General features: G+C 44.4%; 1 protein-coding gene across 5 annotated transcripts; it reads left to right on the top strand.

The window, feature by feature from the left end:
• The first annotated feature begins 218 nt into the window (after positions 1-218).
• Ss18 (SS18 subunit of BAF chromatin remodeling complex) lies at positions 219-62,643 on the top strand. 5 transcript variants are annotated; one of them, NM_001100900.1, is given in 11 exon segments: positions 219-339; positions 3,684-3,760; positions 13,291-13,375; positions 31,420-31,573; positions 35,732-35,953; positions 48,331-48,498; positions 49,131-49,235; positions 52,359-52,451; positions 53,208-53,330; positions 55,916-56,049; positions 60,972-62,643. In NM_001100900.1, coding segments are annotated over 11 exon segments (1,257 nt in total). In that variant the 5' UTR covers positions 219-270; the 3' UTR covers positions 60,999-62,643.
• Positions 62,644-121,896: the final 59,253 nt, after the last annotated feature.

Here is a 121,896-nt window from a genome sequence, read left to right as displayed (position 1 = left end):
GGGTGCGGCTGGAGAGCGCGCGGGGACAGCGAGGCGGACCACGGCGGAAACCTGGGCTCGAGCCACACCGGCGACAGTGAGCTTCTCAAATACTTTTCTGGGAGCTGCAGCCCCGCGTTAAGGCCGAGCTGGCCAGCGAGGCACGCGACCCCGGAGCATCCTCCCCCACCGCGCGCGCTAAGGTGGGACTGCCCGGAGGCGGGCGTCGGGCCCCCAGCTCCGCGGCCCCCGGAGCGCTCGGGACTCGCTGATCGCGGGCTCGGCGGCAATATGTCTGTGGCGTTCGCAGCCCCGAGGCAGCGGGGCAAGGGCGAGATCACGCCCGCCGCCATCCAGAAGGTGAGCTGGGAGAGGCGCCCGGACGCGGCCCGAGGCGGGATGGCGTGGGGGCGGGCTGACGCCCGCTTCCCGACGGAGCCCTTTGGCGCCTGCTCTGCCCGCACAAAAGCGCCGGCAACCGCCGCCGGATTTCTCTGCCGGCCCGGTGGCCTTGCGTCGCGGGGCCGGGAGGGGAGTGGCGCCCGAGACTCCGGCGTCGCCCCGCCCCGCCGGGACCCTAGTCGCGGAAGCCGGAACGCAGAGTGCCGCGCCGCAAACTCCTCGGAGTTGAGGCCCTCTCAGGACAACTTGGGAACCTTCCGCAATGGCTCGGGGCTGGCGGGGAAGGAGCCGGGGGCTCGGGGACGCACCCGGGGTCTGTTCCGGTCTGCCGCAGATAGATGTGCCTGAGCGCGCAGGGCGGGCGCTAGGGTTCCGGAGGGCGAGCCTGCTCTCTCCGGCCGGGCGCTGTTGGCCATCTACACCGACGGGCGGGCGGTTTGCATGAAGTCACGATAGAAGCGCTGGGAGCTGAGTCCTCAGAGAGTGCCACCCAGTCGCCGTTCCGGGACTGCCAATTGGGGACACAAAGGTTCTTTATTATTCTCTGAGCCTGTGTCTAAAAGCAATGCACTATTCTAGATCTCAGTGTTGTAGACTTTAGAAAGTCGCCTGTTAAGTTTAGTAGTTTGCCCCGAGTATTAACATTTTGTTCCCTGCCTTGGAGTAAGGTTAAGGCGAGCAAGTCTACCTGTAATACTGATGGGGCACCCTCGCAGACCTGTGGGTTAAGGCCATCGGTTTCTGTTTACTGTCAGGTTCTCTGTAGTGTGGCATTTGACATTTGCCCAACTGTTGCTTTAATTTCTTTGAAGAAACCCGCCTGGCAGTGCCTGGAAACGCAGTTGGTTTCTCTAGTGTGCCAGGTTGAGCCTGTAGTCTTGTGAGCAGCTTTCTTTAAGCACACACGTGCAGAAAGCATGTTGCTTAAGGGATTCCTTCTGAACTCAAGTCTGGCGTTTTTATTTTTCTCAGTAGAATTTTTTCTTGTATAAGTCTGTTAGTTGCTTATCGTGAGTGGTTGATCTGGGTGCTAACTGCTTATTTTTCATTCAACGATGAAAGGTGAAAAATGGATTAAAATTCCTTTGTTATTTATGCGTCTGTACGTCATGTGCGTGTACATATTGGGAAGGTCAGAAGAAACATTAGATTTTCTGAAACCGCAGTTACCAGTCTCCTTGTGGGTGCTGGAAACCAAACCCAGGTTCTCAGTAAAAACATTAAGTGCTCTTGTCCTCTAAACCATTTCTCCAGCCTCCCAAAAGTATTCCAGTTCAAGCTTTGTTTAGATGGGAGACAGATGGTTGGGGTTGTTTAATGTGTTGTGAGTTCCTTGGTTGAGTATTGAGTTGCTGACACTTGGAAGGCAGGGGCAGTCAGATCTTAAGCTAGCCTGGTCTACAGGGTTAGTTCCAGGGCAGCCAAGGCTACACCCTATCTCGAAAAACAACAAAAACAGTAACAACAGCAATCAAGAACAAAACAAAATGATTTTTTTTTATTTAGTTATTATATTTAAGAAACACACTTTAGAAAAACATTTGCTCTTAACAATAGAAGATTACGATAAATGTGCAGGAAATATCAATTAATGGTAACTGGATCTTGTTTTTTTTTTTTTTTAAGATTTATTTATTTTGTGTATATGAGCACACTGCCCCTGTCCTCATGCACACCAGAAGAGGGCATCAGATCCCATCACAGATGGCCTCTAGCCACCATGTGGTTGCTGGGATTTGAACTCAGGACCTCTGGAAAAAGAGTCAGTGCTCTTAACCACTGAGCCATCTCTCCAGCCCCTGGATCTTGTTTTTAATTGAAAATCACATTAAATACTTTTGGTGTTGTCCGCTGGTTACGCATTAAATTATGGAAGGTGGAACAGCTCAGGATGCCTGTTCCCCAGTCTTAAGCTCCTACAAACTCGGGTGCTATGCTAGGGACTCTGTGTAGGTTTTCAACACCCCAAACTGAGGTTGCTTAGATTGTTATAATAAAATGATCATTGATTAAAAAAAAAGATCATTGATGTATCTTGTGGTTTTAAACTTTCTGAGGTACCTCATTTTATGTTACAAACTAAAATTCTATTAAATAATATGCAGCATAGAGATCATTGCCGTAGTCATCTTGGAGACTCGTGAGTCCATACAGTTAGAAAAGAAGCTAGGCAGTTACCTCAGGTCCCTTGGACAGCAGTGCTCCTGTGCCTCTTTTTTTCCTTCTGGAGAAGAACACATTTTCTCCTTCACCCCACAGAGCATGAGATGCTCCAAGATCAACTGGGAGTCAACTTTTCAACGTGGTAATTAAATGTTTCTGTTTAAAACAAAACAAAACAAAACACCCAAAATCAATGGCCCAGAGGATGGCTCAGCTGGGTTCAAGGACAGAACCAGTGTCACAGAGTTGCCTCTGACTTCACACCATGGCACTTTGTGTTGTGTGTGTGTGTGTGTGTGTGTGTGTGTGTGTGTGTGTGGAGAGAGAGAGAGAGAGAGAAGGGGGGCTCATCGAGGATTGAACACACACACATACACACACACACACACACACACACACACATATACACACACAAATGATAAAATAAGTCAAAAGAAACACCTACTTTCCCTTCTGAGTTTCAAAGGAAGTAATTGAGGTAGGGAGCCAACATAATTGACTAAGTGATAGCATCCCACGGATACAAAGTGAGATTGTTTTTTTCAAGCTAGGGTTTCTCTGTGAAGTCCTGACTGCCTTTGAGCTCACTCTTGTAGATCAGGCTGGCCTTGAGCTCAGAGATCTGCCTGCTTCTGCCTCCCGAGTGTGGGGATTACAGGTGTGTGCCACCCCTCACCCAGTTTGTAGGATTGTGCGTGTGGCCGGTTAAGAGCAATATATTAACAGAAGATCCCAGTGGGTTCACTTCCTATGTAGATATGACATTTCTAGAAAGATTGAGATCATGAAAAATCAGGTGTTGCAGAATTATCTATGCGGGCCATGCATAGCACATTTCATAGGTGATCATAACAGCAGTGGAAAATTTTAACTAAGTTAATTCAGTCTCATGTTTCTTACATGAATTTTAAGATATTTTGTCAGAGAAAGTAGAAACAGTATCACAAAATAATTCTAAGAGGGTAGTGTTTCCCATGTTCACCTAGATGGCTTTGTAGTCTGTAATGGTGGCTTCGAGGAAACAGTATTTTGTTTCTTTGATGTGCCTTTGTAGTGTTCATAAATATCTTCTCTCTTTGGACTTTTTAATTTTATTTGATGTACTAGATTTATAATAAACTCTCTGGTTTTTATTTCAGATGCTGGATGAAAATAACCACCTTATTCAGTGTATAATGGACTATCAAAATAAAGGGAAGGCCTCGGAGTGCTCTCAGTAAGACAAACTCTTTGTCTTGGGTTTTGTGGTTGTTACTTTTCCTTTGAGCAACAGCTTTAGTGAGTTTTGGTCTTTTAAAATGCACTTGTAGAGTTGTGGTACTGACACCTCGGTTGGTTTGAGAACATTTTATCATTGGGAATCTTTCCCACCAACCTTTTATTCCCATAACCTACTTTTTAGTGGTATAAATGGATAAATAGATTCCAGCAGTGTGCGGACTGTTTTGATTGACTTCGCTCCCCTCCCTCTGTGTGTTTTGAAATAGTGTCTCCTGAAGCCTGGGCTGGTGTCAGACTTGTGATTCCTATCTCTCCTGTCAAGTGTACATGATGGCGTGTGCCAGACACCCAGCTCTGGCCGACTTTTTTCACAGTTGACTGCGCTGACATGTGCACTAGTGCTTCTTCAGAAAGCCAAGTGCTCTCTCCCCCTCGTGCTCCTGTCGTTTGGGTGTTTCAGCTCTCCTTGGCACTGCTCTGATCATGGGACTATCTGTTCTTGACACTCTTTACAAAAGAAAATTGCTTCGTGATGGGAGCTAGCGTATGTATGTATGTATGTATGTATCCATCCATCCATCCATCCATCCATCCATCCATCCATCCATCCATCCAACCAAATAACCACACACACACACACACACACACACACACACACACACACACACACACACACAATGACTTTAAACTTGTACAGGGCCTCATTTATAGAAAAGTATAGTCTTGTGTAGTGGTGTGGCCATACACACCTTTAATCCCAGCTCTTGGACGGTACTGAGGCCAGCCTGGTCTGCAGATTAAGTTCTAGGACTACACAGAGAAACCCTGTCTTAAAAAAAAGGAAAAGAAAGAAAAAGAAATCATGTATGTAGTTATTCTGAAAATACTAATGTTCTAGGGAACCAGTTACTATTTCCAAGGACCAAACTTTTGAAGTGATCTCTCTGAAGTAAGTGTTAGACCCTACCTAACAGGATCAGATGTGAAGCTGGGCATGGCTGGGAATCCCAGCACCTTTAAGGCAGGAGGATTATAAATTCAAGGCCGGCCTGAGCCACATCTTAAGACCCTGTCTTTAAAAAAAAAAAAAACAAAAAAACAAAGACCCATAAAAACAGACCAGGAGAAGAATCTAACTTTGTGACCCATCAAGGGCATCAGTGTTGGGCAGTTATGGGTAAAGACAAGACACGTTTTCCGGTAGATGCCATAGGGAAGAAGTGACACTAATGTGCTTGATTTATGTTTCACAAATACTGTCACCTCAGTGTGTCACCAGCATCACAGCTGTGAGAGAGTTCATGCCCCCTTTCCATCCTGAACTGTGCGTAGTGTTTTAGGTTAAAACCACATGTGCCATTTTACTGAGTCCAGTGACTGCTGCCCCGGAGAGCATTAGAACGCTTCTCTCAGCCACAGTACGCTGCTTGCTCTTCCTTAGAGGTCTCATCGGCTGCTCTTCACCCTTGTTGGTCTCTTGCCCTCTGGTGATTCACTCTACATCTGAATTTCAGGTCTCTCTTTCGACTCTGTCCAAAGTAAGTTTTAAAATAAAAATCTCATGTTTAGTATTATAATAATTTTATGGCTACCCCTTATTTCCCATTATTTTATTTCCTTCTCTATGAATTTATGTCAATGCACGTATAGATTATGATGTTCTAATGTTTATAGAAGTAATTTTTTTCTTTTTTCCTTGTTGGCGAGGATCAAATTTAGGACCATGTTTTGGTGAGTGCCGTCCCACTGGGTGCTTGCCAGACCTAGACTGCAATTCTTAAGTGGATTACTAGGTCAGAGACCATGCTAAATTGCCAAACTACCCGGCCAAAACTCCCGTCCCGGTGTTGATACAGGGACACACCTACTCCGAGGCCACACCCCCTAATAGAGCCACTCCTGAGCCAAGCGTAGACAACCATCACAGTAGCCTTTACTGAACGTTATCAGATTAGCTCAGTCACTGTTTATTTCATAGACCTTTGAGGATGATTGCAGAAATGGGTTATGCTTAGTCACTCAGGTTTTCCCTAAAGTGAGGCTTGCCTTTTTACGTTGCTGGAGTAGAGACTAATTGAAGCGATGAGTACCAGACTGAACTGGACTAAGGAGCTTTCAGCCTTTCCCAGTTAGTGCGTCCTTTTCGGATCCCAGCGTGGGTGGGTCATCTTCTGCATGTGGTGGGCACATCTTGTGGGTGTGCTTTAACTGTAGCTGCTCCTCAGACTTACCGTTCTCTGCGTTGACGTTGTTGCAGAATGCGGTTGTTCTGTGTGTGCTCCTCAGCTAAGTCCCATTATGTTTCTGCATAGTGACGTTCGCACTGCGCTGTGGTGCTAGTGTGACTGTCCCTCCCTAGTTGAACCGCAGCAGCTCGTCCTGCATCGGTGGCAGCCTGGATTGCTTCGTTCCCTCCACCAAAGAGTTACTGGCTTATTTGTAATTCATATGCATGTCGCTGGGCAAGCGCCTTGAAGCACACACACCTTTCTTCAGTATGCCTCAACATATTAATTTTAGTAGCACTAATGATTTTCCCCCATGATGGTTATTACCATTAAGGTTGTCAAACGATGCCCAGGTCTATCAGGAATTCTGCTGTGAGGAGGTCATCTCTCATCCTCTCCCTCCACTCTGCATTTCACGCCCTTGCATTCTAATGGAGTTGTACATTCCTTCCGTGTTCTTCACGTTATGTGTGCCTTTGTCTAATACCTTGGTTTCTTTCTTGGGTTGTTCTAGATCTAGCTACTAGAAGCCTTTCTGTCTGACTTCTTGACATCTCTCTTAAATTTCTGAGCATTTTATTTTCCTGTACCATGAAATGTTTTAGTTTTACCTTATATTTCTTCTTGTACAAATCTGGATTTATCTCTTTCTCTTTTTTTTTTTTTTTTTTTGTTTTTTGTTTTGTTGTTGTTGTTTGTTTTTTTGTTTTTTCTTTTTTTTGGAGCTGGGGACCAAACCCAGATCTCTTTCTCTTAATACCAGATTGGTAGTTGTTTTGGTTGTCTAAATATGTGTGTGGTTGAAATAGAGAAACCAAAACATTAGTAACAGATTGTCCTGTTTTCTAATCATACACTTGGCATTTGTATGGCCATTTCCACTTATATGTTTTGGGTGTATATTTGAAATTTTACTTCTAAAAAGTAGCGATCTAATTCTGTGGTTTGGTCTCATGGACGTTCATCAGGATGAGGACACTCCCTGAAGCCAGACATGCGGGCACAGCGCTGTAAACGCTCCCACTGTGGCTTCACTGTGACCGATATGATCTGGTTTATGTTCTAAGCTTCGTCATCTGTGTGTGTGTCATTCATCCACTCTGCCACTACACACGGCGTAGACGTCACAGCCCTTCCTCACTTGTGCCTGATGCCACTGGGCATAGATCGACCTAAGGTTGAAGCTCAGTTTTGCCTTCATCGTGAGTTTTATGACGCTGTTCCACATTTAATCAATCGAGTTCTGCTATGACACTTAGGACAGCCCCTAATTCTTGAGTGTTGGAGTTTTATTTTGTCGTCAAGTTCCTGTATTCTTTCACAATTTCACACCTATCTACAATGTGCTGTTATGATGTTCTCCCCCATTATGATCTCTTACCTGTTTCTACCAAACCCTTCTTCCCACCAAGACTTTCTGTGGCATTCATGTCTGTGTGTCTCTGTCTGTTCCTCCCGTTACAGCCTCAGAGAAGCTTGATCAGAGGGCCGAGTTGCAGTTCTTGCTTCGATGGTTCCTTTGTTTTGACTGTTCTTTGGGTATCTGTTCTTTTCCAAGTCGCTGATGGAGCTTGGTAATAAAGAGGAAAGCTCCCCTGCTCTCAGTGCTGACCCACGCGCCTACTCCTCATGTTGACGTGAGAGGGAAAGTGCAGAGAAACATTAGTAAACATCGGCTCCCTGGGATTCCAGTCGGACGTTGATTAAACGTTTCCCTTGAATCAGCCTTGTAGATTAAAAAGAACTCACTTCCGTTGTGTGTGAGAGCGGATCTTTGAGGTCCACTGTCTCGAGGAGCTATCCACAGCTAGTGGTGCTGGGAGAAGGGAGTCCTTCCTGCTCCTCGGGGTGCGAACGTTGAGAGTTGCTCTGCTTGAGTCAGCAAGCCTGATTAGTGCAGTGGGTCCCCCACTCCAGTGTGAAAGAAAGCGTGAAACTGAAAAAAAAATCCACCCCTACACACACACACACACACAAAAGAATTTTAGCTAGATGGCTCACATCTTTAATCCCATCACACAGAAGGCTGAGGCGGGAGGATTGCCACGAGTTCCAGGTGAGCCTAGACTATATAAGACAAGTTCTTACCATTTTAAAACTGTTGATAGTATTTACATCGTACAACAATTAGAAAACAAGTACATTTAAAACAAGACAACAAGCACACACACCTTACCACATGGATTCCCAGGAGTGAGTCTTTCCTGTGTGTGGGGCTGGCTGTCTCGTCTTCGGAGACACAAAACTAACTGTTCTTCTGTAAGTCAGTGTGCGTAGGCCGTGTTCTTCCAGGTTTGCTTACACATACTGAGATAGTTACTGGATTTTTTCTACATCAATCCAAATTCTGCTTTAGTCAGAAGTCCCCCTCCCCTTTTTGGTATTTTAGGATGGCTACAACTATTTCAACTATCTCTTGTGTTATATAAATTGCCAAAAGTTAGTATTGGTCGTCATTTAATGGAATCTTAGTTTAAAGTACTGCTCACCAAACTGACTGTTACCCTATAAACCGTAGTTTGACCATCGAATAAATGAGCTGTGTTAAAGTTATTTTTAAAATCAAGCTTTTCAGATTAATTTTAAATAATAAGTTTAGAATGGTTATTTTGCCTTATGGTAGGTAATGCATCTTGAGTGGTGTCGTTAGGGGTGGTGGCTCTTTTAGTAGTCAGCATAGATATTTGGAAGTATCTGTTAGATCTTGTTGGGGCCAGACAGACATGAGACATAAGGTTTTAATGGATCTCGTAACTGCACTGGCTTCCAGCAGTTCCCATCACCAGATATAAGGTGTGAGTATGATGGGGCCTCTCCCATTAGTTATATGCTCACATTTCTTGTATTAACATAGTATTGAGAACAGGTTCAGTGATGTTTAAAGACACCGTGAGAGGCGCTGTGAGCCGGTTTTTCCATCGAGTGACCGTTACAGAGCGCACTTCCTAGGCTGAGATGGCAGCTGGGCATTGTGGGAACTGGGGATGTCCACTCCATTCTTGACTGAGCTAGCTGTACAGGAGTGTGCACCCATGAGGGCTGCAGTAGCAAGTGCAATGTATTTATAGACTAGAACCTGGAAGTTCTCAGGAAAATGGCTTTATTTTCATGTCCGTAGTCTGAGTTCAGATTCTCCTATATTCTCCTATGGGTTTTTGTGTTATTGTTGATTTTTTAAATTCTATGTTAGGTGACTTACATGCAAACTCAGAAGAGAATGAGGGAAACACACACACACACACACACACACACACACACACACACTCCCACACACCCCACCCCCCCACCCCAGGTTTTTGTTAATCGTTTTTGAGGTTTTGTCTTCGCTTTTTGATGACCATTACTTATTTTTCTTACTGCAGTCTTACTCCAAAGAGCACCTGTTAGCCTGGATTATTGGTATAGGCCTAGAGTGTCAATACTCTGGAGTTTGAGGCAAGAGGATTACAAATCCAGACAAAGATCTGTCTCAAAATAAAGAGATAAAATTGCTGAATTAAAGGCCAGGCTGTAGTTAGTTCTGGGCCAACCTGCGCTAAATTGAGGCTCTGCTTCAACAACTAAACAAAACAACAAAAAATAAACCACAAATACACATGGAGAGGCTGTCTCGTATGCCTCTTGTTTATAAGGATGGAAATCCGGCATTAATGTGGTCAGTTTGCATCCCTCAAGCTGTTAATAAGGTTATCTGACAACCACCACATAAAGTGCTCAGTAGAGAAAAAAAATAAACTTGCTTTTGTCCACCTTCTTACGTTAGGAAAAGAACTTACAGGCAGTAGGGCACATTGGGATGGGGTCTCTGTGTTGGATGGGGTACCGTTAATGTTCTCGTAGGGTGGTCCTCGGGTGGACTTAGACATGGGGCAGAATGAAAGGACAAATAGTGCTCAGTAAGCTAGAGAAAGGTTATAAAGCTTTCTTCCTATTCATCCCTGAAACTTCTGAAGATTTAAAATCATTTCAAAAGTTAGATTGGATGTTAAGAACAGTTGGGTAAATACCTTGAAGTTTTAACTGAGTTATAGTGTGAATATAGACATTTAAAGCGGCGAGAGGCCTGCTTTAGCTCCTGTGAGACAGTCAGCTAGCATGGGGCACGCAGTGAACTTCCCAAGGGCTGAGCAGCCTAGGCAAGAGCTTTGGTTATGTCTTCAGGTTGGGCATGTTCACCTGCCATGGGGTAGTGAGGATCATACCAGCAGAAGGAAATCCAGGAAAGAAAGGAGACTTGAGAATGCTGGATTTGCGGTCAGCGTGTCCCAGTTAAAATTGGCTGCCTGGTCTTGCCAGTGGCTTGCAGGCAAAGGCACTTGCCATCACCAAGCCTGGCTTCGGTTTGGTCCCCAGGACCCACCTGGTGGAGGGAGAGAAGCTGTGGTCCTCATGCTGTTCCCACCACCGTGGAAACAATTGTGAAATGGGTGTTTGAGGGCTGGGCATGGTGGCACACGCCTAAATCCCTGCTCTCAGGAGGCAGAGGCCGGAACTTAGGCCAGCCTGATCCACAGACTACACAGTGACGTCCTGGAGAGCCAGGGCTACACAGAGAAATCCTGACCAAAAAACGAGGGTTGGGGGAGGCTGTTTGGTTGTTTTTGTCCTTAGTGCAAGGCTATTCCAGGTAAGGGTGGTATAGAGTAGTGAGACGGGCCCAACTGCTGCTGCTGTCAGTGTTGTCTGGAGAACTGCAAGATACAATAATCATAAGAGCTACTCTTGGGCCTTGTTTACCCAAGGGCTTAGAAAAACTCTGCTTCAGACCGGTGTATGTGTGTGTGTAGGTTTCTTGGTGAGGGACCTCTGATCCTAAAGAACCAAGGTTCTCCTGTTAGAAACCTGCAGTCGGCTCTTTATAACAGGGCTAGAGAGTTACTTCGGTTTGGATCTGAATTAGAATGCTTCATTTATTTGAATAAAATTCTTTTGACATACTCATTTTAAATTTATAGCTAGTGTGTATAATAAATGAGTTTCGGCTTTTGAGACATGGTCTTGCTATATTCCCATGCTAGCCTGTTGTTTCCATGCCAGCTTCTCTAGGGCTGGGGCCACAGGCCTTTGCCACCGTGCCTGGTCTGGGAAAATGAGGTCTGAACAGTGGGACATTTGGTGTAGGTTTTAAATTTCTATTTGTGGGGCTTGCTCTTTTCATACACTGAAACCAAGCAGTAATTAGATCACTGTCAGTTTCTGGTTTTATATAAGTTAACATTGAACAATTACAAAGAGACTTTAATTATTAAGCAAAAGCCATTAACTAATTATAATTAATTAACTAATATTACCAAAAGCCATTGTTCTAGCTGTATTTAACCATACAGCCCAAGTCTTGACAATTCAAGTCACAGTTTTTTTTTTTTTTTTTTTCCTTTTTTCTTTTTTCTTTTTTTCGGAGCTGGGGACTGAACCCAGGGCCTTGTGCTTGCTAGGCAAGCGCTCTACCACTGAGCTAAATCCCCAACCCCTCAAGTCACAGTTTTAAAGTGATGGTTTGTTAAGGATTTGAGTCTCCTGCCATTTTGCTTATGCCTGTTGTGGCATTTTTAAGCTGATAGATGAGTAAGTTAATTGATTGCCCGTTGTGTTGGTAAAGATGTCCTTATAGAAGAGGGGTATAACGTGGCTAAAATCAGCTGTGACAACTAAAAGAGAAAGTATGTGGTTTGACCCTGGTTTAAAAGTTTTTGGTAAAATACAGATGGCACAGAAGAGTTGTGTGTAATAAATAAAAATCCACCTATGCTATCGTGGCTAGGCACTGGCACCATGGTGGGCTCAGTCTGTTCCCAGCCCAGTGCATAGCCTGAGATGGAGACCGATGTCTCTCCTTGCCCAGGTCTCTCCCACCATTGCTGGCTCTGCCTCTCCAGGGCTCTGAGATCTCTTTTGGTCCCCGAGGGCAACTGTGGCTCAGTCCTTGCCCGGCCTTCCTGCCCCAAAGCGTGGCTGAATTCTGCCTGTGCTCAGTTCTTTCCCTCTGGGCCACCTGAGTCACCACAGAATGGAAAACACCAGTCTTCGTTTAGAATCAACAGAATGGCTGAGTGTGGAATCTGTCCTCCTAAATTACAGATTCTACCACCAGATCTTACAGTCCCTAGCCTACATTTTTTTTTAAAAGATTGATTTATTTATTATATATAAGTACACACTGTAGCTGTTCAGACACACCAGAAGAGGGCATCAGATCTCATTACAGATGGTTGTGAGCCACCATGTGGTTGCTGGGAATTGAACTCAGGACCTCTGAAAGAGCAGTCAGTGGTCATCTCTCTAACCCAGCCCTGCCCTACATTTTTGTCTGCTTCGCTCTTGCCTCTCTGTCCAAAATAAAGTGCCCTCCTCCTGCCTTCCCTTTTCCTCTATTAGACCCAGTGATTGTTTTTTTTGTCATCTTTATTATTCAATTAATTAGGGGGAAATGCCTCTACATAGGAGTACTTGGGAGGCAAGGGCAGGTGGATCTCTGAGTTTGAGGCTTGCCTGGTCTACAGAGTGAGTTCCAGGCCGGTCAGGGCTGTATAATGAGACCCCAGCAACACAAGGAACAGAGGGAAGTGTGGGGGCAGTGAGCATATTCCTGCCTTCCAACTCTTGTAAGACTCATTGTGCTGTTATGTCTGATGCTGGATGTGGGGTATCCCTTGACCAGCCGTGGAATCTTATGTAACTCAGCACTGTACCCCGTGATTCCTCCATGGTAAGTGGGGAAGTAAGAGCTGGCGCATCATTCTCTCAGTCAGGGTTTCCCCTGCTTTGATGAAACACCATGACCAACACTTCCACATTGCTGTTCATCCCCAAAGGAAATCAGGACAGGAATTCAGGCGGGCAGGAACCTGGAGTGGATGAAGTGGCTGTAGGGTGAGGTAGGAGGGTGCTGCTTACTGGCTTGCTTCCCATGGCTTGCCAGCCTGCAGTCTTATAAAATCCAGGACCACCAGACCATGCATGGCACCAGCCAAAAGTTGAGAAAATGCCTGACAGCTGGATCTCATGGAGGCATTTTCTCAACTTAGGCTCCTTCCTCTCTGATGAGTCTTGCTTGTGTCAGGTTGACACAAACCCAGCCGTGCACGTAGAGATTCCATGCGTACCACACGGTGAGATCGCTCTGCTCTGTTCCTTAAATGTGTTGTGTTCCTTTGCAGAGGAAGTAAGAAAAGTTGAAGTGCTCTTGGTACACAGGGAGCACATCTTTCTTTAAGCTCTGAAGATGATTATAGTGCGTTTGTATATTTAAGCAGGTTGGAAGATTTTTTTAATACTGGTATTTGTTTTGTTTTACTAGGTACCAGCAGATACTGCATACAAACCTGGTATACCTTGCTACCATAGCAGACTCCAATCAAAATATGCAGTCTCTCCTACCGGCGGTAAGTAGTGTACAGTAGTGTGGGGCGTGTCCCTGGGCTGTGTGATGTCTCGGGGGTTTGTGTCTTACTTTCTGGTTTGAATGAATTCGCCCAAAACGCTCCCTGTTTGGTTTATTTTTAATTACCGAGTAGCTTGGGGATGTGTCTGGGGTATTTCGTTTTGTGTTAACCACTTCCACTTGAGTCTTTATCAGGACTGTTAGCCTTCACAGCAGAGTCAACCAGATTCCCAGTGTCTTCCAATGTCTAACCTCTTCTCGTCGCTTTCTCAACAAACTTTCACCTGATTGCCTCAAGGCCAGACAAGATCCTGGAGTGGTGTTGGCCGCAGCTGCTAGTTTGTGCTTTCGGATCTCCGTCTGTTTGTTGGGAGAATGAAGTCCCTCGCTGTGCAGCCTCCATTGCACTCCGTTCTGTCCCGGAGTCTCTAGATAGACCGTGTCCCTACATCTCAGTGGCACAAACCGGTGCATGGGGAGACTCATTTGGCCTTGAGGTGGTTCTAGGTTTCCGGTTGGGTCAAGTCAGGAAGAGATGTGCTTTCACGATCCGAGACACCAAAACAGTCATCCTTTACGCCCAAGACACGGGAGCAGTGGCTTTTCCAGGTGTTTTCTTTCACTTTTGTTTATTTGGGGATTAGGACTCAGATCAGTTTGAATGCTCGGACGTAGTTTTTACAAGATTTTCATGGTTACTTGGTCTCAATAAACTAAAATCATTATATCTCCCTATATAGCCCCGATTAGCCCAACATTTGCTATGTTTACGTCACACCTGCCTCTGGTCCCTAAAGGCATGCCCCGACATGCTCACTGGTTTAGTAGTTTGATTTTGTGGTTAGCGTCTCCAGTCTTCATCTACAGGTTTGCAGTGGACCACTTGATAATATGTATACAAGACCATGTGAACCCTGACAACAGGACCTTAAGCTATGTCCTGCTGGGATAATTAATACATTTAGATTTGAACATAAACTAGTTTGGATGGATATTGCCATAAACTTCATTACCCTGAGATTATTTTGCAGACAGTGGGAGGAATTGGCTTGCTTCCGTTCACTTCCGTGTGGCTGCTTCTCTCTCAGTATGGTTGGAAATTACCTATTTTCATCTGGTTTATCAAGTTTTGGTGTGTGTGTGGACCTGAGTCTGACCCTTGCTCTGTTGGTCTTTGTAAGTAATTCCATGATCTCGTCACACCTGATCACACAGTTCTTCTTCCTCCCCTCAAGAGTGATGTTTCTGGCTTTCTCTCCTGAAGTACTGCTCTGTTTTCATAGTCCTAGGTACTTCAGGGGTGTGTGTGTGTGTGTGTGTGTGTGTGTGTGTGTGTGTGTGTGTGTATGTGTGTGTGTGTGTGTGTGTGTGTGTATGTGTGTGTGTGTGTGTGTGTGTGTGTGTACGTGTGTACATGCGTGTGTGCCACAGCACTCATGTGGAGATCAGAGGATAACCCAGTTCTTTCTGCCTTTCTGTGCGTCCCAGACTTGTGCCTCTAAGCTGAACGGGGTCTCTGGCCCGTCTTTGTTTTTCGGCGAGTGTCTGGCTAGCGTCTGCTCGCTCGGACATGTGGTGGGGTTTGAGCCTTCACTTCCCAGGCATTGTCTTCAGCTTTTGGCATTTTGCTTTCTGCATTGACAGTTCTGTCATTTGTTCCCTGCCAGTCCTGACCCTCTGTTCTTAGAAGTGACATCACAGGACACCCCCTGGGTCCTGATCTCAGAAGGAGAGATGTAACTGACTGATAAGTGTGATGTTGGCTGTAGTATTCCATAGGAACCTTTCATGGAAGTGAGTAGAAGCGAGTCTGCTCTGGCTTCTGGTGTGCTAATTAAAGTGTGAATCTTGATGAGTTGCACCTAAGCTATGCCGTCTTGTGCTTTTCTTCAGCCTGTCATTGTAGCACTTTACACCGGCAGGCTGACCAGTCACTCCTGTCTAGTAGTTAGCTTGGCTGTGTCTGACTCACTTGGTCATGGCCTTGTTTTGTTTTGTTTTGTTTTGTTTTGTTTTGAGATAGGACATCTCATTGTAGCTGAGGTTGTTGTGGAACTTATGTGTAACCAGGCTGGCCTTGACTCTTAGAATCCTGCTTTTGCTTCCAAGGTGTTGGGATTACGGGTGTTTGTGTGAGCATGCCCAGCTTGGTCACGGTACAGAATATCTGTTGTATTTGGCTTTAACCGGGCTTTTGCATCTTTGTAACTGATGTCTGTTTTTTTGTTGATTGTTGTAGGCGTCATAAAGTGAAATGGAATTGTCTTGCTTTTCCTTATGTGAAAGAGTATGCCGAATGTGACAAATGGTCGACAAGCTTCTGTAGAACTGTATCTGCACTTAGGTCCCCTAGCATCTTACATTTACTTCTCAAAGGTTGATGAAGTAGTCTTTCTAGATAGTAGTTGGATAATTGGGTTGTTTGTTTGAGACAGGTTCTCTGTGTGTCTCTCGTTGTCCTAGAACTTGCTTTTTAGAGTAGACTGGCCTTGAACTTAGTCATCTGCCGGCTTCTGCGTCCTAATACTGGGATTATAGATTTGCACCATCGCTGCCAGGCTGGAATCTTGATTTGTTTAGCATAATTTACTTGTCTAGTCTCTTGTGACTTTTTGTCAATCTTGACAGACATGGATGACCTAGGATCCAGAACCCCATCACACACACCACCCTCATTATGATGTAATTATTACACTCAGGTTCTCATGTAGTCTGGACTGGCTTCAAGCTCACTGTGTACTTGGGTACAAGGCCTGGTGTGTATGGTACATTGTTGTGTGACAAATATTTTTCAGGGGAGGCACAATACACATGATACTCACTCAGATAGGAAACTATGACAGCAAAGTCTGAATACCACCAATGGCCAGCTTGGTAAACCAGTGGGGTTGCTTGCAGGAGCAGAACTGACTCGAACACAGTTGTATCACCAAAGCCCACCCTAGCATGGCTGACAGCTCACAGAGCTGGGGATCTAGAACACATTGTGCATTTGGCAGACTGTTTACACAGACTGGAGAGTGTTATTTCTATGTGACTCAGTTGTCCTAAATCTATTTCAGTCAGCTGGGCTGGTTTCTGTTTCTTCCAGGCAACCCATCTGGTCCGAGTCCTCTTTGCAATGTGACTTGTCTTACAGTTGTCTTTGTAGATTCTAGGCAGCTTTTATTGCTTACTCTGGCTGGGCGGGGCTTAGTCAATCTGGTCAGTTTCAGGGGCTTCCTGAAGTTGTTTTGAGTTGTTCATTTCCCTGCTTATTAAAGACCTTCCTGCAGAATGGCATGTGTCGATCTAGGAGGAATATACAACATACAAATACATGTATGGAGGTAAAACACTTATACACATGAAATGAATGAATAAGAAAAATGATACTTTATGAGAAGTGAATGTGGTAAATTTGAGCACAGAAATTAATTTCGGTGTTGTAAATGTCTAGCCTAGAATCTCATCTATTGCTAGATTCTAAGTGCTTTTCTTTGCATTTGTTTTTAAAGTTTACATTTTTCTTTATAATTTAACTAGTACAGAAAAATTTATTCATATATTATCATTAATTATTAACTAATAATACATCTAATGTATTAATTTGCTATTACATGTTAAAAATAGGAAAAAGACATTTCAGATTAATTTACCTGGACTCACCATCCCATAAATTTCATAAATTTTATGTCTCCATAGCTATTTGGTATATTTAATTATTACAAAATAAAATTTTACCTAACATTCATAAAAGGTGAAAATAGAGTGGTCTGTTCTGTTTTATGGTTGTGAGGAAGCTGAGTTCACAAAGGAGGTGTAGGGGTTTAGGAAGAATAGAAATGAACGTATCATTAATAGAATCAACAGAGAGGTTTGAGTAATTAAAAATCATCCAGACACCTGGTGTGGTGGCGGGAGTTCAAGGCCAGCCTAGTCTACCAGACCAGCCAGGACTCCATAGAGAGAGCTCAGAGAATGAGTGAAACATCATTCAAAAGATAAAGCGTTGTTTTGTAGTGATACAGGAGGGAGGATGGGTTGGAGATGGCTGTGATAAGAGAACTTAAGACCTTAGAGACAGGACTTGGTTGTGTACACCTGTACTCCAGCACTTGGGAGATGGAGACAGGATATACTGGAGTTTAAGGCTAGCCTGGGCTACGTGAAGTTCTGTCTTATCTCTCCCAGATTGTCTGTCTGTTCTTCTCTCACACATACAGTTTACAATTAAATGGTTTTTAAAATTATGGGAAACCAACATAATTGATATGTTTTAAATTTTAACTATTAATTCTTAATGGGGAAAATGGTCTTTCTGTTGCCGTAGTTCATCCAAAGTCCATAATGTCGAGAGTTTCATTATTGGAAAAACTTCTTGGATATCACATAGTCTTAGTATTTTCAACCTTGGTCGCATCTCAGAATCATCCAGAAAGTAAAATTACTTAACACTGTCAGTATCTGCATTGTCTGGATGAGACCCTGTCACTGTGCTCTGAAGGCCTGGCTTGACTCGCAGGGCAGGAGGGCCGAGGACCTGTGTCTCCATGCCTCCTGAATGAAGCACTCAGTGACATCATGGTATGTGAGGTGGGCAGAGAAAGATCGCGCATGCCCTGGCAGGGTCAACTTCACTTGAGCTAAGTTATGACTCACTCACATAGCCCGGGAAAGAACTCTATGCAGTGTTGTTACGACGATTGAATGCAGATCCCTGGGCTTAGCATTTAGGAGGGAATCAGTACATAATTGATAGGGTGGTGGTGGAGGTGAAGGCAGAGGGTGGTGGAGGTGAAGGCAGAGTGCGACCGGAGCCTTGCTGGGACAAAAGGCATCGGATGCAGGAGCAGTCGTAGTAGGATGGCCAGGGTACAGTTGCTCAGTGAAGGGCTGGGGACGGATATTTATCTGTTGACCCAGTGGATAGTCATTTGCTAAGTGCATACAAGCACATTTTGATCTTAAAAGAGGGCCGCTGGCAGTTACCTGTCTCACTTTTCACTTTTCAGATTGTAAATAGTACATCTTTAGCCCTTAGAGTCCTTACATTTTAACTTTATTAAGGGTAGCTGTAGTTGTAAGTGACTTGTTTGCAAAGACGGGAAGGCTGATCTATGAGTAAAAGTTGATTTAGAGGATGTAGTTCTATATTTTAGACACAGCTTTCATTCTCTGGCTTCTGATTTTTAGGTGATGTTACATTTAAGATCCTGAAAAGCCGTTGGGTGAAAATTAATGACTTTTCTGTTTTCTAAAAGCTTTAGCAAAATTGAGTTTTTGTTTTTAGGTTCAATGCGAGTTCTAACAGAGCATCATTTAAGGCCCTTCATGACTAAAATTTAATATAGCTATTTTTATAAGTACAATAAAGTAAAAGAACATACGGTATTGTCGAGCATTCTGAACCTTGCAGTGCTCTGCGTGTGTGTGTGTGTGTGTGTGTGTGTGTGTGTGTGTGTGTGTTGCCATGTCACATCTGTTGATCTACTCCTTCCCTCTGCTGTTGTGCATCGAATCCAGGGTCAGCACTTGGTGCCATGGTCCCTGCACTTGCTTTTGTGTCTGTGTGTGCATTTGTGCATTGCATGTGGGTATGTGCCGGGGTGCATATGTCATCACCAAGGACAACCTTGGGTGGAAGTCCTCTAGGCTCTTTGGCCTGTGACTTTCTGGGGACCTCTCCCATCTCTGCCTACGAGCTCCTCACGCTACAGCTGGGATTACAGATACCTATGCATCCAGCTTTCACATGAGTTCTGGACTTCATGCTCGAGTGGCAGAATCTTTACTTGGCCCTGTCTTTCTACACCATCTCTGTCTTGCTGTTTAATTTGGCATTTAAATGAAAGGCTTAAATTCTTGTCTGAAGTTATGGAACGGAGCCCTATGTATGAACATTTAAGTCATGGCATAGCATCTGTTGACAAAACAGTATTTTTCCTGACATATTTGTTCTTCGATTTCTCTTTCTTTTAAATTATACGTGTTATCATATGTGCATGTGTAAGTGCAGTTGCCCATGGAGTCCACAGAGGATGTAGGACTGCCTAGGTCTGGGGTTGTGGGTCTTTATAGGATTCCTAACGTGAGTGTGGGAGCTGAACTCGGGCCCCCATAAGAACAGTAACCTTAACCGCAGAGCCATCTCTCCGCTCTCTCCCGTTAGTTTTTAATTTTACCTCTTCTGACGGCTCAGCTCACAACACGAATGTACATGCATTCCTTTGTTTCTTCTCGGTGCACGCAATTCTTCAGGGCGGATTCATTTGTGCTCCTGCTTTCCTGTGCACTTGACTTCACTTTCTCCCTAGAAATAGATGGAGACTATTTCAAATAAGAGACTCCAAATAAGGAGTGTGAGACAAGAATCCCCTCCATTAGACACAACTATTTGCATATTTGACAGTATGACAAAACAAGCAAGGACCTTGTTTGTGACTGTTGTGTGACAGACTTCTGGGGAGACACAGCAAACACATCTGTTCACCTCAGAAAGGGGCCCATGACAGATCAAAGAGCGGGGTCCACCAAACTCCACTGTGGTGAACTAGTGTGTTTTATTGGGGTTACTTAGAGCAGTATAGTGGGAGGGGTTCCTTACAGGAGCAGAAATGACTCGGAACACCTGAATCACTGAGGCCCACCCCAGCATGGGTGACAGCTCCCAAAGCTGGGGACCTGGAGCACACTCCAGCCCAAGGACAGCTCAGCAGGTTGGGGGTCCTTCCAGAAGCTCAGCTGTCAGCCGCCAGCTGGCTTTTTCTGGAGTTGGCTGCTCGCTGCAGATTGACCTCAGTCTGCACAGCCGTTCTGTTCTGAGAGTGACTCTTCCTAGTCTTCACTGCCCATAAACTCTTGGGGAGGAGTGTATATTAGATTCAGTACAGATTAAAGCATCAATACTTACCTGATCTTCTGGGGAAGGGTTTTTGTTTTGTTTGTTAGCATAAAGAGAAGATGCTGTAGAAAGATTTTTATTCCTTCAAAAATGTAGACCAAAGAACTTTGCATGCCTTAAATGGTTATGCTTAAATATGTATTTGACATAGAACAATATGTACTATTTTAGAAATACTGTGTGTATTAAAAGTACATTCCAGCAGCAGATGACGTTACCAGCCCTGCTCAGTTAGAGACCGCTCTGTCTACAAGGGAGCTGTTCTGTGTGTGGATGCTCCTCTCTGTGCATGTGCTGTAATATGCTAATACCACGGGCAGCATTTACCAACCTGCTGCTGGTTTTGTTTGGTTTGTGTTTTGTTTGTTTGTTTGTTTGTTTCAGATCTATTCGAGGGAAACAAAAGTATGGTGCCTTCTGGAGAGGGGGAGAGGTTGTTGGCATAGGTATAAAAAAATAGTGAAAGTACCTTCTAATGGAATCTAAAGACTGTCCCTTTCACTTTCGTTAGAAATGTGTTTCAGTATTCCAACAGTAAGAAATGAATAACCTATTGTTTTGTTTTTTTTTTTAATTGAACACATGTTTGGGCTTGTGTGTGGAGGGCAGAAGTTGACGTCCCGCATTTTCCTCAAGTGTTCTAGGTCTTATTTTTTGTGGCAGGTGTTTTACACAACCTGGTCCTTCCTGTTTTGATTAGGCTGATGGGCCAGCCAGCTCCAGGGAGCTGCTCTATCTGTCGACACTTGCTTTCTCCTCCCGAGTTATACGTGGGTGCTGGAGATCTGGAGTCAGGTCTTCATGTTTGTATGGTACACACGTTACCAACTGAGTCAGCTCCCCGGCCTTATCACCTCTTAATACCTGTACAACTACGCAGACGTGTTCGTAGAGAGCTGGCTCCTGAAGCATTGTTTGTATTAATAAAGCCAGCAAACAGAAGCAAGGGTCAGCATCGAGGATGGGTTAAACAGGTAGATAAAGCTGTTAGTAGACTCACGCTTGGATAGGGTTAGTCTGTATAACAATAAAGGATAATGACTATAGTGGAATGTTTTAAATTACAGAATGGTGCTGTCCTAGTTTTAAAAATTCAACATATATTCATTTAAGTCTTTTGTTTCAAGAAATGTATATACTAAGATTTTAAATTTCCTAACTGTACTTATTATCATGTGTATAAATGCATCACTTTTGTAATTTAAGCAAATTGGTACAGATGTAAAATAATATAAAGAATGAATATAAATGTGCTAGTTATTTTTGCTGCTGTGACATAATAGCCAAGCAAAAACCTTACGGATTAAAGATTTGCTTTGGCAACACCTTTTCAGAAAAAGGAGACTAATGGCCAGCTGGCTCCACTGCTTTTCCAGCAATATAGAACATGGTGGAGGAAGGCCATGGAAGGAAGCCATTCATTCACCTCCTGGCAACCAGGAAGCCATCAATGGGGAGGGGCTGGGCCAAGGTAGACCCTTCATAGGCATGACCCCAGTGACCAGCTCCTTCTAGTGCGTCCCCCAAATCCCTTACTTCCAACAGCCTACTCAAAATGTAACTCTGCCAGTGGATTAAAGTTGTTTAATCAGAAACTTCATGAAGTGATGGTTTCAGGAAAGAATTCCAGAGACATCCACAAGTGTGCTTTCCCTTTTCCTGGACTCCACTCAGGCAGTCAAGCTGACCTTCAGGACTAACTGCCACACACATAGACTCTGATGTGTGGTATACTTGTAGCTTGCTGGTTGAGTCTTTAATTGTCTGATATTCAAAAGGCCATGAGTTAGATTCCATGTAAAATCGTATGCATCCTTGGGCCTGGAGAGGTGGCACAGTGGTGCCTTAGTTTCCTTTCTGTTGCTGTAAACAGACACCATGACCAAGGCAAGTCTTACAAGGACAGTAATAGGGGCTGGCTTACAGGTTCACAGGTTCTGTCCATTATTAAGGTGGGAAGCATGGCAGCAGTTGGGTGGCCTGGTGCAGGCAGAGCTGAAAGTTTATGAGTCTTAACCAAAGAACAAAGTCTGTGATTGGCGTTTCTGAGGCTTCCTTTGTCAGTGTGATTAATCTGAGTCTCTTCAACTCAGCCTCAGTCAGACTCTTTAGACAAGGGCAAAAAGTAGCCACATTCTTCACCAAAATACTACAAGAACAGTTTCTAGGTCACATTGAAATTCTTCACTGAAACCTCTTGGGCCAGATCCAAATGATTGAAATATACTCAGCAAAGAAGTCTTTCATATTCCTACTAGGATAGTTCGTTAAGCCCTACTTAAAGCATTCCACTGCTTTCCAAATCCAAAGTCCCCAAATCCACATTCTTCCAAACAAAAGCATGGTCAGCCCTATCACAGCAGTACCCCAGTCCCTGGGACCAACTTCTGTCCTAGGGTTTTACTGCTGTGAAGAGACACCCTGACCAAGGCAACTCTTATAAGGACAACATTTAATTGGGGCTGGCTTACAGGTTCAGAGGTCCAGTCCATTATCATCAAGGTGGGAGCAGGGCAGCATCCAGACAGGCATGGTGCAAGAGGAGCTGAGTTCTACATCTTCATCTGAAGGCTGCTAGTGGAAGATTCACTTCCAGGCAGCTAGGGTGAGGGTCTTAAAGCCCACGGCCACAGGGACACACCCACTCCAACAGGGCCACAGCCTCTAATATTACCACTCCCTGGGCCAAGTGCATGGAAACTGTTACAACCAAGGCAACTAATAAAAGAGCTTCTTGGGGGATACAGTTGTGGGGGCTAGAGTCCATGCCGGGAGCATGGCAGCTGCAGACAGGTGCTGGAACAGTAGCTGAGAGCTCATAGCAGAGAACACCGACTGGGCCGCCTGGAATTTTGAAACCTAAAGCTGAGTGACACACCTCCTTCCAGGAAGGTCACACCTAAGTATTTCCAAATGCTCAGCAACTGGAACAAACTTCGCAGTGTGTGGCCGAGTGTGTGGCCGAGTGTGTGGCCGAGTGTGTGGCCGAGTGTGTGGCCTCTGGGGGCCATTTTCATCCAAATCAGCACACGGGATCGCAGCGCCCACATGAAAAGCTGACCGTGTGTGACCATGTGCATATGCAACCCACGGGCTGTGCTTGAGGAGGTGAAGATCGGCGGCAGCCAGCTTAGCTCGCATGTTAAAGTCTTTGTTTCCCATAAGCATTGTCCTCAGCCCTTTGTTTTATTTGTTTTGAAGCATATTCTAGAAAATTCCTGTCCCCGAAAGGGTGATTCGTTTGCTCTCTTATTTAAACTTTAGTGGTGGTGATGCCTGTTTCTCCACCACTTGGGAGGCTGGCTTAGGACAATCACAGGTTCCAGGACCACCTGGCCTGCAATAGTAGGTCCAGTTTCAGTTTAATGGATTAAGAACGACTGTTCAGTAATTAGTATGCTGGAGTTGGATAAACGTGGGTTGCCAGTCTCTTGTTAGGAAATACTTGCTTTCATGAATGAGAATGAATAAGTTGATTGGGAACCTGGTACTAAATCTAGGGAGTGTCCAGGTAGTAGACTAAGCACAGACCCCCCCTCAACACACACACACACACACACACACACACACACACACACACACACTCACACTCCCCCCCCCCCCCCCCCCCTCTGAGGCTTGGGATCCAGGGAGTCTGAGTGGGAGCACTAGCTGTGGAAAGCCGCCCAGCCAGGTCTTGTGGTTAGTTGCTGAGGTTTTTTTAACTAGCTTTCTACTCAGGGGTAAGATGATTCAGTTTTGGGAATTAATTGATGATACCAAACTCCTGCAGAAATTCAATACTTTTCATGATGGAATCCCTTCCTAAGCTGTTTAAGATAGATGTGTGGTCTATATGATATATGATGAATATATGTACACATATGTATATATCCATTGTGTGTGTGTGTGTGTGTGTGTGTGTGTGTGTATTCACTTTGGAAAGACTAATTAGGCCAAAAGGTAAGGTGAGCGTGCCACGGTGAGGCTACATGCCTCTGTGCTGGCTAACAAGGCTCTTGTTTATGTGTATCACCTTTTATCAGTTTAGCCATGTTAAATGTACATTTTTCCTCTTGTTGGTTTTGATTCTTAGGTTTCTGTGTCATTTTAGTGCCTCCTTGTGGGAGCTTTATTAATGCCAGTTGTACTACAAATAAGAAAGCTAAGGATTGTGTTTGTAGTGCTGTGTTTGTAGATAATGAATTTGATATAATGATTTCTATTTTAATGGAAAACTATGATATCTTCAAGCTCATTAGTTAATTGAAAATATAGTTTATAATATGTCAGGCTGTAGCAATTAGTGCTTTTGAAGTGTCAGTGAACAAATCAGCCAGAAATCCCCTCTCTCTTGGATCTTTCTTCCATCAGGCAAGGCAAGTGCAATAAAAGACCGTGTCGGTGTTGAGAGATGGTGGGTGTGGTGAGGGAAGGCGGAGAGCAGGAGAGGTGCTGGGGATACTGGGGGCTGCAGGGTAGAACTGCATGGTAAAAGCTGCTCGTCATTGAGAAGGGGACCTTGGGACAGAGTAAGGAGAGACAAGTCAACAGAAGATTGCTTCTCGGGCTATTCTAAGGAGCTGAGTTTCTCCTAAAATTTGAGAGTTGTTCTAACAGGACCCTGTAGGCTGTACAGAAGAGAGCAGGCTGAAGGAATCAGGAGGCAGCTGTTAAGCCAGAGATGTAGCAGTAGCCACACCAGGGTGAAAGTCCAGGAGGAGGTAGATGTGGGCACATCCCAGGTTAGAGTAGAGGCCAGAGGATGCTCAGAGAATGTAATGCCAGCCGGGATGAGAGAGAGAGAGAGAGAGAGAGAGAGGTGTTGGGGTGGCCCAACCGTTCCAGGGTAGAACCGGCTTCATGAGACTCGGGCTAAGTTGATTTAAGCATGGATGATGGTCAAGCCTTTGCATCTGTAGGGTTTCCAGGAGAGGTGATGGTGAGGGTGGGAGGAGGGCTGGTGCTGTGGAGGAGTGCTGGGAGCATGCCCAGGGCCCAGGGTCAGATGAGTCAGGCCCCAACACTGGGGACAGCAGACACTCAGTGAAAGGTCTCGAATCTAGATTTCATAATCATTTCTCAAATACTTATCAAGTTGATACTGGATGACTGGAGGCCCCAACAGTTAGCAAATAATTATGGCCCTCACCTTTATTCAACCTACTGCACAGTAGAGTTGACGGACAGTGCCCACTGACACACGGGAAGTGAACAGAGCGGCACAGCAGAGGCTTCTGGAAGTAGACAGTAGGGCCCGTTATTCTCATGCCAGGAAAGGGATCAAGTGCAGTAACCTCTTACATGCCGTTCATCCACAGTAAAAGCGTCCATTCAAGGTATAGGTGACCTTACTACTCCTCAGATAATGCTCTCATCCCGAGTTTTCAGTGTCCCTTTCTTGGCTAGTTTTTAATTCTTTGACCTTTTTCTAATTGACTGTAGGACTTCAAACTCAATGCCGGGTTTCAAACCCAGGGCCCTATAAAGAAGTCTTTGTTATCTTTATCTGTATTTCTCACATGCTTTCTACTCTGAAATTTGTCTTGGTCTGCTTGAGACATCATTGGATGAGTAGCTCTCGTGAATGTTCACGTTCCTATACCAAGGTTATGACGGTATGCCTGCATTCCCTTAGAAGTGTGGCTTATGCAGCTGACCAGCATGCATGAGGTCCTAGGTAGAGTTTCTGGTAGGGGCAAAAAGAAAAGTTTATCACATATCACAGTTATCAGCGCCATCTATTGGAAAGTGTTCATTGCCCACTAAATGTCACTCACCGTTTTCTTACTGTACATGTGAGTTCTTCATTACAGCCAACATTTAGGCTCTTTTTTTGGTTTGTTTGTCTGTCCTTGCACCAAGCTCATGTTTTTATTATGATATGTTGTAGTTTGCCTGTAATCATTCTTAGGACTGCCCTGGATGTTCCTTCACGTGTAGATGTGAGAATGATTTTGTGACTTTCCGGGGCAAGCATACATATCATCTGTAGGTTGACTTTAGGGAAAGCCATTATCCTTGAGCATTGAGCAAAGGTGGCACGTCCTTCTGTTGCAGTCTTTGTTCTCAACAGTGCTCCCTTCAGATACCGCGCATCTCTTCTCGTGATAAATGCTGTCAGGTGGTGATTTCGTTTCCAGCTTGTGGGAACTACGAAGTAAATAATGGGTGATGTAGTCACGTCCTCTATGTGTGTGCTCTGTCGTGTACCTGTGAGGAAGCTTTCCTTCCCCAGTCGTCTTGTTGCTGTTTTCTAGTTTACTTCTGACATTAATTTGCTTGTTGTTTTTTTTAACCAAGTCCCAGCGTTAGCAAATATTTTTGTCTGTTTCTTAACTGCCAGGGTTTGGCAAGAGTGCTCTATCTCACTAGTAAGATGGTGTTGGTTGTAAAGGTTTTGTAAGTCTTACTTGGTTGTGAATGCTTCTCTTGCTCTTTTGGAAAAGAATGATGATTTTATTAAGTGGGTTTGTGGGAGCCATGCGTGCTGTGGGCTCAGAGGACACTGGGCTCCTTCTAACTTAACCGGGTTCTTGGGGTCACTCTCTGTCGTTAGACTCGTACTGTGGGGCTCAAGCACCCTTGGCTGCGAGCCGCCTGGCCAGCTCCACAGTCGCTGAGGGCTGTCATGCGTGAGTATTAGTTTCTCAGACGCTGTCTCTCGGTGAGAATCCTGTAGACCTCACTTTGGTTCGCCACACTGTGCCGTTTCCACAGGTCATTGCGCCCACCCGGGGCCCTGCAGGGATGGACGTCCATTGCGTATGATGCCCTGGACTTGATTTGCTCCTGTTGTTCAGTGGTTTTTAGTGTCTGAAAACATGTCCTGCAAGTTTCCATCCTGCACTGTCTGTGTCAGGGAATAATGGGCTTGTACAGAAGGGAACCTGCTCTCCTTATTTTTGATCTCTGAAAGGTTACATATGAATTTCTATTTTTCCCTTTTTATTCCTAAGTGATTTAGACATGAGATCACAATAAAAGCTCACAAGGAGATTTCTTCAGGAAAGATTTTAAGTCATGGATTAGGTGTTTTTTGTTTGTTTATTTGTTTGGTTTTGGTTTGGGTTTCTGTTTTGATTTTTTCAAGACAGGAGCTTCTCTGTGTAGCCCAGGCTGTGCTGGAATTAGCTCTGTAGACCAGGCTGGCTGAACACTGAGAGATCTGCCTCCCAGGTGTGCCTAGATCAGGTATTTTTAATAGAGAAAATTTTGCATTTACACCTCTTCTTTTTTCTTTTCTTGGTGCCAGGACAGTCCAGGGCCTGCTGTTTGCTAGTTGCCCTAGTGCTGAGGTACCCCGCCCCTCGGGAGCTGCCCCGCCCCTCGGGAGCTGCCCTGCTCCTTGGACTGTTTTTGTGTCACCTTTCTTCAAGCTAAATACGTCAGAAGCCCTGTCTACTTTGTCTGATTTTCAGATGCCTTGTTTAAACTCATTCTGAGGCCTCTCACTGTCTCTTTCTCTGACTTCCTCTCTCACTGTCTCTTTCTCTGACTTCCTCTCTTGTCTTAGTCCTCTCTGGTTTTGCTTCACAGATCTTTGAGGTTGTATTATGAAGTGTTCACCACTCTCACTTGCCAGCCCTTGCTGTTGAATGAATGGCTGTTTGTCTTGGAGAGCAGCTCTCCTTCCTTGTGCTGGCGATGATTGATGCCAGGGCCCTGTGCTTTCCAGTGCTGTGCGGAGCTGCCCAGGCCCGCAGTATGTCATTGCTGTTACGGATGCTGATGGTAATGTGTGCTTACTGATGCCTTCATTCATTCATTTCTTCCATACGCACCCAAGTACATGTTCTTGTATAGTAACTTGCTTTTTAAAAGATTTATTTAATTTCTTTTGTGTGTTTGAGAGTTTGTCTGCATGTCTGTGCACCACGTATGTACCAGTTGGCTGCAAAGGTGAGAAGAAGAAGCTGGGATTTCAGGTTGTGAGCTGTCCTTCAGGTGCTGGGAGCTGAACTGTCGGAAGAACAGCCAGTGCCCTGCACTCCTCAGCCACATCTCTGCTCACCTTAAAGAATTTTTATTTCATCGTCAAGTTGGACAGAGAATATTTTATTTTAGTATAGAGTCTGGGCTAGCTTGTTGTCTTTCTGTGTATTGCCTTAACCACTGTAAGGGGTCATTTTACTAGCTTTGGAAAGCCCTTAGCCAGTGTTGTCCATCGTGTGCACTCTCTAAATCAGTTAGATGATGTATTTGGTTTATAGTTCTCTGCCAGGACTGCACACCAGGGCAGCTTCTCAGCTGCGTCCCAGCCATGAGCACCCTTTGCTTGTGTCTTCTCTTTCTTCTCCATTGTTTCTGTGAATTATCTCCGGTCTTGTTTATTTTTCTGGCTCCCTTAAACCTTATAGACATTTTCCATTTTCCTGGTGTGGCATGGAGCACGGTTATTTTATGTGCTTGCTGGGTCTTTGTTACGTTTGGGATTGGGGAGGTTGTTCAGTGTAAAGAGGCTTGTTACCAAGCCAACAATGTGAATTGGATCCCCAGGACCCACCTAGTGAAAATAGAAAACCGACTCCCTCAAACTGCCTTCTGACAATGGCCCCCATCCCCAATACACACATGATAAAAATTTTAAAAGTTAATGTTACCCTTGTTTCTCTCACTTGTCCATCCTTTTGGAATGAAGTAAGATTCAATAGTCACTACGTTAGCCACACAACTCAGTGACCCTGTAGCATGCTCACAGCTGTGCAGCCTTAACCACTGTGTCGTTTCAAACACACGAAACCTTGTATCTGCAGCTGGATAGCTGGCTCCGTGGCTAAGAGCACAAGCTGTTTCTGTGAAGTCCTGGGTTCCGTCCCCAGCCTGAATGGTGGCCCACAGCATCTGTAACTCAGTCCTGCAGGATCAAAGCTCCCTGCTGAGCTCCTTTGATACCAGGCAGGCATGTGGTGCACATGTGTACATACATGTAAAACACCCGTACATTAAAAACCTTATAAACGAAAACCCTCATATCCGACACCACTAAATCTCGATTCTCCCTTCTCCTTCTCATTGGGCAGCTCTCTGGCCTTCTCTCTGTCTCTGCTTTTGCCTGTTTTGCTCATTTATAAAACTGGAGTCATGTGCTGCCCTCATCTGTGCAGCCTTTCTGCTTTGCTGACCTTAGGCATCCCTACCACCGTGTTTCTGTGTGGCCAGACAGTACCCACTGTATGATGTGCAGGTTTTGTTTATCACTTGGGGGTTCTTCTGATGGATCCCTGAGGGAGTGCTTTATCTACATGTGCAGGACCATGTGTTCATCTCTAGAACGTGTACAGGAGTTGGCATGGCCAGATTCAGTGCTGCCTCTGTGTTAAACTTGTTGAGTGACATTTGCCATGGCACCTGCATCCCCACCAGGATGTGGGAGTTTCTGTCCCCTACCATTGCTTGCTGATTCGTCACGGCCATCCTGCTGCTGCTGGATGTCTACTTCTGTTTTTCACAATACCCTGAAACAACAGTCCACATCTGTGTTGTTTTCTTGCAAAGGGAGCCATGGCCTTTGGTGTTGAGATACCCAGAGATTACCTTAAGTTTGGTGAGGCTCAGGTAAGATGCTGTGTCCTCTCCAGAAGGCTTGCGTTCCTCCTGAGAGCCTTGTGGGCCTGCACAAGCCATCTGCTTCACTGTCACCTCCTGGCTACTGTTTCCCCATGGTTCTCCTGATCTTTTATACTTTTCTTTTTTCTTGTTGTCAGAGAGTCCAAAGAATTCTAGCTTTCTGCTGGGCTCATCGTGTGTATAACACAGTGCAGGTAAAGGCCAAGGTGTAGTGTGTGGTTCAGCATTTGACCCCCCTTACTGGAGCGGTAGCCCTCAATTCCTCCACCCAAAGTAAGATTATGATTTCATGCTCTTTAAAAAAAAAAATGAAATCAGAACCAAATTGTTAAATGCATAAACTTAGGCAAAGATCTGGGGTTGGGGATTTAGCTCAGTGGTAGAGCTCTTGCCTAGGAAGCGCAAGGCCCTGGGTTCGGTCCCCAGCTCCGAAAAAAAAGAACCAAAAAAAAAAAAAAAAAAAAAAGTTAGGCAAAGATCTGAAGATGAGATTTAAAAATTCTAAATGTTAGTGATTTACTGGATTTACTGTTAAAGAGATTAACAGTTGTGATTTTGTTTTTCTAAGTGGTGTTGGCTGAAGAACAGTGTGTCTGTCTGCTCTGTGCTGCTGTGTTCACATCTGCAAAGCTACATCTAGAGGTGGCAAATGTGAGAACTGCTGACTGGGTGTTACCCTAAGGTCTGGAAGGAAAGGCAGGATAGACGTGTGGATTATAATTTGACTACATGCATGTGTGTGTGTGTGTATAGACGTGTGGATTATAATTTGACTACATGCATGTGTGTGTGTGTGTGTATGTACATGTGTGTCTGTGTGTGTGCTCATGAGTGTGTGTGTATGTCTGTGTGTGGGTGTATGTATGTATGTGTATGTGTGTGCATTTGTATCTGTGTGTGTGTATGTGTGTTTGTGTGTGTGCACGTGAGCATATGTGTAAATACATGTGTGTGTCCATGTGTGTCCATCCTTTCAGTGTTTTGTGAACTGTCAGGGTTAGTGAGTGGTTTTCATTAGGATTGTCAAAGACATCCTTTAGAGTCCACTGTCTGTACCCTCGGAGGCCATTGGTAACATCCCCAACCTAGAGCAGTGACTGGCACAGAAATGCCGAGCCAAGCTGTTGGCTTCTGTTTGAAAGTGTCCTTCCAGTGCCTGCTAGCTCTAAGTATAAAGGACGGCATTCTCTGAGACTTCTTGCTCCTCCTTACGTGCTTTGCTGCTGTTACCGCATTTGCAGGTAACAGTCTACTATTAGTAAACATCCAGATATCTTCAGAAGGAAAGGAGACTTAGTTTTTGAACGTAATTTAAATAACAGTAGACATGTTAGAGATCATAAATAAACAAACAGAAAATCTGTATAGCCTGTTAGAAAATCTCTTTCCCTGAGAGATTTTAACTGTAGTCTTCTTTCCAAGGCACTTGAAGTTATGAGGGGTATTAAATATGATATTAATAAACGCATCATTAAAATGCATTGGAAGACACTGAAATGCAGTTATTGTTTTGTTTATATGCAGTTTAGTCATATAGACAGCAGCGGATCCATATGAATCTCTCATACATTATTCTGTTGTTTCTCTTGTTTGACTGAGCTGTCTTCTTTCAGCCGCCTACACAGAATGTGCCTCTGGGTCCTGGAGGGATGAGTCAGAGTGGCCCTCCACCCCCTCCCCGCTCTCACAACATGCCTTCAGATGGAATGGTGGGTGGGGGCCCTCCTGCACCACACATGCAGAACCAGATGAACGGCCAGATGCCTGGTAAGTTTTTCTCCTCTAAGACATTAGCACCAGAGTTGCTTAGCAACTGAAACGACGTGGGGGCTCGGGGGATGCTAGATTGCTGATGACAAAACTGCTTTGAATGCCCCCGAGTCCACGCTCTCCGAGTGTGTTAGCTGCAGAACTACGTGACCTGTATTCAGTGTTTATCAGGCTGCCCTTGGGCTTTGATGCAGCTGACACACAGCATTCCTCTGATGAACAGAACTGGCTAAATTTAGTCTGTCTGAAACTGTGCGATACACTTAGCTTTAGAAGCTTTTCCGGGGGGTAGGGAGATTGAGCCATGGCTTAAGAGTTAAAACCTGTCCATGAAAAGGTACCATCATGTTTATTTACCTGAAAATATATTGATCTCAGAAATAGGGACACTGTAAAGACCATGTGGAGGCAGGAACAGAATGGCCCAGAAGTGCCTAGGGGACTTAGGATTTCTTTGCAGATATTTCTGAGGCCAAATCTAGATTCTTCCTAGTACATAGTTTATAGCGTATGATTAATATGGAAGTTGATTTAGAAGCAGTATTAAAGGCTGAAGACTAATGTACGCTTTCTTACACTCTGAGTCCTTCCCTAGCTGTAGCAACAGAACAACAGGACCTTCTTAGGCCATTTGGGTGCTTGTCTAGTTACCTTCTAAAGAAAGTTTCATCGAAACTATTGTGTTTTTATAATAAATTGTCCATAGCATAGATTTTGATAAAGCGTACTCTCCTTTTAATATGAGAATATTTTTACTTTCTGGGGACAGGTTGCTTTCACTAGCCAAACAGAAAAGAGTGCTGTTTAGTTAGCAATAGAGTAAATTAACAGAACCATTTTTATGATTAGTCTGAATTAATTGAAATGTCCAGCATGGTCTCTTCCTTGGCTGGCTGTACCGTTGGTTGCATTGGTGTCCGAGGAGGACAGACAGACTGAAAGAATCCAAGGGAGAGCATTGAGCCGAGAGACGAGATAGCCTGCGTTAGAAGATTGGTGTGCAGCCGCTAACGGAGGGGCTGGACGGTGTTTCTGCCGCTCTCCTCTGTCTCCTCTGAGGTTTGAGATGGCCCCCGCACAGCGTGCAGATAGGAGTGTAGAGCAGTACTTTTTAGTCTCCAGTTGGACTGCAGTTGAGAGGAAGCTGCTTGTCAAGTCCACATTGTGCTAGCCCAGGTTAGCCAGTTGTGAGCTCTGAGTTTGTGTGGTAGAAACTTTGATTAGAATTCTTAGCCAACTCTCCAGATTACAGTGAGGCCCAAGACCAAGGAAACCGCTGAGAAGCAGGTAATTATTGTTTGCTTGACATGTTGGTTTATCTCTAAAGCCTTATGCAATTGAGATGTTCTTATTAAAATTTTTAAATGCTATTATGTCTGTGGATGTGTACGGAAGTCAGGGAAATTGAGGAGTAGCCGGCTGTCTGCCTTGCTAGGCAGGGTCTTTTTCTGCTGCTGAACCTGGATACTCCAGGCCACTTGGCCTGTGACTTCTCTTGTGTTTGCCCCCGTCGCTCTGCAGTGCTGGGGTTTGGGTGTGTGCCCCTGTGTTGGACTTTCTGTGTAGATTCTGAGCATTGAGCTTAGATCAGTAGTCTTACACAGCAGGAAATAAGTTTAACCTGCTAAGCCATCCCTCCCACACCCACAAGAGCAAAGATTATCAATTAATGAAGAGATTTTCTAGAATACTATAGAGCTTCAAAAGCAATTTCTAAATACCCATTACTGTCTTAAAAGTACAAAGTTTACTGTTTGGTATAAGGGTATTTGGAAGGCCACTAGCTTACATTTTCTTCCATGTGTTTTTAATTTCCTAGCATAGTTTTAATAATTCACTTACATAATCTTAATTTCAGGGTCGCTTACATCATTTAGTGTTGGCTACAAAAATTAATCTTAGCTTTTTTTTTCTTTGAATCAAATTTATCAAAAAGAAATTTGATGTTGCTGGCTTTTGTTTTTTGTTAAGCTTAGAAAGTAAATCTCCGTGCCTGTGGAACCAAAATCAAAAGGGGTGCAGAAGTTCCTGCGCCCCTCGCCCTCCAGATGCTTGGTTCTGGGTCTGGGGAGAAAGAAAAGGATCGTGGCAGCTGGCTGGCTGGCTTGCTTGCTTCCTTCCGTCTGTCCGTCCGTCCGTCCTTCCTTCCTTTTTTCCTTCCTTCCTTTTTTCCTTCCTTCCTTCCTTCCTTCCTTCCTTCCTTCCTTCCTTCCTTCCTTCCTTCCTTCCTTCCTCCCAGAAACACCCTTTATATAAGCTCTTCCACAGAGCTTATATACAGAGTGCTGTCTCATTCTCTTTGGTGGCCATGCTGCATCCTTTTTTTAAAAAAAGAATTATTTTTATTATCTTTATGGTTTGTTTTTCTAATGTGTGTGTGGTGCCTGAGGAAGCCAGAGAAGGGTATAGGAGCCCTTGGGACTATAGTTACCAGCAGTTGTGAGTTGTGGCGAGTTCTGGAAATCAAACCCCAGCGCTCATTGAACCACGAGCCATCCTCTGGTATCACACCCTTCTTTGTGGATGTGTCTGATCTGTATGCCATTTCCTGGTGACAGAAATGAAGCTTACAGTGTTTTTGGTATGTCTATGCACATGTATATATTTGTGCATCTAGACAAATATATACCCCAAAGCTTTCTCCGCGTGGGTTCCTAGCAGTTAAATTATTAGGTGTAGTGGGACCCGCCTATACTCCCAAGCCGTGAAAGGTGGGAGGTTAAGGAGTCTCTGGCCATCCTTTGCTGCATGGTGAATTGAGGCCAGTCTGTGCTACAGGACATTTTGTGTCATCAAGACAAACCAAAACCAGGACATTTTAAAATCTGCTAATCATTGCAAAGCGCTCTGTATAAAGCAGTACTCTAATAATCTAGTAATAATCTAGTAATCTGCTGATCATTGCAAAACGCTCTGTATAAAGCAGTATTTACGTGGATTTGCATTGCTTCAGCTGTGTACGAAGTGTTTCTTCACAATGTGCTGGATCAGAGCTTTGAGGCAGGGCCGTCTGAACCTAGACTTCACTGATTGGGCTAGACGAGCTGACCAGCAAGCCCAGGGATTACAGGCATGTGCTGTCTCTCCCTGCATTTTACATACATTCTGGGGATCCAAATCCAGGTCTTCATGCCCACATGGTTAGCTCTTTATCAACTGAGCCAGGTCCTCAACTTCTGTTTATTTTTATATAGCTAAATTTATCCATTTATTATAGCTCTGAGCTTCTAAGCATACTTAAGGCCTTCCCTTTCCAGGATTGTTTCCAAAGTTCTCATATTTGAAGTTACATTTTATGATTTGTTTTTCTTTTCTTTATATTTTTTTGAAGATTTATTTATTATTTTCATATATGTATGTATGTGGGTACACTGTAGCTGTCTTCAGACACACCAGAAGAGGGCATTAGATCTCATTACAGATGGTTGTGAGCCACCATGTGGTTGTTGGGAATTGAACTCAGGACCTCTGGAAGAGCAAACAGTCTGTGCTCTTAACAGCTGAGCCATCTCTCCAGCCCGTGTTTTTCTTTTAACGTTTAGTTTTCCACTAATTAATTTGTTTGTTCACTTTACAGCCCAATATCTGGTCCCCTTTTCCTCTCAGTCTCCCCCTCCCTTCTCCCCTTCTCTGGGAAGGGGCAGTTTAAATTTTTTCTACATATGAAATTAGTTGTTGTAGAAGGAATGAGGTAGGGACCCTACTGGATGCTTTTTCCAAACATGCTGTCCAGTCATCCCGCCTTCTTGCTAAATTCTCCATCTGTTCCCATAACTATAAACAATACCATTGTTGTTTACTGCTTACTATTTTATCTGTTTGACATATTTTTTACACTCTTGTGCTTCACTGACCTGTTCATCTGTTTGCTTTTGTGTGCCACTACCGTGCAGTACTGCTCCGTGTCCCAGCAAGCTAGTATTCCTTCCTGTTCCTCTCCAGACAATTCCTGTTTTCCAAGTTTCCTCAGCACTAAACTAGCAAAATAACATGTACCTTATCAGATTACCATTTGAGCTCTCTGCTTGTTTCCTGTTGATTAAACAGTCAGCTGGCTGCTTCGGCTGCTAGCTCAGTAATGATAAAGGAGACCTGTACCATGCACCTCCGTAACTCGTAACTCTGATTGTCCGTTCTGACCGTTTCTCTTTGAAGGGCCTAACCATATGCCAATGCAGGGACCTGGACCCAGTCAGCTCAGCATGACGAACAGCTCCATGAATATGCCTTCGAGTAGCCACGGCTCCATGGGAGGCTACAACCATTCTGTGCCATCATCCCAGAGCATGCCCGTGCAGAACCAGATGACAATGAGTCAGGGGCAGCCAATGGGAAACTATGGTCCCAGACCAAACATGAATATGCAACCAAATCAAGGTAACTGCCTGCAGCACTCCTGCCCCTCTCTTCCCCAGCTCCAGCTCCTTCATGCCCCTCCTGTCCCAGCTCAGGATCTCCTTCTTATTATTGGGGTGTGTGTGTGCGTGTGTGCGTGTGTGAGCGTGAGCGTGTGTGTGTGTGTGTGTGTGTGTGTGTGTGAGCGTGCATGCGTGCGAGCGTTTATGTGTGTGCGTGTGCGTGTGTGTCACCCTCTAGCTGTAGGATGCCTTGTGGAGTCTTCTCTGTGCCCATTGGCATTTCACCTGGCATTGCCATGCTGGTCTTGTTTAGGCGACTGTTGCCCTGAGATTTCACAGGTACATTTTCCCTGTTGTGTAGTAGACACTGTTGGTCACCAGTTAACCTCTGGCTCTGGCTCTTACAAGCAGTCTGGTGGACCAGGAACTTTTTAAGATACATCTACTGTGTAGTTGAAGCTGGCCCAGACCTGTGGAAGTTCTGCCTCAGGTATCCATTGCTGAACTGCAAGCTAAGCTGCAATTTGGAGCGTCTGTTCTCTTGAGTGGAATGTGTATTTGTGTTGGTCGTGTGAGACAGCCTCTGTCTTAAGTGTGAACAGCCTCTGTCTTAAGTGTGAACCGAGTCACAGTTGTGTGCACAAGAAGCAAAATCGAGTTGAGGCTGCCTGGAGTCTTTTTATTTGTGTTTAAAAATTAAATTGCACTCTGTTTGCCTTTTGCACCTTTTATTTGGGGTTCTGTGTTGAATTGTTTCATATGCTAGCCACTGGGTAAGTCGCATTAGAAAACAGGCACACAGTTTGTCCTCATGAGCAAACTGGCCAGCCATGTTCTTGCTGGGGCTGGTAACTCCAGATGGCTTTTCCAGTGTTTGAAGCAGGGAAGGGTTTGCCTTCCAGTGTTTAGTGGGGGTGTCTCTGCACCCTAGCTAGCTGCTTAGCATGGAGTGTACTACAGTTTATTACTAGCCTTAGTGAAGTTGTTACTGTGTTTCTCTTTCAAGCATCCTGTAAATAATGACTAAAAGCCAGTAAGTGGTGCTCCGTTTGCTAATTGCTATGTTAAAGTATTTGGCACATGGCCACTGTAAAGCTATGAGTTTGCTCATGAAGGCAAACTGTGTGCCTGTTTTCTAATGTTACTTACCCAGTGGCTAGCATATGAAACAATTCAACACAGAACCCCAAATAGAAGGTGCAAAAAGCAAACAAAGTGCAATTTAATTTTTAAACACAAAATGTAGTAAGCCTCAAATTTGATAATACAAAAAAAAAAAAAATCAGACCACTCAGGTACTCAGATAAAGGAAGTTGGGCTTGTGTTAAAATTGTTTATGATGAAATATTATAATTTCAAAATACGAATACAGTTATATAATTTTGATTAGAGGTGCTCAAGTCATGGTGACCTATTGAATCAAAAACTGATTTGGCAAATAAAAGTTTCATTAAAACGTTTTTTGTTTGTTTTATCAGAAAACCTTTCTTTTTTTTTTTTTTTTTTTTTCTTTTTTTTGGAGCTGGGGACCGAACCCAGGGCCTTGCGCTTATTAGGCAAGCGCTCTACCGCTGAGCTAAATCCCCAACCCCCAGAAAACCTTTCTTTAGGTAGTTTTTATAACAGTAAGGTATCTTTAAATAGTTTTTCCTGTTTAGACTTAGAAACGTGGCAGAGATGAGAGCACACCACATTGCAAATAGTCCTTTTTTAGGAAGCTTGGAAAAATTCTAAAAACGAAAGGGAACTTTTTTTGCATCCTCACCTCTTAAAAATTTCTTTCAGGAACAAAAGTTCAGTCCTTGGTACTGCCCCGCCCCCAGGTCTCAGATTTAGTCAAGAGTTGCTTTAATGTTTTTGTTTGCATTGAAAATGGCGAAAATCCTCAGACAGCCCCAGATTTCCATGTTTCTCTCTGTATTAAGAAACACTGGAAGATGCTTAACAGTACTTGTCTTGTTTTCTCCTGGGCGTGTTGTTTTGTTGGTTAAGGTTTATTGTGTGTGTGTTTGTGCTTGCCTGCATGCATGCCTGTGTACATGTGTGTGCGCTGCCTTTGGACGTCAGAAGAGGGCATCCCTGGGACGGGAGTCCGGTTGTGGGGCACCATGTTGATACTGGGAGCCTCTGTAAGAACAAGTGCTCTTAACCACTGAGCCACCTCTCCAGCCCCTGGTTGTTCAGTTTGAGAAATAGTTTTGTTGTGTAGTCCTGGTTGGCCTTCCTCAGCCTGGTAAATTCTGAGATTACAGTCATGTGCCACCATTTTTATTAAAAGGGTTTCTGAGTCGTGAAAACTAAATATTGGTGAAATTCTAAGATGAAGCTTTTGGTTAGGGTCATTTAATACCATGAGCTCGAGAAAAGGAAAGGAAGGTTCTGTCAAGTGAACCATCTTACTTGAAAAAACTAACAGCTGAGTTCTGTGGCATTAACTGGAGCATTGTATCATTTACCAATATATTTGTTATTAATGTGTAGTGATATTTCTGCAAACTGACTGGCTGCCTTACAGCTTTTCCTTCTTGCTGGGGCTGTCCCCACAAGTGCAGACCTCAACCACACTAGTATTCTGTCCCCACAAGTGCAGACCTGTATTCTGCCACCGAGCTACACCTTGAGCCCCCCACCCCAACCCCAGAGCACTGCAGGGCAGTCTAAAGCACTCATTCTAGGAGCACTGCAGGGCAGTGTAAGGCACTCATTCTAGGAGCACTGCAGGGCAGTGTAAGGCACTCATTCTAGGAGCACTGCAGGGCAGTGTAAGGCACTCATTCTAGGAGCACTGCAGGGCAGTGTAAGGCACTCATTCTAGGAGCACTGCAGGGCAGTGTAAGGCACTCATTCTAGGAGCACTGCAGGGCAGTCTAAAGCACTCATTCTAGGAGCACTGCAGGGCAGTCTGAGGCACTCATTCTAGGAGCACTGCAGGGCAGTGTAAGGCACTCATTCTAGGAGCACTGCAGGGCAGTGTAAGGCACTCATCCTAGGAGCACTGCAGGGCAGTCTAAAGCACTCATTCATTCTAGGAGCACTGCAGGGCAGTGTAAGGCACTCATTCTAGGAGCACTGCAGGGCAGTGTAAGGCACTCATTCTAGGAGCACTGCAGGGCAGTCTAAAGCACTCATTCTAGGAGCACTGCAGGGCAGTGTAAGGCACTCATTCTAGGAGCACTGCAGGGCAGTGTAAGGCACTCATTCTAGGAGCACTGCAGGGCAGTGTAAGGCACTCATTCTAGGAGCACTGCAGGGCAGTGTAAGGCACTCATTCTAGGAGCACTGCAGGGCAGTGTAAGGCACTCATTCTAGGAGCACTGCAGGGCAATCTAAAGCACTCATTCTAGGAGCACTGCAGGGCAGTGTAAGGCACTCATTCTAGGAGCACTGCAGGGCAGTCTGAGGCACTCATTCTAGGAGCACTGCAGGGCAGTGTAAGGCACTCATTCTAGGAGCACTGCAGGGCAGTCTGAGGCACTCATTCTAGGAGCACTGCAGGGCAGTCTGAGGCACTCATTCTAGGAGCACTGCAGGGCAGTGTAAGGCACTCATTCTAGGAGCACTGCAGGGCAGTCTGAGGCACTCATTCTAGGAGCACTGCAGGGCAGTGTAAGGCACTCATTCTAGGAGCACTGCAGGGCAGTCTGAGGCACTCATTCTAGGAGCACTGCAGGGCAGTCTAAAGCACTCATTCTAGGAGCACTGCAGGGCAGTGTAAGGCACTCATTCAGTAGCTTTAAGCTCATCCCCACCTCCTCTGTAAACTGCTGTAAGAATTCTGCCGCTCGTTCATCTCTCTCTACTTTGAATGAGAAATTAAAGGGAAAAACACTCTCCAAATCTTTATTGTAATTGCTTACTCATGGGGTAAATGTATTTTACTCATCTTTATCTTTCAGGTTGTTTCAGAAGTAGAGAGTGAGTCTGCTAGCTCACAGCGCTGGCGCTGATGTCCTCAGGCCATGTAGGTCTAGTAAGACAGAGTGACAGGGTTCTGGAACTCCCCTCCCTGTGCCCAGTCCTCCCTTTAGCTCTCACCTCAATACATACTCTAGTCCTCCCTCCCCTATAGGATCTCTGGCTCCCTCTCATGGACCCCTTTCTCACTGAACCTCATGAGTGAAAACTGTTTTTAGCTTTATTAAAAAGTTTGTGAGGGAGTTTGATAGGAAAGTTATTAACAGAATTGTTGAACCTTGTTAAAGTGCGCCATGTTTCATAGCTGCACAAAGCTGCCTGCCGTAGCAGCTGCCTCAAGTCCCAGTTAGCTGCAAAGGCTGAGCAGGCTCACCCACACGAGGAGTGTGGTATTTACTGTATACTTCTGTAGCCTTGTGGCCATTGAAATGCATATTAGCAGCAGTTGGCTTTAGATAGTGTTAAAACAGGTTACGTGTGATAGTATCTGTATATGTATGAATATGTGATGGTGTCCATGGATGTGTGACTGTATCCATGGATGTGTGAGGTATCCATGTATGCATGAGGTATCCGTGGATGTCTGATGGTATCCATGGGTGTGTGATGGTATCCATGGGTGTGTGAGGTATCCATGTATGCATGAGGTATCCGTGGATGTCTGATGGTATCCATGGGTGTGTGATGGTATCCATGGGTGTGTGAGGTATCCATGGATGTGTGCGGTATCCCTGGATGTGTGAGGTATCCATGGATGTGTGAGGTATCCATAGATGTGTGAGGTACCCATGGATGTGTGTGGTATCCATGGATGTGTGAGGTATCCATGGATATGTGCTGGTATCCCTGTATGTGTGAGGTATCCCTGTATGTGTGATTGTATCCATGGATGTGTGAGGTATCCATGGATGTGTGCGGTATCCATGGATGTGTGAGGTATCCATGTATGCGTGAGGTATCCATGGATGTGTGAGGTATCCATGGATGTATGACTGTATCCATGGATGTATGACTGTATCCGTGGATGTCTGACGGTATCCATGGGTGTGTGACGGTATCCATGGGTGTGTGAAGGTATCCATGGGTGTGTTATGGTGTCCATGGATATGAGACAGTGTCCATGGGTGTGTTGACGGTATCCATGGATGTGTGATGGTATCTATGGGTATGTGATTGTATCTATGGATGTGTGATAACATTGTGATTGGTATTTACTCAACAGAATACATCTAGAATTTGAGAAAAATGAACTTTTTTAACTCAGTTATTGAACTATAATTTTAGCAAAATCTCCTTTGTGCTGTTTTTGAGCAAATTTTAGTATTAAACTTATGGCACGCCACTGTCTGAATATAACAGACAGCCCAGCATCTGCCTCCCCATCTTAACTCACTCTTGTCTTCAGTCGTCGCCCGGAGCCTTTACTGTGAGGGCCATGTACACAGGTACAGAGCTGCGTGGAGTGAGGTCTAGAACTGAAAGCTGAAGAGGCTGGGAGCAGGGCTTCTCTGTTCACGGCCTCATCCCTGGTGCTGAGAGGAACGCTTGGGGTCATGCACATCTGTTTCTTTGATGAGTAGGAATTGGAACTAAATGTCATGTCATAATCTGGAAAGATGTTTAATAAACAATCCCAAAGCCAGCCAAATGAGAACAGAAAAGCCTCTGGAAATGGCCACAGTTTTATTTGGTAGAAGCAGTGTATTTATTTATAAACATTTAAGTGTAGCTTTTTTATTTAATAGAATTTTATTAATTAAATATCAGATGTAAAGAGTTCCATAAATTGTTGTTTTGTGTTAAGGATGTGCTTCAAGACCTCTGTGAGTATAATTCTTTAGACATAGATTCAAGGCTCGAGCCTGGGGTTTTTGATAAATTGATTAAAAGTCTTTAAGATTAAGTGAAGTGGGCCAGTGTGATTGCTTGGTGGCTACACATGCCTGAGAGCCTGAGTTTGAGTCTTCTGTGCTTATGGTAGAAGGGGAGAACCAACTCCTGGAAGTTGTTCTTTGGAGGCTGGAGAGATGGCCCAGTGGTCAAGAGCACTGGTTGCTCTAGCAGAGGACTTGGGTTCAATCCCAGCACCCATCTTGTGGTAAATATTAAAAATGGGTGGAACTTTTTAACCTATGGCTCATAGGGCCACATGGCACTGCACTTTTTTTTTTTTTTTTTTTTTTTTTCCTTTTTTTCGGAGCTGGGGACCCAACCCAGGTCCTTGCGCTTGCTAGGCAAGTGCTCTACCGCTGAGCTAAATCCCCAGCCCAGCTCTGTACTTCTATCTCAGCAGTTCCACGCTGCCCTTAAGGACTCTCAGACCCAGGCGGCTCTCTACTAGCCGAGAACTCTCTGGTTCCAGCTACCCTGTAAAATCAGGGCTCTAGAAGTCCAGCACGGGGCTGTCCTTCCTATCCCTGCCACAGACTCTGCCCACACTCTCAACAACCCCAGGGAAATAAGCTGTAGTTTATCAATCAAATTTATATGTTAAATTTTCAATCCACAATATGTCCAGACAATAAATTCATAACCAACTGATAAGGATATAAACCGCCCACCTAGATAAGATAAATTTGCCAATGATATCCATCACAACCTCCTTGGCAATTCAAGACCACCTGGATCTGGGTCATCCTTCTCCGTCTCCGTCTTGATTCTCCTTTTCCTTCCCCTTCTCTCCCTCCTTACAAAAGCTTTGTTCCCCGCCTTACTTTTTCACTGTCCAATCATGGGCTTGACCTAACTTGTGCCAGCCCTCACCTGCATATAGACATCAACCTATACGTACAATGGTGTGCAACCATCCATAACTCAGTTCCAGGGGTCTGATGCATGCACACGTATGTGCAGGCAAAGCCCAAGTAAAGGAAGTTTGAAAAGCTGCCTTCTGACCTGCCCACCTCACACTATTATTCTCACTGCTAACACTGTTGGTAAAAGATGGACTCTTGTGAAAGTCTGGCTCCGTAAACATCTGCATAGTTTGTATCAAATCGCTTGGTCACCATTTTTAGGCTTTTTTTCCTTTTAGACATAAAGATTGACATTGATCTTTCAGTTGTCGCATTGCGTGTAGCAAGAACAAGTGTGAGCGGTCTTCACCCCCTTTAGGTTTTGTGACTTCTGTAAAGAACTTGTGGTCGCACCTGAATGCACTCTACATGCGATGTGCTAGGTTATTGTCCCCATGACACAGATTCACATCAGGAGGCGGAAGAGAGGCAGAGACAGCATCCAGAGGGGCAATGGGATGATGTCTCTGTTGTCTTCTCCCTCAGCACCAAGAAACGTTGCTCACCTGGCACGGCTACGAGAAAACGCAGAGTTTACCTGTGCCACGGACTCTCCTGGGTAGATTTGATTATAGGTTTATCTGCAGACTCAGCTTGAGCTTAGGAGCTGTAGGACATCCAGTGTAGAGAGTAAAGCACCGTAGTGTGTGGGATTGGCGGGGGCTGTTCCCATGCTGGCCACGCTACTCTGACGTTCAGGGAGTCATCACAAATCACGATTTGCTCACTAAATTTTCACGAACAGGAATTATTTGAAGTATTCCATGGGAATGTCTTTTTGATGACTCGTGTTTGGGCCAACTGAATTGTGTCATTATCTTTGTTCTCCTTACCATCAAGGCTGGCGAGACTATTGCTGATGCCACGGCTGCTGTGATAAAGGCTTTGAGGAGGTGTAGTGCAGTCTTTCTGCTGTAGTCCAGACTAGCTATTTTGTTACACCAATTTCTAATTAGAAAAGTTAGCCCATGTTTAATATGAAAACTCTGGAAGGTGTAAGAAGCCTAGAACATGAGCTAGGAAGCATTGGCAGACTTGACACGTGTTTTTAATTATTCCATGTACATAGTCTATAGGCACAATAACATACTAAGGCTGTTCATGGGAATCTCAGTGGTTTTCATTATATAATTGTTTATTTTTCTTTTCTCTGTACTCTTTGCTCATGATAGTCAGATGCTCTGTTTGCTCTGGCCACACCAGGTCACACTGTCGTGTGTGTTGACTGACTGTCTACTTGTATGTCCCACTGTAACCCATTAGGGAACTGATGTCCTTCTCTGTGGCATTGTCATCCCGCAGCCGTTAACTTTTTAAAACTGTAAAATGATTACGTATTTCCCCCTCCCTCCACTCCCTTCCCCCACCCTCTTGCTTTGCAGCCCAGGCTGTAGCCCCAGCTTGGTAGGTAGCTGAGGGGTCCCCACTGCCGAGTACTGGGATTTCAGGCGTGGGCACATTACTGAGCCTGGCCTTTGTAATACCGGGGGTCTGCGCTGGTGCTTTGTGAGTCTGGGCAAGCCATGTGGCAGCTGCGCTCCTCACCACAAACTAGGCCTTCTGATGTAGCCCGTCCCCGAGACTGTCCTCTTATGTCACTGTGCCATCCAATCGAGAGGTTTTTAATTCAGTTCAAATCTTTACCAGTGAATGTCTTTATGAGTCACCCTGGAGTCTAGTTCAAAATGTAGGCAATTTTTTGAGAGGTTGCTAACTAAAACATGCCCTAGCTTTGTCTGTTGTTACACTTACTCATCTGTAACATACTACTCATGGTGGTTTTGTTTTTTTTTAAATTTAATCACTAGGAAGCAAAATCCATAGTGAGTTCTCAGACTAGTTTGTGAGGACGCCTGCCACACCCATGAGAAAACCAGAATGTCCTACCTCACTGCTGTTGACGCTCTGGGGCCATAACTAATTCCTTGTTGTGGGGACTGTGTCACATCCTAAGGAACCGTTTAACTGGGTGCCTGTCCTGTACTCACAGGTGGCAGTACCCTCTTTGGGACCTCCAGAAATTTGGTGAATGTCAGTAGGGCTGAGACTCACAGTCATCAAGAAGTGGTTAATATAAATGAATGTCGGAAAAGGTGGTTTGTGTCTGAAGATATGAGTGGGCGTGTGTATGTCTATGTATGAAGAATGTTTTAAAAAAATAACACAATTTGGTTGGGGATTTAGCTCAGTGGTAGAGCGCTTGCCTAGCAAGCGCAAGGCCCTGGGTTCAGCCCCCAGCTCTGAAAAAAAGAAAAGAAAAAAAAATAATTTAAGATTCTTCCCAAATTTAACTGATAACATCCGTAAGTTCTTTGGTCTGAGTGTAAGCCCCTGAGATGGTTACAATGTCTGCCACGTCTGTCCGTCACCCAGGCTCCTTGCCTTGGGCCTGCTACATAATGAGAAGCACTCACATTTGCTTCTTGACAGAATTTTGGAGCTCAGGATTTCAGTAATAAAGTATAGCAATTTTGGACTATTTTCTGTGTTTAATGTAGAATTGTTATTGTAGACTGTGTAGTAAGTTATAAAATTCAAAGTGGATTAGTGTGGAAATGGTGAAAAATATATGAAAAATTCTTAGATTAATGAGGTATTCTATATCTTGTGTATGCATTATCTACTTTGTCGTATATCTAATATCGACATTTATAGAAACAAGGGACATCTGTGAAGTGACAGATGCTTGCTGCCGTTATTTGCATTCACCTTGCCAGTCTACGTTATTCTGGGGTATTCTGCCATCCGTAGAATTGGCGGCCTTTCACTGAACTGCTCTGTTCCCGTTAGTGTGTTAAGGAAAACCATATGCATCCTAGATAATCAGAGTTGACGTTTAAACTTCGTGGATAAGCCTTCAAGGGCGTGTGCAGAGTGCCGGGTGTGTGCTGCCTTCCTCTCCTGTTTTCTCTGGATTTACGTTGATCCTGAGTGCTGTGAGGCCTTGGGGGCAGTGACAGAATTCAGGAAGGTAGTGACTGAGCTGCAGGCAGATAGAGATAGGGCTCAGATGGCACGGTTGTGTGGGCTGTGCCCTGTGCTGGAATTTCCTCTCTCCTGGAAGGACTTTGAAGTGAGATAGAATTTTGTTGTGATAGATATTTGAGAGCCCCTCCCCTAGCGATGCCTTTCATTTTGGCTCCAATATTCAGATACAGCCTAACTTCTAAGTCAGGAGTCCTTTGGGCAGTTTTTGAAAATAAAAATAAGGCAAACCTTTCATTTCTTGAAAATGAAATTTAAAAGGCCCAGTCAGGTTGACAATAAATTATGAGTAACAGCATTAAAATGTTTTTATCACATAGAGTTCATGACTAGAGTGATAAACTCAGTGGTTAAGATCACCCGTTCTTCTGGAGGACCCGAGTTCGGCTCCCAGTACCCACATGGCAATTCATGACTGTCTGTAACTAGGGGATCCTGTGGGCTCCTCCGACTCTACATGTGCACGGCTCACACCCATACTGCAGCCACTACACCCAATGCTTCTGAGATGTGCAGGTGAAAAGGACAGGCACAGAGGTGCACTTTGAACTCGGCTTGACATTTGTAATCTTGCCAGGTACTGTTAGCAAGCTTGCTCTGTGGATTCCCTGGTTGCCAGGGTGCCCTGGGAAGTGCAGGTGACAGCTTGCATTGCAGGTACCTACAGTGCGCCCAGGGTCTGCCTCCTTGCCAGTCTTACTGAGCCGTCTTCCTCCTGCTGTGAAGAATTCATTTCCATGCTGAAGGGCTCCAGGGCTTTGGAGAGCTTCTACATACAGTGATAAAAACTGGAGAGACCCGAGAAGAGTTAGACAAAAGCAGAACACACAGAGGTGCTCAGGGAGACAGCAGCTCTGAAGAAGCTTTTCTTCCCACGGAACAGATGGTCACGTTGCTGAGGAGGTAAAGCTCTGTGCTCACATTGTCCCTGGAAACTTAAGGAAGTGGCTGCTTGGTTTTTAGATGTTTGTTTAAATTAATAGTGAGCCTCTGACTCACTGTGTCATCGTGGCCTGCACAGCTTTCCCTTTTGTACTTTAACTCACCCCCAAGTTTGGCGCTATGTAAGCAGGACTGCAAGACGACACACAGACACTCGAGTCAGCGGGCTGAGAGTGTGGGACTCTGCTCTTTAAGGACCCGGCAGCCCTCGGGGAGCATCTGACACTGCTAGGCGGCCACACAGAATGCGAGGGCCACTGCGGGTCACGTGACAGATCTTCACTGTATGTGCTGCAGCAGTGGTGCTGAACTCTCACCCTGTAGAGTGTACTGAGCCCATGCCTTACTACAGACCTTTTCCTAACTCTCACCCTGTAGAGTGTACCTGTCTCTGAGCCCATGCTTTACTACAGACCTTTTCCTGGTAGTTTTTAGGGTGGGGAGACTGGGAGTAGGAAGTTAGAGGGTGGGCAAGGTGAGAGGATTTTAGTTATTTATTAAGGAGCACCGTGATCCTGGAGGCTGGAAAGATGGTTGAGCTGTTCTTGGAAAGGACCTTGGTTCACTTCTCAGCACCCACATGACAGCTGTCATGTCTGTAACTCCAGCTCTAGGGGATCCAGTGCCCTCTCCTGCCTCTGGGCATACGTACAAATCGTTCACAGATACATACATGCAGGCAAAACACCTGTACACATATGATTAAAACTAAAAAAAAAAAACAAAAAAAAAACAAAAAAATTTCTTTTTTAAGAAAAAGCACTGTAGGGCTGGAGAGATGGCTCAGGGGTTAAGAGCACTGACTCTTCTTCCAGAGGTCCTGAGTTCAAATCCCAGCAACCACATGGTGGCTCACAACCATCTGTAATGAGATCTGATGCCCTCTTCTGATGTGTCTGAAGACAACAACACTGTACTCATACATAAAGTAAATCCTTAAAAAAAGAATGTAAAATAAAAAGATATTTCAAAGAAAAAGAAAAAGCACTATATATTTCTAGTTTGTAAAGCTTATAAAAGGTTTGGGAAATGGAAAGTTTTTTTAATTTTGCATAAAATTGAAGTTTATAAAATTTAACTGATATGTTTATGAAGTGCTTCTGTAGGTTTCTGCTTACCACTATTGCATAAATGTGTACTAAAAGGAATGAGAGTGTAGGGCCGGAGAGATGGTTCAGTGGGTAGAAGTGTTGCTGCTCTTCCAGAGGACATGAGGTCAGTCCCAAGCCTTCACACCACCTGTGACTTCTGCATTCCAGATGCCCTCCCTCCCTGGTCTAGCCTGGGCTCCTGCATGTATGCAGCGTGCATAAGTCATGCAAACTCACACACATACAGAGAATAAGTCTTTATCATCCTCTCTACATACAGAAGGAAACAAACCCAGAAGTGGGTTTCTTCTGTCGGTCTTATTTTCATCGCTTTCCTCATGCTGTGGTAAGATGCTTTTGCCTTGAGAGCCGGTGAGATGATGCGGATAGAAGATGTATATGCCAGAAAGAGCTTGTTTCCATGTTGATTTTTTAAAAATGACTGGAGTGCTCTGGTGGACCTGAGGGTTCCACTGGGGTTTGGTTGTTTTCCTTATTTGCAGATAAATGTGGGCCTGTGAGCTTTGTGCAGACTCATTTATACTTGCAGTCAGTGTCCCTTGTTCGAGTACACACTTTGTGTATTCTGTGGTAAGAGTCTTGTACCTGTCATCGCATGTTGAGCAGCAGTGCCAGAACACCGCGTGATGATGTTTTTCTGTCTTCAGGTCCCATGATGCACCAGCAGCCTCCTTCTCAGCAGTACAGCATGCCACCTGGAGGTGCGCAGCATTACCAAGGACAGCAGGCGCCCATGGGGCTGATGGGTCAAGTTAACCAAGGCAGTCACATGATGGGCCAGAGACAGATGCCTCCCTATAGACCTCCACAACAGGGTGAGAAGCCATCTGGAAAATTCCTTGCTTACTGTAAATGACAGTCATTGAAAGGCTTTAAGTTTTAATGTACTGTTCATCCTGGCTTTTGTTGCACTCCCCTGCCACCCACCAAGGTAGCAGGGTTTAGGGAACCCTGAGGAAGTCCTGAGGCATAGAGGAGCTTCCCAGCACATGGCTTCCTTTTGTCTGGTGTTCTCTAGGGAAATACCACATCAGAAACTTTTCTATCAAATTTACTCATTTACATCAGAAAATGCCCTCTCTCCCTTTTTTAGAAGTTACTAAGTATATGACAAAGAACAAAGCCAATTTTATATCAAAATGCCTTAATACTAATGTAACAAGTAAAAAGAAATCAGTTTCCACCTGCTTCAGCCTCTGCTTCAGAGGTTGCTTTTCTGAGTTGGTATTGTTTGGTATTATGTGTATGGTCTTACTGATTTGATAACCGTGACGTGTGGACCTGCGTGTGCGTGTGTGTGTGTGTGTGTGTGTGCATGGGAATAGTGCCCAAGCACTGTGGGAGTCTCCTGCTCAGAAGTAGTCTCTCGCAACAGCAGATTAGAAAGATCGCCTTGGATGACGCAGAGAACAAATGATTTATGTCTTGACTGGTTGTGGTTTTTCAGGCCCACCACAGCAGTACTCAGGCCAGGAAGACTATTATGGGGACCAATACAGTCATGGTGGACAAGGTCCTCCAGAAGGCATGAACCAGCAATATTACCCTGATGGTAATCTCTCTAATGTTACCCTTCCCGTTTTCTATCCCTGCCCAGTATTAATGTAGAAAGCATTTCACAACTTTTTAATGAGGGGCGAAGAAACTACCAACTTGTTTCTTCATGTAGAAGCATTTGGTATTGTATAGCTCTGACAAGAAGGACACTGGTTTGTAATTAACTCAAGGTATATTTGTGTGGTCACTGTTGGTGCTATCTGGAGCTACATTTCCATCACTCCAGTGTCTCTCGTGGGAAAGAGGGTCTTTTTATGTTTAGGATTGTTCATCTGAGCCTAAAGCAAATGCTCTACAGGTTTCTTCTTCCTCTTCTTTTTCCTCCTCCTCCTCCTCCTCCTCTTCCTCCTCCTCCTCTTTTTCCTCTTCTTCCTCTTTTTCCTCCTCCTCTTCCTCCTCTTCCTCTTTTTCGTCCTCCTCCTCCTCTTCCTCCTCTTCCCCCTTTTCCTCCTCTTCCTCTTTTTCCTCCTCCTCTTCCTCCTCTTCCCCTTTTTCCTCCTCTTCCCCTTTTTCCTCCTCTTCCTCTTTTTCCTCCTCCTCTTCCTCCTCTTCCCCTTTTTCCTCCTCTTCCCCTTTTTCCTCCTCTTCCTCTTTTCCTCCTCCTCTTCCTCCTCTTCCTCTTTTTCATCCTCCTCCTCCTCCTCTTCTTCCTCTTCCTCCTCTTCTTCTTCCTTGGTATTTTTAGAGAGATTTAATTCATCTGCTATAAAGTTCACCCATTGTTTTGCTTATATTAAGAATATAGCTCTGTAAGACTATAGAGAATGTAGTTCTTGTTTCATTTATTTATGTTCCATTCTTGGGAAGTAATTGTGCCTTATATGCTTGCTATTGAGGAAATGCTTGTCCACAATATAGCAATAGATAAGGTGCACTGAATCGTGCTGAATAGCCAAGGCATTTGGATTTTTAATTTAGTGGCTTCTCCCCCACCTCCTTTAAAAGGGAACATGAATTGTAAGAAGTTACCACTAAAGAATGCTACACACTAAGAAAGTACATGGAAAATAATCTAAGTGCACAAGTAGATTTTTACTAGGCATTTTTTTGTTTGAAAATTTTGTATTTTAATGTTGAAGAAAAATTATCTAAACATGTAGAACTGGTAAAATAATTTCTTTTTAGTGGGTACAAAGAAATATCATGGGGTAATTTGTCTTTTAGTGAAGTGCTTTGCTAAAGTATTTTATCAAGTAAACTCTTTTGTTATTATTTTTTTCTTTTTTCTTTTTTTTCGGAGCTAGGGACCGAACCCAGGGCCTTGCGGTTGCTAGGCAAGCACTCTACCACTGAGCTAAATCCCCAACCCCTCTTTTGTTATTTTTAATGTAATTATATGGCAAAGAAACTTCAGGCTGAAGTTTTAGGACCTCTTGGCTAGAACCTGATGGAAACCAACAAGATGGGGTCTGTGTTCAAGTGGCATTTCATCTGCTGCTTCTCATCAGTGCATGAAGCATAAAGGGGGATCTGCATTAAACACCGACTGTCACCAGCTTTACACACAAGAAGTTTGTTAATGATGTGTGCAACTCTGGTTAGAACTGTGTGCTTTTATCTCAGGTTTTCTTGCCATTGGTATTCAGAATGTCAGTGCTTTTCCTCTCCTTAATTCTTTGTGGATATATTAAGCTTTTTTCTTAAATTTAAACTTTAATAATAGTACATTTACAGAAAAATTTAAAAGGTGACATCTATGTGGTAAACATAAGTAATCTAAGAATAAATTACCCTTTAAAGTCAGCTTTAAAGTGCACTTAAGCAGTTGTGTTGGACTTGATGGTTTCGGGTCCTGAACATTTTCAGAAATGTGAAATTTGCCTTATTTTAAAACCTTCTTGTTAAAAATAGGCACATTATTTTTCTAACTGTTAAAACGTAAAGCTATAATTACGTGTACTAGCTTGTTCTTCATTTAAGTAGTAATGTTTTCACGGGTGTGAGTACAGTAGGTCTTGACAGAGTGTTCCCCTCAATTGCACTCCCCAGGCAATTGAGCATCTTCTCTCAGGTCCAGATGACCTTGCCCATAAGTACATGAATGAGTGCTTGGCTGAGATTTTCTGCAGAGGGCCAGGCAGCAAAGATTTGGTCCTTGTAGGCCATGTGGTCTTGCTCTCACATTGCAGACCTGTCATGAGAACAGGAGAGCTGCTGTGGGCAGCAGCTACGTGAGTGGATTCCGGTGGTACTTCTATCTCAGCTGACCACTGGCCTTAGTAAGCTGGCGGTCATGTATTGCCAACTCTTAAAGTGGCTTGGGAGCTTTCAGACTAATGCGGTGAATGTAACATTTATGTGGAACTATAGTCCTTCCTCCTAGGCCTTTTCGGAACATTAGTACCAAGTTTTAGCAACTGAAGACATTAGTCTGCATTTTGTTTTTAGGTGAAACATTAAAGAATAAAAGATTAGTCTAGTCTACTGGTGGAAGTTACTGAGTCATAAAACTTAAGGTGTTCTCCAACTCAGGAAATACACATTTTATGAATGTTGATATGCAGAATACTCTAGAAATATTTCTAAAGATGTTTAAAATGACAGCACTATAAGATACATTCTTACTTGGGTGACAGTCAGTTGGGTCCCTGTGAATCTGAGGCCAGCCTGGTCTACAGAGGGAGCTCCAGAAACCCAGGGTAAGAGACCTTATCTTTAAAAAAAATGATTTTTTTTTTTGGACCTCATATATTTTATATTGTTTTTAGTGTATGCTGTGGAAATGTCCACCCTCAGAACAGGGGTTTGATAAGATGTCATAACTTGCATCCCGTGTTCATTCTGATTTGACTCGATTTACTTACACGTGAGAGGCCTAAATGTTCTCATTCTCTTTTTAAAATAGAATGCAAGGGTTTTTTGCCCTCAGTGAGGATTATCGCAGTTAGGAGGATGAGTGTAAATTTCTAAGACTACTGCTCTTTGCCTTGAAATAGTGTGCTGTAATCTCATGGTGAAAGCATTCACGTTGGTAAATACTTGCTAATGCAATTAAAATTATTTTTTTATGTATTTCCATTTCTTTTTTTTTTCTTCAGTTTTATCTTAAAGTTTAATTGTAGGGTTTTCACTCAGTGGCCATTAACGTTTCTTCCTGTCTCTTGTCGAATTGATGTAGGTCATAATGATTACGGTTATCAGCAACCGTCGTATCCTGAACAAGGCTACGATAGGCCTTATGAGGAGTCCTCACCACATTACTGCGAAGGAGGTATCTGCATACCTTCACACGCACACGCACACGCACACGCACACGCACACGCACGGCCCTCCCCAGCAGCCGCAGGTCTCGCACAGGACAGCGTCTTCCCACGCAAAGCTCTCCTAGAGTCCCAGTGGCTGGCTGGCTGGCTAGAAAGTTACAGGGCCCAACACAACCTTCCAGACACTTAGAACGTGTAACCATGTCATGGTGTGTCGTTTCTAACAGCAGTAAGAAGACAAACATTCAAAAATGCTTCTTTGCTCCGTGGAAATTTCCTCTTTGAACATAAATCCATCAACCCCATCCCCCACCCTTCGTGTGTGTGTGTGTGTGTGTGTGTGTGTGTGTGTGTGTGTGTGATTTAAATCTCAGCATAGAGCCTTTAGGGAACAGCTTGCTGATCGTGTGTAGCTAGTGTGTGCTCTCGTAGCTGTCTTTAATTCTGTCTTTTTTATTTTATTTAGCGTAGTCATGATCTTAGGCCTGTGATGCTCCAGTAACTGTAACACTCGCAATGGCAGAGGCGCTGACAGAGCTGCAGTTCAGCCTTGCACAATTGGGTCTAACTGCAGTTTGTTTGGCCGAAATCCTTCTGTTTGGTTTGAGTTTTTTCTTTGTTTTGTTAAGTTTTTTTTTTTAAATCAATATGGCATTTCATTTTGTTCTTGTATTGTTGGCTGTGCATCTTAGAGGGAAAAACAAAGCTATTAATTAGGCAGACTTCTCAGGGCTCTGCTCTCCTCTTCTCCGTTTCTTCTGTAGGAAACTCGCAGTACGGCCAGCAGCAGGACGCTTACCAAGGACCACCTCCACAGCAAGGATACCCACCCCAGCAGCAGCAGTACCCGGGGCAGCAGGGCTACCCAGGACAGCAGCAGGGCTACGGTGAGAGCTTTCATTCTGCTTGTCTACCAAGAGATGGGGCAAGAATCCTTTTGAAATACATGAGTAGCATTTAAATTTATTTTAAATGTTAATCATCTATTTATCTATTTAGAGAAAGTGTTGTGTGTGCTTACATGGAGCATGGTGTACATGTAGAATCAGAGGATAGTCCTGGAAATTGACCTCAGGTTACCAAGTTTGGTGGCAAGTGCCCTTACCCATGGCGTTATCTTCCTCTCTAGTCCTAACCATTTTATAAGCATAATTTTAGCCCAGTCTACTATTACAGTGTTGATTTCAAATGCTCCTTTTAAAGGCATGGGAAGTAACCACGTTGGTTAAAGTGTTTTTTAAACACACATATGAACCTGAGCCCCAGCACCCATTTAAAAAGTTCACCTTTCACCCAATGACTCAGCCACCGAGTCTCTCAGAAAATGAGGCAGAGGCTCAGCATGAGCGTGCACATACATGTACACATGCCATAATCGCAGTGCATGCAGCTGTGAAAGACCTACAGACTGAAGGCGGTTCTCGTCTACCGGTAAGGTGACAGTTTAAAACCGAGAAGAATGAATTTTCGGGTCTGTGGCATGTATAAATAGCAAGTGGCCTTGTATGAGCTTAGTTAGCTACATGATAATGAGGCACATAAGTAGCTGCTATAGAAAAGACCTTAGTGCAGAGAGGAAGACTCAGATGCGTAGAGACAGTGTTTGTCTTTCTAGTTAAAAGTGCTGCTGAGTGTATTTACTGAGTCTGGGTCTCACACAGTGTTAGGAGCGCGTTTCTGTGAAGTAGTGTTGTCTGCTTCCTCTGCTTGGCGTGCACACAGCCCCAGATTTGATCCCTAGTACTTTCAACATCAAAAACTATATTACAACATCTGACTTGAATTTTCTTTGGTTCTATGTCTGTCTATCTCTAAAAAGTCTCTTACAGTGTCTATATCGTATGTACATATATATATATATATACATACATACATACACACATATATATATACATATATATGTATACACACACACACACACACATATATATATATAAAATACTGGTTCTGTATCCATACATGCATCCACCCATCCAGTCTACTTCCACCACTTTACGTGGAGAGAGTGGGACGTGGGTGGTGTGCAGCAGCCGCGTGTCGGTGTGGGCGTGCTTTTGTGCTAACTGTTCTCTTCCTCGTGAGTAGCTGTTTGGACACTTGGTGTAAGCCTGTCTGTTTTGTGGCACTGTCTTTGTCTGCTATGGTGAGAAGTAAGAACCCAAGTGGCCGCTGAGGCTCCTGTGTCCCCTTAACACGTGCATTACATGAACTCTGAGCATCGCCCTTCCCAATGGAGAGTCTGGCGTGTGATGCGTAGTCGTCCTGGGCTTCTGTTCCCAGAAGTCTTTGCCTTTCCTGAACGGTGTTCCCTGTGCATGGCTGTTGTATGTCAGATCAATTTTATTGCAAGTCCTTGCAAACAAGTTTGATGTCACTAAATATACTACTTGAGAGCTAAATATACTACTTGAGAAAAACAGTTTTCACTGGGAAAGACGGTGTTTGTCACCAAAGGCTGTGTCGTTGAGTAACGGGAATCCGAAAGGAGACCTCCCCACTCTGCTCATTTATAGGCCTTACTTGTCAAACTGTCATCTAGTGTGGAGTTTTAATAATTTGATATTCAATAATTGAATAATCTGGTAGAATTTACATGAAATTGAAAGAGGACTCTCTTCTGAATGTCTCTGCAGTCATTGTTTTTATGGTAGGTCTTAAGTGACATTGAAGTGTCCAAGCCAGGAGCCTCCCTCCGTTGGAGAAATGATTCTTCTCAGCTGTCTCTAGTTGAGTTTCTAAAGCAGACGTGCTCGCTTAGCAGACACAGGCTCTACCAGGGAAAGTTACGGTATTAACAGTGCTTGGTTCTCAGAGTGGAAATTCTCCTCTTAGTTGTGTTTCATGGGGTGAGTGTTTTGCCTGCTTCTTTGACTGTGTACCACGCGTGTGCCTGGTGTTTCAGAAGGTCAGAAGGGGGCATGGGATCCCCGGCCTTCAGAGTGTAACTTTTCAAGCAACTTTTTTCACATTACAGCTTGTGGCTTTTTGAGTCATTCATTTTTCTTACAAAATTCTGGGGAGATAAAATTATTGATGGTGGTAGAGCCGTACCACTTTGACGATTTCAAATGTAAATTCAATCACACAGTTAGAATGTCATTGATTTCACAACTTTAGTCAGAAATTATGTCATTTGGACTTGCTTCTGGGTTATAGAACCAGACCTGATCCTGGCTAACCAACCCATGGACCACAGCTTACCTGTTGGGAGGTTACCCTGGATCACTGCTTCCTGAGCCTGCCCTATCGGCTTGCGGCGTGGACAGTCAGTCATTTACTGAAGCAGCAGCTGTGCTTCTGCTTTGACTCCAGTCATTCGCTTTGACCTCATAACACACTGCGGACGTCAGAGTGCTACCTGCCCTTTTCTGTTTAGATACGAGAATTTAGTAATACATCGTTTGAAGTTCCTGCTGATATTGTGGGGAGACTTTCTAGCTTTACCTGAGCGCCTGTTGATGTTGTCTTGCAGGTCCTACCCAGGGCGGTCCAGGGCCTCAGTATCCTAATTATCCTCAGGGTCAAGGTCAGCAGTATGGGGGCTATAGACCAACACAGCCAGGACCACCACAGCCACCGCAGCAGAGGCCTTATGGGTACGACCAGGTGAGTTCGGCGACTGACCAGCCATGGGGTCACCACATCGCTCCTCATTATCCTGTGGACGTCGGTTGTTTGTTCGCTTGTTTTACTGATTTCCACGTCAAGATTTCACTGTGTCGTTGTTTAGAACTCATGATCTATCAGCTTCCAAGAACTGGAATTTCAGCCATGAGGAATCACATGTAGCCCCTTCTCGTGTCTGCTAGCAGCCGCCACTCCACTAGACAGTACTTTGAGATATCTGAGAAGGCTGGTGAAGTTGACTGGCAATTGCTCCTGATTGTGGCTGCCTGAAATACAACAGTGCCTCGTTGTCCCTGGGCACTGTCATCGCTGTTTCTCCAGTGTCCCTCATTAGTGACGAGCTCCCAGGGGCAGCTCCCCTGGCACACTTGGGCCCTTGCTGTCGGAGCTCTTAGCGTTCCAACTTCCTGCTCACGCCTCCACACGTGTCTGTCACCAAGTGTTTTTCCTCCGCCTTCAGATTTCAGATGCTGAAATGTATCTTATCCTAAGATGTGATTCCCTGGAACCTGGTAGTAGTATTCATCTGAGTTTTTCTCTTTAATGAGACTCCTCAGACTTGGACTGGATGCCCTAGGCACTAGGGATGCCCCGTGGTTGCTCTGACTTGCTGTGGGAATGAGTGTAGACCATGGAATTTCAGGTTCGTGCAGTGAGGACGCTGAGATAGAGTCACTGCTCGTAAGGTACTAAGATGGGGGAGTTGTGAACATGGACTGTCCACGGTTTATAAGTTAGGGGACTGCGGCTAGCGTGGATGATGGCTCAATTTGATGATGCTATGGTAACTAGCATTAGAGCCTCAAGCAGTATTTCCTGCCCTGTCAGGCCCGAAGCCCCATGTACCTACCCTTGGTCTCTAAGTGAAGACGAGAGACAGACACAGGGCGGGTGAGGTGCATATGTGTGCCTGCTTCTATGCAGAGCAGAGTAGGGGTAGGGCAGAAATTGAACCTGGTATATCCAGTGCCTGTGAAGGTCAGAAGAGCACACCAGGTCCCTGAAACTGCAGTTAGACTTTCGTGAGCTGCCATGTGGGTGCTGGGAATTGAGTTCGGGTATCTGGATCAGTAGCCAATGTCCTTAACTCCTGAGCCATCTCCCCAGCCCAGAAATAGTCTGAGAAGTGAAATTATTATTGAATAGTTAGATTACCCTAAAAGGACCTGATGAGGGTCCCTGGGAGGTGGCTCAGCTGATAAAAGCACTTGCCTCTGGCAGAGACCCCAGGTCAGTTTCCAACGCATCAAAGGGGACCTGACTGCCACGTGGGCGGGGACGGCATCCTTGTGCCTGGAACCATACACAGACACACACGGATATACATAATCTAAGAAAATGCTTTTAACATTAAAAATCAGATTAGATAACGATGTTATAAGGCGAGACTCTAGTCGTATGGCTGTTGTTGTGCAGCTAAGACAGACAGACGGATGCTGGCGACCTGTAGAGCGGCCTCTCCATCTTCTGCTTCTGTCGCGTCTCTGCCTCTGCTTCTTTGGCACCGTAATCCGTCTGAACTGCAGGTAGAGCTCTAGGCAGTCGAGGTTCTGAGCAGTTTGCTTCACACTTTATCCTACACAAGACACTGGCAGATCTGTTTTCTTTTCATTTGTGTGAGGTGTCTTCTTGTGTGTCCGTATACTCACCGAGGCAGGGCCTCTCAGTTGAAGTCAGAGCATCCCAGTCCTTTGGTCTAGCTGGTCAGCTTGCTGTGGGATCCTTTGTTCCCCCATAGCTCTGGGGTTACAGCCCCTGACAGTCTAACCTGATCTGTGTATTGTGAGGTTGGATGAGGGAGTGAAAGCTGAGGCAGATTGCTCAGCGCAAAAGTGATGAAGTTGTCATGGCAGTTTTTATAGTGCAGGCAGACACACTGCAGTGGGACCTCAAGGTGCTTTCGTGCTCTTTGTCTCTGGAAACAGTCCTTGGCCCAACAGTCCTGTTAGCCTCACACCACCCCCACGCCCACCCCTGACTCCGGAGGTCGAACATTGAGTCAAGCAACTCTCATTACCTTTCCTTTAAAATCAGTCTTCTAGCTATTTTTAAAACCTTCTTTTTCAAGCCAGCACTACAAATATCGTTTGGTCCCTGGGTCTGTCCTTCCTGGCTTAGTGGATTCCATCCTGCCCTGTCTAGAGTCTGTTCTCCACACAGGACCTGTAGTGATCTTTTAATGACAGTAGCCAAGTTCTTTCACTTTCCCTCAGTGGAAGCATTAGGAGGTGTACGCTGGGCCCAGGAAGAGAGCTGACTTCTCTCCAGTCTCCTGCCACACAGTCTGGCTGTGTCTGCAGCAAGGGCAGCCCTTCTTGTTCTTCATTCACACTGGCCCCTGCTCTCTCAAGTGAGCATCAGGCTTCCTCCCTCAGAACCATTGTCTGCAGCTCCCCCTCTCCCTGCAGTCCCTCCCCACTGGCGTTGTCAGGAGGCTACAGTAGTGAACACTCAGCTTGCATTACGTGCTCTTCCTTTCTATGTTGTAGCGTAGCCAGGGACGCCTGGTGTCTCTGATCTGAGCACTGGAGAGATTAAGAGGGACAAAGTGGACCATGAGTTCAAGGTCATCTTCTGGGACATATCGAGTAGGAGGCTAGCTTTGTCTACATGAAACTGTCTCAAAACTCACAAACAAAATAGCTTTCTTGAGGCTTAATTTACATGTAACAATCTGCACATTAAAGTTGTACAGTTTTGTGTCTTTTAACTGTACATGAAGTCATTATCAAAACCAAAATAATGAGTCCTCATGCCCTGAGGCTTCTGTGACACTTTTAAAACCACCGCCACGTCCATCCCACGTCCATCAAGACTCCCTAAATGTCCTCTGACAGACTGTACAAGACAAGCATTTGTGTGTTACCTGACTTGTTTACTCTTTTTTTTACATATTTTAATGGTGTGTGTGGTGTGTGTGTGTGTGTGTGTGTGTGGTGTGTGTGTGTGTGTGGTGTGTGTGTGTGGTGTGTGTGTGTGGTGTGTGTGTGTGGTGTGTGTGTGTGGTGTGTGTGTGTGTGGTGTATGTGTGTGTGGTGTGTGTGTGTAGTGTGTGTGTGTGCGTGGTGTGTGTGTGTGTGTGTGTGTGTGTGTGTGTGGTGCGCACACGTGCACATGCATGCAACAGAATTTGGAAGTCAGAAGATAACTTGTGATAGTCAGTTCCTCCGTCTGTGGGTCCTGGGAATTGAACTAGGCTCATCAGGCTCCGTAGCAGATGCTGCCTACTAAGCCCTCTTGCACGCTCAGTCGCACACTCAGTCGCTCTTTCATTGGCCGTAATTGTTTTGATATCCGCTCATACTGTGACTAGGAACTGTTCTTTACAGCTAACCTATATTCTCTGATAAGGCTTTGTACCCAGTTTCAGTTAAAATACTTGAACAGCCAGGTTCAGTTCATCTAAGTACCTTGGTGCGTGTGTCACACAGTAGATGTGTGTTTAGCTTGAGTCAGTGCTGGCCTGCTGCTCGCCTTAACTCCCTGCAGCCTGTGTGTTAACTGCCTTCTAGGTGACAACAGCTCAGTGGTGACAAACCCAGACACAGCCATGCCTCTGCCGAGCTTTCCCTGTGCACAGAGAGCATCGGGACAGACACTGTCAAGAAAGATTGCCTCCTAGCCTGTGCCAATCACAGTTACACACAGCACAGGTGGTAGGGTGTGCTCAGGAACTGCCCGGGGACAACCCAGGACAATGGTCTCATGTGGAAAGCAAACTCAAGCCTCTAGAAACCATTAATGAATATAGAGAGGGAAATGACTGAGGCCTTTTCCTAGAGGCAGAGAAAAGAATCTCCCTAAAAATTAGTGTAAACTGAATACCCTGAAGCTCTTTTAAACAAAGGCCTTGCTATTCCACTTACCTGAGTGTGCACACATGGGCACACCAGCTCCATGGAGACCAGAGGATCGCTGCTGGACTCCTTCCTTCAACACTGGGTCCTGAGCTCAGGTCTTCAGGCCGTGTGGCCTCCTGAGCCTTCCCCAGTCCCCTTCCGGGGAGCTGTGTACAGCTATGTACAGTGCACTTCTTTCATTTGCCTCTCACTTGTCACACTCCCAGGAGGTCTCTCCACTAGTGTTGAGACTCGGTGTGTTATAATTAATCAACTCATTAGTTAACTTATTCTGGGATAAGCTATCATCATATTCTTGGTCTCAAACTTTTAGGCTGAAGCAGTCAGTCCTCTTTGACCTCCATGGTGGCTTGGCCTACAGACATAAGCCATGGCATCTTACTGTGAAAACCCTGTTTCATGTCCTGTCTGACATGTCACGATCACAGTAGACATAGGTAGGATTAATAAGTCAGTCCTCGGTGGAGAGCAGACTGGTGCAGAGGGTAGTTGCCCTTCCTCAGTTCGGGGTAAGGTAAGTGAGTCTTACAGAGTGCTTGGGCAGGGATAAAGATAGCAGCAGGGCTAGCTTGAATTCAGTTGGGGTTGGGTTCTGTACAGAACTGAACAGTGAATTGCAGGACACCGATGTTCTTTTTCAGTGTTGTAATATTTAGTTATGTATACATGTGTTTGTGTCTGTGCATGTGCTTCTCACAGAATCTCACACTTCATTTTGACTGCATGGCTATTAAATAAGCTCTTGAGATACACGAGATGCACCTACTCTCCCTGCTGCCTCTAGCCCAGTCCCGGAGTTACACGCGTGTGTGCTGCTGGCTCTAGTTTGAAGGACCGGTCCTGATGATGTAGGCTGTAAGAACCCTTAGCAGTCAAGTCTAATATCAAGAAAATTCAAGAGACAGTACGGAAGCATTTGCATTTACTGGATATATAGTTTCTTTCCTGATATGATGACATGACAAATTATATCTAAGTTTCTGTATTAATTAACTCAGGTGAAGCTATTATCTAATTCTCTTTTTCGTATTTTTCTTTCAGGGACAATATGGAAATTACCAGCAGTGAAAATGTCCTTACATTCCAATAGCCAGCACCTATTAGCAGCCACATTGTCACAGCTCTGCACCGTGGACACCCCCGGGGAAGGCTCCTTCCATTCCAACTAGTTTTTGGAAAAACCTTTGGCTAAATGGCTGCTTCATTGGCAAGTAGCTTTTATGGTGTAGTTTCTAAAGGCTTTCGTAGCTACCAACGCACCTGATTTCACGTTTCTACTCTAGATGGCAACATTGGACAGAAAATGCACTGACACAAGGACTTGGCAGCCATTTCAACTGTGTTCCAAATGGACTGTCACAGACTGAAAGGTGTGAACAGTTTTGCGTGTTCACGGAGGTTGAGGGTTTCATACTTTTCCACAGATTATTTTGTAAGGGGAAGGGGAAATGTACACTTTCTACAGCAGCCATATTTTGTCTATATGTTTATTTCATGTGGTGAATATGCAAAGCGGTACACTCCACACTGGGCAGAGAACCGGAACCTGGCAGTGCGCAGTGTGGTAGACGCTCAGCGCTGTGGTGCTCTGAAGACAGGCGAGGCGAGGCAGAAGCCCACCACAGGCCCGCTGTTAGTTCTTAGAGGAAAGTCACATCTCTCTTATCTACCAGATTAGCAAGGGCACTGTGATACAGTTTTCGAGTACAAAGACATTTTTTAAAAAGCCTTCCAGTTTTGTGCATTAAAACCTTTTTGTAAAGATGATTTATAATACTGTTTTCAAAAGCAAGGCAATAATTATGTTGCATTGTGGACTTGGGCAGGTTTGTGTAAATGAAGAGGGAAGCCTCTTAAACCAGCAATAACTGAAAGGGAGAGAGCAGGAAGTCTACCTTCTGAGCAGTCAGGGAGCTTAGTCCTGTGAGCTCGTCTGTGACCTCATCACAGAGGAGTCAGCGGCGAGCTCACCTTATTCCTTAACATAATCGGTTGGGGGAGCTGAGGGGAGTCGTCTAGGAGGCTTTACTGCTTGTGTAGGAACTTTGTTACTGGGTGTAAGCAAAGGGGCCCCCTTATGTCCCTCTCTCTTCATCTTGGGTAACGCAAGAGGAGAATGCTTATGACGGGCTTTTCCGACTCGTACTGAAAGCCTAGAGGTGCCATTTCACGGTTTCTCGTTCTTAAGCACGACATGACATACTTAATCATTCTTTGAGACTGATTATTTTAGCTAAATTTGGGGATATGGCATGGGGCAGGAAGATGTGCACTGAGAGATTTCTAAGCACATCTGTTTAAGCGGACTTTGAAAATCTCTGGCCCGAAGGTAAGTTGCTGTGTCCTCGGAGTTGTCTGCGTCCAGGGAATATGTCCGAGAATACGCCTTTGTAATGGAGGTCGGCTTTGCCATTTCTGACTGCAAACAGAACAGAAGGGGTGCCATAAATTCACAGCATACTGTTCTCAACATACTGTAATCCAAAAGGGTTTCAATGTGTCTGTATGAGAGTGCGTGTGTTTCTAAGGTCAGTAGAGGGTGTTCTTCAACTTGGTCAGTAGAAATAGGCATCGAGTGTGACCAGGCGAGGTGTGGAAAGCCTTGCGAGGAGACGCTTATGAGTTCTGTGCCAGGTCCTTCACCACTGTGTACTTTATTGCTATTTAAAACTGTATCAACTCTAACGAAAGAATAAATTATTTGTGATTTTAATTTTCTCATTTGTTTCTTTAAATTAGATCTCTTTGACTCTTACTGTTTTGTCTGGAGACCCCACTCGGGGTTTTTAGTCCAGTACGAGTAGACGGTATTTGTATTCTAGGACTTGATCAAAATTCTCTTGCCATGCCCACGGTAATTAGAATTAACTGTTCAGTAATCAGCGTGTTGTGTAGGCTGTTTGTTGCAGAATTCTTCCTCTGAAAATGAAGTCCGTGAGGCTATAATCAAGATGACTGAATTAGATAAATGAGTTGAAGAGACAAAATTGTGCTGATCCCAACCTGGTAAAGAACGTTATCTCATTTGAAATGAGCTCAACTGACATTAAGAAATAATTTGTCTTCCCAGCCCATCTTCTGTTGTCTTATTCTCCTTTAATGGAAACTAAAATTGCAATTTTAATAAGCAGAATTTCCTCCAGGACCTTCTTCCTGGAGACTGGTGCATTTGCAAGGTTTAATTGTTTTATAACAGTCCTATTTCGTAAAAGTTTTTAATTGGTGGTGACAAAGATTACCATACTCCTTTGGTACCTAGTAAGAACAATAACTTCACCAGTAGTTTTTCCACCAAAGCTGACATTTTCATATAGAAAAAAGTAGAAATTTATTTTATCAAACGAATTATAATAAATAGCACAGGATCCCATGAAATCCCAGAAGTAAAGTCCTAACGAGTAGCATGGCTGTTGTGCCCCGCTGCAGCTACGCACCGCACGCGCTCAGCACTCGGACCGATCTTCTGTCGTCTGTCCTTCCCACAGGCAGAGGTGAGCACTATTAGCTCTTCAGTATTTCAGGAAGCCCCTGAAGGAGTCCTCGGTTTTTACAAAGTGCCTTGGACTTTTCTGCTCTGAAATTGTGTATTTTCAGTTCTAACATCAGTTCGACATCATCTTACCGTCTGTGTATTCAGACTGCTGTCTTTTCTTTCATGTAAAACAAAGAGTAAACAAGTAAATTAACTAAAGGTGAACACTTTCTATAACTTTATCCCATAATAGATAATAATTTTTGCAGATCTGGTAGAGTCTTCTGATTTGATTTTTGACATACAGCCAACATACAAATCACTTCTTTCCTGACGAGAGACTTGTGCTTCCCTGTTTGCTAACTTTTTTCCTCTTTCCTTTTAACTCAGGAGGCTCCTTTCCGAGTTGCCGTTCATTCTACTATAGAAACAGTTTTCATAAATTATCCAGCAGAGTTCTTTGTGTGTGCTTTGTGTGTTTATGTGCATCTCATTCCTCAGATGCTGGCTTTGTGCATCTGTTGGTCTTTGAGTGTCTTTCAGATCTGTCTGTCTGCCACTTTAGAAACTCTGATTATCATGCCTCTCACTGCATGTTTTCAGCAGGAAACAGTCTGCCGCATCCCTAACCTCAGATTCATAGAGGCTCCCTCCTATCTGTTGTTATTGTTAAAGTTTACTTTACACCTGTCATTTAGGGCATTAACCTATTTATAGATGAAAAAAATCTATAAATAGCCAACTGTTTGGCCATTTATTAAATAAGTTATTCCCTTGCAGAGAATCGAGATGCCATTTTATTGCTCTTGTTAACAGTCTGAGGAAATGTAAGGTGTGACATACACATTTCAGGGACTAAATAGATCATTGACTTGATCTAGTTCATGGCCTCAAAACTGAATTGTTCTTTCCCCATACATTTTTTTATTGGATAAAAAGTTACTTGCAAACTTACAAAGAGTGACTAGCTTTTTAACAGTAGGAGTCATTCAGATATTATATATAGACTGCATAGAACACGTTAAAATTTATCACTTGCTGAATTTAGAGGCTTTCTGATTTTATTTTTGTACCCTGCTAATTATCCCTGTAGCTGCCTCAGAGTGCCTCTCTGGATTACTAAGAAAAAAAATAAGAAGTCAATAAAAAAAGTTGTATTGTTTAGTAGTCCAAGTCTCAGGTAGAATATCTTGTTTTATTGTTTAGTAGTTTGAGTCTCAGAAGCAAATGGTGCAATGCAGTTTCCATGAGTTCAATAGAGTTCAGTAAGCAGGGTGAAGAGGGGAATTGTCTGATTCACAGACCCCGTGTCATGCGGCTCAAAAAGTCACGCTCTTGCCCCACTCTCTCCCCATCCCCTTCTCCCCTCCCTCTCCAGGTGCTCACGGCCGGCTCCTCCTCTTCCTCCTCCTCCTCTTCCTTCTCCTTCCCTCCCTCCCCACCTTCTCTGTCCCTACTACCCCCTTAACTTCCCTCCCCATGTCCTGAATAAACTCTGTTCTATACTAAAAGAAAAAAAAAAGGCATAATAAAAACCCTTGGAAAATTTTAATGTTTTTCTGACAGACCCCTTAATTGGAGAACTTGGGTGATTCTGATAGTTTTATGGCTAAAATCATTTGGGAAGAGGAATTCTTGGTTTGAGAAACTGCCTCAGTAAGACTGGCTTGTGGGCAAGCCTGAGTGGATTTTCTTAAAGTGGCAGGGGCGATGGTGCCACCCTTGGGCTGGTGGTGTTAGGTGCGTGTCCTGGATGAACAAAATGGGCAGAGCTGTTTAGTGCCCACTAAGACCGTCCTGTGCCCTCTGTCATTTGAGTGAGTGGGATGCCCAGCTTCATGGAGTCACTCAACATGAAAATATTAAGCTATGCTTACTGGTTACAATACTTTGGCAACTGTAAACAGCTTGCTTTGTTTGTTGGGGTTCTGTGTGAGACCTCAAAGCCTGTGGCGTTTCCACTTTTATTTTGGCGTCCCCTACTTTCTTACTCTTCCAAATCTTTGCCGCTGTTTAACTTTTTGGCTTCTCATATCTATGTGTGTGATTTGATTGTAGCTCATGTGGCAACTTTTTTTTTCTTTAAGACAGAGCTTACGTTTAATTTTGCAGCTAGGTGAGGTGCTTAAAAGTCTGAAAAGTTGTGAAGGAGAAGCAGGAAGATTTTAAGTTTGAAGCAAGCCTTGTCTGCATAGCCTCATGGGTGGGGGTGAACTTAATAGTGTAAAATACTTGGAAATTGTGTCATTTTTCATATACTATTTTATGTATATGATTAGGTTTTTTAACTTTTTAAGATGTATAGTTGACCAAAATATTGTTTATAGCCACCACATGTTTTATTCTTTCCTAACCTTATAAATATGCCAGCGAATTCTGTTCGCGCTTCTCCTCCGTCCTGACATTACTGTACTCTTACAGACCATTCCTGCTCACTAATTTCAGTCTTCTCTCCCTCCCAAGATCTTGCTTCACAGCAAGCTTTTCGTACTCCAGGCTCTCCACGTTAGTCCTCAGCCCTCATTCCCACATAAACACAGCCATTTTGAAAACATGAACTGATATTAATTACCCCCTTGGCACCGAAAAGTCAGGATTTCCTGATGCGGCACGCTAATGTAGAATGCATTAGTGCCAGCGCGGGCTCCAAGGGGTAATGCTCTCTAAATAAACACCGCAATGTTTTTCTCCGTTCTCGGCACTCAGGCTCTTCTCAAAGTCATCCATCCTCTTCACGATCACCACCCCCTTAAAAATCGTTGGGAGTTTTTCTAAGATCTCTTCATAAAAAGCATTCAAATTCAGGCAGCAAATCTTAAACACTGAACACTTCCTTTCAATGAAGTAAACTGTCCAAATGCACTAGTGGTTAAATGGCTTTGAACTGAAATCTGTTGTGAGACTTCCAGTTCAATTACCAGTGTCACCAAAAAATGGGGGTTGTACCTTTAGACTTAACAATTTCTAGACATAGAACCAGATGCCTGTGGTCGTGTCATGGCTCATCTAGGCAGAGGTATATGTGAATATTTCATGGGGGGAGGGGTTTTGAGATTGAGAAGACTTCCGTGTACTGGTCCATGCTTTCTAACACAGTGGTGTAACTGCTGCTGTTTTCTAACACAGTGGTGTAACTGCTGCTGTTTCCTGCCGCTGCGAAAGGGAAGCTAAGAGAGCCAGGTCTGACCAGCCTCAAATAGAGCTGAGCATCTGTGTGGACCAAATGGAAGGGAGATGTGACCGGGCGTGAGAAAATGGAAAGCACAGGTTAGGAAGCTGAGGTGACACTTGGGGAGTCGTCCCCTATGTATGGATGGAGACTGAGGCCAGGGCTGCCATGTGGCTGTCCAGCTTTCTTCCCTTTAAAGAGGGAAGTTAGTTGTCCTACCTTGAGGAAGTAGAGCATAGTGAGGTAGAAGATGGAGACCCAGGATGAAGCCGAGCTGGAGCTTGCACAGATGAGCCATGCTGGAAGTCTGTCAGCCGACCGAGCATGATCACGCTCTCTAAAGTCAGTGCACAGGAAGAAGCTCAAGCTCAGGTCACACAGGCCACACTGAGATGGAGAGAACAGGTCAGGACATGGGAGCTGCATTTGGAAATCTTGTAAGTAAAAAATACAGTTATTGCAAAAATGCTCAATTGGTGTAAATCATAGATTGGAGATGGGGAGAAATTTGGGGTGTTAGATGATAGTATGAGAAATTGTCCTACTCCAGAGCGCCAGGAAACATTCTTTTAAGAAATACAAAGGAACAATTTAGACATAGGAAAGCTGAAAGCAGAATGTTGATACAAAACCTCTAGAGGGGGTTGGTTTAAAAACCAAAGAAGCAAGACATGAAGAAAAGCTGACAGTTTCCTGCAGATGAGTCCAAATCTATGTTGTAAGCTCCATGTAGTTCAGTCAGATCGAGTAAAATGATCTCTTCACATCCAGATTTTACATTGTTGTCTGAGAGGGAAAATACAACTGCTTGAAAGAAAAGGTATGTTAACGTGATAAGTAAAACTTGGACAAGAATCATCTGCAAACACGGGTAAGAAAAGCACATCCGGTTAGAATTCTGTGTGAGGAAGGGAAGAGGCATCTTGGACTCAACAATGACTGGGAGGATTCCGCATCCGGACATGGAAGATGCGCTTTACGGAGCATTATCCAGTGGGAAGTATAGAATTTAAGGCTGGAAGTTGTGTGAAGTTGGACACGTAGAATATTTTTTGATAGGAAACTCTGAGGCTTGAAGAAGTGATAAAGTTAAATGCTCTGGGCTGATCACCCCTGAGTCCCCAGACCCTTACAGTTCCCTTCACTGAAGGAACACACTCGGTTTCTCCGCACTTTATAGCCACGTTTGGACACGTGACTTGCTGTGGCCAATGAGATGTTAGCAGGTGCGTACTGAAGCTTGTTGAAGTTGTTGCCACTTGTTAGTCTGCCTTGGCGGTTTTCTAAACTGGTGTGGGCGTGGACTAGAAGAGCTATACAGGTTTGAAGCCAGTGAACACAGCCAGAAGCCACCAACTGCCAAACCAAGGCTGCCATCACCGGCCCGTTCTACTGAGGATGTGCAGGCCCAGCTCCCTGGGCTGGCTACTCTGCGGACTCCTGTGCATTGTGCACACCGGTTGTACGTGTGCTCATTCCGCATCAGTAGTGCAGGAGTAACATTCCAATGGTACAGTTCAATACCGGGTGTGGTCCGTGAGCCCTTGCTCAGGGGGTGTGGTCGGTGAGCCCGTGCTGAGCACTGGAAATCTCTAGATTTTCAAGTAAGATAGTAATGTCAAAGGTTGAAAAGTAAATGAGAATCATAAAGGCAAACTCAGAAATTTAGCATCAGAAGAGAGGAAAGGAAGAAACGGATTGCAGCTCAGTGGATATCACTTACTTGGCATACACAGACTTCTGGGTTTGGTTCCCAGCCTTTTAAAACTGCCGTAGTCATGAGTACCATCATCCCAGCACTTAGGAGGTGAGAGCAGGAGGATTAGAAGCTCAGAGCCAGCCTACGTCAGACTCACATAACAACATAAATGAGAGCAATAGAATTCTGTCTGTGGCAGTGTGCATGACAAATGTAGCCAGGTTGAAACCACTGAAAGGATGTAGAGCATGGAGACTGCTTTTATGGGAGTCCTAAAATAATACAGCAAAAGTGCAGACAGCAGGTAAGTTCAACTTAGAGCAAACATCACTAGAATGTTAGAGATGGAACCCAAACAACACGACACATGGAAACTGAGGGGCACAAAGCAAAGACTTAGAAGCACAGATAAAACGGCAGACACAGTGAGATGATGAGTCCAGTCTTGGTGGGAACTCAGACGATAGATAAGTGGCATCATGGGACAGTCTAACAAATGTCACTTGGGCTTGGGTGGTGTGCTGTAACCGCGGCTGCTGCTCTGAAGACCAAGGCAGGGGATCTCACATTCAAGGTCTACTTGATCAACTTAGACCCTATCTCAAATTCTTAGAAAGGAGGTGGGGGGTGCTCGGATGTAGCTGTTGCAGACCGCTTGCTGATCGTGTGTGAGGCTCCATGTTTAATCCCAGGAACTGAGAGAGGCTGTAAATAGCAACAAAGACCCGGCCAATGGAAGTGTGTGTTTTTAGAGACGACATTGAAACTGTAGAAAGATTATTTTGATGTATTTTATCTAGTATATAACCGCTGTGCTAGTTCAACACCATGTACATATATAAGGCATTCTCCACTCTTTGTATGGTTGTGTAAAGTGCCACTGGTTTTTTCACGTCTCTGCCCAGTCTCCGGTGCTCAGCTGCTGTGTCTGCCCAGTGGCTGTGACGCAGGAACGTGACCGTGTGAATCTAATAGGTTGAGCAGAAACTACCCTTGATAGTGCACAGCCTTCCCAAGTACATATAATACATTTAAAAGAAAACTGACCTCTTGCTGGCTTAAAAGCCGCCTGATGACAATTCAGAGGCTCAGTAGGATATAAGCCACTTTCCCTGATAATCATATGTGTGCCAGGAATCTTGAAAATGCATTATCCAGCGGCTTGTGCTCAAAGAAAAATCAAGAATTTAGAAAATTTGGAAATGAGTTACCTGAAAGTTGTTGGCCAAAACCTATACTTGTAACAAACAGTATGTACTGCACATTTAAAAGCTAAAGAGGGGATGGTTGAGATGGTTCTGTGGATAAAGTCAGGTGGGCAGGGTGAGCTGGTTAATGAGAGTAGCTGGTTAATGGTTCTGGGTTCAGTAGGAAGTGAACTGCAGGGTGATCGAGGAAGACGCCCAGTGTCAACCTCTGGCTTCTGGCATTCATATACATGCATGCACACATTGGCAAAAAAAAAATAAAAGAAAAAAAATGGAGAGGGAGATGACAGTGAAGTCCTTAAAAATTGAATTGAAAGCTTTAAATGCTTTTAGTTAAAATCAGAAAACAGCTGGAGAGAGAGCACTTGTTCTTGAGGACTTCGATTTGGTTCCCAGCACCCACATGGTGGCTCACTAACTGTCAGAACTCCAGTTCCAGGGGAGCTAAGGCATGTGCACATATACATGCATGTAAAAGGGACTGGAATTTGATTCATGAATGTACATGAGGTCAGAGTTAGGTTCAGGTAGTTATGAATATTTGGAGGCATTTTTGCGAGAATAATAAAGACAAGAATAATGCAATTTAAAAGAAAAAATAGAGGATCATGTGATGGCTGCCCCTGCCTGGCAGTTAAGAGTTCATTTTCTAGAACCCATGTGATAAAAGGTAAAAACAGATTTCTGCTAGTCCTCTGAGCTCCACAAGCATGCCGTGGCACATGTGTACCCACAGAACATACATGCCATGACACATGTACCCGCAGAACACACATGCACACAGAAACAAACAAATGTGAACAATGAACAAGGAGCCAAGAGAGAGCGCTCACTGAGTAAAGGTGCCTGTAGCCGTGTCTGAGAACCTGAGTTTGGTCCCCAAGACCCACATGGTAGGAGAGAACATGTTCACAAAGGTTAACTGACCTCCACATGTACACATGTATGCTATAGTATGCACACATCATACAACACAAACATGCTCACATAAATAGTTGTAATGTTTTTGTTACAAAATAGAAGAGGATCATGTAGGGTATAGTGGTATAACCATAATCCCTACCCTCAGGAGGTAGAGGCAGGAAGACTGAGATGTGAAGGCTAGCCTGGTCTATTAAAAGGATCACAAAAGGAACCAAAAGCTGTTTTTGTATTTTAAACCAAAACAAGACAAAAAAGCTGTAAGGCAAAGGCCTTCTCCTGCTTAGAGTCCAACAATATACCAGAAACTGGGTGACTTAGAAACAGCAGAAAGTTATTCCCATTGTTCTAAAGCCACGAAGTCCCAGGTAATAAATACATAGGTAGACTAGATGTCTGGTTCTCAGAAGGTGACTTCAAATGTCATCACATAGGGGAAGGGGGTCAGAGCTTGAGTTCATTTTAGAAGACCACAAAGCCTTGCATAAATCCCGGGCACCTTCAGGACCTAGTCACTGCTCACAAGCCCTGCTTTCTGATGCTTCACCCAGGGTACAATACGTGAACTGTGACAGGGGCACTGACACTCAGAGAATATCCTGTCCAGTGTCCCCCAAACACGTGCCCTTATAAACTGGAATACATCTCAAAAGCACTCAAAGTCTTAACTCATCCCAGTACCAACTTAAACCTAGGGTGTCATCTGAGCGTCATTTAAACGGGAAATCAGGGGTGCAAGTTAAAGTTCTTTTAGATGTGAGTAGTCACTCCCCAGCTGTGAGCATGTACATCCAACAAGTCAGTGTGCCTCCAAATTAACAGTGATGGGACAAAGAGGACAGATATTTTAAAGGGTGAAAATAAAGGAGATAAAAGTGCTAAGCAGTCCCAAGCAGTTTTAAGACCCACATTAAGTTCTAAATCCCCAAAATAATCTTTGGCTCAGAGTCTGGTCTTTTAGGTACTCTGGAGCAGTGTTTCCCCCTACCCCACCCCCAGTGTGCTGACAGCATGTCCTGCTGCCTTTCTCAGATGCAGTGCCCTGTCTTGGTAAAGCTGATGTAGTTCAGCGACTGTGTCTCTCTAGCGCAGAACGCTACGCCTAGTGCTAAATTGTTAGAATCCTACTCACTGAAAAGCACGTGCTAATGTGTGTTGCCCTATATCACCAAGCATAGGACCATGTAATGGCCTTACCATCGCCACTTCTGCCTGCTTTCCCTCTCACACACTTCCACACTGTGAAGGTGTGACAGTCTTAACTGCCCCTTCCATTTCCCAGCCATTTATAGACTCCTCCCCACACATTGTTAGATTCCAAATGGCTTTCTTTACTGCACAATGCTCACCCAACCATGTTCAGTCAAGCTATCTATTAAACCTGTTTCCTTTTAAGATGTTTTATGGCTTTAAGAATTTCCAGGTTCCTGTAGTAGACGTTCAGGGTGATGGGCTTTTGGTCTGGCATGTGCGGTTGTTAGCTGTAATTTTTCCCCTTCTATGCGGAATAGACAACAGGAGTTCGTTGTTTAATATGTGTCGAATTTTATTGTACTTTATGCTAATGACTCAATGAGGTTGCCTCTGTCTGGGAAAGTGAATAAAAATTCAGACTGAGAAGGATTAGCCGTGTTGCATAGATTCACAGTTGGAACTGAAAATTAAAAGTTATCTTCGGGCGATAGGGAGGTGGCTCATCAAGAAAATGCTTGCTGTGCAAGCATAAGTACCTGAGTTCAGATCCCAGCACCCACATGAAAGCCAGGCACAATGGTGCATGCCTATAATCCTAGTGCTGTGAAGACAGAAACAGGTGGATCTCTGGAGCCTGCTGGCAAGCTAGGCTTACCAACTCAGTGAGCTCCAAGTTCAGTGAGAGACCTTGACTACTAAATTAGGCATGCCCTCTCACCATGGCTTAGGCAACACAGGGGATGTATGGTCGAAAAGATTCTAAGAGCCAGAGGTCAGGGAGAACTTCTGGAAACAGATTTTCCAGACATGGCAGGAGGGCATCATTCATAACCTCATAGCGACCATGGGTCCCTGCACTAGAACAAGTTAGTCAGCGTTCCAGCATGGAGCAAGCAAGGACTGATGACCCCCACTTCTTGCTGAGGAGCCATCATTGACGATTGCTGTGTTGGCTGCAAGCTGAGGGAGAATCCGTTTTCTTTCTGGTTGTTGCCTCAAGTAGCTCATCCATACTCCAGTGGATGTTCCCACACTAATGAGTATATGGGAAACATGAATTGGACTCAGTAGATTATACAAGTAAAAAATAGCTTAAAGGGGGCACAATAGTGGGAGAAGGTGGATCTTGGAGGAGATAGGAGAAAAGTTGGCGAGAATATGACCAAAATACATCATCTGGGTACTGGAGGGGTGTCTCATTGTTTAAGAGAACTTGGTACTCTTCCAAAGGACCTGGGTTCAGTTCCTAGCACCCACATGACACCTCACAGCCATCTGTAAAATCCATTTCAGGAGATCTGACTCGCTCTTCTCGCAAGGCATGCATGGGGTACCAATACATGCAAGCAACACACACAAAATAAAAATAAAATCTTAAAAAACACATTATATGCATGTATACAATTTTTGAGGAATTAGTAAAAATACTATTCCACGTCTGGATAGAATTGTTCCTTTGGTCTGTGTGTGGTATGTCTGGGTAGAAAACATGTTCACTCACATATCTCCAGGGAAAAATTAAGTATGGTAGACAGGAAGCAGGGAGTGATGCCAGGGTAAGATCCAGGTATAACCTTCAAAGTCATTGCCCCCAGTGACCTGATTCCTCTAAAACTAGCACCAGCAGGTGGAGGATTAAGTGCTGATCACACAGGGTACACTTCATATTCAGATTGTAACATAAGAATACTCATTCCTTGATGTTGCTTGAATGAACAAAGACCCCAGAAGGGATGGGTAATCTGTGAATGTCCTCACTTCTTGTCATTCTTGCTACTGCTTATCTCTCCTCCCTCCAACCACCTTATCAGCTCCTCTGAACACCTTCATTTGATACCGGTCAAAGTTTCACCCACAGCTACCTTTCTGTTTCCATTCTTCTAATTATATTTCTCCTGCAGGAACCTATTCCATATATTCCTAGTTTGACTACTGTTAATCATTTGCTGTTCCACCCCAGAACTCTTCACTTTGAACCAATAGGATAGTGAACCAGCTCATGAAAACCAGTCTTTACATCTTCAAAAATTTAGTGAGCTAAATCTAGCCATTGCCAAAACAGTATGAACTTAGAACTTTTAAGGTAATAAGTACTTAAAATGCATTACTTCTTTTGCTACATTCCTTTTCATGTATATTGTTGAGATGACATGTGCCTGTCACCGGAGTAGCAGAAATTTGATCGAAGAGTATGCTACTCCTGTCTCAACCAAGTGATGCTGTTACTAGAAGCTAATGGCTTCCAGTAACTAATGGGTACAGTGGGAATATTTACACCAGAGGAATTGGGAAATGGTACAAACCAGGGCTCAATTTAGATGTTGATTGCTTTGTCTTTAGAAAGATGTATAAAGTGTTGGCAATGTAGATTAAACTGAAAAGTGCATCATACTGGGGGCCAATATAAAAAATTAAGGGAGCATTGTAAAATTGAAAAAAAATCTGCTTACATGATTCATCCAGGAACAACACTGAAAAACTTGTATCTTTACTGAACAAGGGACATTCTGATTACATCTTCATTGTTGAACTCTCCTTCACCCATTAACATAAACATCAGCTGATGTTTATGTCCTTCCTGAACTTGAGGTAGGAGCTATCTCACAGGAGGCAGTAAGGAGGAAGAGTCCAAGGTGAAAGACTACAAACTGCCAACAAGGCTAGGAACACTAGGGAAGAGAGACACGGGGCTTACAGTTGGGTGAGATAGTCAAGTGGACCTGAGAAGAGACAGATACCAACCCTGAGAAGCAAGGTTGGCCAGTGTAGGTAGACCAGATGGCCACCGTCCATGAGACCCCTAGAGAACATGTGCAGGGTATCATTGCCTTTTACATAGTCTTACTTCTTATGCAGCTAATAGAACAGAATAGACTGTTTCTGAGGATGGCTTCTAAAAGCCTCCACCCATTTCAGGAAAGAGGTCCTAGACCATGGTACAGGAAGGGAGATAACCAAGAACACTGCAGCTGCTTCTCAGAAGCTATAGAAGCAAAGAGGGTTTAGTATGGTTAGCAGCATTGAGACTCATGCAAAGTTGGAGGTAGCAACAGGAGACAGTGACCACTCCTCACTAGGTGGACAGCCTGTGGTTAGAACATGACCATCTCCTTGGCTAGACTAGGTGGACATGCATAGTGGGTAGGAACTTTCTGTCAGCTTAGCCTTTGGTAGTCCATAGAATTAATCCGTCTTGTAACAATTACATCAGCCTTTGTCTAGGTTCTTCCATGACCCCGTAGAGTTTTCTAGACAAGGAATGTCAGATGTTTTTCCCTCCCTGGGAAACCCCTCCCACCCTCAGAAGAACCTCTCACTTTCTTTAATGCTTCAACTTTTATTTTCTCACATTCTCTTTAATTTTCCTTGGTAAAATTTGTTTCTGCTTTGCATTCAGCCACGGGAGTCTGTGTCTTTTTGTCTACTGACAGTGTGCTTCATGCCACTGCCCCTGTTTGATATTAAGCAATGGTGAGAATCTGGCACCATAGGCCCCATGGTTAAACACAACTAACCCAAGAAAGGTCAGCCCGTTCCCCCAAAATTCCTTCATCAAACAACTGCGACCACATGTTTTTTTTGTGTGGATACCTGAGTTTAGCAAAAGTCACTTTGAGAATCTATTGGTAGAAAGTAATTTGCCATAAACAACATTGTATAATTTGTTATAAATTATATCCTTCACATAAGTGATAGAAGCAAAACTGGATGTGCATATGCATGATGCATCTGCCTTCCAGCAGAGAGCCAGGTAAATGTTTACCATCACACTGAGCCTCACTACCAGGTGCTTAACAGAAAATTCACATTTAAAATGATACGTATCTCAGATGTGTCAAAAATGGAATGGATTTCATCCTACATTTTTAACTCTTCTGGTATACTGTATCTTGAAGAATTACACTACCCTATGGAGGTAAGAAAGTGGAACTATGGTTGCAGATTGCTTCCGCAATTGGGCTTATGTCCGATGCTACAAAGGAGGTAAGAGGTGCAATACAGGATGAGTGGGCTGTTTGTTGGTTAAGTTATAAGAAGAAAGTACCTTGCACAGACTCATCTGTGGCAGAGACCAATGAACCTAATGGGAAGAGGTTGGTCATGGGTCACAGACTAGGTCACTGATGAACTGGGAGACATAGGTTCTCAGAAGGCCTTGGCTGAGAATGGAGAGGAGTCACCTGCACACTGGTAGTAACTGCACTGTGAAGCAGAAGAATAGTGTGGAGAGATTAGAAAGGTATCAAGATCAACAGGAAAGAAGCTTAAGAGAGAGCAGGTCTAGAAAACCCCACCACAGAAAGGGTCAGTTGTCCCCAGACCTCCTTAGGAGCCTAGCCAGGGCTACACATCTGACCTATCTATCCTAGTTCACGCATCTTTTCCTTTAAGTTACTGTCTCTTTTTCTTCCACTATCCATGTGTCTCTATTTGAATTGTTGTTCAGAAACATAAGAACATGGAGGAGGTGTCCTCTGGACTCAGACCCATGCCTGTAACTATAGGATGAGTGAGTTCCTGAGAGAAGAGCCTGGGTTTTGTTTGTTTGTTTCTGTTTTTAAGACGAGATCATCATGAAGGCCAGGCTGACCTTGAGCTGCCCAGGCTATTCTTGACCTTGTGATCCTCCTGTCTCAACTTCCTAAGCAGCCAGGATTACAGACATCAGCTACCATTCCTGGCTCTGAGAATTTTGCTAAAGTAACTTTGGAGACCATGCTATTGGGAATGAGGAAGTAGGCTAGGAAGAGAAGAAAGCAGAAAGTGATCCTGACTGGAATTTCCTGGCGAACAATGCTAAATCACAAACCACAACTGGAGCGTACCTCTACCCTGAGACAAGGCATTTCCACCTTGTGCTAATCACTGGTTTGCTGGGATTGACCCTCCACGGGAGCAGATTCAGACTTCTAGCTAGGACTGTTTGGGTGAAGACCAGGTTCCAGTATAGGGAGTTGTTATGAATTTAAAACAGTCGGCACTCGGAGAGGCTGAGAGACTGAGTGCCCGCCATCAACAGAATCAGTAGTGTGGATACTGCTTGGCTATATTTTGGCATGTAAAATAGTTTAGTTGCTTGTGTCTATGCCAAAATACCTGGTAAAACTTAGGGAAGGAAGTGCTTATTTTGGCTCACATTTAAGGGTATAACCCATCATGGTGGGGAGTCTTAGTGGCAGGAGCCTGAGGTGATTAGTAAAAGTTCATCAGCAATTGGGAAGCAGAGAGAGAGGCTGCTGGTACTCAGTTGGCTTGCTCCCTTTTCCTATTTTATTCAGTCCAGGATAGGGCTATTCATATGCAGAATAAATTGTTCCTCCCCAGGCAAATCACTTAAAAACACCATCGCAGGTATATGTGGAGGTGTGTCTCCTAGGTGATTTCAAACCCAGTCAAATCAGCAAGGATGACCACTTATCACAATGGCCCATATAATCGGGGGAAAAAAAAATGAGTGCAATTCTAGATGAATGGTCTCTCTCTTTTAAAGAAATATCCAAATTAACCAAGGAATCTGAGTGTGATTAGAAGAAGGGGGCTTGGGTCAGCTCCTTTGTGGAAGCAGAAGATGGAAAGGAGGCCATCATGGTGCTTAGTGTATAATTACTATGAAGCGGGTAATGGCAACACTTAGTCAACACTTAGTATTCTTAGCCAAATCTCCTTGAAGAGCCCCAGTGTAGCAGAAAAAATAAGTTGTTTGGTTTGACCCAGTCCTGAAGTTTTCTCAGTAATGTAGTGTCAGCAGGAAAGGGTAATAGAGCTGAGGGGAGGACACTTGCTGAAGTGTCTTAACTCATTTGGGAATGAATGCAAGACACACAAAACACAGGGCAAGACAGTGTGTGCTCAGTTCAATGGTGGAGAACAAAGCAGCAGAACTTCAGGGAGGAGAGCCAAGCCCTTCCTAGGGTCAAGAGGTGAGATTTCTAGGGCTTCCTGTAGAGGCTCTGCTTGAGCTGGCTCTTGAAGAACCAGGCATGGGAAAAGAGGATCTCACTGGAGAGAATATGAAAGAAAATGAAGAAAATGCATGAAAGAAAACACTACCATGAGGCACTGAAGTAAGGAAACTGGGACAGAATGGTCAGTACTGTCTCTTGCCCTCATGCAACCCCTGTTCCCAAGTAGGGTGAAGCTGAATTTTTATTGGCCTATAAGGGTGGCTGTAGGCTGCATGGCAGCCTGGTCTGAGAAGGGGCAGGTACTTCTATCTTGGGAAGCAGGATGGCGAAAAAATAGTTTGCAGGAGTCCAGCCATCCCCCAGACTGTCCCCGTGTCTGTCAGACACATACCAATCAACCAGGAAGAGACTGGGATTACTGGCACTGCCTTTGGAGTCTCAGCCAACCAAGGAGCCCAGAACTGTCACTGGTGATATTTGAACCAGAGTCCACACACCACTTATGTCAAACAATCCACAACCAAAGCATGTCTCAATCCGGCATCTGGCCCACAACTGTTTTTTGGTAAGCTGTGCAGACTCCTCCAACCTTTCGTTGGTTTTACAACAACACATTTTACTTGGATTCATGTTTGTTTTCTATATATGTCAGATTTGCATAAGGATGTAATGTTTTTTTTAAATGATATGACAGAGAAAAAAACAACCGAAAGGGTAAATTTTTGTTGGAAAACATATAAAAGTTATAAGTATTTGCCAAGTACATGAGGTACGTATGAAGCTATCCTAAGGAGCCCTATTCTTTGTGATCATTAAAAATTGTAATGTGTATGTTTTATTTCCTTTTTCCAGAAATGGAGTTACTGGGTCAGAATGTGTAATATTTTTATATGCCACTTAACTAACTGACATGCAGGTATAGAGTACCTCTTAAAAAGTTAGTAAAACATATTTACATCTTACATAAATAAATATACAAGTTGATATAAAGGTTAGTGTTCATTGTCAGCGTGACAGCATTGGGCATGCCATGGGATATTTTGATTTCCCTGCCTGAGGTTGGAAGACCCACTCCATATGAGTAGCATCGTTCCCTGGAGGAGGTCCTGGGCTGTGTAAGTAAATGGAGCGAGGAAGCTGATCAACACATCTCACAGTGGCTGCTTCTTGACTGTGGATGCCATGACACCTGTTGCCTGCTGCTCCTGCTGCCTTGGTTCCACTCCATGGTGGACCCTTTGGTCTGTGAGCCTGCCCCCATAAGTGTCTTTCGTCAGAGCACTTACTGCAACAGAAGAGAAACTAACGCACTTTGCTTTCTAGGGACTCAAGAGATAGACTAGTAAAGTGCTTGCCTTGCCAGTGTGAGGGCCGGAGTTAAATCTTCCCAAAGCGTCACTATAAAGAGCTGGGCATGATGGTGTGTGCTTGCAATTCCAATGCTGTGGAGGTGCAGACTGGCAATCTAGTCTAATCAACTTGGTGGATTCCAGACCAATGAGAGACCTTGTCTCTGGAAAAACAGTGGTGCCTGAGAACTGACAAGGTCATCCAGTATAGAGGAATACTAGTTTACAAAACCAGAGTCACCATAGGCCAATGGGGCTTGGCAGAGCCCTGGAATTGTTCTAGCCACTGGGGCCGCCGTCCCTCTCTGTAGCAATCCACCTTTGTCAATCCTTTGCTAACTAACTTCTTTCTTTCTCATCTTTCTGTGTCTACCACTGCCTGTCACCTCTGCCTCTGTTCCCTGATGTTTCTGTCCTCAGTTGCTCTCTGGCTGTTGCCACTGCTAAGGCTGGCTGTCTTGGCTCTCTCCCTTGTATTAACTCAGCTTGCTCCACCCATGGTAAAGATCACAGGCATGGGGGAAAAGATTACTGTGAGGGTCCTTCTCCTAGGGCTGTTACAAATACCACGAGGCAGCGTACGGGAGTGTTTCTTACCTGGCTTAAAAAGGGAACCAAGCCACTTGAGTGTACATAGCCAGGAGAAAGGGACCAGTCACAATAAGGCTTCTCCTTGTACCAGTTGCAAGCCTCCTACCAGAACCAATCACAACAAAGCTTCTCCTTGTACTCCTTGCAAGCTTCCTACCAGAACCAATCGCAAGCCCCACATAAAAATGAACTATAGGCCTCTTATTGTACTAACCAGAAGTTCCCTGTAAGTAATGGGAGTAAGGAGTTCACTGAGGTGTATAATGACTGGAGACATAATTTTCCGAGCAAGTTGTCTGAAGCACTCGGGGTTGGAGCAGGGTCGTCCAGAGTGGGAGCTGTGCTTACAGCTCCATGTTCCTTGCTGCCATAGTGGAGCATACTCAGGTCCTTCAGGGACTGGTAGGTGCGAGTGAGAGGGTGACTAGTCTCCCAAGCAGGACCTGCACCAGTCAGCTACACACTCGGTCTAGAGTAATTGGCTAAAATGTCAGACCAGGACTGTCAAAGAGGCTATAGTGAAGGGCACATACAAGTCTTTACGCTCCTAAAGATTTATTTAATGTGTATGACTGTGTTCTCCTACATGTATGCATATTCTCTCTCTCTCTCTCTCTCTCACTCTCTCTCTCTCTCTCTCTCTCTCTCTCTCTCTCTCTCTCTCTCTGTGTGTGTGTGTGTGCGTGTATGTGCGCGTGCGTGCGGCTGGTGCCCATGGACTTCAGAAGAGGGTGTTGGATCCCTTGGAATTGGAGGTACAGATGGTCGTGAATCACAGTTAGAGTTCTGGGACTCAAACTTGGGTCCTCTGTGAGAACAGGTACTCACTGAGCTATCTAGATAGTCCCAAGAACACTCACTACTCTTTTTTTTTTTTTTTTTTTTTGGGTCTTTTTTTCGGAGCTGGGAACCAAACCCAGGGCCTTGCGCTTCCTAGGCAAGCGCTCTACCACTGAGCTAAATCCCCAACCCCAACACTCACTACTCTTGTAGAGTTCGATTGCCATCACCCACAACAGGTTGGCTTACAGCCATTTGTTTACTTAGCCCTGGGGTATCTGGCGCCCTCTTCTGGCCCCTATGAACACCCGCATTCAAGTCCACAATACCTGCCCCTTGACCCATACATAATTGAAACAAAACTGTTGACTTGTTTTTTTTGAGACAGTGTTTCAGTGTGCAGCTTTGTCTGTCCTGGAACTCACTCTGTAGATCAGGTTGGCACCAAACTCACAGAGATCCAACTGCCTCTGTCTCCTGAGTGCTGGGATTAAAGGCGTGCACCTCAGACCAGCTAAATAAACTCTTTTTTTTTTTTTTTTTTTTTTTGGTTCTTTTTTTCAGAGCTGGGGACCGAACCTAGGGCCTTGCGCTTCCTAGGCAAGCGCTCTAACCACTGAACTACATTCCCAAACCCCATAAACTCTTATTTTAAAATGTTAAATTTGGGGCTGGTTAGATGGCTCTGCACATGAAGGTTCCTTATGCTGGGCCTGACAACATGGTTCTAATCTCAGGACCTCCATGAAAGGAAAAACTGAGTCCCCTAAAGTGTCCTCTGACTTCTACATATGCATCCCACACATAAATAATACATATTTATAAATATAGTACAATTAAAACTAAGGTAAAAAGTCAAGCCGTCTTGGCTCCTTACAGATTACTGTGTTTGAAAGGAGAACAAACATGAAGCTGTGCTTACAACGAGACCAACCGTTGACAGTCTTAACAGTGTCTGAGGGAATGCTTGCTGAACACCTCGAGGAAGAGTTGAATCACTCTCTCTTTGCTTTAGAACACACATTTGGAGGCAGTTTGAGCCTGCCTGCATCTGAAAGACATCTTCATCTCATTATAAGTTCAGCTCTCACCCTGAGCTTTCCTGAACTGTGACATCGGAATAAAAATATGTTTGGTTTGTGGTTCACCCTTCACTATGGCACGGATGAAACATTTCCTGGATCACAGTTTTGGTCTCAGCCGCGTTTCCTGCTCTGCTGCCATAATGAAGCAGATTCTCTAGCTAAGCCAGTGGTCTAAGGAGGACACAGACACATGGGTCGGGTGAAGTGTGATATCCAAGCACGAATGCACCACCACACACAGGATCATCAAGAGGGTGCTTATCGTTGTGTGGTGCCATTTTGTGGTTGCTTATTATATAGCATTATTTCGACGATAGCTAATGGATGCTCATTCCCTGCCCCTGGGACTCTTACTGATTTTACAAATTTTACACCAATGTTTAAGTTCAGCCCACCTGCTTCTAATATATTATAACTCAATGATGTGCTATTTATTTCATATAAGAATTTCTTAGTCGAATCACAGTCCCTGAAAAAATACAGCAACTTTGTTCTGTCATACACTAATAAAAATCGGAAAGCATTTATTCTCCTTAGATTAAATTTAATTATAAGCCTTTTGCATTTTATGCTAAGGTTCTGATAATATAGGGGAGTCCTTAAAGGTTTCCTTCGTGGGGCTGGGGAGATGGCTCAGTGTCTAAGAGTACTTGCTGTGCAAGCTGAGTGTGAATCTTTGCCATGTAAGAAAGACAAAAGGAAGAGGGAAAGCAATCCAGCCAGCCAGCCATGGTGAACTGTGTGCTTACAACCGTAGCAATGTCGGGTATAGCGGCAGAGACAGGCGGATCATGGGAGCCTAGTGGCCAGCCAGCCTGGCCAAAATGGTGAGCTTCAGGTTTCTTACTTCCTGTCCCCAAAGAATAACGTGGTGAGTCATAGAGGAAGCTGCCTGATGTCCTGCTCGTGCCTATGTGGGAGTCTACATGAATATGTGTACAACTACCCCCCCACTCATCACTCATACACACACATACACATGTGCACACACACACACATGCACACACACACACATACACATGCACACACACAGACACACACACACATGCATACACACACACATGCATACACACGTTTCCTTTTGCATTCAGGTTTTGGAATTCTGGGTGTCACACAGGCCTGAATGGTTAAAAATAGCTACCTTCAGAGACCTCTCCTTGGGCTTTATTCTTCTTTGGGATTATTTTTAAGCCTCCATACCCAAACTGGGTCATCACCCTTGCCTAATTTAAAAATCTCCCAGATCCAATGTTCTCCAAAAATCAATAAGATTTTCCTCCCTACCAGATAATGCCAGGAGCCATTCACTGTATTCTCAGGGCTGGTTCTGCATGAGTCTGATTTTATGCACACTATTGTAATAATTTATTAACTTGATAAAATCTGCTGACTCCTCATGGAGATTGCTTGTTTATATTTTACCTTCCTGCAGCCTTCTCCCATAGCCTGTATTACTGAGCATTTACATGAGAATAAGGCTTTTGTTTTAGAAGCTCATTTCTGCCTGTTTATTGTGTCCCCCAAAGTCACAGCCCTGTTTGTGACATACATCGTGCTTTTCATATTGAAAGCACTCAATGAACCCTGAACAATTAATCTTCCCATGGTGTTTAACTTATGTAGGCGACTAGAATTGGCCTCATTTTGCAAACTGGGCAACCTATGAGATACACTTGAGGATGTACAAGCTCCACCGTTGGATACAGTTAGTTCTGCTGAGTGTTTTAAAAAATAGCACTTACTACTTTTGGGGAGATGTGTGCCCTGGCATATCTGTGGAGGTCATTTCAGGAGTCACTTTTCTCCTATTACACGAGTGGGTTCCAGGGATTGAACTCAGAGACCGTGTAACCAGCTGAGTCATCTCTCCAACCCCTACTGAGTTACTACAATGCATACTATTTTATGCTTTCTTCTCAAAGGAAAGATAGCAATGAGAAATGAAGAATACATCGGAGTGAAGGAACTCCACAAAGTCAGTGCTTAGCTGTCTCTGAGAGTGGGTGGTGCTGGGTAGGTTCTTTGATCATGTTGGATGATTTATTATGTAAGAACACAGCTGCAGGGACGAGGGCAAGGTCTGACAATGGGTACTCTTTTCCCATTGGTTAACCCTGGACCTGACAGCGAGGTCACTGGCAAACCAACACCATGATTGACAGATGACCCAGCACCTCCACACTAGCCATTAAACTAGTGGGATGTAGTCCAGTTCCTTCTTTTCATGCTGTGTTCAATCGTTTAAGCATTTCCTTGCTAATATGTGATTAGAAGCAGCAATGATGAAGACCAAGCCAATTTTTTAAATCTATGTAACAGTTTAATATTCAGTGTGGTTTTCCAGCGGACAGTTCTGCAGTGCTTGAGGAGCGACAGGATGCAAGTCTCGTGCGTTCATGCCCTTGGGTATCTCCACAGCCTTCTTTCTCTCCCTCCCACCCCATTTAATAGATTCTTGTTAAAACTCCTCCAAGGCCCTTCTCAACAGCAGTGCCTTCTATCTCTCTACCCATCTTTTTCTTTTGAATCTACATCCTATTTTGTTTTAAGCTCTCTCGTGTAAGTTATCAGACTGCTGTCTTATCCTCCTGCTAGATTATAAACTTCTTGGGGGCAAGGACTATAATTAATTCATCTTTAGAGTCTCTGAAGGCTTGAGTGTCTTCTATTCTTTCTATTTAAATACTGTTCAACTGAATGTTAAAGTCACTAATGAATTCTAATACCTAAAGTGTGCATGGTGTGTGTGTGTGTGTGTGTGTGTGTGTGTTGTGTATACACGCACACATATGTATATCTCCTTCCCACAGTTGGATTAGGCTGGCGTGAGGATGCTAGTCTCAGGCTAAATTCTACCAGGAAAACCAAATGTTAGCAAAATTATGATGGTGGTACTCTTAGGAGAATCATTTCCAAATTCAAACCAGGTTCAAAGTTTCGGTGAGTCTCAGGATGTTTGCAAGGCTACATAACAGATTCTGAACCTCCGAGCTGTGGTTTTCAAAAGGATCTATTTATCTTACTAAGGAACCGGGGACCTGTGAATGGAAGCTCTGATTTTGAGCCACGTTCAGGGTAAAAGCCCAGTGAGATACAAGTGGGGAGAGAGCATCCTCTTAGGTACTCAAGGATTAATTGTGTTGCTGTTCATCAACCTTTAGGAATCTGGAAATAATTTTCCCGTTGGCTATTTGTGTTAGAACAGATGTAAAATTAATCAGTCTAGCGAACAGGACTAGGTCTATCTTGGCAAAAAAAAATCATATTAGCTTTCCCAATGGGAATCTTAAAAAGAAAAAAAAAGACCTCCAAATCACATGCTCAGTAGGTCCAAATATTATGTTTGAGTCACATGGGTTTATGCTTCCCACCTTGTGAACAGGTTTTACTTTCTCCCAGTATAATTTTTCCTGCATAACTTGACCTTTTTGAAAGGCAAACTGTTGCTCAGAACATCAACTCCTTTCTGGGATGGTTAGTAGAACTAATGTTGACCTAGTTGCTAGATCTTCAGTAGATCTCCAAATCCTGGCATAGTCCTGTGGAACTGCAGAGAGTAAATTCAAGGTGTTTGTTGTCAGCCTGATTTGGAAGCAAAGCATTCTCCACTTCTCTGCTGTTTCCCAGCAATGCAGCAACATTAACACAGCAATGCAGACAACCTACTGTAGTGGCTGCGATATTCCCACATTGATCTCAAATCCTTTTCCAATATTGCACAATACACATGAAAGTTACTAACTAAACGTTTACCTGAGACTGGCATCTATAATTTATGAAAGTTGATTAAAGAAACCAGAAGGGTTATACCTTTAAAAATGTAAGTGCACTGAGACTCTATTCCAGAAAATGGATCTTCTCTTTGCCAGCAGGTCTCAATTGCAGATGGCCTCTTGATTACCGGCGTGACCCAGCGTCTGTTTTCTCGTCTCAGGACTAGGACCCTGTCTGGGTTGACCCTGTGCAGGTCCTGGGTGTGCTGCCACAGAGTCTGTGAGTTGATGTGTACATGAAGCCTAGAGAGAGAGCAAGGAGACAGTAGGTGGGTGGTGATAGTGAATGCCAGCATGAAATTGGGTGTGGGAGACCTGGGGGAGGGGAGACATGATCAAACTACAGCATATGAAAATATTTAAAAATTAGAAAGCTAAACACAAGCAAACAAAAAATCCCAATGTAAACCATGTTTGACTTTGAGGGGAATCTCACCTGGTGTCCTGGCATCACCATACACAACTCCATCCTACTCTACGGTATAATGTAATTATGATTATTACTTATTATGACCATTATTGTGTGTGTGTGTGCTGCGAATGTTGGTGTTCACGAGCCACCATGGCATGTGTGTAAAAGGTCCAAGGACAACTTTCCAGAGTCTATTCTCTCCACCGTGGGCTCCAGGGACTGAATTCAGGTCTGAGACGTCTTGCTGGCCCTCTATTTTTACTTAGTATACTCTGTGGTGCGTGCTGCTTTGCGGCAGTTATCTGGAGTCATTCTTTTTTTTCTTTTTTTAGGAGCTGGGGACCGAACCCAGGGCCTTGCGATTGCTAGGCAAGCGCTCTACCACTGAGCTAAATCCCCAACCCCTTCTGGAGTCATTCTTGTTTATGCTTTTCGACTCGCAAGCATCCAGTTCTCTGTATTCTTCAGCTCGTACATTTGGGATTACACCTGAGCTATTCAGAGTCATTCTTACCCTTATTTTACTCTTTAAAGCTAAGCCCTCCAGCCTGAGCGCTGACACCTGTGATTTATCAACCTCTGGTGACCTGTGAACCTCAGTTACTTATATCCAAGACGATTTGGCCCAATTCTTGTGAGGATGGGGGTTGGCTACAGTGTGCCGGAGGCGGGTTTCTGCGTCTGTCTGTGAACCTGACTCACATGGCTTGCGAGCTTAAAGCAGTATGCTGGTTTAGTTTCACTCATCAGATTCATGGAGGGCTGCTTGGCGCTGGGGTGCATGGGTAAATTATGGTTCCCTGGTAAACACAGGGAACGGAGGCATGTATAAAAGTTCGCGGGAAGCTGAGGGCGTACGGGGTTCTTCTGGGTTATACGGCTTCACCAGCAAGTCAGAGGGAGTCTGCAAGCATGAAGGCTTCCATAGGTGAGAAATACTTCATAACTAAAAACCTTAATACTGAGGTTCAGAGCAGTGTGGAGTTAGACAGCGGAGGAGACAAGACCATAAAGTCTCAGAGAGGTGTTAAGCAGTACCCTGTTCCTAAGACAGCCAGCCTTTGTGGTCCCGAACAAGGTTTTATCTCCATGAACTTTAGTTACCAGAACTGTAAAAAAAAAAAAAAAAAACAAAAACCCAAAGCGTTAGGGGCTTTATTTGAAATGTAGATGCTACTTGGTGTTTGCTTCGTGTTAGTTACTGTGTCTTCTCTATGCGTCTCTGATGATTTTTGTTTTTGGAAAAAGACCCAGCTTTCATCTGTGACAAGCCTCACGAGGCTGACTTCACTCTCGGCTTTGAGGAGGGAAGAGAAGACCATGACCCTGGGCCTGTCAGGCCCTTAGTTCTCCAAAGAGCAGTTCTGTCCGTGCACAGGTGCAGACAGAGCCTCAGACACTCTTTGGAGAGACTTGAACCTAAAGTCACATTGAATCAGGGCTTCCACAGCCATCAAACCTCATGGAAATGCCTCTGGGAGTTTGGAACTAGCTGAATGTCTGTAATGAGATTAAGAGTTACCGTGGATGTAGTGCCAGTGTTTCCAGGGAGGTTTAACTGAAGCAGGGAAGACCGTCCTCACACAGGTGGCACCATCTCGTGGGCTAGCCTCTACCATTCACCACTGTCTGCTTTCCGACTGTGGTTGAAGGGTGACCAGCTGCTACCACCTCCCCACTGGAGTAGTTACTTTTCTGTTACTATAATAAAACATGGAGACCAAAAGCAACTTAGGGAAGAAAGTTTATTTTGGCTTACAGTTCTGGACAGAGAGTCCATGTAATGGTTTGAATATGCTTGGCACAGGGAGTGGCACTATTAGGAGGTGTGGCCTCATTGGAGTAGGTGCATCCCTGTGGGCATGGGCTTCAATACCCTCACCCTAGCTGCCTGGAACTTGGTCTTTCACTAGCAGCCTTCAGACGAAGATGTACAATTCTCAGCTCTGTCTGCACTATGCCTGCCTAGATGCTGCCCTGAACCTCTGAAACTGTAAGCTAGCCCCAATTAAAAGTTGTCCTTGTAAGAGTCGACTTGGTCATGGTGTCTGTCCACAGCAGTAAAACCCTAAGACAGCCCGTAATGTTGAGAAGGGAGCCTGGCAACAGGTGGCTGAACAGGAAACCGAGAGATCAGATTTTCAACCACTAACATGAAATGAAGAGAACAAACTGCCAGAGGGCAAGGCTATAAACTCTCAAAGGCTCCTAGTAACAAGCTTCTTCCTGCAAGGTTGCAGCTTCTATACCTCCCCAAAGGTTCTACCAGTGAGGGCCAAGTGTTCAAACAGCTGAGCCTACAGAAGACATTCCTCATTCAAACCGCCACACACACCATAACATCCCATGAAACAGAAAGCTGTAGTACCCTCCTTTCTTAGTCTTTCTCTGTCTCTCTCTTTCTCATCCTCTCTTCCTCTCCAGCGCTCTCCCACTTCCCCGCCCCATTTCCCGTGTGTGTGTGTGTGTGTGTGTGTGTGTGTGTGTGTGTGTGTGTGTGTGTGTGTGAGCTTTCTGATTTAACTACAGTGCTACACTGAGCAGTGAGCTGGTTGACTCAGTCTCCCCTTCAGAAAGCACAGACTTGTAGGTGCTGAGGATCAAATCCAGTCTTCATGTTTTCATTACAAACAATACTTCACTGACTGAGTCATCATTCCAACCCCGTAAGTTGCTTCTTGGGAGATATCTGGTCACAGCAATGAGAAAAATGGCTGCAGCAGTTGGTAGGTCCGTTTCTCTAACCTTGGATCATCTGCAGAACCAGTGCAGCTAAGCACAAAATACTCTGAGAAGAAATAGTTGCACTGAAAGGAATTTGTCACTGTGGCTACTTGGCTGTTGCTTTCTCTGTCATCCGGCATGCTTGGCTTGGGCAGCATGGGGATGGTGTACTTTGAATAAGAGTGATTGGGGGGGAGGGAAAGGGAAAAGGAAGAGGAGGGAGAGGGAGAGGGAGAGGGAGGGGGAGGGGGAACCGGCTACCCTGAAGAAGATAGGATAGCAGCTGTAAATATGGGTGCAATTTAGAATCTCAATTTCCCTTCAATGCCTATGTATAAATTTGCAATTATGCTTCACTAAGTACAGATGAGTTCATTTTGCCTCTGCTCAGAACAAGTTTATGAGAGAGACGCTACAAACCATCCTTTTGTATTTGCTAAATCTGGACCTAATTCCATTTTTCAAGAAATCATGTTTGCAGAAATAAGGCCACATGGAAATGAACAAATAATGAAAAATTGAATATAACAAACCCCTGAAGTCCTAGAGAATTAAAACTCTGCCAGAATTATTTATAAAATGTGCAGCAGTATCCAAAAAGTATTTACAATTTGCTTCCCGGCTTGTAAAATCTGGTGCAGTCCAAACATACGTGGTGGTTCCCTGAGACTCCAAACATGTTTCTGAAATCCCACGCCCGGCTCCAGTGAGGAGCAAAGAGCTCCAGATGGAGGGCTCACACTCTGACATGCAAAAGTCTCGGAGACAGACCTTCTGGGCCACTCAGTAGAGAGGGATTGCGCATGGAACCAGGCTGTTCTCCAGCGAGACAAATTCCTATGGCCCACAGATGCGTCTGTAAAGTGGGGTCTGGCGGGGCGTGGTAAAAAGAGCGAAACTCTACAGACCAGAATGTGGGTAGAAAATCAAGTGGCACACGTAAGGCTTCTTGTCTTCCTGAGGCCCAGGTTTCCAGCATCTACTTAAGGATGCTCACAACTATCTGAATTCCACCCCTAAGGGATCTGACACCCTCCTCCAGCTTCCGAGGGCACTCGCACACAGGCGTCGCTCACTCACACACACACACAGACTACACACATGCACATTTAATTTAAAAAAAATTAAATGAAAACAAATGACAGGCAAAGGGGAATCTCAACACTTAACAAGCAAGTGACTTATTTATGTTGGAGGGACGGAGACCCAGGTGCAGCTTTCAAAGTTCCCCAGTACATAGAGGTGCTGGGAGTGACCCTGCAAAGGGATTCGGATGTCCCCTTCCACTTCCATGCCATGCATCCCTTGCTGTTGCGACCCATTCAGATGGTGGGGACACAGTACCATCCATCTGCACCTCTTTGAAACAAGAATCTCATATTCAGGCGTCCCTTTTAAACGGTAGATACAAGAGCCAACTCTCGCTGCTTCCACAAGGTCTCATAAGGCTGTTAATCACAAGCACTGATAGCTTCTCTTCAGCGTTGGATGAATACCAATTAGAGAGATGGGGCAACCTGAGGAATGGAGAGGAGAGAGCAGTGGGGGACTGGCTTTGTTGTTTTGGGGAGGGGTTGCCAAAAAATATTACCTGGGGCGCCAGTGCTCTTCTCGCCAACCCTGAGGGTGGCTGACGAGATTGGCAGGCGAATTTACAAAGTATAAAGTAGAGGCTGTAGCTGGAGCACCATATTATTATTAATAAGCTTTATCTTTCTAGATAGCGATGGCCAAACCTGACTCGCTTTGAGTTTTAGAATCAGGCAGCATTTGTCTACACTTTATAATTCTGTTTGCTTAGCCTCTCACAGTAGATTCTGTCTGAAAAGGGTTGTGGGGAACTTCAGGCAAGCACATAAGGAAAAGGCCTGGGAATAAATCACCACCACCGACAAAATGTTTGCCACGTGCAGAAGAGAATTTACCAGGGAACATTCAGGAGAATAGACAGAAGGAAAATCCTAGTTAGACTTGGATGGAGTCTTAGCTGAAGCTAAGCTGGTCACCTAAGCACCAGGGCTTTCAGCAGTGTGCAGCCGTGTGTGTGTGTGTGTGTGTGTGTGTGTGTGTGTGTGTACAAATACTTGCTTGCGAACATGCACATACATGTTCACATTTTTGAAGGTCAGAGGTTAATGCTGGGCACCTTCCTCAGTTTTTCTTCATCGTACTTTTTGAGACGAGGTCTCTCACAGAACCTGGAACTCACCAACTGGCCAGACTGGCTCAGCAGGATGGAGGAACTGCCTGCTCCTCCTGTTCCCACAGAGCTGTGGGTGTGCACCACAGGGCAGAGGTTTTCTTGAGTTCAGAGGACTCAGACTCAGGACTGCAGGCTTGTATGGCAGGCGCCTTACCGACTGAGCCGTCGCCGCTGCCCCGACACTCGGCACAGAGACTCTCTCTCTCTCTCTCTCTCTCTCTCTCTCTCTCTCTCTCTCTCTCTCTCTCTCTCTCTCTCTCTCTCCCTCGTCCTTGGAGATCCCCATCTGGTCCTCGAAGTCTCTTGGTGTCTCTGGTGGCATCTTGAGGACAGGGATTCTCAGTAGGATGATCAAGTTTTAGGACTGACTACTAGAGTGGAAGCAGACTTGTGGAGAACCAACTGCCGACTTGGGAATAGGAAAGCAAAACCGTATTTCTCCCCCGGTTCAGTTGCGAACTCTCTTCTACTGCCCCTGAGTGCTGCAGACGCAGCGTGGAGCTGCTCAGGAAACTTGATTAGATCCCACAGTGGTGAGCACACTGAGTTTCAAGAGGCCAGGAAATCGTTCGTGCCTTTGGAAGTTGTGTGAAAAATCTGTCTGTGTGGAGGGAGGACAAAATTAAACTGAGTTGACTGAGAAACATATTAAACTAAAATGATGTTTGATTTGCCATCGAGAGCTCCGCTCTTTCAGATGTTTTGGAGAGCGCCTCTGTGGGGATATGGGAAGACCGAGGCCTCTCCTCCATCAACAGTGTTCCCTGGGCTGCTGTGAACCGTTCATGGGTAGAGTGAACCACAGGGAACTTTCAACTGGGTAGGAAGCCCTTTCGGTAGATTGTCAAGAGAAAAATCTTGAAAAGAAGCAAAAAAAAAAAAAAAAAAAAAAAAGAAAAGTCATAGAAAATGCTTGGATGTTTTTGTTCCAACATTTAGTAGGCACACAATATAAATATATTTATATACACTTTATAAAAATATATGTATATATTTATAAAAGTACCTGAATGTGTATTTTATGTATATAATTTAAATTTTATGTATATAATTTAAATATATAAATATGTAAATATTTTATAAAATGTATAAAAGTTATATGTAATGTGTATATATTTCATCCAGGATGTTCGTTTTAACACGATAAAATGATAAGCAAGTTGAAACCAAGTAGTGACTCTGGCCAGGTGTTTCTCAGATGATTCTCTCACGACAAGAAACACCTGACTCTGGGTGCACAGAGCTGGCCTTGTGGCTCACAGAGGAGTCATCTGAGCCATTGATTGCACTTAGCCATCTACAGGTACTCCTGTGCCTTATGTACCCAAGTCTGTGATTTTACTTTCCTTTGTCTTACAGATCAGGGTACATACCTTGCATGTGTTTCCATACTCTTAGAACTTTTAATTATGTTCTTACATATTTATTTAATTTATTTATTATTTTATGCCCGTGTGTATTTTGCCAACGGTTATGAATGTGTGCTGTGTGCATGCCTGGTGCTGAGGAGGTCTGAAAAGGGGGTCAGATCCCTTGGGACAGGAGTTACAGATGACTGTGATCTGCCATACGGGTGTGTGGAATCAATAGATGCTCTTAAGTGTGGAGCCAGCTTTCCATCCGTCGTCTGTCTGTCTGTCTGTCTGTCTGTCTGTATGTATGTATGTATTTATTTATTTATTTAATGTTGTCTCTGTGTGTGCACATACATGCCTATACACTATGCGGGGGAGTGTAGAAGGACAACTTGCCAGAGTGGATTCTCTCCTTCTAACATGTGGATTCTGGGGATCTTACTCAAGTCATCAAGCTTGGCAGCAAACGTATCTACAGACGCCACACTTTGCCAGTTCCGTGTCTTAATATACTGAAATCCTTTGTAACCTTCCACCAGAATTGAAGAATCTGGGACACGTTTCCGTCACTGTAATAGAGAAACATGACCGAGCAGGAGCCACGGAGGAAGAAAAGTGTGTGGAATTATTCCTGGGAAGACACATTCCCTAGACGGGCCACGTTTATAAGATGGCCACATTTATAAATTTACAACATTTTACAAATGTTACTTTACAGTGAGATTCCCTTGTGTAAAGACTATCACTTCAAAGTGGATTAAACTCAGATCAATGAAGGAGAAAAATAGAATAGTGTGTGTAGAAGAAAAAACTGAATGAAAAATAGGAACCTTCATAAAGTTGGACTGTCAGAAGACAGCAAAGCAAGAGGATGGAGGACAAATGCCAGGTGCTCAGAGGAAGCCATTCATCGGACAAGCAAGAGGGCCTGTCTGAGCAGTAAGCAGGAGATGCACAGCATCGATATCTTGTCAGCACTGCTCCAAGAAGCTCAGTGAAGCCACTCTTGGAGTAGAGTGGAGACATATAGTCCTAGACCAGAGGTGTTTGAGGAGAGTTCTGGAAATGGCATCTGACTTTTGGGAGCTCAGACGTTGTGAAAGAAGTAGAAGGTGAGTTGCATAAAGGAGTAGAGAGGGGACAAATCACAGATGTCACTGCCGAGTGAGTCATGGAGCACAGACGCCACTTATATCAACTTACGTAGCTGTAACAACAGGTTTAGAGCAAAACCTGAGTTCCTGGAGTCCTCATCAGCTAGGCTGGATCATCTGTCCCAGTATTTCAATCAAATAGCTCAGTATTTGTGAAGAGGAGCAAAAGAAGATTTCGTTAAGGTGACCAAAATGGAAGGCACATCTGAAGGGGCTCAATGACCCCTCAGTACATCTTCGGGTCACCTACATGCACCCTGATTTAAGTCAGGAAAGGATTTTGTCAGGGCACAATGGGTATAATGAAGACATAGATCCAGATGTCTGACCCCCTTCTGGGTTCTGGATCTGCAAGGTGGTTTAAGGAAGTCCTTATTGTTTGAGAAGAGCAATCTGGTTCCTAGAAGATGATGGTTCAAGCTCAGGAGTACAGCTTTCTTATTATGGATGATTAACCCGGGCGCATGATCTGTCCTGTATACTGTGACACAGCCTGGGGTACTTTTAGGTTTTTATTTGTAAAGATGTTTTTCTCCTTTCCTTTCCTTTCCTTTCCTTTCCTTTCCTTTCCTTTCCTTTCCTTCCCTTCCCTTCCCTTCCCTTCCCTTCCCTTCCCTTCCCTTCCCTTCCCTTCCCTTCCCTTCCCCTCCCCTCCCCTCCCCTCCCCTCTCTCCTCCCCTCCCCTCCCCTCCCCTCTCTCCTCCCCTCCCCTCCCCTTCCCTCCCTCCTCTCCCCTTCCCTCCCCTCTCCTCTCCTCTCCCCTTCCCTTCCCTTCTTCCCTTCCTTCCTCCTCCTCTCCCTTCTTTCCACCTCCCTTCCTATTGTGGATTTGGTTTAATGCTTGCATTATGTGTCCCCTAATGTGAATTCCACATGTGAGATGCTGAGGGTCCCTGCCCCAAGCTGGTTCTGACTGGTAATAAAGTTGCCAGTGGCCAATGGCTGGGCAGGGAGACAGAGGTGGGACTTTAGGATTCCCAGGCAAGGGGACAAAGGGAAGAAGGGAATCACCATGTCAGGGAAGGAACAGGAGCCAGGCTTGAGAGTTACAGAAGGGAAAGCACACACTCATAGAAGAGCTGGGGAAGAGCGGCCCCAGGGGCTCCATGATTGGGTCTGGGTGACAAAGATGGAATACAGACTTTACTAAGTACTAATTCAGGAGTATCAGAGGGGAGGCGCCAGCAATGTGGAAGTTTAGGGGTGACCCAGCCATTGAGCTGATCAAGGCATATTTAACTATAAGACTGACACTCTCTCTCTCTCTCTCTCTCTCTCTCTCTCTCACTAGTGGAGGGGGAAGCCCTTGGTCCTGCCAGGGTTGGACCCCTAGTGTAGGGGGTTGTTGGGGGGGGCGGTAATGGGGGGTGGAAGGAGGGGGAACACCCATATAGAAGGGGAGGGGGAGGGTTAGGGGTTGATGGACAGGAAACCAGGGAAGGGAATAATATTTGAACTGTAAATAAGAAATACCCAATTTAATAAAAATGGGGGAAAAAGACTCTCTCTCTCTCTCTCTCTCTCTCTCTCTCTCTCTCTCTCTCTCTCTGTGTGTGTGTGTGTGTGTGTGTTTATTCGAGAAACCAGAGCATTGGAGCAGGTTGTGAGGAACTTGTGCTGGGAGATTTGTGTAGCATAATCCCTATAGCAAACTCCCTTCTCTCCTCCTTTCTTCCTTCTTTTCTTCCTCCCTCCCCATCCCTCCTTCCCTCCTTTCTTCTTTTCCTTCTTTTTCCCCTTTTTCTCTGTGTAGCCCTGGCTGTCTTGGGACTTGCTGACCAGGCTAACCTTTAAGACTGCCTCATGAGTGCTGGGGTTAAAGATGCATTGTCCTCATACTTGTAAAGATACTTTTCAATCAATCTTATTGTTCCCAGAATGTAAAATGACTGCGGATTTAGAAGAAATGACTGGACATCTTCCGGCCTGCTTTTTGGAAGCCTGAAAGGAGTTCCTTAAAGGAGACAGATGCAGAATGGAGGCAGAGGTGACAGCTTTCAGTCACTTTGTGGGCCCACGTGAGGACTCCATGCTTTAGAACAAATGTTTCCTTAAGTTTGTCATGGAATAAAGGGTCTGGATTAAGAGCTCTTCCACTGCAGGATTGGAACAGTAAATGATTCATTTTAGCCTATCATAATGCCTATGTCTCACATTCTGCCCACATGACAAATAGCATACGACCTGGGACACTTTAGATTAAGATCCAAAGACTGGGGTGAGCTATCCATTTCTATGTTTTATTTCTATAAGGTATGAACAGCCATATAGAAATATAGTTGGATAGAAAGGTTTGATCTAGTAACAGGCCAAGGGTGGCTTGAGCAATGCCAGTCTGCTCACATTATTCTCAACCCTCGGTTGCAGTGTTTCCTTTTCCTGGGGATGGGGACTGGCCTTTCTGGAATAAGGATCTTCATTTCTGTGTGGCCACTGTCACACAGAAAAGTGCAGGCAATGTAAGAGTAGGATTTCCAGGTTTTTGAAGGGCTTTGGGGACAGCTTCTGGTTTCAGTGATACATCTCGGGGAAGAGGAGTTCTAGATTCTACAGTTTGCCTCAAAGGACAGCAGGACTGACAGACAGACCAAAGGGCAGAAACTTTTCTTCTGATCCTGAGGCCTTTTACTTAGCAAGAAGAAACTTTTTCTGTAACACCAACAAAGCTTAAATATGCACATGGGTTCTCTCAGGGTCTCCTGAAAAATGTTCATTCTGACTCTGTAAGTTTGGGTGGGGTCTAAGATTCAGCGTTTACAGCAAGACTCGGGATTATGCCCATGAGAATGTTTCAAAGACTGAATTTAAAAAAAAAAGGTTTAAAATGAGTTTCCTATTGATGGTCTGCAACAGTGGATTTCACTGTGACTTTTCATAAATGTGTACAGTGTATCTCCATCCGTCATCTGCCCATCTCCTCAATCCCAGTAACTTGCCTTTCTGTTTTCTGTCCTTTGTTGTGTGTTATCTCATGAATTTAATTAGAGTTGCTTACAGGAATGAGAGCGAAGAGTTGTTCACAGAAGCATAGGAACCTTATCAGTGGCTACACCACTGAAGAAAATGTTAAGATTGAATTTCGACTATGACTGCTAGGCAGCCATTTTGTTTTTATCTGGACAATTTAAGTGGTCCTGGAAGTGAGAACTCTGAATGGTGGCATGGAGAAGATTGTTGTTTTCATATTTATTTGGTAATTTCTTAACACGTTTTTGCTTGTTAGATCTGAGAGAATGGTTTGTGCCTTTGGGTAGCAAGTATGGCCTCACTGCTTATACCTGTGACTGACAGTTTCTGGTCTTGGTTGCTGACTTTTGGTCACTACCCAAGAAAGCTATAAGACATGACATTACGTTTATCCAATCCTAACTGCAACAAGACGTACTATCTCCCTCTCTCTCTCTCTCTCTCTCTCTCTCTCTCTCTCTCTCTCTCTCTCTCTCTCTCTCTCTCTCTCTCCCCTCTTTGAAACTGCTACCGAGTCAATGGAACCCAGCCAATGCCCTGGAAAACTTCCAGACCTGCACATTTCTCGTGCCCATTACAGCTGAAACGGCAGCTCTATTTACACAAACATTTCCCCTACAATTTAAGATTACAACTGGCATGCCAAATCGATATTAGGGACATGTTTAATACACTTATGAATTTGGGGGGGTGGGGAATAGAAATAACACCTTTTATTTCAGAATCAATTTGAAGGGGGCTGACTCCGTGTGCTGAAAAAGAGATCTCAGCCCATAATCTTGGGTTCCTGTGCACACAGCACCAGTTTAGCTCCTAATTTACTCTCGGGTGACTTAGTAGTATTGCTTAATTATAGCAGTTGCAAATTCTATCCTCCCAAATCCATCACGGGCAGCCAAACATCTGCAGGGTTCTGTAGGAGGGAGGACGCCAAAATGAAATGCTCATTTTTGTATTATTTTGCTTTTATTAGTTTTTAATACATATATGTAATAAACAAGACGAGAAGACAACACTTAAATATGCACCGATGGTAATCAAATGTAAGATATTAAGTTGCAAAAATGTCCATTCTATGAAAGGAATATGATCCCCCTGAGACTCGAGGCTGTGGTGGGGGACCTGTTAAAATAACATTGACTTTTCAGTGATAGAGTAGAAGGAGAAAGAGTTCTCAACATGGGAAATCCGATCTGAGCCAGAAGCTCTGCACAGATCCCCGAACGCCGAAATGTTGATGTCCTGGGAAGCGGAGAGCAACCACTGACTGATTGAAACATCTCTGATTCCCAGTGCTGGGTCATCCAGGAAGGCTGAGAAAGGCAGAGTGATATCAGGGAACTCAAAAGTTCAAAACCATGCTAGCCCTGAATTGTCTCAAGCTTCTGACTGACAGATCACACCAATGATTGTCATTTTCAATAAAAGATGTTTTTAAGAAAAATCCAAGATACTATCAATTCCAGAAATTAATTTTATCCATTCTGTGACAAACTGAAGGTGTAAGGCTGGGTATGGGTATGGTAACTCATGCCTTTAATCCCAGCACTTGGGGGCAGTCAGGCATATTACTGCACATTTGAAGCTAGCCTGGTTTACACAATAACGCTCAGGCTAGCCAATGTGATGTAGAAAGACCTGATTTTTTGTTGTTGTCGCTGTTTTTTGTTTTAAACAGTGACCTAATTTCACATGTATATGCATTTGACAATTCTTTGGGGGGCTGTTTTTCTTTTGTTACAAAAAGATATTTACTGTCACTAAAAAGAGATACATTTCAACAAATTGTACAGTTTTAAAAAGAGAAGAAGGCCAAGGGATAGCTCTGTTGCAAAGGTTGCCTTGAAAGTCTGAGGTCCTGATTTTGATCCAAAGGACCTGTGAAAAAGCCAGGGGTTTTGGAACATGCCTGGACTCTCAGCACTGGGAGAGTAGATGAGGTATCTAGGAATTACTGTTCAGCCAGTATAGCCTACTTGGTAAATTCCAAGTCAGAGAGAGACCCTACCTCACAAATCAAAGTGGACGGCACCTAAGGAATAACATCCAAGGTTGACAGATGGCTTTCACATGCATAAATGTGCAGGAGTACCTGAACACACACACACATACATACACACACACACACACACACACACCACACACACACACACACACACACACAGAGAGAGAGAGAGAGAGAGAGAGAGAGAGAGAGAGAGAGAGAGAGAGAGAGAACTATGCTATCCTGGAACTCACGCTATAGACCAAACTGACCTTGAACTCAGAGCTCTGCCTGCCTCTGCCCTCCAAGGGCTGAGATTGAAGCTGTGTGTTCTTTTAAAAACATCCTAAGGAACACAACTCCAAACTTCACAGAGACTCATTCCTCTTGTGCAATAGTATTTGTATAAACTCAAAAAGAGAAGAGGAAAGGAAGGGGGGAAAGTACACAATATAAAAAAATAGTTAATTAAAAAATTCTGTCTCCTATGCTCAGCAGGGATTTGCTAAGAATTAAGCTGAGGCTAATGGAGCTCACAGTCCCCATATAACGCCACAGAGGGAGGAAGGCTGGATATTGCCTTCTAGGACGCAAGCAGCTTAAGGAGCTCAGTGGATGTCTCAGAGAAACCTACTGAGCGAACGCTCCCGTCCCTGTTTGGAAGATCGTCTCCAGTTAGGTGATATTGCTAGGAGCTAGGTGTGACCCGAGTGAATGCTTATAGTTTAGACATCTCAATGACGTGTTAACTGGTGTAAGACTCTCAGAGAGAATCTTCCCTCAGGAGGGAGATCTTCAAGCCCAATGACCAGTCCGAGTCCACAGGCTGTAATCAGCAAGAGGATTTTTATTGATCAGGATACACAGGTATCTGTGGGCGTCCCAGTCAATTTGGAAGACTGGCGCGCCTAGCAGAACCAGGGACGGGTTTTTATAGTGTATTGGGAGTAGAAGCAGGCTTACAGAAGCAGATGTATGGTTATAGGGATGTGATTGGTGGAGTAAATGAGGCATACGTGTATGTTACTTATTTTGGCTATAATCATAACAGTGAGTTAGCAAAAAGTACATGGTGGTCAGGGCTTCCGGGGGGTCAGGGACTTTTTTTTTTTTTCTTGTCAGGTGGCCCATGGAGTAGTGCCCATAATTTAGTCTGGTTTCTGCATTTTGTTTTCTTTTCTGGTCTGTTTCGTCTAAATGATGGGTCAGCTTGTCCCACATATCTAAAAACTTACTTTTTATTTCTATAGTTGAGGGCCTTGGGCTTGTACAATTCCCTTTCTGGGAGGGGGTCTTTCACTGGAAACCGAAAGGGTGTGGTAAGGACCTCTTATTAAAGCAGCCAGAAGCATAGGGTCTTGTGGATGCCCAGAGACATATGGTTTATTAGGAAAACTCACCTATTCCACTTGCTGAGCCCGTGTGTGTGCGTGCATGCGTGCGTGCATGCGTGCGTGTGTTTTAAACCCTGACAACTTCCAAGCACTTCTAGTTTTGGGTCATTCATGAGTGGCTCGAGACTACAGTCAACCTTTTCCAGGAGAATGCCAAGTCTCTGATGGGAGAACCTCCCAGGAGTTAGTCTGAGTCTGAAGTGCTGACACAATCCCTTAGGCACCACAGGTACGCCATATATACAAAGTAATGTCTCTTTTTGGCATTTCATACAGACTTTGTTTTGTTTGATCCTCTCTCCTTACCCCGCTTTCCCCCCTTCTACTCACGGGTCACGTGTATTCTTTCTCCCCCTCCTGTAACGCTCCTTTTCAGCCTTGTTTGAAAAAGCACCTGATGTTCAAGATCCTCATCGTTCATGTGAGACGTCCGACTCAATGGTGTCTCTGTGACCGGAGAGGAGGAGGGGTATGGGGGGGAGGAGGGGTATGTGGGGGAGGGAGAGAGGGGAGAAGGGAGGGAGGGAGGGAGGGGAGGAGGGAGGAAGAGGCAGAGGCTCTGGGCCCTCTGGGTTAGGGTTCTGCTCTGAGCTTCATCTGAACTTTAGATTCTAAGAAGACGACAAACTGATTTAAAGGACGCTGGGAGACACAGCAACTGCTTGTCCTATTTGTTCCAGTTAAGAGTTTCATTAAAAAAATTACTAAACCATTAGTAGATTTCTTTTAAATCTAGAATTGCAAAACCAAATACTAACTGTCAAATTCTTTCCTTCTTCCTCCCTCCCTCCCTCCCTCCCTCCCTCCCTCTCTGACACAATGTCTTACTATGTATGTGTAGACTTGTCCTGGAATTCGCTATGGAGATCGTGCTGGCGGTCAACTCAAGGAGTTCTGCCTGCCTCTGCTCCCCAAGCATAGTGCTAAAATGAAAGATGGGCACCATCGCACCTGTTCCCTCCTCAGATTCTTAAACTTGGTATGAGTTTAACTGTAGGATTACAACTGGCTCCAGCTGTAGGATTAATGGTGGGGTCCTGTGTCCGCTCCACCACAAGCCTTGGTCGCTGGGGTAGGCAGGATGCTGTGGGAAGCTGAGGGACACTGAGCGCATGGACACAGCTCGAGCTGCCTCTGGGATGCCTCGGAGGAGCTGAGAAAGGAGTGGGGGCCTGCGGGGCTGGATCTAGCCCGGGGGCAAGGGGGGAAAGGGGGAGCTCTGGCTGATCCCAGGGCGGGGTCTTTGTCTTTGACTGGAAGGCAGTGGGCTTGAGCTTGGTGGTGGGCGCTGCTGGGAGCGCAGGGAGGCCTTCTTCAGGAGATTAGATGGCAGATCTGTAGGTGAAGGCCTTCTCTACAGCGGCTCCCTACAGCGGATCCCAATAAAAAGAGGCAGTCCATGGTTTAAAGGCATTTATTGTCGTGGCAGAAAGTGGATGAGTAAAATTGTACCTCAATTCTCAGGGTGGGCCTAAGATTAAACACATTTTGCAGGAAGGAGTGTCTGGGAAGGAAAGTGCCTTTAGGTACCTCACTGTAATGGAGATCTGTCTTGAGCCTACATGACCTATGGTCATGTCCTCTACTTGTGGAGGGGCTTGGGGAGTTGCTCTTACGTGACTGACGGCCACAAGTCTATGCATAGCTGTGGCTAGTGAAGAGGCCTGATTTCCTGGGAGTCAGGCAAACCACCTACGGTCCCTTCAGGGTCACGAGGGTCTCAAGCCTTCTCAACCAGGAACCAGGGTGCCTTTCATGGTCCCACATTTAACAGATGGTCATATTGTTCCAGAACACAGGGTTGAAGCATCTGAGAGGGCTGAGATTGTGAAAAGTCTCATCTTATGCTATGGGTAACATTAAACCTTCCAAGCCAAATGGCATCTGGGTCTCTTTTGCTATGTGAGGGTAACATAATCAAACTTCTTTTCTTTAAAGAAAAATGGCTTGGCTCTTGGAGCTCCTGTATCTCGAAGTGCTGGGGTTACAAGCTTCAAAATTAAGAAATAGAGTAATTGTGGAGAAAAGGAAATTATATTAGATGAAGAGAAATAATTATTTGTACTAATTAATAAGGATATATTGGGCATTTCAACATCCAGAAACAGAGACAATTTGCTCTCCGGAGTGGCTCAGCTTAGGCTGAACTTAAACACTGGAGACACTGATTTTGAATTCTGATTTATACCTAGGAGTTTCTTAACTCTAAATATATTTTAGTAAAATATCCAGACTGGAAAAATGATGGAATGTGTGTTTAAGTCCATCGAAACCCAAAATGCAAAAGTTAATATGATCCTACTATTCCTGTCTTTACAGTGTGTTTTTATTTTACTTCCGAGACCTTAATCTAAAGGGTGGGAGGAACCAGTCCACCCTTTGCACATTAATGTGAAACCAGGATAATTAAAAACCCCTGTTATCAAAACACTCAGAGTAGAATCTGAGATGCATGGGAGCACAGAGACAGGAGGAGTCTGCACTTGGTTGTGCTGGTGGAGTCTGCATGTCGTGTCGGGCCATTGTTCTGTTTTCCTTGTCCTAATTCAGCCCTGGTGTCAACATTCTCTCTCTGGAGAATGGTTGGAGTGAACCCAGATGGGAGACCCCATCCTTTGGAAGGAGGGACCTGGTGATGAAGAGGCTAAGAACTCAGACTGTTGAGTTGAGAATCCAGCGTCCTCACCACCACACTGTGGAACCCACAGGCATGTGCCCAGTATGTTTATCATGTTCCAGGGGTTGGTCCCACATCTATGTGTGTGTGGATAGCACACATTGGACTCAGTGGGTTAGGGATAAGAAGAGGAGGGGAAGGAGGAGGAGGGGGAGAAAGAGGGGGAAGAGGAGGAGGAACAAGAGGAAGAGGAAATGAAATTGGGAGGACTTCATGGGAGGAGTGAAGGGGTTGAATGTGATCAAAATTCATTTTATGCACATATGAGATTCTCAAAGAATACATGAAAATATAGTAGTATGCTGGCTTGGGGTCACTTCTGCCCTCAGAGTGTCCAGGCACTGTGTGGACTTGAAGAAATGAAGCCTAGCCGGGCAGATGGGTTCCTCAGAACCTTTGTGGGCTGAGTGCTGGGGAGAAACAGCCTTCTCTGAGACGGCTTTCAGTGAAACAGCGCTCCTTTACTGGGGTTACCAGGGGCAATGGAAACCTTGGGAAGTGGGTAAGGGTTTTAGGGGTGAGTGTACATCATTGGGTGGTGCTGGGTGCTGGGTGTAGGTGCTGGGTGCTGGGCGCTAGGAATGCTTAATTTGCATGGAGAGGAATTCCAGATGCTTGCTGGCCATGTCCTTATAGAGAGAAAGAAAGTTAAACCTGTAATTTGGCCACCAGGCTACATGGCTCCCTCACAGGGTGGCAGACATGGGGGATCATAAGGCTTATGTGAGCTGGGACAGGTAGGCTCAGGACAAGGAGGAAAACAGTCCTATTCCCATCTTGACCTCAGTCTTGCTCCACACTGGCTCCCCTAGCCGCACAGCTCCCCAGCCTCACAGCAGTAAATACACTAAGGAATTCTTACACTTATTTGCAAATTTTGTAAATCTGCTAAAACAAATGATTTGGTGAACCCAGGCTGAGGTTGGACACGGTTCCACCTCGTTCTCCCATGAGTCAACGGTGTAAGGGGTCTTCCCACTCTCCTGGCCATCCCATTAGTCTCTTCATGGGGCTTTGGTGCTCAGCCTAACAAGTCTTGCTCTTTTAAGACAAGGCTGATATTTTGGGAGATAACTCACTCCTGTGGCAGTATTTCACCCCCTTTTTCTACACTGAAGTCTCATATTTATCTTTTTTTTTCTTTTTTCCTTTTTCTTTGTGATAATGGGGACCAAACCAAGGCCCTCAAACATGCTTGCAAGTTCTCTAACCTGAGTCACTTCCTTAGCTCATGACTTCAGATTTAAACATCTATACACCTAGCCTACAAGAAGTCTTTGCTTACGCTGTCTGTCAGGTGACCTGCCCTAAATGGTCTGCTCCCTCCTTTTCCCTGAATGTTTTCTTGTCAGACTTGTCTTCCTGGAATTAATACTTTCTCTTGTGGTATTTTCATGAGAAAATACTCACCAGGTGGGCTTTGTTTGTTCATTTGTTTTTGTTTTTCTAACCAAATTCTACTAAAGGCCACATAAATTACATGGGGTAAAAACGTATTAATATATTTCATTTTAAATTATTTTCTGGACTGTGAGTTCAGAAGTCTTCAATATGTAAATTTCAAGTGCATTCTCTTTCCTAGCCACAGCATAACCATCAAAATTAGACCAGTGGCCTTGATGAGCCACTCTCATCTAATGCACTGCACCCACGTTTTACTAATTTCCTCAATACAGTCTTTTACAGCGGGAAAGACTTCTGGGGTGGCCCCTTGTGTTCAACAGCCATGTCTCTGCAGTTCCTTTAACTTGTCCACTTCTCCCAGTCTCTTTGACACAACCTTGAGAGTTTGAAGAATATGGACCAATTATTTTGTAGAATGCTCCATAGTTCAGGCTCACCTGTGTTTTTTTTTTTTTTATAGCATAAAATATTCACTGGGATGGAGTTAGAAAATTCTTCCTCCTTTAGAACCTCATAATTTCAAATTATATTAAGGTGCATTGTGCTCAAATAGAAGATACACCAAGTGATAGGTTTGGCTTCCAAACCATTTGTTCACACATGTACACTCCTGACACCCCATACATTCTGTCTCTAAGTAAAAATAATGCCTGGCTACAGTCATTATTTGACACATGTGTATCTCATTTTAAGGGTAAAGTTCTTTGTTGTTGATTATAGTAAGGATTGCTGACAGAACCTTTCCCTTCTGTTCAGGCCATCTCTAGTACTTTGTCTGAAGCCATAGAATGCGATGAAAAGTCATGATATGAAGGGTCAAGAGAAGTTTAGTAGGCAATTCAACTAATTTACTGAAGAGGTGCATCAGGGCAGTCTGCACAGGGTCTGTCTACCAAAAAGACCTTTTCTGAGAGATGATGGGACATTGCTAGCCAGGGATTCCTCATCTCTATATTCTACAATGTAACTTCATCCGCCAGCTCCTCATTTGGGCGAATCTGCAGCAGTCAGGCCTGGTATACATTCAGAGCTCTGCACATCCTGCACACGTGGTCTCCTAAATAAAGTGGTGTCATGAAGCTTCAGCTTCTCCGCTGTGCTCTGAACTGAACTAGTTGTTTCAGAGACCACAGATTAGATGTCTGAGGGCTAAGGGAGGTTTGCCTGGCACTCTGGTAGTATGGTAACATGTAAGCATGGGGCTTTTTATTCTACTAGATGGAAGTTTGCCCATCTAGGATACAGGACACCTTGTCCATCCCTCCCCTCCCCTCCTTTCTTCCCTTCCTTCCCTTCTCTTCCCGAAAAGGGAATGACATGATAAGTAACACACACACACACACACACACACACACACACTCAAGGTCACATATGCACACTCAGTCACACACACTCAGACACACACACAGTCCCACATGTACACTCAGTCACACACACACGTAGTCATACGCAAACACACTCAGATACAAACACACATTCACTGAGTTCCACACACACACTTAGTCACACATTCACCCTTAGTCACACACACATACACACTCTTAGTCACACATGCATACTCAGTCACACACACACACACACACACACACACACACACACACACACACACAGTCACTTTCCTATTCCAGTTGGATTCACAGACCTCTCACTAGTTGACAGGAACCTTTTGTGTTTGCTCAGGCCTTGTGCTTTGCGTCTCTACCACCATTAGGCCTTCTCCTGAAAGTGTTTCTCTGTTACAAGAAACAGTGCAGAAGCAATGAATAACCGCCTCAGAAACACAACTGTTGCCCTGTGTCTGTTACAGAATGAGACTGATCACTTGGAGTGTTCTCCTTCTGCTCACGAAGGGCATTGACACGCCTTCCTTCTGGATATATCATCCTTCCCAGGCACAGTGATTAATATTAGAATTGCTTTCATTGAGCCCACACACTTACAGTACTGCGACATATACAGAAAAATCAATGTGGAGGATGCCTTTGTTTTGCTGCAGTGGCCGTTACTAGCCTTTCAGAGCTGGCTGCGTTAAGTTTGTTGTGTCGTAGTGCTTTTGTTGATGATACCTGTCACCTGTTTTTGAGTAACTAGTGCCATCCAGAATGTTCTTGCTGAATCAACTTTTCGGGCTCTCAACTTTCTCTTCAGTGCCCTCACCTCTGTGGCTGAGCTGTCAGGTCTAGGGATTCAGCTTTGTCGCACGGGCGCACATTTCAAAGGCGTTTCAGTGTTCACACTTCAAAATTAAAATATACATTTTCTTTTCAGTGACTGAGCTATGCAGCTGAGTCACATGGGATACGGAAGTGGTAGAGTAGAACAGAAAAAAACTCTAACACAGAAGCAAGCGCTTCCCAGGGAATTAACTTTCTCAAACATGTGTTTCCCGAGGCTCGGGAAACACTAATTTCTATGTTGTTGGTATTGTTTCTTGTTCTACTCAGCCGCCTCCTATCCCACATGATTCCGTTTCACACCTCAGTCACCAAGTAAGAAAATGTATATTTTAGGTTAGACTTTAACTTTAAGCACAGTTTTGAAAAGAGAAGAATTAAAAATGCTGACATGGAGGGCCTTTGCAGGAAGCCGGATGTTTGATCGGAGGGACCCTTCCCCACAGGGACAACTCTGTCATCTGGAGACAGGCAGCATCTCCCCCTCAAGCCATAGATCATTTAACTACAGTCCTGTGGGGACCAATGGAATCTTGGCACTTGAGCTGCCTGCTGTGTGACATGGAAGGTTCCATATTTCAGAATAATCACCCAATTACAGGCTGTTACAAAGGGACTGATGTGTCCCTCTGCAGGGCTGACGGATGGTCCACTGAAGACCAGCCCCACAGAGGGCTTTCCATTCTCACTATCCCCTGATGGTGGGATTGTTTCCTCTACATTTTGAGGAGAGCTCACTCGTGTATGGGTGATCACAGAATAAAGGCTTTGTGAGAAGAGGGGTAGAAAGAGGAGGGCGCCCTTATGTGAGCCCCTCCAACCTCAATATTCTAGGCTGATGGGATGTGTGTGATCACCTTGGGGTCCTCACACAAAGGGGCAACATGCTGAACACAGACCGTGGACCCTAGCTATTTCCATCTCAATTGTTCCCAGGAGGTCTTCTTCCTCTTTTTTCTAGCTGAGAAGGGACAGTTTTCTTATTTCTAGGAAAACAAAGCATATGTTATCATTTTTTTTTTCTCCCTGGGTTTAAGTGACTTGAATCCCTTCCTCTAATAGTTAAATAAGTGTACACATGTTCTTTTTTTCCTAGTTCCTAGTGAGTTTAGGTTTTCCTGGAAGCTAAGGGGGAATGGGTTTTGAAGTATAATAAACTGAGTAATTCTTTGGGTCTGGGGAGGCGGGAACAACAGAGACAAGTTTCAACAAGCTTATAACCTCACTTCGTTCATCCCAACCCGGTCCATCACCAATGTAGGTTTCGGATTGAGAAAGATTAATAACTTATTTTTTGTTTTTTTCATCTTTATTAACTTGAGTATTTCTTATTTACATTTCGATTATTATTCCCCTTCCCAGTTTCTGGGCCAACATCCCTCTAACCTCTTCCTCTCCCCTTCTCTATGGGTGTTCCCCTCCCCATTCCCCCCATTCCCCCTCCCCCCAACAATCACATTCACTGGGGGTTCAGTGTTGGTAGGACCAAGGGCTTCCCCTTCCACTGGTGCTCTTACTAGGCTATTCATTGCTACCTATGAGGTTGGAGCCCAGGGTCAGTCCATGTATAGTCTTTAGGTAGTGGCTTAGTCCCTGGAAGCTCTGGTTGGTTGGCATTGTTGTTCATATGGGATCTCAAGCCCCTTCAAGCTCTTTCAGTCCCTTCTCTGATTCCTTCAACGGGGGTCCCGTTCTCAGTTCAGTGGTTTAATGATGGCATTCGCCTCTGTATTTGCTGTATTCTGGCTGTCTCTCTCGGGAGAGATCTACATCCGGCTCCTGTCAGCCTGCACTTCTTTGCTTCATCCATCTTGTCTAATTGGATGGCTGTATATGTATGGGCCACATGTGGGGCAGGCTCTGAATGGGTGTTCCTTCTGCCTCTGTTTTAATCTTTGCCTCTCTATTCCCTCCCAAGGGTATTCTTGTTCTCCTTTTAAAGAAGGAGTGAAACATTCGCATTTTGGTCATCCTTCTTGAGTTTCATGTGTTCTAATAACTTATTTTTTTAAGGGTTTGGTTTTGTTTTAAATTATGTGCCTCTGTGTGGGTTTGTGCACGTGAGATCAGTGCCAGAAGAAGCCAGATGGGGGCGTCCGATCTCCTTGGTGGAAGGCCCTGGGCTTGGGAGATACGCATTCCTGGGAATTGAATTTGGCTCCTCTGGAAGAGCAATACGTGCTCTTATCTGCTGAACCTTTTCTTCATTCCTAACGTCTCTCAGTCTAAGCGTGTAAGCCAGTACTGGAAGTAAGCGAAGTTTTCAAGATCATCTGGACGCCGGACACTTGCCTCCCGCCATGTTGGGAATTGTAATCCATATTTAAGCTCTCTTTTCAGGTAGTTGAACAGACTCTAAACGACCTCCTAGAAGCTGATAAAACCTGCGCTAGGGTTGAAGATTATAAGGAGCAGTTGGGGCTCCCGCCTCAAGGAGGTTAGATATATGCACAAAACCTAAGTGCGCAGAGATCCTGGAACCAGATCTGTACAAAATAGAGCAGTAGTGTAGATTGTGGGGTGAGCTATCTCTGTGAAGAGAGAGATTGGAGGATATTTTTCCAGGATAATGCCTGACCTGGATTTCTGAAGAATGAACAAGAGAGCTGCAGATTCATCTCAATGGGAGATGTACAGGTAAAGGGCCAGAGACATGCCCACCTTCCAGCCTGAATTGTAGTGCTGCTAGCCTTGGGATCTTAAAGCGAGGTTTGAAACTTTCTGGGGCTTTCGCATCTGCTTCCTGAAGCTTGAGAGATTTCAATATGAAAAGCGGGTTACAAACTCTCCGGAAATCTCTTGGAAAACTGAATATAGAAAAGGATTGTTGGAATCCTGTCTTGCTGTAGCATCCATTTTGTGGCACCAGAGTCCCCGCTCTTTGGTATAGTTGCTGCTTTGGGGGATGGGGAGCTAAGAAGTTTCTGGAACAGTGACCGTGATCAGGATGAAAAACGAGGCTGAGATGTGTGTTGGAAAAGCCACCACCCATGCAGGGAACTAGAGAAATTCACACTCTTAAACTCTTGGAGAAAGAAGGAAGAGGCATCATCTGTCGCTTAGCATTGTGGGGATGCGACAAGTTCCCGGGTGGTGGGGGTGGGGGTTCTGGGGGTGGGGCGGGGGGTGGAGGCTCTCTTCAGTGGGGCCAATGACTTCTAGTTTGGGATGTTCAGAGATCAGGAGGAGGCAGGGCAGGGGGAAGGTTGCTTCTGTCAGAGCTTACTCCACGACACTTGGTGGTCCAGTTACGGAGTCCCAGTCTTGCTTCGCTCAAGTGTTGACTGAGGTTTCACACTAAAGGTTCTCTTTCAAAGTTGTAGGACACATGGGTGTGTATTGCCTTAAAGTGACAGCTAGGCTGGTCTGTCAAGAGAGCACAGGCTAGCTGGATTTCCAACAGTCTCAAAGATTTTATTCTAGAAAGCGTTGTTTGTCATCCTACTGGGCAGTTCTATACAAACTGTAGTTTGCTCTGTTTTGGTATTTGTTAAATACATAACATACATTTCCCTTTCATATTGTCTTCCTAGACGGTTCAATGTCCCATTCCTAGAGATCATACACACAATGACATCTCCGTAGAACTTAAAAAGCAGACCTGGTAAATGAACATGCTTCTTTTAATCAGGCAATGAGAATGGGACACCCGGGTGGTTTACAAGCTGCCTTAAATACCAGACGATACAGATGCAAAAGTTATGATTGATTCTACCCGTGTAATTAATTTTTGTTATAAGTCTCTTGATTTCTCATGTTTATAAAATCTTTCTACTGTAACAACATCTTTTATTAAAAGAGATTTAAAAGTCACTTCTAGCTGGGTGATGGTGGCTCTTGATTTTAATCCCAGCACTTGGGAGGCAGATCTCTGAGTTTGAGGCTAGTCTGGTCTATAGAGTGAGTTCCAAAACAGCCAGATCCACACAGCAAACTCTGTCTCAAAAAAACAAAAACAAAAACAAAAACAAAACAAACAAACAAACAAAAAACCAAAAAAAAAAACCCCAAATTAAAAAAATCACATTTAGAAATAGAAAGTTTGAGGCAGAGAGATATCTCAGTGGTTAAGAGCACTTGCTGCTCTTACAGAAAACCTGGATTCAGGTTTTAGGACTCGCATGGGTGGCTTGTAATTATCTCTAAGTACTTTCAGGAGATCCAACATTGTCTTCCAGACTCTCTGGGAACTGCACACATGTACACATACATAGATGCACACGAACACTAATGTACATAAAATAAAAGCAAATAGATCTTTTTAAAAAGAAATAGAAAATCATACAAAAATAAATGTAAAAAAATGCTAAAAGGCAAGTGTGTAGAAAATAACTGTGGGCAACAAAACCATAACAATTTACTAAGCAGTAGTGTGTTATTTTGCAGTGAGATATCTGTGTGGAAACTCTTGCCTCAAGTGTCAGCTAGAGTTCTGCTTGTGGCTGTCGTTCCCTCAGTCATGTTATTGACAGGAAATGGTTGCTCCTCCTGGAGTGCTCCTGTGGGTGGCTTCCCTGTTAAATCCTCACAGCTTCGCCCTCTCTAGAACCCTCACCCTAAGCATCTCTAAGCATGTGCGTGCATGTGTATGGGTAACCATAACTGCCACTACTTACCTATGTCACAGAAATCTAACGCTGAAAGGATGTAATCACCCCGATCCCACTTAGCTGAAGCGGTAGATGGGCATTTTGAAACCACGGAGAGATTACAACCTAAGTTGGCACGATGTAGGTTGTTGCATGGGCTCAGTGGGACTCTCTTTGAAATGTGTGGGCTGGGCCTAAGGGGCCCTGGGTGGGCTTACATTGTTCTTCTTGGAATGGCAAACAGAAACTTGGCATTGGGACTTTCTTTTGGAAAACAGATTTCCATCTAGTTATTTATTTCTGCTCTGTATTTATAAATGCCTATCTTCTCTGCTGGAAGGGCTGGTCCCCCGGGGCAAGAGCTATGCCTCAGTCACATTTCTATATTGGCAGACCGCAGGCGCACATTGGCTGAGGGAATAAGTGAGCGAACAACCTCTTTGCTCCAGCTGTTATAGGGTGAGAAATACGGTGCCCAGTAGCCTTTGATAAGGCTGGAAGAACCCAAGTGTGAGGATGGGAAGAACCTAAAGGGCTTGCTGAAGAGTTCACTGTTGCTTCCATATACAACAAGCAAACACCGGAATACACACAATACATTATGTTTGATAATGATAAAAAATCAGTCGTGGTTTTTGTCTGTGTTTTTATCATTGTTTAGAGTGTAATGCGGGGGGGGGGGGGCATGGCATAGAGTATGTGTGCCACATGCCCAAAGCTCTGGGTTCCATTCTTAGAACCACAACCACTCTTTACCATAACCACGCCTTGTTGCAACAGCAGCAACTTCACGCACTCCATATTTCCTGTACCTCTGCTTTATATCAGGGCCCACAGTGAGTGATTTATTTGTACCATCCTGGTGTGTGTGATTATTTTGTCTGTGAGTGTTCGTGTATGCATGTGCGTGCGTGTACATTTAAAGGCCAGATTTCAGCTTCATGTGTCATTCCTCAAGTGTCATCCATTTTGCTTTTTTGAGGTGTCTCTCACTGGTTTGGAGCTCATCAAGCCAATCTATGCCTGATGGCTAGTCTTATGGAAACTTAGCACACAATTCAGAGCTTTTGAAAGGAGGAAACCTCAGTTGAGGGAATGCCCTCATAAGCTCCAGCTGTACAGTATTTTCTTAATTAGTGATTGATGGGAGAGAACCCAGCCCATTGTGGGTGGTGCCATCCTCCTTGGTAGGTGGTTCTGGGCTCTATAAGAAAGCAGTCTGAGCACTCCATGGGGAGCAAGCCAGTAAGCAGCACTCCTCCGTGGCTTCTGCATCAGCTCCCGCCTCCAGGTTCCTTCCCTGCTTGAGTTCTTGTCCTGACTTTCTTCCACGGTGAACAGCAAGATGGAAAGGTAAGTCGGATAAACCCTTTTCCTTCCCAACTTGCTTTTTAGTCACGGCGTTTCATTGCAGCAATAGAAACCCTAACTAAGACTTTTGCTCACCCACCAGCCTCAGGAATCTGCCTTCTTCTGCACCCCCAGCACCAGGATTACAAATACCCACCTCTGCGTGTGGTGCTTTGAATAGGTTTGGTCCCATAGATTCATGCGTTTTAGTGCTTGTCCACAGGGAGTGGCACTATTAGGAAGTGGGTGTGGCCTTGTTAAAGGAAGTGTGTCTCTGTGGGAGTAGGCCCTATGTGGAATAGTCTCCCTCTGCTGCCTTTGGATCAAGATGTAGGACTCTTAGCTAAGACCGTCAATACATTGCCTTTCCCCTGTGTGGTGGTTTGAATGAAAATGGCCCCCATGGACTCATAGGGAGTAGCATTACTAGGAGATGTGGCCTTGTTGGACTAATTGTTGCCTTGTTGGAGGAAGTGTGCCACTAGGGGTGGACTTTGAGGTTCCACTTATTCAAGCCAGGCCTAGTGTCACTTTCTTTTTTCTGCCGTAGCTAACCCAGATGAACTCCAAGTAGAATTCTTAGCTGCCTCTCCAACACCATGTCTGTATGCATGCCACCATGCAGATGACAACTGTGGTCTCAATCTCTAAATCTATAAGTCAGTCCCAATTAAATGCTTTCCTTTCCAGGAGTTGCCAATCATGGTGTCTTTCCTCAACAATAGAAACCATAGCTAAGATGCCCTCTAACAGCAGCAGTGCGCCATTTGGGTCGTTTTGAAATCTTTTTCTAAGAGACAGGAACTGACGTAGGTTAGCTTCTTACTCTCTCTCTCACCAGCACCTCTACCTCATAGCCCTCTTCTCTAGCAGAGTAATCTAAACTTTCTGTAGGGAAGCTTGAAGCTTCAAAGGACAAGACGTCAGCTACTAGCTTTAACAGTCATTCATTTTATCTGTTAATTTATTCTCTTATATATTACACCCAAACGCAGTTACCCCTCTCTTCCTCTGCTCCCCATCTCTTCCCTCCACAACTACATGGCTGATGCTGCAGAGTTCTTGTGCTTGGTGGGGCTGGAACATGACCTCCTTGTTCTACTACATCATCACCCGCTTTTTGTTTTCAGTGATTTCCTTCGCTACCTAAGCTTGGCTGTCCTGAAACTTGCTCTGTATAATGAATGACCTTGAGCTCAGAGATCTGCATGCCTCTATCTCCTGAGAACTGGGATTAAGTGTATGTACCACCACACCTTGACCTAAGCTTTTCTTTATCTGGAACTTGCCCTATAGCAGGCTGGCCTTGAACTCAGAGATCTGGTTGCCTCTGTCTCTTGGGATTAAATGCATGTACTATCATGCCTGGACCTAATCTTTTCTTTAATTCCTCTCACGCAAGATCTTTATAAGTTCTGGATTGTAGTTCACTCTAGGTATAGTCAAGTTGACAACCAAAAACAGCTATCACAATCCATTCCTTGCCAATTTAACACACAATCTCCTTATGTTCAAATGAAAAAAAATAACACCTATCATGATATAGCAACTATCCTGTGTTCAACTGGAAATGCACAACGAATATGCTTAGCTGGGTAGGATCCTGCCCTGAGATCACCACTCCCTTAATTCCATTTAATAGTCTTGAACACAGGATTTAGCTCCACTCCATTTCCTGGTATGATTTAATCATTGAATCATACATTTTTCAGTTTGCTACATCTGATCAAAGCGCTCTTCATAAGAGTGAACCACAGGACAGAGTCTATGCTAGGCTTTTTTGAGACTTCCTTTGTCAATGCAATTAATCTGAATCTCTTCACCTTAGCCTCAGGCAGGTTCTTCAAACAAGGGCAAAAGGCATCCACATTCTTCACCAAAATATCACAAGAATGATTTCTAGGCAACATATTACAATTCTTCTCCTCTGAAATCTCCTGAGCCAGGTTCCAATAGTTCAAATCACCCTTAGTACCACTGTCTTTCTTGCTTCTACTAGAATGGCCCATTAAGCCCTACTTAAAGCATTCTACTTATTTCTTAATCCAACATCCCCAAATCCACATTCCTCCAAAGAAAAATCACTGTCAGGCCCATAAGAGCAATATCCCAGTCACTAGTATCAATTTCTGTCTCAGTTAGCATATTATTTCTGTGAAGAGACATCATGACAAAGGCGACTCTTATAAAGGCTAACATTTAATTTGGACTGGCTTACAGTTTCAGAGGGTCAGTCACTTATCATCATGGCAGGAAGCATGGCAGCATGTAGGCAGACATGGTGCTGGAGGAGCCAAGAGTTCTACATCTTGATCAGAAGGCAACCAGGAAAAGAGTGTCCTCCTCAGGCAGCCAGGAGAGGGGCATCTTCCTCACTGGATGGAGCCTGATTGTAGGAGGCTTCAAACCCCGCCCACACAGTGACACACTTCTTCTAACAAAGCCACATTCCTAATAGGGCCACTCCATGTGATTAAGCATCCAAACACATGACTCTATAGAGGGGGGCAAACCTATTTAAACCACCACAGTGACAGACCTCTAATATCCGCAAGGTTAGTGACCAATGTAACATCTGGCTAGAAAACAAATGATAGGTCCATGTATAAAATGTCTAAATGTCTGCAGGGTAGAGGTAACGATAATGATGAGCAAACATGAAAACTAAGAAGCTTATTTCTTCTGGCTACAAACAAGAAATCTTACCTTTCTCTTTATTACAGAATTTATTCAGAAGACTTGGAATTTTAAAGCCTTTCACAGCCTCTTTGAAATGTGTTTGAGTCTGTGCTTAGCTTTTTTCCTTTTTTCCTCTTGAGACATGATCCGATTCTGATATATAACTGGCTGGTTGTTGAAATCAGACTGTAGGAAAGGATGACCTTAAACTCTCTTTCTACTTAAAAGATTTATTTATTTTTATATGTATGAGTGTTTTTCTTAAATGCATGTGTGCGCTGCATGAGTACAGTGCCTGTAGAAACCAGAGGAGGACAAATGAAGCCCTGGAACTGGAGTTACTCATGGTTTTGACCACAATGTGGGTTCCAAAAACCAAACCCAGTCCTCTGTAAGAGCAGCAAGTTCTTTTAACCGGAGATACCATTCCTACCCCAAACTTACATTATTGATCTTCCTGCCACTACATTCTAAGTACTGGCATCACAGTAGTGCATTCCTACCTTACAAGTACTCTGACCCTAGACTATGTCTCTCAAAGACCTCCTTGCATGGGGCAGTGAGATGACCCAGTGGGTAAAGACTCTCACTACAAGCTAAGGACTCAAATTCTTATAAAGGCAAACATTTAATTAGGGCTAGCTGACTGTTTCAGAGGTTTAGTCCATTATCATCATGGTAGGAAGTATGGCAGCATGCAGGAGGACATGGTGCTTGAGGAACCAAAAGTTCTACATCCCTGGGACTGGCATGGATAATGAGAGAATTGACTCCCACCTCTGACCTCTACATATACACCTCCCCCACCCTCCATTCACACGCCCACAAATAGACAAACAAATAAAATGGAAAAAGTCAATTTGGATGATGAGGGTTGGCAGCCCTATTTTTCAGATTCTAGGAATGGTTAGGAGATTTTTTTGGTGGTAACTAGGCTGTGGTTTCAAATTCTCTTTTTGTCATAAATACACTAGTTTATCATCATTTATACAAAAGCAGTTAACTAATATAGATGATCATATTAATTATCAGGTAAACTTAGAATGAACTCTATATTAGATTAACTGTCAAATCTATATAATTATCTATTTACTCTCTCTGTGTGTGTGTGTGTGTGTGTGTGTGTGTGTTATGGGTTCATGTGTATGTTCAAGTTGTCAGGGGACAACTTGGAGGAGTCAGTTCATGTGGTCATGGGGATCAAATTAGGTTATTGGGTATGTTGGTTTTTGTTGTTGTTTCCTGATTTGACACAGATTTAGACTTCTGAGAAAAGGGAATCTCACTTGAGAAATTGCCTCCCTCAGATTAGCCTGTAAGCAAGTCTGTGGAGGCATTTTCTTGGTTGATGAGTGATAGAAAGGTCCAGCTCACTGTGGGTGGTGCTATCTATGGGCAGAGATGGTCGTGTGTTGTATAAGAAGCAGGCTAAGCAAGCCATAGGAAGCAAACCAGTAGGAAGCATTCCTTGATGGCCTCAGTTCCTGCCTCTGGATTCTGTCCTAAGTTACTGTCTTGACTCTCCTTCCTGATAGATTATAGAGGGTAAGCCAAAATAAACCCTTTGTCTTCAAATTGTTTTTGATCATGGTGTTTATCACAGAAATAGAAACCTAAGACAATAGTTTTGCCAGTAAAGCATCTTTAACTGTTGAGCTAATTCTCTGGCCCCTGATACTAATAAATCTTATTTGAGGACTACTGTTTTTCTTTCAAAAGTGAATGAAAAAAGATGTGGTTGCTTGGCTTTGGAAAGCATGAGATTTCATTGTTGAAGCTTCTCATGGGTCATCTTCAATGTTCAACCTATGTTGGCTGGACATTCGTGTAGTAATAAAAGTATCATCCCTACCTTTGTGTCTAGTGCTCCTAGACTCGAGACAATTTTGTTTCAACTGCATTTCTCCAACATATCTTTTTACTTAGACAAACAAAATTTCTAATGAATTGGAAGATGAGGCTTAAGTAAAGGGTGCTCAGACTTTCAAGATCTTGATCCTTTTTCTGTGAAGGATCTTGGTCAAATGTGTGGTAGTGAGAGCTAGATCTGTTTCACCACATCTACCCCATCGCAAAAAGCTGTATCCAGCACACCCTCCTGTATCCTCATCTTCCCTCATCAGCACCATAGCTGCCTTTGATGGGAGTGATATAGTTTCTGGAGGTGGTGCAGGCTGCTCTGGAGAATGGTCTTAGGAATGAGCTGTACACAGGCTCTTATCTCCTGAAGGGGCATTCTGCAGTCCTGTGTACCAGAGAGGTTGCCTACCCTTATAGGCAAAGATTCCAGGTGTATGTATACCCCTGGTTTTGGAATCTCCTAGCCTTACAGAAAGGCATGGTGAAGGAGGGTCAGCAGGAAGCTTCAGTGGGGACTCAGGTTTTAGTTCAGGACTAAGAACAGGGTGCTAGTCTCCTTATGCAGATCTCAGGAAAAATAGTGATGGTGGGAGACAGAGTCAGACCGGACCCTTTTACTTCTTGCCCCAAATATTAATGGTTCCAGTATGACCATCTTTATGTGTCAGTGTGTCTGCTTCATAGAGTCCAGGTATGTAGTCAAACATTATTATGGATTTTTTCTGTGAAGGATTTTCTAGAGTGGAGTTGTGATTCATGTTGGTGAGTTTTGAGTGAGGCTGATTATGCTCTATAATACAGAGAGCCTCTTATAATTAAAGTCCTATTATAATTATGTCCTATTATAAAAAATGACTCCTCACCCACCACAGGTTCAAGTAGACTGGAACTGCAGGTCTTCCCAACCAAGGCTTCTGATTCTCCCCTCCAGAAGAGTTTGGGATATATGATTGCGCAACCTTTCCTAATTGCACAAACCAACTCCTTAAGCTTCCCTCAACTCCTTCTCCTCCCTCTCCCTCCTTCCCTCACCTCCTTTTCCCTCACCTCTTCCTCATTCCCTTTATATTTCAAATATATGTGTGGAATGCTATTCATGTATAAGCATATAGCTACACACCTTGGTGTTTGTTTCTCTGGAGAATTCAATACACCTTAACATCCTCCCCCCCTCCCCTGAATATCTTGTAGCACAAATATTTTCAAACACAAACACTTCCGATTCTATTGCCCTGAGATCTGAGACATGCTTCCTCCTCTTGACGTCCTCGTTCTATGACGGTATCTGCACTTTAGCTGCAAAGAGGCAATAAAGTATTCAGCACTGCCCCTGGCCACTTGACAAACTAACGCATCGCTACCTGAGCGTGCAAGGATCGACATATAGACCTATCTATTACCTTCTCACCCTGAACACTGGATTCACAAGGGCTGCTTCTCCCTTGCTTCTGGATGTGAGCCCCATGAGTCCTGCAACTCTTCAGAGTGTCCTTATACAGTGACAAGTCACTTTCCGTTGTAACACAGTGTTATGGCTTGAATCCGAAATGTCCCCCAACGGGCTCATGTTTTGGATGCTTGGCTCCCAGCTGATGGTGTTGTTTGGGGGGAGTTCTGAAAATTGAGAGGGAGTAGAAGTGGGTCACAAGGGGCTGAGGCGATGGCTCAGTGGGTTAAGTGCTTGCAGTGTATGTGTGAGGACCCATGTTCATATCTCCAGAAACCCACATAAATGCCATACGGTGGTGACTCACCTATAATTCCAGTCTCACAAGGAAAAGACAGTGGATCCTCAGAGAAAGCTGGTTAAGTGAGAATAGCCACATCTTCAAGACCCTATCTCAGAGAATAAGGTAGATGAACAATAGAAGATAATTCTCAACATCAACCTTAGGCATGTGCGTGCATGTGCGTGCAAACACAAATGTGCGCGTACACACACACACAAGAAACACATATACAAAGTGTATGCTAACAGGGACATGTACACACAGGTGTACACTAGGGCTGGAACACACATAAGATGTGCACTAAACACACATACACAATCATAAGAAATGGAAAAAAGGAAAAAGCACGTCATAAGGGATGGGTACTTGGGGGGCTATAATATCCTTCTTCCTGTATCCATCTGCTTCCTGACTGTTGTGATACACACATCTGTCTTCTGCTATAGGATCCTACCACTGTGATGTTCTATTCAAGTGCATGGGGCCAAGAAATTGTGAACTGAGACCCAAGAGCCTACATAACTCTTTGCCTCAAGTTATTTCTGTCAGGTATGTGGTCACATAGATGACAAGAGTACTGAACACATAGGCTGTAACTCAGGAATACCTGGAACCCAGTGAGAGACAAACCTTTAGATTTGACTTCTAAGTTTTATGTCTTTCCCTTGCACGGTGAGGGTTTGCTGTGGACGGAAGCTTTTCAGTGTGTGTGCCTTCAACTTCTTCACGGCCATTCCTTGTCCATCTTCTCCTCTTCCTCTCGTCGGGCATCTCCCATGGCCTCTGTTGAGTTCTGGCTTGCAGGGGGAAGGGTCAACAGCAGATGACGGGAATGCTTTTCATAACTGAATGCTTTTGCACTTCCTGAATCTGGAAAATTTCAACAAGGGCCCTTTCTTTCATTGAGGTTTGCAAGGATTCTTTGGGATGCCTTCCAACCACTAGGAACTTCCCACCTGTATTTCCCTTGACAAGAATGATGACCTCACTTCCAGTTGGCTGCTTTCCCATTATGCAGCTTCTGGGAACTCGCTTCTCTCACCTGAGTTCTGACCCCTTCTCAGTTGGCTCAATTGGACATGTCCCAAGAAAACAGGCTGGTTGTCTCGTTCCTAGAGTCCACATCTGGCCCACTCAGGTCTTCTTGTCTCCAGGAACTCTGGGAGTTCTGGCCACCCTCAATGCAGCCGATTCTCTTTTAGCTCATCCATCAGTAGCTAGACAGCTTGCATCTCCTTTAGATGTCTTGGGGGGAATCAGGTGCGGTTCATCAGGTCTCCTTGCTCTGCATAGGCAACATGGCCAGAGAATGCTTGCTTAATTTTCTGAGTAGTCTTGTAGAAACATTTTTTCATACTCTGAAATCTATAGGAGTATTCCAAACTTTTTTACCCTGTTGGTGCTTACACATAAACAGTTTTCAGCTAAGATGTAGCTGTCAAATCCTTTTAACTTGCCATGCACTGACCCGTTTTGAATCTTCAAATTGGACAATATATCTCAGAGTTTAGTAACTTTTCTGTAGTACTTTTGTTGAAAGTTAGATCAATCCTGATGACTTTTGTGTGCTATATTCCCTGCATGTTGGGTACATTATTTAAACTTGCAATTTGTCATCTTGTTACATTAGCTATGACTTTTATCCTCCCTGCTCCCTCCCTCCCTCCTTCCCTCCCTCCCTCCCTCCTTCTCTCCCTCCCTCCCTCCCTCCCTCCCTCCCTCCCTCCTTCTCTCCCTCCCTTCCTCCTTCCTTTATGATGCATATATCCCTGGTTGGCCTGGAGCTCCCTATGTAGACCAGACTGTCCTCGAACTTACATAAATACTCCTGCCTATTGAGCACTGGGATTAAGATCATATACCATCACGACCCAGCTTTTTTCATAAAAATAAAAATTTATTTTTATTTTGTGTATGAGTGTTTCACCTCCCTGCATACATGTATGTATGGGTATAATACACATGCAGTGCCCAAGGAAACCAGAATAATGTGTCAGTAACTCCCTGGAACTGGAGTTACTGTCAAATTATGAGTGTTTGGACCAAACCCAGGTCCTCTGAAAGAGCAAGTTCCCCTAAGTACTGAATCATCTCTCCAGCCCCATTATTCTGTTTGTTGCTATCACTTAAGACTTAATCCACAGTGTTTCATAGTATGAATGTTGTAATTTAAATTTTCTACTGTCAGTCATTTATGTTACTGTGGGGCTCTGGCACCAGGCCCTGGGTTGCTCTCCCACAGAGATCTCTCACCAGCTAGGTCCATGGGTCCAGTGAGGGAACTGAGCACCGAGAGGGAAGCTCAGCTGCAGGTCTTCTCCTTTGTGCTGCGGCCTCCCACTTAGGTTGATGGGCTGGGCTGAGCCAGCAGGAGACTGATTAGCAGAGGGGTGCAGGGGATCTTCTGGTGGCAATTTTGGGGAAAGCAGATCTCTTCCCCAAGCAGCAGTGTTACAGCTCTTATAACTGAAGTTCTCAGATGATGGAATAATTCCTGCACACCTTTAATTCTGAACATGGCAGTTAAGTAGTTTTTTGGATAGGTCAGTGTATGACAGCAGGTACTTCCTATTGCTTTGCTCTGAGAGCTTGGGAAGACCTCATCTACATATTCATGGGCTTGGTCCTGTCTCTATGACTGATCTGTCTTGAGCTTACATGACCTGTGGTCACATCTTCACCTGTGGAGGAGGGGCTTTGGGCATTGTTTTACGTGACTGGTCTGTCTCAAACCTCTCTACAGGGGTTTGTGGGGGGCTGCAGCTAGTCAGGCCCTGATCTGGGAGGCTGGGAATGCACCTGCTATCCCTTTTAGGGTCCCCCAGGGATTCAACCAGGAATCAGGGAACTTTTCACTGCCTGCTGCCCCACATGTTACCTCTAACTTTTCTTTATTAAAAACAAGGCACAAAAGTTTGTTCAAAGATCTTATCTGTGTGCACTTGTTTGGACTACCTATAGAACAGATTGTTAGAAATATTTCTGAATTAGAGAATAATTACAAATGAAATTTGGAATGCTGCCCAATTAGTATTTTTAGAACTATGCTTCTGTAACTTCTTGGTAACACACATATTTGCATTTTTACCAGTCTTATAAAGTTCCTTCCCTTCTTGTTTCAATCAACATTTTCTGACTACAGAGATTTCCTTTATCAGCCATTAGTAAATCCTTTCCAGAGAATTTACTTTATGTAGATTTTTCACTTTCCCATTGGTTAACTGGTCTTTTTTACTGTTTATTTCTTGATGCTTTTGACACATGTGCATGTTTAGCTGGATCACACTTTTCAAGCTGTGTTCCATAAAGCTACTGTGTAGCTGTGGGATGTATGCATGCCTGTGGGAAGAGGGAAGCATAACAGCTAGGCACCTGGCTTTTTCCTTTCATATCATTCAGTTTACCTTTACCTCTTCAGAGGTAAGAAGGCATTTATAAGGTTGTGTTTGGAAAATTTAAATAAAGGTTCTATTGCTAAATATAGTGTTTAAACTAGGCCATCTCTAAGTATCACCACTACTGTTACTATAAAATTTAACTCTATGAATTTAATAAATTCTTTAGTCACTCTGGGGTAGAAAATAACCTTGGAGTTTAGGCTTCAACCTATGGATTTAGGAAGGACACAGCATTCCCACAACAGTGTATCTGCTGATCTTCAATCTATTCTGTATTTGAGAGTCTCCCATACAATATACATAATCTTAATCTTAGTGAAGCAGAAAACTCAAGGCTCCAAAGAAAACCATGTCTTTACATGAGAGCCCATGCAAGCGATGCAATCCCTTCTTCCAGCTCCTCCCACCAAAGTCTTGCACACCTTTGAAGGCATGGACCTAATGCACCTGTTCAAGCACATCATTTCCTGATCAAGAATTTTCTTTTAAATTCCCATTGGGGGGGGGGACAAAGAGATAGCCCAGAATCCTGCTGCATAATCCTGAGAACCTGAGTTCCATTCACAGACCAAAGTAGAAGTGAATTGACTCAGAAGCTGTCCTATGACCTCCAAAGGGGCACTGTTACATGTGCATGCCTGCACATAGATATGTGTGCACACACATGCACATAAAGATAATAAGTAAAAATTTATACCAACTCCCATAGTAAGGGGAATAACATCATCTCTGGCAGATTCCCTCCTCTTGAAGGAAGGCTAGGGA

The sequence above is a fragment of the Rattus norvegicus genome, chromosome 18 (assembly GCF_021556685.1).
Source record: "Rattus norvegicus strain SHRSP/BbbUtx chromosome 18, alternate assembly SHRSP_T2T, whole genome shotgun sequence".
Classification (NCBI taxonomy): Eukaryota; Metazoa; Chordata; class Mammalia; order Rodentia; family Muridae; genus Rattus; species Rattus norvegicus.
This window is presented reverse-complemented; position numbering and strand designations above follow the sequence as displayed.

Excerpts from the sequence above, each read along its gene's own strand:
- Ss18 (XM_087593032.1), top strand. The coding sequence starts at position 271 with ATGTCTGTGGCGTTCGCAGCCCCGAGGCAGCGGGGCAAGGGCGAGATC. Across the intron at positions 340-3,683 it reads CGCCCGCCGCCATCCAGAAG|ATGCTGGATGAAAATAACCA; the intron begins GTGAGCTGGGAG and ends TTTTTATTTCAG. Across the intron at positions 13,376-31,419 it reads TGCAGTCTCTCCTACCGGCG|CCGCCTACACAGAATGTGCC; the intron begins GTAAGTAGTGTA and ends GTCTTCTTTCAG.